At 59.2% G+C, this 117,387-nt stretch overlaps 6 protein-coding genes across 29 annotated transcripts; 4 read left to right on the top strand and 2 right to left on the bottom strand.

Annotated features, from left to right (window-relative positions):
* Positions 1 to 17,003: 17,003 nt before the first annotated feature.
* LOC137457580 (ovocalyxin-32-like) lies at positions 17,004 to 30,753 on the top strand. The gene is made up of 6 exons (XM_068169464.1): positions 17,004 to 17,315; positions 26,622 to 26,684; positions 27,121 to 27,295; positions 28,348 to 28,484; positions 30,073 to 30,135; positions 30,235 to 30,753. Exons 1-6 carry the CDS (start codon positions 17,076 to 17,078, stop codon positions 30,379 to 30,381), a joined length of 825 nt encoding a protein of 274 aa, XP_068025565.1. The 5' UTR covers positions 17,004 to 17,075; the 3' UTR covers positions 30,382 to 30,753.
* A 1,678-nt stretch (positions 30,754 to 32,431) lies between these two features.
* Positions 32,432 to 35,352, top strand: ESPNL (espin like). The gene is made up of 5 exons (XM_068169461.1): positions 32,432 to 32,501; positions 32,601 to 32,998; positions 33,089 to 34,859; positions 35,110 to 35,175; positions 35,319 to 35,352. Exons 1-3 carry the CDS (start codon positions 32,432 to 32,434, stop codon positions 34,319 to 34,321), a joined length of 1,701 nt encoding a protein of 566 aa, XP_068025562.1. The 3' UTR covers positions 34,322 to 34,859; positions 35,110 to 35,175; positions 35,319 to 35,352.
* KLHL30 (kelch like family member 30) lies at positions 35,173 to 38,609 on the top strand. Its single transcript, XM_068169412.1, has 7 exons — positions 35,173 to 35,946; positions 36,026 to 36,194; positions 36,364 to 36,450; positions 36,639 to 36,794; positions 36,885 to 37,073; positions 37,580 to 37,725; positions 38,250 to 38,609. Exons 1-7 carry the CDS (start codon positions 35,173 to 35,175, stop codon positions 38,496 to 38,498), a joined length of 1,770 nt encoding a protein of 589 aa, XP_068025513.1. The 3' UTR covers positions 38,499 to 38,609.
* A 2,093-nt stretch (positions 38,610 to 40,702) lies between these two features.
* ILKAP (ILK associated serine/threonine phosphatase) lies at positions 40,703 to 56,999 on the bottom strand. The gene is made up of 12 exons (XM_068169440.1): positions 56,897 to 56,999; positions 56,059 to 56,124; positions 55,584 to 55,640; positions 53,636 to 53,758; positions 52,690 to 52,816; positions 50,750 to 50,856; positions 49,743 to 49,836; positions 45,870 to 45,957; positions 44,132 to 44,253; positions 43,096 to 43,215; positions 41,610 to 41,691; positions 40,703 to 40,945 (listed from the first exon to the last, which is right to left on the bottom strand). Exons 1-12 carry the CDS (start codon positions 56,940 to 56,942, stop codon positions 40,805 to 40,807), a joined length of 1,173 nt encoding a protein of 390 aa, XP_068025541.1. The 5' UTR covers positions 56,943 to 56,999; the 3' UTR covers positions 40,703 to 40,804.
* A 433-nt stretch (positions 57,000 to 57,432) lies between these two features.
* Positions 57,433 to 100,396, bottom strand: KIF1A (kinesin family member 1A). 21 transcript variants are annotated; one of them, XM_068169417.1, is made up of 51 exons: positions 100,284 to 100,396; positions 94,940 to 95,088; positions 90,221 to 90,297; positions 89,945 to 90,124; positions 89,421 to 89,486; positions 89,063 to 89,241; positions 88,580 to 88,691; positions 88,144 to 88,221; positions 87,521 to 87,586; positions 87,251 to 87,268; positions 86,812 to 86,887; positions 86,620 to 86,698; positions 86,228 to 86,370; positions 85,786 to 85,812; positions 84,243 to 84,451; positions 82,306 to 82,385; positions 81,541 to 81,616; positions 79,326 to 79,405; positions 78,941 to 79,047; positions 78,250 to 78,333; positions 77,982 to 78,162; positions 77,829 to 77,901; positions 77,488 to 77,581; positions 77,209 to 77,357; positions 76,871 to 77,049; positions 76,644 to 76,781; positions 75,477 to 75,731; positions 71,983 to 72,101; positions 71,816 to 71,901; positions 71,366 to 71,504; positions 71,035 to 71,203; positions 70,607 to 70,697; positions 70,151 to 70,269; positions 69,916 to 69,971; positions 69,142 to 69,250; positions 68,957 to 69,023; positions 68,784 to 68,868; positions 68,341 to 68,446; positions 66,418 to 66,444; positions 64,936 to 64,959; positions 63,425 to 63,539; positions 63,056 to 63,189; positions 62,885 to 62,946; positions 62,648 to 62,793; positions 62,176 to 62,388; positions 61,959 to 62,036; positions 61,561 to 61,685; positions 61,270 to 61,416; positions 60,962 to 61,154; positions 60,770 to 60,888; positions 57,433 to 60,280 (listed from the first exon to the last, which is right to left on the bottom strand). In XM_068169417.1, the coding sequence occupies exons 2-51, from the start codon at positions 95,043 to 95,045 to the stop codon at positions 60,238 to 60,240; spliced, it is 5,484 nt and encodes a 1,827-aa protein (XP_068025518.1). In that variant the 5' UTR covers positions 95,046 to 95,088; positions 100,284 to 100,396; the 3' UTR covers positions 57,433 to 60,237. The 21 variants fall into 21 exon arrangements, with proteins under 21 accessions (XP_068025518.1, XP_068025520.1, XP_068025521.1 ...); XM_068169419.1 differs by having other exon boundaries at positions 84,243 to 84,376; XM_068169420.1 differs by lacking the exon at positions 64,936 to 64,959 and having other exon boundaries at positions 84,243 to 84,376.
* Positions 100,397 to 101,742: 1,346 nt separating this feature from the next.
* On the top strand, positions 101,743 to 105,953 carry AGXT (alanine--glyoxylate aminotransferase). Of its 4 annotated transcripts, none has more exons than XM_068169414.1 (11): positions 101,744 to 102,020; positions 102,130 to 102,322; positions 102,654 to 102,718; positions 102,798 to 102,898; positions 103,125 to 103,195; positions 103,505 to 103,589; positions 103,819 to 103,914; positions 104,187 to 104,256; positions 104,366 to 104,461; positions 104,674 to 104,799; positions 105,271 to 105,953. In XM_068169414.1, the coding sequence occupies exons 1-11, from the start codon at positions 101,781 to 101,783 to the stop codon at positions 105,376 to 105,378; spliced, it is 1,251 nt and encodes a 416-aa protein (XP_068025515.1). In that variant the 5' UTR covers positions 101,744 to 101,780; the 3' UTR covers positions 105,379 to 105,953. The 4 variants fall into 4 exon arrangements, with proteins under 4 accessions (XP_068025516.1, XP_068025515.1, XP_068025517.1 ...); XM_068169413.1 differs by having other exon boundaries at positions 101,745 to 102,020; positions 104,671 to 104,799; XM_068169415.1 differs by lacking the exon at positions 104,674 to 104,799 and having other exon boundaries at positions 101,743 to 102,020.
* Positions 105,954 to 117,387: the final 11,434 nt, after the last annotated feature.

Genomic DNA, 117,387 nt, shown 5'->3' with positions numbered 1-117,387 from the left:
AGGGAAATTCTGTGAGCTCAAAGCAGTTGTTAAGGGAGAAGAAAAAAAAAGTTAGTTTCTTATCTCATTAGTCCAAGGTCACAGAGTCACAGAATCACCAAGGGTGGAAGAGACCTCAGAGATCAGCAAGTCCAACCTGGCACCACAGACCTCATGACTAGACCATGGCACCAAGTGCCACATCCAATCCCCTCTTGAACACCTCCAGGGATGGGGACTCCACCACCTCCCTGGGCAGCACATTCCAATGGCTAACAACTCTCTCTGGGAAGAACTTTCTCCTCACCTCCAGCCTAAACTTCCCCTGGCACAGCTTGAGACTGTGTCCTCTTGTTCTGGTGCTGGGTGCCTGGGAGAAGAGACCAACCCCCTCCTGGCTACAACCTCCCTTCAGGGAGTTGTAGAGGGCAATGAGGTCTCCCCTGAGCCTCCTCTTCTCCAGGCTAAGCAACCCCAGCTCCCTCAGCCTCTCCTCACAGGGCTGTGCCCCAGACCCCTCCCCAGCCTTGTTGCCCTTCTCTGGACACCGTGAAGTCTCTCAATGTCCTTCTTAAACTGAGGGCCCCAGAACTGGACACAGGACTCAAGGTGTGGCCTGAGCAGTGCTGAGCACAGGGCAGGATGACCTCCCTGCTCCTGCTGGCCACACTGTGCCTGATGCAGGCCAGGATGCCCTTGGCCCTGCAGGCACAGGGCTGCTCTCAGAAAGCAGACAGCACCATCCAGTTCCAACCCCCTGCCATGGGCAGGGACACCTCCCACCAGCCCAGGCTGCTCAAGGCCTCATCCAGCCTGGCCCTGAACACCTCCAGGGAGGGGGGACTCTTTGGAAGCATCTTCCATAAAGGACTCTCCTGCTTCCACCTCTCACTGTCCCAGCATCATCTCAGCCTCCAGCCTGGCTTTCCCCAGCCCTGCCTCCCATGTCACTGCACTTTCTGCTGAAGCAGCAAGAACCCAGTTTTGTGTGAGCTCCTTAGCCTGCTCTCAGCACATCCCCAGCCTTTATTCCCTGGGAGTGCTTCCCACAGCCAGCCTCACCCCTCTGTGCCCCCTTTGGAAAAGCCATCTTCCTACAGACCCAGAGGCCTGGGACTTTCAGGGAGGTAATGTCACGGATGTCACACCCAGGAGATAACATTTCAGCAGCCAGCCTTGGCTGTGGTGTGGCCATGGAAGGTGTCCAGCAGCAGAAGGTAGCCCAGCAACCTGCCCCAAACACCAAGTGCTTCCAGGAAGTGGAAAAGAAACACTGCTGAGAACCCTTTCACAGGTCCCAGGGGACTGGGAAGAACTGGGGGATGAATCACAGCTCCTGACACGTCTTCGAGGAAGCCAGACAAATAAATGAGCTCCAAATGGGATAATTGGCTCCCTGGGGGCTGTGAGGGACACTTTGCTGAAGGCTCCACCCATGGTCATGCTCAGACCCGGGCCACCATCATCGTGGCTCAGCCTGGAGAAGAGAGGGCTCCAGGGAGACCTCAGAGCAGCCTTCCAGTACCTAAAGGAGGCTACAGGAGAGCTGGGGAGCAAACGTTTGCAATGGCTGGGAGTGACAGGATAAGGGGCAATGGATTGAAGGTGAAGGAGTGGAGATTTAGGCTGGAGATTAAGAAGAAATTCTTTCCAATGAGGGTGGGGAGAGCCTGGCACAGGCTGCCCAGGGAGGCTGTGGATGTCTCCTGCCTGGAGGTGCTCAAGGCCAGGCTGGATGAGGCCCTGAGCAACCTGGGCTGGTGGGAGGGGTCCCTGGGGTTGGAACTGCATGAGCTTTGAGGTGCCTTCCAGTCCAACCCATCCTGTGATCTATGAATCTTGATGTCCACAGCAACTGGCTTGGAGTTCAGGCAGAGGGGAGGCTGTGAGGAAATAGGCACCACCCAGCAGTGAAGGGTCCTGCTGGCACAGCACCACGTGTGGAAGCTGTAAGAGGATCTCTGTGCTGTCACAAGGCTTCCCTCATTTCCCTGTGCTCTGGGTACTCAGCAAACAGACCTGGTTTTAACCCCCTACCATGGGCAGGGGCAGCTCCCACCAGCCCAGCTTGCTCAAGGCCTCATGCAGCCTGGCCTGGAACACCTCCAGGGAATGGGGAATCCACAACCTCCCTGGGCAGCCTCTGTGTTGGCCCCCAGTAATGCTTTACTACTGATGTTGTTGTCTTAGGATAAGCCACACAAAACTCCAGCTCCCAAACAGCAACTTAGATGCTCCTCTGCTCCAACCTGAGGGGCTGCTGGTGGTGCTCAGCATCTCTCAGCCAAGTGAGAAAAAGCAGTGGTAAACCTGAGGAATCCCAGACCCCAGCATGGTGGGGTTGGAAGGGACCTCTGGAGGTGCCATGGTTTAGTTGATCGAATGGTCCTGGGTGATAGGTTAGACTGGATGATCTCAAAGAGCTCTTCCAACCTGGTTAATCCTATCCTATCCTATCCTATCCTATCCTATCCTATCCTATCCTATCCTACCCTATCCTATCCTATCATTGGTCCAATCCCCCTGCTGAAGCAGGGCACCCACAGCAGCTTGCTCAGGAGCACAGTGGCCAAGGGACACTGGAAGCTCTCCAGAGGAGACTCCACAACCTCTCTGGGCAGCCTGCTCCAGGCCTCCAGCACCCTCACACCAAACAACTTTCTATCCTGTTCACATGGAACCTCCTGGGGTCCACTTTGTGCCCACTGCTCCTTGTCTTGTCCCTGGGGCACCACTGATGAGAGCCTGGCCCCAGCCCCTTGAAGGGGGCTCCAGCGGCCTCAAAGTGATGAAGTTTTTCCTTATTTCTACCTGAGAAGATTTCTGTTCCCTCCTCTGAAGCTTTCACCTGGATGGGGTGACATCATGAGACCCCCTTCAGTGTTCAGGTCCCTTCACTGTTTGCATCAGGAAGTGTTTCCTACAGCCCAGAGTCCGCAGCAGCTCTCGGCTGGCTGCTGCCAGCAGCCTGTCTGGGGTTACAGCAGGTGCTGCTGACTCCTGCCTGGGCTCCCCAGGCACTTCCTCTCAGGATCAATAGCTGCCTTCAGAAGGCAGAGCTTCACCTCAGACCTCCTCCACTTGAAGTGCCTTGTTAAGAAGCCAGGGTTTATGCCTAAAATAAATATACCCAGCTTCCTCTCAAGTGCTGCCTTCACTGCCAGCATCTGAAGTTGCTTATTAGAGGCCAGAAGGAGAGCAAAAATAATCACAGTCACAGAATTGTTTAGGTTGGAAAAGACCTTTAGGAGCAGCCAGTCCAACCCTTACCCCAGCACTGCCACCTCACCACTACACCATGGCCCTCAGCACCACAGCTCTGAAACCCCTCCAGGGATGGGGACTCCACCACTGGCCTGGGCAGCCTGGGCCAGGCCTTCACCACCCTCTTGGGGAAGAAATCGTTCCTCATGTCCTGATGTCCAGCCTAGACTTCCCCTGGGGCAACTTGAGGCTATTTCCTCTTGTCCTATTTCTTGTTACTTGAGAGAAGAGACCAACCCCCACCCGGCTTCAACCTCCTTTCAGGGAGCTGCAGAGAGCACTGAGGTCTCCCTCAGCCTCCCTTTCTCCAGGCTGAACACCCCCAGCTCCCTCAGCTGCTCCTCCCCAGCCCTGCTCTCCAGACCCTTCCCCAGCTCTGCTGCCCTTCTCTGGGCAATGTGTTTCTAAAGTGCATCTTAGAACCCAGCATGGGCTGGGTGGGAAGGGACCTTTCAAGCTCATCCAGTCCAACCCCCCTGCACTCAGCAGGGACAGCTGCAACTAGAGCAGGTGGCTCAGAGGCCCAGACAACCTGGCCTGGGATGGTTCCAGCCATGGGGCATCTCCCACCTCTCTGGGCAACCTGGGACAGGCTCTCACCACCCTTGGCATAAAAAATTCCTTCTTCTCTCCAGCCTGAATTTCCCTTTTTGTTTCAAACCATCACCTCTTGTCCTGTCACAACAGGTCCTGCTCAAAAGTCTGGCCCCAGCTTTTTGCTCAGCTCTTTTAAGCACTGAAAGGCCACCAGAAGGTCTCCAGGAGCCTTCTCCAGGCTGAACAGCCCCAACTCCAAGCTGGGTGTAATTTAGTATCTTAGTGCTGCTGTGATGCGATTTCATTGTGCCATTAAAGTGCTACCACTAGAACCTGGGGGTTACTACCTCACTGAAGAGAGTCACAGAATCAACAAGGTTGGAAAAGACCTCAGAGATCACCAAGTCCAACCTGTCACCCAACACCTCATGACTACTAACCCATGGCACCAAGTGCCACCTCCAATCCCCTCTTGAACACCTCCAGGGATGGGGACTCCACCACCTCCCTGGGCAGCACATCCCAATGGCTAACAACTCTCTCTGGGGAGAACTTTCTCCTCACCTCCAGCCTAAACCTCCCCTGGCACAGCTTGAGACTGTGTCCTCCTGTTCTGGTGCTGATTGCCTGGGAGAAGAGACCAACTCCCTCCTGGCCACAACCTCCCTTCAGGGAGTTGCAGAGAGCAAGAAGGTCTCCCCTGAGCCTCCTCTTCTCCAGGCTAAAGCAGGAAGTCAAGGAAGCAGAAGCCAGCAGCAGAGTGGTGGAGCCAAGCCATAGGTGTTGCCAGGGGAAGGGAAAGGACTTGGTGGCACTGGGAGGTCATCAGCATTTCCCATGATTGTGCTTTAAACAGGCTCAGCACTGGCTGCCCTGCCATTGTTTGTCACATTCACCTCTGGGAGCAAGGTCAGCCAGGACTGCTTGCGAAAAGATGAGGCAAGGTGGCAAGAGAGCTCTGAGCTGTCTGCCTGGAAAAACCCTGCTCAGTCATCATGGCTTACACAAGGGAAAGCACAAGCTCTCCCTCTTTTACAACCTACACAGCAATCTGCCTTTAAATCATCTCTGTTTGCTTGGGTGAGACCAAGGGTGGGACATGGCTCTCCATTCACAGTTCCTTTCAAAGGGAAAAGGTGGATGGGATTGGGATGCAGGAAGGAAACCTTCACCCCAACATCAACAGCAATACTTCACAGAACCATCTACCTTGGAGGAGAACTCTGAGATCATCAACTCTTGCTCTTTAACATCTTCATTGATGATCTGGAGGAGGGCATTGAGTCCATCAGCAGTAAATGTGGAGGTGACAGCAAGCTGGGGGCAGGAGTTGATCTGCTGGAGGGTAGGAGAGCTCTGCAGAGGGACCTTGCCAGGCTGGGCACATGGGCAGAGGCCAATGGCAGGAGATTGAACACATCCAAGTGCCAGGTTCTGCACATTGGCCACAGCAACCCCAGGCAGTGCTACAGGCTGGGGTCAGAGTGGCTGAGAGCAGCCAGGCAGAGAGGGACCTGGGGGTAGTGGTCGATGGTAGGCTGAACATGAGCCTGCAGTGTGCCCAGGCAGCCAAGAAGGCCAATGGCATCCTGGCCTGCATCAGGAACAGTGTGGCCAGCAGGAGCAGGGAGGTCATTCTGCCCTGTGCTCAGCACTGGTTAGGCCACACCTTGAGTCCTGTGTCCAGTTCTGGGCTCCTCAATTCAAGAAGGACATTGAGAGACTTCAAGGTGTCCAGAGAAGGGCAATGAGGCTGGGGAGGGGTCTGGAGCACAGCCCTGTGAGGAGAGGCTGAGGGAGCTGGGGTTGTTTAGCCTGCAGAAGAGGAGGCTCAGGGGAGACCTTCTTGCTCTCTCCAGCTCCCTGAAGGGAGGTTGTAGCCAGGAGGGGGTTGGTCTCTTCTCCCAGGCACCCAGCACCAGAACAAGAGGACACAGTCTCAAGCTGTGCCAGGGGAGGTTTAGGCTGGAGGTGAGGAGAAAGTTCTACACAGAGAGAGAGATTGGCCATTGGAATGTGCTGCCCAGGGAGGTGGTGGAGTCCCCATCCCTGCAGGTGTTCAGGAGGAGACTTGACAGGGTGCTTGGTGCCATGGGTTAGTTGATTAGGTGGTGTTGGATGATAGGTTGGACACAATGATCTTGAAGGTCTCTTCCAACCTGGTCTATTCCTTTTCTATTCTATTTTAACTCCAGCCCTTAACCCAGCACTGCCATTTGTTCACCACCTAACCATGGCCCTCAGCACCACGCTGAAACCCCTCCAGGGATGGGAGCTCCACCACTGCCCTGGGCAGCCTGGTCCAAGCCTTGACAACCCTTTGGGGGAAGGAATTGTTCCACAGGTTCAACCTAAACTGAGATCAGAGAGAAGAAAATTCCACAACTGTAAGTTCAGTTTTTTTTCTTCTTAAAAAATCAGCAACCCCCACCCTGAACAGGGCTTCACCTTGCAACCCAAACCTACCTCTGATGCTAACATTGATTTATGCTTGGACCTGATGATCTTAAAGGTTTCTTCCAGCATAAAGAATGTTTGTGGCTCAGTACAGCCTCGAGGAGGGCAGCCTGAGACTGGAGATGAGGAAGAAATTCTTTCCAGTGAGGCTGGGGAGACTCTGGCACAGGCTGCCCAGGGAGGCTGGGGATGTTCCCTCCCTAGAGGTGTTCAAGGCCAGATCAGATGAGGCCTTGAGCAGCCTGGGCTGGTGGGAGGTGTCCCTGCCTGTGGCAGGGGGTTGGAACTGAATGATGTCTAAGGTCCCTTCCAGCCCAAACCATTCTGTGAACCTATGAATGAAAAAGCAGGACCCCAACAGAGGAAGCTGGTGCAGAGTTTTGTCTGGTGCATCACACACAATCTCTGACCATAACTTGTCCTACCCCAGGGCTTCCATTGCTGATGTGCAGTGCCAGCAGGAGAACCAGAGACCATGGCATGGCTTGGGTTGTACCTTTTAAGCTCATCTTGTCCAATGCCCCTGCAGTCAGCAGGCACATCTGCAACTACAGCAGGTTGCTCAGAGCCCCATCCAGATCTCCCAACAGAACACATCAGGTTTGCATCTGTAAGACACCAAATATTGATCTGGGTTCTGCTATAAATGGCATTGTCTGAAACCTGTGGGAGGGCATAAATCCAAACCCCTGCTATGCTGGTTGCATTTGTCAAACAGCAAAGGAGTCCAGGGAAACAGCAGCAGGAGTCCAGGGAAAAAACAGAGATTCCAGGGAAACAGCAGAAGATTCCAGGGAAACAGCAGCAGGATTCCAGGGAAACAGCAGCAGGATTCCAGGGAAACAGCAGCAGGATTCCAGGGAAACAGCAGCAGGATTCCAGGGAAACAGCAGAATATTCCAGGGAAACAGGAGCAGGATTCCAGGGAAAAGCAGAGGGATTCCAGTGAAACAGCAGAAGATTCCAGGGAAATAGCAGAAGGATTCCAGGGAAACAGCAGAATATTCCAGGGAAACAGGAGCAGGATTCCAGGGAAACAGCAGAATCATTTCCCAGGCCCCACAGTGTTCTCTGCCAGAAGCAGTTTAGCCAGGGAGTTAGAGACACTTTGCTGCTGGAGCAAACCCAGTGCTGGAGAAATAGTTTGCTGGGGGAAAGTGGCTTCTGCAAGTGGCAGGAGAGAGCTGGTGACCACTCAGTGCCATCTTGTCTAGATCCAGACATGCAAACAAACCCCAAACCTCCCCAGAATAGCTGTGGTTTGTGCTGGAGCTGGGCATAGATGTCTGCAGTTGAACTAACAGACCTTTAAAGGGCCCTTCCAACCCAAAGCATTCTACCATAGCATCATGAAGGTTGGAAAAGCCTCCTAAGATCCTAGAACCTTAGAATGGGCCAGCCTGGAAGGGACCTCCAAAGCTCATCCAGTCTGACCTCCTCACAGCCAGCAGGGACATCTCCAACTAGAGCAGGTTGCCCAGAGCCCTCTCCAGCCTCACCTTGGATATCTCCAGGGATGGGGCCCCAGCCACCTCCCTGGGCAGCCTGTGCCAGTGTTCCACCACCGTCATGGTGCAGAACTTCTTCCTCACATCCAAACTCAATCTGCTCTGCTCTAGCTTGAAGCCACTGCCCCTGGTCCTGTCCCTGCAGACCTTTGCAGACAGTCTATCTCCATCCTTCCTGTAGCCCCCTTCAAGTCCTGGCAGGCTGCTATTAGGTCTCCCCAGAGCCTTCTCCAGGCTGAACACCCCCAGCTCCCTCAGCCTGTCCTCACAGCAGAGCTCCTCCAACCCCCTGAGCATTTTCATGGCCTCCTCTGGACCCTCTCCATCAGGTCCAGGTCCTTCCTGTATTGAGGGCTCCACAGCTGCACACAGTACTGCAGGTGAGGTCTCAGCAGAGCACAGTGTCAGAATCACCTCTCTGGCAATGCTGCTTTGGATGCAGCCCAGGCTGCCCTTGGCCTTCTGGATCCAGCCCTCTACCTGACACCTCCATGAGCATGAGACCATGCCCCAGGGTGCCATCCTGAGCTACACTAACAGGGCCACTGATGCCAGGGCACATCTCCCATCAGCAAAGCAGCAGTTTCTCCTCAGAACTCTTTACTTGAAGGAAAATTGCTGCCCATCAATATCCACTGCCACAAGGTGCTTGGGGAGAGGTGAGCACCTGAGCAGGCAGCTCCCTCCCTGCAGCAGCAGGATGCTGCTGTGCAGCAGTGGAGGCTGCTGTGCAGCAGTGGAGGCTTGCCAGCTTACACAGCTGCCTTAAACTTCAAAGCAATGAGGGCTGAAGAACTTTTCTCCTTGCAGTCACAGCATCACAGAATCACCAAGGCTGGAAGAAACCTCAAAGCTCATCAAGTCCAACCTGTCACCACAGACCTCATGACTAGACCATGGCACCAAGTGCCACCTCCCCAGCTGGAATTAGTGTTGCTGAAGGTGGCTGCTCAGTGCTCCTCTACTCTTCTTCACCAACTGGTATTTAGCTTGAGCTTTCAACAGCTCAACATCAGAGTCACAGACTGGTTTGGGCTGGAAGGGGCCTTAAAGATCATCCAGTTCCAAACCCCTGCCATGGGCTGGGACACCTCCTGCCTGGGTGGGGCTGCTCATCCAACCTGACTTTGACACATTCAGCCTTGGAGCCTCCACAGCTTCTCAGGACAACCTATGCCAGTGCCTCAGCACCCTGATGGGAAAGAATTTCCTCCTAATGTCTCCTCTCTCTTCCAGTCTGGAGCCATCCCCTCTCACCCTGTCACTGCATGCCTCAGGGAAAAGTCCCTCTCCAGCTTTCCTGTAGGCTGCTGGACTCTCTCCAGGAGTTCCTTTTCTCTCTTGAACTGGGGAGCCCAGAACTGGACCCAGTCCTCCAGGTGTGGCCTCACTAGGGCAGAGCAGACAAGGAGGAGAACTTCCCTGACCTGTTGGCAAACTCTGATCAATGCATTAAATAAAAGCAGAAATCATTATTCAAAAGAAATCTCTTGGGGTCTCCTTTGGGTCTGCCCAGGAGTGGCAGTGCAGAGTTGTCCCCAAGGGTGCTTTCTCCCATTTGTGTCCCCCCCCACACCTTTTTGCCTTCTGATTCCATGAGCCATGGACCCTACAGCTCAGCATCCACAGTCACAGAGTCACAGAATCAACCAGGCTGGGAAAGGCCTCAGAGATCATCAAGTCCAACCTATGGCCTAACACTTCCTGACAACTAAACCATGGCTCCAAGTGCCACATCCAAGCCTTCTTTGAACACCTCCAGGGACAGGGACTGCACCACCCCCCTGGGCAGCACATCCCAATGGCCAGTTACGCTTCCTGTGAAGAACTTTCTCCTCACCTCCAGCCTTTTGTTTAGTTTTGGGCACAAGTGACTCTTTCCAGTGATGGGAGCTGGGCTTTGTTGGGTTTATTGGTTTGGTTTGGTCCTGGAGAGTGTGTCCATCATCCCAAAGCCCAGCCATGCTCTCAGCTCTGGGGTGGTTGGGCCAGCCTGGACTCCAACAGCCATCCAGTGCCTTGCTGAACCCAGAGAGGCTGTGGAGTCTCCTTCTCTGGAAACTTTCAAGGCCCCTCTGGATGTGTTCCTGGGTGACCTGTGCTGGATGCTATGCTCCTGCTCTGGCAGGGGGGTTGGACTCGATGAGCTCTTTGGATCCCTTCCAACCCCTGACCTCTTGTGATCTGTGGGGAGGGAGACCAAAGCCCTGGGAGTGCTTGCTGAGAGAGAGATGAGAATTGACAAAGGAGAGGGCAAAAGGGAGGCTGTGGTGAGCAAGAGGTGGGAAATGTGTTTGCTCTCACCTGCTCCTTCTCTGGATCCTTTCATCCACGTCACCTGGGGAGAAAGATGCTTTGTGACACATGCTGGAGAATTTGGGCTTAGAATTCACCCCTTTGGCCCCACCTGGAGACCTCACCCCTTTATGGTTCAAATATTTAATGCCTTGTGCAAACATTGCACAACAAAACACCTCCAAAGCCATTGTCCTGTTGCAAGAGCTGTCTCACAGTGACATATGCTGAGCCTTGAGAAAGCCACTGCCAAACCCCTGCTGTTTCAAGGGAGGGTTTATTGCTGGCAGCTAGAAGTGGATGTTAGCCTCAATCAAATTCATAGAGCATGTGTGAGGGACAGAGGGGGTCATGACTTCCAGCCACCTGCATCTGCTAGGGGGAAAATCAGAGAATCATTCAGTGGCTCAGGGTGGAAGGGACCACAGAGATCAGCTGCTCCAACCCCCCTGCCACCAACCTCTCAGCTAGACTCAGCTGCTCAAGGCCTCATCCAACCTGGACTTCAACACCCCCAGGCAGGAGGCAGCCACAGCCTCCCAGGGCAGCCTGGGCCAGAGTCTCACCACCCTCACAATGAACAACTTCTTCCTCGGCTCCACTCTGACCCTGCTCTGCCTCAGCTCCAAACCATTCCCCCTGGGCCTGGCTCCAGCCACCCATAGGAAAAGTCTCTCTGCAGCCTTCCTGCAGGATCCCTTCAGGTGCTGGCAGCAGCTCTGAGGTGCCCCTGGAGCCTTCTCCTCTGCAGGCTGCACAGCCCCAGCTCCCTCAGCCTGTGCTCACAGCAGAGGATGGAGCAGATGATCTCTGAGATGCCTTCCAACCTAAGCCATTCTAGGATTCTATGATTTATTGCTTGTGTTTCTTCCTGCCCCTGCTGGATGATATCTCACTGGGCAAGTAAAGCATTTGTTTGCTGGGGCCAGTCTATAAACTAAGATTTCTTCACTCCATACCTGTTCCATAACCCCAAGTTATCCAAACAGGTTGGCAAAATGTTCTTTCCTTCTGTTTCTTTCAATGATGTCTCCTTTCAATGTTGGAATGATAGCAATCTGCAATGATTTACTGCCCCTGCTCCAAATAAATGTCACTGCTCAGTGAAGAGATCTGGCAGAGAGAGTTGGGGTTGTTCAGCCTGGAGAAGAGCCACAGATACCAAATCCAGGAGGAAAATGCAGCACCTGTCCCTGCTGGCACTGAAGAGTTGACTTCAGAACCCAAACCCCTCCATAACCAGAAGGATTTCAAAATAGGCAAAAGCCTTCAAAACCAGGGCGGGGAAGAAAGCAGCCAGAGGAGGAGCCAGAGAAAGAGCCAGAGGAAACCAACCATCCACAGTTTTTATGCCTGTGCTCCAGCAATGCCACAGAAAATCATCTGTTCCCAGCCTGATTCATCCAGCAACAGACCTGGAGACTTAAGGACAGGGGAAAATGAGCCCTGGTGAGGTATTCTTGGGAATGAAATCAAGCTGTGATTCAAGAAACACAAGAATTCAAGAATTCACTTAAAAATCAAGTAGCAGAGTTTGGCTTGAGCTGCAGCAGGCTGCTGAAGTGAGAACTGGACAAGGAAGAGAAGCAAATCAAGTGCAGTTGGCCCAAATGGGTTGGATGATTTCACAGTCACCTGGTAGTGATGAGGAGCCAGGGAGGGCTGCTGTAAAATGCTTACAAAGGATGCAGAAATAGTCTGCAAATAGGAACCAAATGAGGACTAGCTGGCCTCTGATGCATGACATGAGATGGCAGGAGAATGAAAGCCAAGGAATGTTTTGGGGTTTTTTGAGAGCAGCTGCCTGCACCAAACCTTCATTTCCATCTCTGAAGGGCCCAAGTCAGCTGAGACATCAGCTTGATGCAAGCACTCCCCCAGCCTTGGGGCAACCCCAAGCACAAACCCAGGCTGGGCTCAAGAGCAGTGCTGAAGAGAAGGCCTTGGGGGTGTCAGGTGGTGACAAACTCCCCAGGAGCCAGCAGTGGTCCCTGGCAGCCCAGAGCCAGCTGAGTGCTGAGCTGCAGCCAGAGCAGGGAGAGCAGCAGCACAGGGAGGGGATTCTGCCCCTCTGCTCTGCTCAGCCCCCACCTGCAGCACTGCCTCCAGCTCTGGGGCCCCCAGCACAAGAAGGACCTGGAGCTGCTGGAGAGGCTCCAGAGGCCATGAGGATGATCAGGGGCTGCAGAACCTCCCCTGTGGGGTCAGGCTGGGAGAGTTGGGCTGTTCAGTGTGGACAAGAGAAGGCTCCAGGGAGACCTTAAAGCAGCCTTGCAGTACCCAAAGGGGCTACAGGGGAGCTGGGAAGGGACTGGGAGTGACAGGATGAGAGGCAATGGCTTCGAGCTGGAAGAGGGCAGATTGAGGCTGGAGATGAGGGAGGAGTTCCCTTCCAAGCCAAACCATTCTGTGAATCTATGAACCTTAAGGCTGGGAAATTAGGCACAATTTAGTTTGCTGTAGAACAGAGAAGAGGATGAGAAGCTTAATAACATTTAACTTATACCACTTCCATCCTCTCTCTGGGGCTGGACTGTGTTCACTGGGATGAGGGGAAAAGGTATCCTAGAAGGGCCAGAGCTACACACAGCACCTTCTGCTGAACTGGAATGTCTCATGGATTCACAGAATGGCTTGGGATGGAAAGGACCTTCAAGATCATCCACTTCCAACCCCCCTGCCACCAGCCCAGGCTGCTCAAGGCCTCATCCAGCCTGGCCTTCAACACCTCCAGGGAGGGAACATCCACAGCCTCCCTGGGCAGCCTGTGCCAGGGTCTCCCCCTCCTCACTGGGAAGAATTTCTTACCAACACTCCTGTCACTTCAAGGTAAATCACTGTCCACTTCCTTTTCTTCAGGTGTTCCATGCTGTGGTGCTTCCATTTTACAGTCATGGAAGAACTTGAGGCAAAGAAGCTTCACCTCAAGCCTGGTTCTTAGAGGGAGAAGCTTTCAAGAGCCACATGAAATCAGGATTTAAAATGAATTCCTGTTCTAGCTGCCCTGGGAGCAGCAGGTTCCTGTTTGTTCACACTTGGGAACATCCTCCCAGCCCCGCCCTGGCCCTGTACAAGGTTTGGGCTGCTCAGCTTCCCCAGGTCAAAGTGCTCTGTAAATTCAGAGCCACGCTCGAGCAACAGCAAATTATAGCAACACAACCTCTGCAGCAGGCCAGGGACTTGCCAGGGAGGTGTCCCTGCCTTGGGACACAGCTTCCCTGGCCTTCCCAGGCTGACCCTCGGCTCTGGGTTGCTCTTGGTAGCACTCAAGAGGAAGGAAACAGCCAACAGTGATGCTAACCCAGAGAGCAGGAAAAGGAGGAGAAACCCAGAGGGAAAAGGAAGGGCATGGAAAGTCATGGATGGGGTCAAGGCCTGGCAGCTGAGACACCAGGCTCTGGGCTAGAAGAGAACCAGTTCAGTGATTTGAGACCTCAGACACCAGGCTCTGGGCTAGAAGAGAACCAGCTCAGTGATTTGAGACCTCAGACACCAGGCTCTGGGCTAGGAGAGAACCAGCTCAGTGATTTGAGACCTCAGACACCAGGCTCTGGGCTAGAAGAGAACCAGCTCAGTGATTTGAGACCTCAGACACACCAGGCTCTGGGCTAGAAGAGAACCAGCTCAGTGATTTGAGACCTCAGACTGGTGGCCTCTCAGTGCTGAAAGAAGCTGAGCAGAAAGCTGGGGACAGGCTTTTGAGCAGAGCTTGTAGGGACAGGACAAGAGGTGATGGTTTGAACTGAGATAGAGAGATTCAGACTATATAGGGGGAAGAAGCTTTTCATGCCGAGGGTGGTCAGAACCTGTCCCAGGGTGCCCAGAGAGATTTCCAATCTCTGCAACCATCCCAGGTCAGGTTGGTTGAGGCTCAGGGCCCCCTGCTCTAGTTTCAGCTGGCCCTGGTGACTGCAGGGAGCTTGGACTAGGTGGCCTTGAAAGGTTCTTTCCAACCCAACCCAGTCTGTGACTCTAGGATCCTACAACCACTAGGTCAGGATAGGAGTAGAGTCAGGAAACATAAAGGATGTGATGGAGGTGTGTCCAGAGCCTGAGATGGGCTCATGGGGACAGAACTCATTTGCAGAGCAGAAATTCACTGGAGGTTGCTAAACACTCTGAGAAGACCTCTGTTGTTTCAGAGCCAGAAGTGGTGGGAAGCTGAGACTGCTCCCAGGAAGCATCCCCCATCCCTGCCCTGTTCTTAACAGTCATCAGCAGGCACAGACACTGCTAAAGGATGCTGTGCTAGACAAGCTCTTGGCCCAACCCCATCTCTCTGCCTTCATCTGACACTTCCACTCCAGACACAGCCCATCTCTCTTGAGGCCCTTCAGGATTTGTAAGCAAGGATTGGTTAGCCAGCAACCAAAAAGGAATAAAGCAAGCTGCAGAAGGGACAAACCAGACCCAACCTGTGGATTGTGGGAAGGGAAAAACAGAGAGGAACAACATTGGCATCTGCTGTCCCCATGGAAAGAAAAGAAACAGCCTGCCAGGGAATGTGAGGAAGGACAATCATCATCTCCAGCAGAAGTCAGGGCAAGCTGAAGGAAGCTGGGAGGCACAGAAAAGGCTGTAATAAAGCAAGCTGTTATGCTTCTGGTGTTGCAGTTCTTTCCCTCACTTAGGAAGGCCTGGAAAACACTGAATTTCAAGTTCTCTGAGACAGCAGCACGGTGCAAAGGCAACTTAATGCTTCATGAAAGACAGTTTGAGGCTTTCACCAGGGTTCTGAGACCCTGCAGGAGCATAGAAACAGACTCCCAGCTGCAGACAGGAGCACCCTTCTGCTCAAGTGCTAACAGAGTGGGTCAGTGAAAATCCCTCCAGCACCTTTAACCCAGCAGTCACAGAATGCTGTGTGAGCTGAGCTGAGCTGGGCTGAGCTGGGCTGGCTTTCAGGGAATCACACAAAGGCTCAGGTTGGAAGGGACCTCAGAGATCAGCTGCTCCAAGCTCCCCACCATGCCCAGGGACACCTCTCAGCTAGACTCAACTGCTGGCCTTGAGCACCCCCAGGCAGGAGGCAGCCACAGCCTCCCAGGGCAGCCTGGGCCAGAGGCTCACCACCCTCACAATGAACAACTTCTTCCTCAGCTCCACTCTGACCCTGCTCTGCCTCAGCTCCAAACCATTCCCCCTTGGCCTGGCTCCAGACCCCCTCAGCAAAAGTCTCTCTGCAGCCTTCCTGCAGGATCCCTTCAGGTGCTGGCAGCAGCTCTGAGGTGCCCCTGGAGCCTTCTCCTCTGCAGGCTGCTCAGCCCCAGCTCCCTCAGCCTGTGCTCACAGCAGAGCTGCTCCAGTCCTTGGAGCATCTTTGTGGCCTCTTCTGGGCTCTCTCCAGCAGCTCTGTGTCCTTCTCCTGCTGGGGACACCAGGACTGGAGGCAGGGTAGCAGTCTTTTACAGCTATACCACATCCAGCCTTTCCAAACCAAGGTGGCTCTGGACCAGATCACCCTTGAGATCCCCTGCAACTTGGCAACCTGTGATTCCAGAAGCAGCAAAGCAGCAAACCCACTTCTGTCCTCAAAATCATCTTGAAGGCATATGGCTGCCAGGGTGCTGTCTCAGTTCATTCTCTCTCCACACTCTGAGAGGTAAGGACCATACTGCTTCCAAAGAGCCTCACTTCCCTCTGCTCCTCCTGCAGCTTTGGGAGTGTTTCAGCTGTGTCCTGAGGAAAGCTTCTCTCTGCCGGTGACCGTTTGAGGCGGTGCCTTTAACCAAGGGACACCATGGCCGAATGTTTTATAAACAAGACAGGTCTAAACTAATTTCATTGGTGGAGAAGCAGAAGGAAGCACTGCCTTAGGTTTTGATTCCTAGTGAGACTGGTCTCACTCAGTCTTGCACTTTTCCCCCTCCTTCCTGCAGCTCACAGCTTCTGGGCTTCCGGCCAGACTGACCTCGGAGCAGATAAGGCCTCTTCTAACACATAACTATTTTAATTAACATTTGCTCTTTTTTTCTCTCTTTCTAACCCTCTTTGGGGAAAAAGGGGAGAGAAGGGGGTACAGGGGGAAACCCTTCCTCTAGATGGGGGAAGGGAATCTCATTCTGTGTTACTTTGTTGCATATTTCTCTGTGCATATTGCAAATATTGTAAATTCTGTCTGTAAACCTGCATTCCCTGAACTGCTTTGTAAGCACAGCACACAATCCCTTTGCTAATCTGGCTGTGGGTCTTTTTCCTTTCCATTTTTCTTCCCTTCACTTTACAGGGCGGGGGAAGAAGGCCTTGCCTTCCCCTCGACCCTCGACACTGCCTGAGCAAGCATTTGCTCTGCAGAAGTGCTGCGTTGCCATCACACTCAGGAGGAGACACTGGGGGGCTCCCCATGGCTGCCTGTGCTGGCTCTGATAGGTTATCGGAACTGCACGCCTGCCTCGCAGCTCACACGGTCACCTCTCCTGCCTCCGGAGGCTGGTGGTTGGCTGTGGGGTGGTCCTCAGCCACACTCTCCTCAGACAACCCTTGGCCCGCCTCGAGTGTCCCCAGTTCCCTTCAGACAACCCTTGCCACACCTCAGCCTTCTGGTGCCCTTCAGACAACCTGCAGCCCTCCTCAAGCCCCCCTCAGCTGCCCTCAGACAACCCCCAGCATCCCTCAAGTCTCTGGGGCACCCCTTGAGCATTCCTGTGTCCCCTCAGACAACCCTTGGCACCCCACAAGCCTCCTCAGCTCTCCTCAGACAACCTCCAGCCTTTCTCAAGCACCCTCAGCTCCAAACAGAACCCCCAGCTCCCCTTAGATTCCTCTGGCTCCTCTCACACACCCCTTGGCACCCCCGGATGCCCCTCCAGCACCCCAGCTCGCCTCCCAGCTCTGCTGTCCCGGCCGAGGCGCAGGCGGTGGGAGTGCCGAGGGGCAGGGCAGTAGCCAGGAGCGCGGAGCTCGCCGGGCAGGGGCCGGGGCACGGTCGGAGGGCGGCGGCAGGCGCGGTCCGGACCCCGGCTATTAGTAGCGGCGCTGAGCGGCGCTCGCCTCAGTGCGGAGCCGGCCGGCGCCTCGCAGCCTCTCCGCACCGTCATGCAGGGGCTCAGCGCCGCGCCCCCCGCCGCCTTCCTCCTCCTCCTCCCCGTCCTGTGCCTCCTGAGCCCGCTGCGGCCGGCGGGGGCTGCCGCCCCGGCGAGCGGCGAGCGGGAGCTGGACGCCGGCAGCCGGCTGGCGGCGGGGGCGGCGCGGGTGGCTCTGCAGTACCTCAACTTCCAGAGCGGCTCTCCCGCCGCGCTGCGGGCGCTGGGGCAGCTCCGCAAGGCCACCGTCAAGGTAAAGCGGCAGCCGCCGGCACCGGCGGCCTTGGGGCCGGGCTGCTGGGGGGCTCCTGAGGCGTCCGCGGAGCGGCGTCGGAACAGTGCGGTTGGCATCTGCGCTGGGCTGGGCTGGGGTGCGCTGGGCTGAGGTGCGCTGGGCTGGGGTGCGCTGGGCTGGGCTGAGGTGCGGTGCGCTGGACTGAGGTGCGGTGCGCTGGGCTGGGGTGCGCTGGGCTGGGGTGCGCTGGGCTGGGGTGCGGTGCGCTGGGCTGGGGTGCGCTGGGCTGGGGTGCGGTGCGCTGGGCTGGGGTGTGCTGGGCTGGGCTGGGGTGCGCTGGGCTGGGGTGCGGTGCGCTGGACTGGGGTGCGCTGGGCTGGGGTGCGCTGGGCTGGGGTGCGGTGCGCTGGGCTGGGGTGTGCTGGGCTGGGCTGGGGTGCGCTGGGCTGAGGTGCGGTGCGCTGGGCTGGGGTGAGGTGCGCTGGGCTGGGGTGCGCTGGGCTGAGGTGCGGTGCGCTGGACTGAGGTGCGCTGGGCTGGGGTGCGCTGGGCTGGGCTGAGGTGCGGTGCGCTGGGCTGGGGTGTGCTGGGCTGGGCTGGGGTGCGCTGGGCTGAGGTGCGGTGCGCTGGGCTGAGGTGCGGTGCGCTGGACTGAGGTGCGGTGCGCTGGGCTGAGGTGCGGTGCGCTGGACTGAGGTGCGCTGGGCTGGGCTGGGGTGTGCTGGGCTGGGGTGTGCTGGGCTGAGGTGCGGTGCGCTGGACTGAGGTGCGGTGCGCTGGGCTGGGGTGCGGTGCGCTGGACTGAGGTGCGCTGGGCTGGGCTGGGGTGTGCTGGGCTGGGGTGTGCTGGGCTGAGGTGCGGTGCGCTGGACTGAGGTGCGGTGCGCTGGGCTGGGGTGCGGTGCGCTGGGCTGGGGTGTGCTGGGCTGGGCTGGGGTGCGCTGGGCTGAGGTGCGGTGCGCTGGGCTGAGGTGCGGTGCGCTGGACTGAGGTGCGGTGCGCTGGACTGAGGTGCGCTGGGCTGGGCTGGGGTGTGCTGGGCTGGGGTGTGCTGGGCTGAGGTGCGGTGCGCTGGACTGAGGTGCGGTGCGCTGGGCTGGGGTGCGCTGTGCTGGGGTGCGCTGGGCTGAGATGCAGTGGGCTGGGGTGCGCTGGGCTGGGGTGTACTGGGCTGGGGTGCGCTGGGCTGAGGTGTGGTGTGCTGGGGTGCGCTGGGCTGGGGTGCGCTGGGCTGAGGTGTGGTGTGCTGGGCTGTGCTGGGGTGCGCTGGGCTGGGCTGCGGGCACCGGCACCGGGCGCTGGCACGGCTGGCTCGGAGGGCTGCTGGCCCACCGCCACCAACAGGCTTCGGGGCGCCCGGCTCTTCTCAGGGGCTGCTGTCCTGTCCTTCATGAGGTTCAGCGCAGCCAGGTCCCCTCTGGAAGCTGCTGTCCACCACTCCTTTCCCTGGGGACCTGGCTGTCCCAAGTCCCTTCTCAAAGCTGCTGTCCACCACCCCTTCACTCAGGGACTTGGGACACTTGGGTCCCCTCTGAGAGCTGCTCTCCCACTGCTTCTTCCCTCATGGAGTTCAGGGCACCGAGGTACCCTCCAAAAGCTGCTGTCCCACTGCCTCTTCCTCAGGGGGGTTGGGACACCCAGGTGCTCTCAAGGAGCTGCTGTCCCACCTTCCCCATCCTGAAGGGTCTTGGGACACCAGGCTCCCCTCAGAGGGCAGTGGTGACCCACCTGGAAAAGTTGTTAACTGATTAATGATTTAAATATCCCTCAAATCCAAGCCCAGCATCCTGTATGGATGTTGAGGTTGTCCTGGTATCAAAAGCAGCATAGCACAGATGAAGGGAAGAGGAAGCTGTGGCACGTGGCAGGCACATGATGGAAAGGGAACAGTTGGGCAAGGAAACATCTTCAGCAGAATCACTTCTGGAATGACCATGGACTTTGTGCAAGTAGGGGTGGGCAGGACTTGGCTTTCTGCCTCTGGAGACCAAGAGCTGCTGGCCTGGAGCACCCCCAGGCAGGAGGCAGCCACAGCCTCCCAGGGCAGCCTGGGCCAGAGGCTCACCACCCTCACAATGAACAACTTCTTCCTCAGCTCCACTCTGACCCTGCTCTGCCTCAGCTCCAAACCATTCCCCCTTGGCCTGGCTCCAGACCCCCTCAGCAAAAGTCTCTCTGCAGCCTTCCTGCAGGATCCCTTCAGGTGCTGGCAGCAGCTCTGAGGTGCCCCTGGAGCCTTCTCCTCTGCAGGCTGCACAGCCCTAGCTCCCTCAGCCTGTGCTCACAGCAGAGCTGCTCCAGCCCTGGGAGCATCTTTGTGGCCTCCTCTGGACTCTCTCCAGCAGTTCTGAGTCCTTCTCCTGCTGGGGACACCAGAACTGGAGGCAGGATTGGAAGTGAGGTCTAAGCAGAGCCCAGGGGCAGAATCCCCTCTGCTGCCCACCCTGCTCTGGCTGCCACCTAGGATATTATTTCCCTCCTCTTGTCTACTAGCTCACAAGGAAGGGGTTTGCTTGGTGCAGATCCTCTTTCCAGCCCCAGCATATTTGTGAGGTCATTTTGATAGAGGGGAGGGAAAGAGATTTGGTTTTCCACCCAGCATCACTCTTGTAATAATAGAGGAAAGGGAAAACTGGAGTAGTGATGGGGAAGTTTCACTTCAGGCCTCATTATTTCCTCACAGCACTCAGTGCTGCAGCTTGCTGCAACCACTTTCTGCAGTCTATTTCTCCCTTTCCCCCCCAGCCCCTCCCCCTCTGCAAGCTCTGTGACAACAAGAGGAGAAATGCCCTGGCCATGGTCACTTCCTTCTTTCCTGCCCTCCACTGGTAAAAACATAAGAAGAATTTCCTGGAAGGAATGGGCTGCATGTTGTGAGTGAGAGAGACACAACTGGGGGGCTGGGGGGGGGTTGTTCTCCTAAGTGCCATAAGGAGGTGGTTTTGCTGTGGGCTGGTGTATTCCTGCAGCTATTAAATCAGGAGCAGGTTGTGATGGAGTTTTATCCTGAGCACTCAGCACTAACCCTGTTAGCCCACTGGCCAGTGGAGCTGTGGTGATTAGGAAGTGGGCTGAGGGAGGAGACTGCTAGCTGGGAAGCGTTTCTGAAGTTCAGGTGGAATGAGATTTCAGTGCTTGTCTCTGCTGGCAGCAAACTGCACAGGTACAGAGCCACAGGATCTTCTCAGCTGCAAAAGCTCTTTAAGATCGTCAGTTCCACCCCTCTTCTAACTCAGTCTGGTGCTAACCCAGGTCTCTTTTGAACCCCTCCAGGGATGGGACTTCAACCCCCTCCCTGGGCAGCCTGGGCAGTCTTTGAGAACCTTTTCAATCAAGAAGTTTCTTCTCATGTCCAACCTAAACTTACCCTGGTGCAACCTGAGGCCATTTCCTCTTGTCCTTTCACTTGTAACTAGAGAGAAGAGCCCAACCCCCACCTCACTCCAACCTCCTCTCAGGGAGCTGCAGAGAGCCAGGAGGTCTCCCCTCAGCCTCCTCTTCTCCAGACTGAACAACCCCATGTCCCTCAGCTGCTGCTCACCAGCCCTCTTCTCCAGACCCTTCACCAACTTCATTGTCCTTCTCTAGACCTGCTCCAGGCCCTCAGTGTCCTTCTTGGAGTGAGGGGCCCAAGACTGAAGGCAGCACTCAAAGTGTGGCCTCACCAGCGCTGAGTGCAGGGGGAGAATCACTCCCTACTCACTTCCCTGCTCCTGCTGCCACACCATTGCTGATCCAGGCCAGGATGCTGGTGGCCTTCTTGGCTGCTGGCTGTTCATCAGCAGCCCTAACAGATAAGCCACACAGAATAATTGCTACCTCTCCTCCTGCTGCAGTTCTCTCTTTTGTTGTCCCTTCTCATCACTGTGAGGTTTTTCTGGAACATCTTCCAGGAAGACGCAGCAGGAGTCTCATGGAATTCTTGACACCTGCACTTCCAAACAGATGTCTGAGAAGCCTCAGTCTGTGCCAGCTGGAGGTCCTAGAAATCAGGAGAGAAACTTTCCAAGCACTGATGCTGCACCTTCCCACAGCAGGCTGTCCAGTTTGTGCCCACTGCCCCTTGTCCTGTCCCTGGGCACCACTGACAAGAGCCTGGCCCCAGCCTCTTGCCCCTCCCCAGCCTTTAGCTCTTGCTGAGCATTGCTCAGATCCCCTCTGGGGCTGCTCTCCTCCAGCCCAAGGGCTCTCAGCCTTTGCTCCTCACAAAGCTGCTCCAGGCACCTCAGCATCTCTGCTGTCTTTTCCCTCCTGCTTGGGGCAGCCCCAGAGCTCACCTAGCTGCTGGTGAATCCAGCACCTCCAGATGCCACAAGCCACCTGAGCTGGATGGTGGCAGGGCTGGGAGGGGAGAACCCCTCTGGGCAAGCTCCACAAGGACACCTCTCACTCCTGTCTCAGCAGTGCCAGCAGCCTGATCAGTGAGCAAAAAGTGGTCCTAGGGAGGCAATGGTGGTGGGGAAGGACCAAGGAGAAGAGATGGAAGCCTCCAGGGAGGGTTGAGGGAGGGATCATCCCTTCCCATGCCCTTGTGGAGTCAGAGCAGAGCAAACCAATTGTGAAACCACCTCCTGTGGGACCTGCAATGGAGCTGCTCTCAAATTGCTCCTCTGGCCTTGCTGTCAGGAGAGTTGCATGAATTCTGAGGCTGGAAACCAAACAAACTTGTGACCCAGCTCCTCAGTGGACAAAATGAATTGCTCCCTTGTTTGCTTCCCTTTTGGACTGGCTTTAGCCAGCCCTTGGTGGGAGAGGTCACAGACTCCCCAGCTCTGATTTAGCTCACGCGCTACAGGAGGGCTGTACAGGCTTCACATTTTGGGATGCTAGTGGGAATCAGGAGTGGAACTGAAAGGGATGCTTTGCTTTGAGACTGGAAATACTTTGGGCAAGTTAAAATGATCCTCTGCCAAGTGTGCCTCCTCCCTGCTAAGGGAGCCCTCTGCTCTGCAACACCCAGCCTGGAAACCTGGTTCAGCTGTGCAGCACCGCTTGGGAGCTCTGCTGTGGTGCAGTTGGAGAGGGAAGATCTACTTTAAACACATCACCCAAGCTTCTTTCTGCTCTTGGAAGTGGGCTTTTGGATAGCCACCCACTGAGCAGCATCAAAGGCTGGGTAATTAGTTTAGAGGACGTCTAGTTGATTGTTTCTTCATCAGGGCTTGATACCAAGCAATGAAACTGCTGAGGCAGTCTGGCAGGCTCTGGGTAGGCTTCTCACATTTATCACAGCCATAAAATGGGGGGTTTTATCTTCAGCAGAGAGAAGAGGAGACAGCAATGGCAGAACAACTAACACTGGAAGCAGCACAGCAGAGCAGAGATGGCATTGGTTAGGCTGCAAAATAATTGTGAGCTCTCCAAAGCCACCACTGAGGCAGCAGCACCAACCCTGCTGCTAAGCCATTTTGGTTGGAACAGGTCCAGTCCAACCCTTACCCCAGCACTGCCAGCTCACCACCAAACCATATCCCTCAGCACCACATCTCCACAGCTTTGAAACCTCTCCAGGGATGGGGACTCCACCCCTGCCTGAGCAACCTGAGCCAGGCCTTGGCAACCCTTTGGGGGAAGAAATTGTTCCTTTTGTCCAACCTAAACCTCCTCTGCTGCAACTGGAGGCCATTTCCTCTTGTCTCTTGTCCTGTCATTTTCTACTAGGGACAAGAGACTGACCCCCACCTGGCTCCAACCTCCTTTCAGGAGGTTGTAGAGAGCCAGAAGGTCTCCTCTTTCCTCCACAAGTCTCTGAAGATGCCTATTGGAGTCTCTGCTCCAGAGAGACTTGAGGAATGGGGAAAGACTCTTGTCAGTGGTGTGCAGGGACAGGGCAAGGGGCAGAGGGCACAAACTGGAGCCCAGGAGGTTCCATCTGAGCAGGAGGAGAAACTTCTTTGGTGTGAGGCTGCTGGAGGCCTGGGGCAGGCTGCCCAGAGAGGTTGTGGAGTCTCCTCTGGAGAGCTTCCAACCCCCCCTGGGCTGTGCTGCTGGGCAAGCTGCTGTGGGTGCCCTGCTTAAGCTGTGTCCCTTTCTCTGCCATTTTGAGGGCAACATTTTGTCCAATAGACAAAACAGGGGCAGGAGAAGGAGAGAGTGAGGAAGCAGAGAGAAAAAGAGATGATGAAAGTCTGAACTCCTCCTCCTCTCTCCATCTCTTCCATTCCTTTCCTAGATTCACTGAATGGTTTGGCTTGGAAGGGATCTTAAAGCTCAGCCAGTTCCAACCCTCTGGTCCAGGTCCTGACTTACCTCTGATGGTAAAGCATCAAGGAGGGAGTTTGTAACCAGAGCAAGTGACCAAACCCATTTGTCCTCCTACCTGCAGGGTCTAACTCCCTGCTTGTGCCAAAAGCAGGTGCTGGGCTGCTGGCCTTGCTCTGGGAGTGAAATGTTGCTGACATGAGGCCATTAATGGCTTCCTGCAGGAGAACAGAAAGGTTCCAGGGTAGATAACAAACCCCACAACCAACATTTGCTGTGGGTTCTAATCTTCAGGCTTGTGTCAACAGCAGGAAGTTTTTCCTCTCCTCTTTATCTGGAGAGATTGAATTGAGAAAGTCACCCAAGAGCAGTGCTGAGGCTGGACAGCAGCAACTGGCATTGAAGGCTTGAAAGGCAGCTTCTGTTCATTGCATCACAGAGCCACAGACTGCTTTGGGTTGGAGGGGACCTCAAAGATCATCTAGTTCCAAGGCCAAGTTGCAGGGACACCTCCAACCTGGCTTTCAATACTTCCAGGCTTGGAGCCTCCATAACCTCTGTGGGCAACCTGTTCCAGGGCCTCACCACCCTCCTGGGGATGAATTTCCTCCTGATGTCTCCTCTAAACCCAGCTTCTTCCAGCCTGAAACAGTCACCCCTCTGCTGCCACTCCATGCCTCCAGCTCTCATGTAGCCCCCTTCAGGTGCTGGCAGGCTGCCCTTAGCTCTCCCTGGAGCCTTCTGCTCTCCAGGCTGCACAGCCCCAGCTCTCTCAGCCTGGCCTCACAGCAGAGGGCTTCCAGGCCTCCCAGCATTGCTGTGGCCTCCTCTGGGCAATTCCAGGTCTTTGTCGTGCTGGGGGCTCCAGAGCTGGCCCCAGCACTGCAGGGGAGGCTCTCAGCAGAGCACAGCAGAGGGGCAGAATCCCCTCCCTGCCCTGCTGCTGAGGGGGCCTCAGAAGCTGCTGGAGTGTGCCAACAAAATCCCACAGCAGCAGCAGCAGGCAGCAGCAGCCAGAAGAGGCTCATGAGAAGGACAAATATTTGTTACTAAACCACCCAAGGCAGGCAAAGGAACACACTTCCTGAGGCAGCAGTGAGCTGCCTGGGCCATCAGGCAGCTTGTCCCATTGAGCACACAAACCCCTCCCTGACTGACTTTATCTTCCTGGCTGACTTTATCAAAGGAAGGGCCTGGAAATGGAGCAAAGCATTGCAAACCACTTCATGCACTCCCACAAGGAGCTGCTTCCACAGCTCCCAAGGGCTCCTCTCTGTTTGCTATTCTCTGCTCAAACCCATGAACATTCCCAAAGGGATCTGAGGGGCTGGCTGGAGAACAAGAGCCTGCTGGCTGAAGCAGAGCAGATACTGAGGATGCTGTCCTGAGGTGCTGCTCAGCCTGCTGGATCAGACACCGAGCCTTTGCCAGGGTAATTAATACTCTTCAACATCAAAAGCTGATCTCTGAAGGTCCCTTCCAACCTTGAGCATTCTGTGATTCACATTGGGTTGGGCTGGAAGGGACCTTCGAGATCATCCAGCTCCAGCCCCCTGCCCTGGGCAGGGACCCCTCCCACCAGCACAGGTTGCTCAGGGCCTCACCCAGCCTGGCCCTGAGCACCTCCAGGCAGGAGGCAGCCACAGCCTCCCTGGGCAGCCTGTGCCAGAGTCTCCCCAGCCTCACTCTAAAGGATTTCTGTTTCAGCCTGCCTGGGGCCAGGACACTGTCATCTCACACACCAAAAATGACTTCACTGAACCATTTCTGTCAGCAGCAGAGGAACCAAACCAAAGAGACTAAGATAAAGCCCAAGTCCCAGATGATGCATAGGATGGGTTGGGTGGGAAGGGACCTTCCAAGGTCACCCAGTGCAACCCCTGCAGTCACCAGGGACAGCTGCAACTAGAGCAGGGGGCTCAGAGCCCCAGACAAGCTGACCTGGGATGGTTCCAGGGACTGGAAACCTCCCAGCTCTCTGGGCACCCTGGGACAGGCTCTCAGCACCCTCAGCATGAAAAACTTCTTCCCCTGTGTAGTCTGAATCTCTCTATTTCAGTCCTAAACATCATCCCTTGTCCTGTCACATCAGGCCCTGCTCAAAACTCTGTCCCCAGCTTTCTGCTCAGCTCCTTTCAGCACTGAGAGGCCACCAGAAGCTCTCCCTGGAGCCTCCTCCTCTCCAGGCTGCACAACCCCAACTCTCTCAGCCTGGCCTCACTGCAGAGGCTTCCAGCCCTGCCAGCATTGCTGTGGCCTCCTCTGTTCCTGCTCCAACAGGTCCCTGTCTGTGCTGAGGGCTCCAGAGCTGCCCCAGCCCTGCGGGGGGGGGGGTCTCAGCAGAGCACAGCAGAGAGGCAGAATCCCCTTCCTGCCCTGCGTTAGAGCAGCTAAAGGTGTCCATGCCTGAAGCTTTTGTGCTCCAAGAGGTGCTCCAGCTGCTGCCCCTCAGCAAAGCTGTCCTTAGCCAGCAGAATCCCAGGTGGTTGACTGGAGAATTTAATGAGTGCTGTTTGAGGGCAGACCAGGGGAGAATCCAGCTGCGAGCTGCTCTGCAGTGAAATCAGCCCTGGGGGAGGCCACAGTGCCCTCAGTTTCCCTCCTCAGCACTCCTGGTAGCATCTCCACAAGTTGCAGCATGTAAGGTTGCAGCTACCTTGCAAGGCTGGGGAGGGGTCTGGAGCACAGCCCTGTGAGGAGAGGCTGAGGGAGCTGGGGCTGCTTAGCCTGGAGAAGAGGAGGCTCAGGGGAGACCTTCTTGCTCTCTCCAGCTCCCTGAAGGGAGGTTGTAGCCAGGTGGGGGCTGGTCTCTTCTGCCAGGCAACCAGCACCAGAACAAGAGGACACAGTCTCAAGCTGTGCCAGGGGAGGTTTAGGCTGGAGGTGAGGAAGAAATTCTTCCCAGCAAGAGAGCTTGGCCATTGGGATGTGCTGCCCAGGAAGGTGGTGGAGTCCCCATCCCTGGAGGTGTTCAGGAAGAGCCTGGCTGAGGCCCTTGGTGCCATGGATGAGTTGATCAGATGGTGCTGGCTGATAGGTTGGACTCGAAGGTCTTTCCCAGCCTGGTTAACTCTCTACTCTGTATTTCTGTCCCCCTGCTGGCTGAACCTTTCTCTCTTGCAGAGCACCCCAGACTCTGGGCACAAGTATTACCTGCAGTTCACTGCTGAGGACTACCAGAGTGGGGTGAGTCTCTGCTCCTTCCCCTTTCAGTCACACCGTGGGCTGGGCTGGAAGGGACCTCCAAAGGCCATCGAGGCCTCTGCAGTAAGCAGGGGCATCCCCAACCAGATCAGATTGCCCAGAGCCTTTCTCCTGCCAGTGTGTGTTAATGAACTCCACCAGCTCTGAGCCAGGGCATCTTTCAGTGCTGTAGCAGTAAAGGGACCTTGCACAGTGGACTCAACCTGAGTGTCCAGCATGGGGCATGGCTGCTCTGGGGATCAGCTGGGTGTCTTCTGAAGAGTTTCTGGGCCCCTCCACAGCTCATGCAAAGCATCTCATGAAGACATAACTGTCCTCCTGGTGTAGGCAGCACCAGTTACTGCCAAGTGCTCCTCTGAGAGTGTTGCTGGTGACTAAAATGCTGAGCAATGCTGAGTGTCCAACCCTGCCCTTCCAGGCAAACGCTGGCAGCTGCCTTGCTACGGTGCTGTATCCAAGGAGAGCAGCTCCACCTGTGGTCACCATCAAGTGCTCACCCACCAAGGACCAGACACACCTCCAAGAGGAGGACAGCAGACTTTACCAAACCCTGAGGCACCAAACCAAACCAATCACTGCAAGCAACATCCCAGGTTCGTTCCTCCAGATGCCAGCCCTGCTTCCTCTGCCCCCCAGGCTGTCTGAAGGAGACACCAGCGCACAGCAGGGCCCCAAGAGCCAGCAGACCAGTCCCACCTCACCAGTGCTTCCTGCTGGGTTTGCCAGCAGTGGGGTTGCAGAGCACCCTGGGCACTTCTGCAGGCAGAGTGGCTGGAAAGAGCCCAGCAGAGAAAGACCCAGGTGTGCTGGCTGACAGTGGCTGGAGATGAGTCACTGTGCCCAGGTGGCCCAGAAGGCCACCAGCATCCTGGCCTGGATCAGCAGTGGTGTGGCAGCAGGAGCAGGGCAGGGATTGTCCCCCTGGACTGGGCACTGGGGAGGCTGTACCTCCAACCCTGCCCTCAGTTTTGGACCCCTCCTTCCAGGAAGGACATTGAGGGGCTGGAGCAGGTCCAGAGAAGGGTAGCTGAGAGAGCTGGGGTTGTTTAGCCTGGAGGAGGCTGAGGGGAGACCTTCTGGCTCTCCACAACTCCCTGAGAGGAGGTTGGAGCCAAGAGGAGGTTGGTCTCTTCTCCCAAGGAAGAAGTGACAGGATGAGAGCTAAGTGGCCTGAAGTTGTCCCAGGGGGGTTAGGTTGGCCATGAGGAACAATTTCTGTCCCAAGAGGGCCTGGCCCAGGCTGCCCAGGGCAGTGGTGGGGTCCCCATCCCTGGAGGGGTTTCAAGGCTGTGCAGATGGCTGAGGGCCATGGTTTGGTGGTGAGCTGGCAGTGAGGGGTTAAGGGTTGGACTGGCTGAGTTCAAGGTCTCTTCCAACCAAAATAATTCTGTGACCTTATGCTTCCATCATCATGGGCCTTGGGTTCTTCACCTGCTTGGAGGGACCACATGAGCAGCACCTCCTGACAGTTTCAGCTCTGTCACACTTCCTTGCCTGCCCTACCACTGCAGGCTCAGTGCCATTCTCCTCCTGGTTCAAGGCTGTTGGAGGGAAGAGCCCCTCCCCAGGCAGAAGTGCCCTGTGGTTGATCATCCATGCTGAAGAGCCAGGCTGAAGCATCTCTGTGTTCTATTCTCCCCTGCAGACAGCTATGGCAACATTGAACCTGCCCTGGAGCCCATCTGGGCTCTGGCTGTGGCTGGCAGCAGTTACATCATGTGGGAGAAATCAAGGGAGGACTTGGGTTACTCCATGGCACAAGTCAAGTCTGCCAAGCAGTGGGTAAGTGAAGTGGAAAGCACACATCTGTGCCACAGGAGCTACCAGAGAGCAAACCAACCACCCACAGCTCCTGCTGGCTGCAGTGGGCACCCTGCTCCCCCTGTGCTCCATACCAGCAGCTCCATCAGTGACTGGGGAGAGGAAATGGCCTGAAACGGTGCCAGGGGAGGCTCAGGGTGAGTATCAGGAACAAGAGTGGTCAGGGAGTGGCACAGGCTGCCCAGGGAGGTGGTGGAGTCCCCATGCCTGGGAGGTGTGCAAGACAGGTATGGGCATGGCACTGGGGGCCATGGGTCAGTGGTCACTTGGGGCCATGGTGCTGGTGGGTCGATGGTTGCACTCAGTGATCTCAGAGGCCTTTTCCAACCCAAACAGTTCTCTGATGCTGTGATCTTAAAGCCACTCTTTGGTTTTCACTCCCCACTTGCTCAGATTTCTCTGCAGGAGAGGTCAGCAGCCAGGTAAGATTCTCCAGTCTGAGGATTCAACTCAGTTAATCACAGAATGCTTTGGGTTGGAAAGGACCTTCAAGAGCATCAGGTCCAACCATGCTCTAACTCTGCTCAGTCTGGTGCTAACCCACATCCCTCAGCACCACATCTCTGCTCTTTGAAGCTCCTCCAGGGATGGGGATTCAACCACCTCCCAGGACAGCTCATGCCAGTCTGAGAACCCTTCAAGTGAAGAGGTTTCTTCTAATGTCCAACCTAAATGTCCCCTGGGGCAACTTGAGACCATTTCCTCTTGTCCTGTCGTTTGTTACTAGTGTAAAAAGCCCAACCCCCACCTGGCTCCAACCTCCTTTCAGGGAGATGCAGAGAGCCAGGTCTCCCCTCAGCCTCCTCCAGATTGAGCAACACCAGGTGCCTCAGCTGCTCCTCACCAGCCCTGTTCTCCAGACCCTTCCCCAGCTTTGTGGCCCCTGACTTAGGGTCTAAGTCAGCCTAGTTTCAGGTCAGAACCCACTCACCCTGCAGAGCCCTGCTGCAGGTAGCACCTTCCAAGGTTGTTACACAGGAGTTGTCCCTAAGTCCTTGGCTCTCCGTGCACAAAGCCATCTCCCTGCAGCCATCTTAGGCTCTGTTCACCTCACTCCCTAAGCAAGCTAAGTCATGGAATCACAGAGCTGTCAGGGCTGGAAGGGACCTCAAGGATCAGCCAGTCCCAACCCCCTGCTATGGGCAGGGACACCTCACACCACAGCAGGTTGCTCACAGCCACATCCAGCCTGGCTGCAAACACCTCCAGGGGTGAGGCTGCCACCACCTCCCTGGGCAGCCTGTGCCAGGCTCTCACCACCCTCTTGGGGAACAACTTCTTCCTCACATCCAATCGCAATCTCCCCACTTCCAGTTCTGCTCCATCTCCCCCAGTCCTATCCCTCCCTGACACCCTCAGATCCCTCCCCAGCTTTCTTCAGGTCCTGGAAGGCCACCAGGTCTCCTGGGAGCCTTCTCCTCTCCCTACTGAACAGCCCCAGCTCCCTCAGTCTGCCCTCATAGGAGCCCAGTCAGGGAAATCAGAGCAGACTCCACACTTCCTCAGTCTCCTCTTCTTGATCATTTTTCTCTCTTCAATCCCTGCCCAGATAAGGAAAGATGAATGGATTGAGTTTGACTACACTGTCCTGCTCCACGAGCTCCCAACACAGGTAAGAGCAGGGGCCTGACCTGCCTCCTTTCCTCCACAGAGGCTTAGGAGCAAAGGTGATAAAGCAAATCTGCACTTCCCCATCCCTTCTCTCCCCCAGGAGATGATCTCATGCCACATGCGCCTCACTTGGCTCCCTGCTCACCCTCTGAGAGTGAAACACTTCTGTGCCTCAGAGAATCAGGGGCTGGAGGATGGCTCTGGATCAGCTGCTGGGACTCTGCAGGACAGAGCAGTGAGCTTTTAAGAGGGATTGCTCAGCTTGCTGGCCACAGCTGTAAAGGTTTAGAGACCTCCTGCTGAGCAGCCTGCAGCCTTTCATTCCTTTGGGCCCCAAAATTCAGCCCTAGCCTGCCACTAACTGCAAGAGCTTCTGGGCTCCTACCTGAGAGCTTTGCTACTTCACTTACCCACACAGCAGATGCTCTGATGTCTCTGCCTTACCCACAGCAACACAGTTGGGGAGCAAGGTTAGTGAATTTGGGTGAAAAAAGGGATGGAGAAAAAGTGTTAATCTCTCACTAGAACCTTGCTGTGGTTGGGCTTCTGCTCTTTCTGCTTTGGGATGGATAAATGCTGACTGTTATCTTACACCTCCAATAAACCAGATACCATTACACAGGCTTGAGGCTGGGTTTTCCTTCTTGGTGCTACTGTTTGACCCCAAATCCCCACCTCCTCCAGTGTCTGGTCTCTAAAAGACTCTGTTTGACCCCAATTTTCCACCTCCTTCAGTGCCTGGTCTCTAAAAGGCACTGTTTGACCCCAAATCCCCACCTTTCCCAGTGTCCAGTCTGTACCAGCAGTGTTTGCCCCAGAGAGCCCTGCAGGATGGAAAAGACCTCCAAGACCTTCAAGTCCAACCCTGCACTGCTGAGCCATGGCCCTCAGCACCACACTTCCACAGCTTTGAAACCCCTCCAGGGATGGAGACTCCAACACTGCCCTGGGCAGCCTGAGCCAGGCCTTGGCAACCCTGTTGGGGAAGAGATTGTTCCTTATGTCCAACCTAAACCTCCCCTGGAGCAACCTGAGGCTGTTCCCTGCTGTCCTGTCACTTGTTCCTTGGGAGAAGAGACCAAGCACCACCTGGCTCCAGCCTCCTTGCAGGGAGCTGCAGAGAGCCAGAAGGTCTCCCCTCAGCCTCCTCTCCCCCAGGCTGAACACCCCCAGCTGCCCAGCCCTCTTCTCCAGACCCTTCCCCAGCTTCATTGCCCTTCCCCCCAGCCCCTCAATGTTCTTCTCAGAGAGCCCCAAAGCAAGGGCAGGATCCGAGCTGCGGCCTCCCCAGTGCCAGTCCAGAGGCACAGTCCGTGCCCTGCTCCTCTGCCACACCACTGCTGCTCCAGGCCAGGCTGCTGCTGGCTTCTTGCCCACCTGGGCACTGCTGGCTCCCCTCCAGCTGCTGCCAGCCAGCACCCCCAGGCCCTTTCCCATCCAGCCGCTCCCAGGCACTCTGCCCCCAGCCTGCAGCATTCCTGGGGTTGTTGTGCCCCAGGTACAGGCCCAGCACTAGGCAGCCTCTATAGAGACCCTGGTTGCCTCTGTAGAAGCCTATGGAGCCTCTGTAGAGCCCTTGGGAGTCTCTATGGAGGCCTAAGGAACCTCTGTATTGACCACTGGAGCCTCTATAGAGGCCTATGCAACCTCTATAAAGACAGTGGGAGCCTCTCTAGAGGCCTATGGCACTTCTGCGGAGCCCGTGGGAGCCTCTGTAGAGGCCTATGGGGACTGTCTATACACCTTGGGAGCCTCTATACAGACCTTGGGAGCCACTACTGTGGCCTGTGGAGCCCATACTGAGCCATTAGGAGCGTACACAGAGCCCGTGGGATCCCCTCTAGAGGCCCAGGGACAGGGCTTGGAGCCAAGCCACCTACCTGCTCTTTCCAGGAACGGTGCCAGTGCCATCCAAGGAGCGCTGCTGCTGCCACTCGATGCGCCCCGTCAAATATTAATGCGATGCTCACTGCGCTCTCTGCCTTGCCCCAGCCTGCAGTGCTGGCCTGTGCCTGCCCCAGGACTGCTGCAGCCTCCCTGCCCGCCCCACAGTGCCCGTGGCTCCATGAGCGGGGGCTTCAGGGCTGCAGCTGTGCTGGCCTCTGAGTTACCAGGGCTGGCCAGGACTCCACTCCTTGCACGCCGTGGGGGGCTCCCAGGTGTCGTGAGTGCGGCGGCCAGCTCAGCCCCGCTGCGGCAGGTAAGGCCTGGGCTGGGCTCCCAGACTCCCGACCTTGCGGGGGACGTCAGCCCTTCGCCAGCCGGGGAGCGGGGCGGGCTGGGGGCATGGGGAGCGCATGCGGAGCGCGGCGCCGGGCTCGGTCCCATCCGTGGGCGTCTCCCGAGGGGTGTTCCCTCAAACCCGGGGTGATGTGCCAGGCATCCCCACGGGGCAATTCTGCCCGAGCACGCCTGGGGGGGCCCGGGGTGCTGAGCGTCCTTCTCCCCTTGTCTGCCCTCCCCCAGGACAGCGCCTGAGCTTCCCTCTGCCCGCCCCCGGCAGCCACCCGACCCGGCAGGGGATGGAGCCCGGCAGGTCGGAGCTGAGGCGCTGCAAGCCCTCGCCGCGGGCCGGGATCCCGCCCTCCTTCCTCGCCCACCCGGTAGGTCGCTGGCTCCGCCCGCGGTCCCCGGCTCGCTCCCTCGGCTGCCGGCCCCATCCCCAGCTGCCCGTGACTGTGCCCGCGCAGGGACAGGCGGCCGAGCCGGCGAAACCCCCCGGGCTGGACCCTGCGGAGGCGGACGTGGAGTCCCTGGTGCCCACGCACGACGAGCGGGGCCGCCTCATCCCCGAGTGGAAGCGGCAGGTGATGGTGCGGCGGCTGCGGGCCCGGCTGACGGACGAGGAAGCGGCGGGCAGCCAGGTAGGGGTCGGGCAGCCAGGTAGAGGTCGGGCCGGGCGCGGGCGCATGCCGGCTCGGGGGACGGCTGCCGCTGACCGCCCCTGCCCGCAGGACGCGGGCTCCTGGCGCTTCTCGCCCGCTCTCCAGGCTGTGCTGGGCCCCTTCGGGGAACTGCTGACCGAGGCGGACCTGCAGCAGCTGGAGGGGGCGGTGGAGAGCCTGCGGCTGCGGCGGCGAGGCGAGGCTTACCTGAGCGAGCTGCGGCGGCTGGCGCGGGAGCTCCGCGCCCTGCTCCCCGCCCCGCTGCTCAGCGTCACCGTGCGCAGCCCCCTGCCCGGCCCCGGGCAGCCGCTGCCGCTCTGGTGCGGCCGCCTGGCCGGCGCCGTCAACAGCCTGACCGCGCTGCTGGCCCATGCCGAGGGGGCACCGGCCGCACCCCCCGCTGCTATCGCCGCCGCAGGCGGGCAGCCCCGGGAGCCGGGGGGCAGCCTGGCGCAGAGGGAGATCCGGCAGTGCGGGGTCTGCGTTCGCAGCCTCCGAGGCGTCTTCGAGCCCGCGTGGGGGGCGGCGCAGGAGAAGGCGGCCGCGGGGGGCGGCGCGGAGGCCGCCAGCGACTCGGGCATCGGCTGCGAGGAGGCGTTTTCGGACGGCGGTGGCTCCCCGGGGCCGGGGCCGAAATGGGGCAGCCTGAGGAAGGAGCGGATCGTGATGCTCTTCCTGAACCACTGGAAACGGTCCGCCTACGGTCCCCCCGCGCTGGCTGCCGGGGCACCCCGTGCGGCAGCGGGGCCGGGGCCGGGGGCGGCGGCGCGGCTGGCGCGGCAGCGAGCGGCCATCCAGCGCCTGCTCTGCGGCTGGCGGGACGCAGCCTCCCGCCGCCCCCCTCCGCCGCTCTCCCCCGCCGCCGCCACCGGTCGCGCCCTCCTGTCCCCGGAGCAGTTCGTAGCGGGGGCTGGGGGTGCGCCGGTCAACTACGAGAGCCTGTCCCTGGAGCTTTTCATGCTGGGCTACTTCCGCATCCTGGAGCAGGACCTGCCCCCCGAGGAGCGCCGCGGCCGCCACCTGCTCTGCTTCGAGGTGTTCGAGCAGCTGGGCCGGCACGGCTGGCGGGCGGTGCGCGCCTTCCACCGCGCTGTCACCGACGAGATCGCTGCCGGCCGGCGGGGCTGGCGGGACGGCTTCGACGACATCAAGGCCAGGTATTTCGGATCCCCCCGAAGCTGGGCCCGGCGGCCCGGAGACGCCAAGGGAGAGGAGGAGGAGGAGGAGATCTGCCGCTACATCGACCGCAGCTTCGCCTTCTGGAAGGAAAAGGAGGCTGAGATCTTCAGCCTGGAGGAGTGATGCCTGCTGTTGGGAAGAGCGGAGGGCTGCGTGGAGCCACGGGCTGCAATAAAGACCTTTTCGGTGCTGTCCGAGCTGAGCCAGGCTTCCCAGGGCGCTGGAGAAAGCTGCCGGGCGGAGGGGGATGGCCTCGGCCCCTTCTCCCTGGGATCGCTGTCTCGGACTCCCTGGCTACCCGCGGCGAGGCTGTGAGATACCAGCCTGTATTTAACACTCGGCAGCCGGGCGCAGAGGGGACATCACGGGAACCCCAGGCGGTCGATGAGGCGGAGATGAGGGGTGCCGATGGGAGCCTTTCCCCCGGTCCGCCGAGGGATGCTCGCCGAAAGCAGCGAAGCCGCGGGAGGCGGAGCAGGGCAGCAGTGGGCAGCGCTGCCCCCGCGTTGCCTTTAAGAGCAGGGAGCGGTGTCCTGGTGCCGCCTAAAAATAGCGTGTCCCCGTCCCGCCTGGGTCCCGTGTCGCGCCGCAGTGTCCCTCTCCAGCGCCGGAACTGCGGCCACCTCCCTCCCGGCGGCTGGCCGGGGGCTGCAGACCCCAGGTGAGAGCCGGAGGAAACGGGCCAGAGCTGGGCTCAAGCTCTCTCGACCCGGTTTTGGGGCTCCACAACCACCTCCGTCGCCGAAAAATCGGTGTCAGCCCCTGCGGAGCAGCTGGGAGCACGGGCAGGAGGCATCGCGTCTAGCCGTGGAAGTGGGGAGAGGGCTCCGGGGTGCCTGTAAACGGGTGCTGCTAAGGAGCAGCGGTGCCCAGGGCGGGCAGCGGGACGTGTCGCCACCTTTTCCTGGCAGGGACACCCACGCCCCTCTGTGAGCTCTGTCCCCCAGCAAGGCCCCGTGGCTACCCCCGGCACCATGGTGAGGAATGTGGATGACTTTGACTTCTGCCTGCCTTCCCATGCCCAGGGCATGCTGGAGGGGCTGCAGCGGCTGCGTGCCAACCCCAAGCTGGCAGATGTGACGCTGGTGGCAGGCGGGCAGGAGTTCCCCTGCCACCGCAGCATCCTGGCCCTCTGCAGCCACTACTTCCATGCCATGTTCTCCGGCAACTTCGCTGAGAGCACCGCAGCGCGGGTGGAGCTGAAGGAGGTGGACCCTGGCACCCTGGGGATGCTGCTCGACTTTGCCTACACAGGGAAGGTCACTATCAACCAGGGCAACGTGGAGGGGCTGATGCAGACCTCCAGCCAGCTCCATTTCCCCACTATCCAGAAGGTCTGCAGCCGCTACCTCCGGCAGCAGATGGATGCCACCAACTGCCTAGGTATCTACGAGTTCGGCGAGAGCCATGGCTGCCCCGAGGTCTCTTCCAAGGCCTGGTCTTTCTTGCAGGAGAACTTTGAAGCCGTCTCTCTGCAGGAGGAGTTCCTCCAGCTCTCCAAGGAGAGGTTAGCCACCTGCCTCTCCAGTGAGCAGCTGCAGGTGCAGGAAGAGCAGAGCCTGGCCGAGGCTGTGCTGCGCTGGGTACGCCACGACCCGGGGCCCCGAGCCCAGTTCCTGCCCGAGCTGCTGGAGCTGGCCCACCTCATCTCACTTCCTGACCAGTACCTGCAGAACCTTCTCACCACTGAGCCCCTCATCCGTGACTCGGATGCCAGCAAGGCCCTCGTCATCCAATCCCGTGCCACGGTGGGTTACTCCTGCCCCACATCCTACCACTGAGCTGAGCGGGAGGCTCAGCTCAGGACCTGACAGTCCTCTCCCTCAGGGGCAGAGCAATGCTGGTGCCTGGAAGAAGCCCCCAGCCTCGCTGCAGAAGCTAGAGGAGGTGCTGGTCGTGGTCGGCGGACGTGTGTTGGAGGAGGGCGAGGCTGAGGATATGGGGCTGGAGGTGCCAGCTGCCCCCAGGAATTTTGCCTTCTACAACCCCAGAAGCAGTAAGTGCCCACAGCAGGGATGGGGCAAGCGCTCGTGCCCCCCTGCGTGTTAATTAACCCTGTCTGCCTCAGAGCCACCTCTTGCTCAATGATCTGGTGTCAGGAGGGGCACTGGGTGGGGGGCAAGCAAGGGGAGCAGGGGTTGTCACTTGCCTGCACTGGCTTTCAGGGCAGTGGGTGGCTCTGCCTGACTTCCCTGATTACAACAAGTGGGGCTTCTCCCTGGTAGCCCTGAACAACGTTGTGTACGTCACAGGTAGGTGCTGGGGGCCCTGAGGAACAAGGACAGGGGGGTGGGGTGCTGGCATGGACCAGAGAGCTACTCTCCTCTCTGGGCAAAGCCCTCTCCTTGCTTCCCCCTCGGGTGAATCTGGCTGAGGGCAAGGGGGGGCCAGGGTTGGCTGCATTTGCAGAGGGTGGCCTGCCTGACGTGTCCCTGCCCAGGTGGCTCCAGGGGCTCCCAGAATGACACCTGGTCGACGACCCAGGCCTGGTGCTTCTGCCCCAGGGACGGCAGCTGGAAGCCCATCGCATCCATGCTGAGAGCTCGCACCAACCACACCAGCGCCGTGCTCAACGGCGAGGTCTACGTCATCGGGGGTAAGGCAGCCAGACCTGGCAGCCGCTGCTGGGGCAGGGCTCTGCGGCTGCCCTGCAGCAGGGGGGTGGCTGCAGCATGCTGCCCTGCAGGGACCACAGTGGAAGTGGTGGAGGTGGAGCGCTACGACCCCTACAACAGGAGCTGGTGTGCCACCAGCCCAGCCCTCAAGTACGTCAGCAATTTCGCCGCCTCCAGCTGCTTGGGCAAGCTCTACCTGGTGGGCTCCTGTGCCGTCAAGTACAACGCCCTGACCCTGCAGTGCTACAACCCCGTCCAAGGTGAGAGCTGGCCCCAGCACCGTGCCCCACCACGGGGACCTGCAGGCGAAGGGGGTGGGGGCAGGCATGGTCCTGCGGGATGCAACCAGGCACTGCTGCGGTCTGGCAAGGGCTGTGGCACGGGCCCAGGGCCCAGGCAGGAGCACAGCTGCTGGAAGCGCAGCCCCAAGTCGCAGACCTCCAGCACAGAGAGAAGCAGGATCCCTGGGGCAGAGGATAGGGTGGCTGCCCACCTGAGGGAGAAACAAAACTCCTGTGACAAGACCACCTCCTTGGGCAGCCTCTGCACAGCCCTGCCCACCCCACCCCTGCTGCAAACCATACCCCCTCCAATCTTTGTTGTGCGGGAGCCTCATCTGGGATGGGTGCCACCCTGCCTGGCCCCTCGGTCCCCTCCCTTTCAACCCCCCTCGAATAGCCATGGGCTGCGCACTGCTTCTTTTGGTCACTGGCAGCTGCATCTGGAGCCCAGGGTGGGAAGCTCTGCTGACAGCTGCTTCCCACAGATCTGTGGAGTGTGATCACCTCCCCCTTCATCCCCAAGTACCTCTCAGCCCCACGCTGTGCCACCCTGCATGGGCTCATCTACCTCATCGGGGACAACACCAAGAAGGTCTACGTGTACAACCCAGAGGCCAACATCTGGCAGAAGGTAGTAGGATGCAGGGCCCGGCCCAAACACCCTCCTGGGCAGGTGGAGCTGTTCCCTCCCTGCCAGTACCCCACAGTCACACAGCCACACCTTCTCCTGCCTGCCCCCTCCTCCTTTGGCTCCACTAAGCCTAGCAGAGCTGTCATGCCCTGATCCTTCCTTCCCTGCTCCCTGTCACACCCACAAGAGGGGCAGGACTGTTGCCATCTGTTGTTGACTCAGCTGTGGTCATGCTGCTGAAGCCCACAGGATCCCCATTTCCAGCACCCTCATCCTATGGGCTTTGCCAGGCTCCTGCCTGCAGTCTGGCAAGGTGCCCCTGTTCCCTTCACCCCTGAGAGCCTCTGCACAGCGCCTGCACAAACAGCATGAGGGTGCTGCTGCAAGCAGGAGGTGACCCTGGGGCCCTCAGACCTTGCCAAGAGGAGGGGGAGAGGGAGATGCTCCTGTTGGGTCCATGTGCCCTGAGGAAGGAAGGAAGGGCGTCCCTGGGGTGTCCCAGCCCTCACTCTGCCCCCCTGCAGGTGCAGCTCCTGCACACCCTCCATGAGAATGGGGGCATGGTGCCGCTGGGCGACCGGCTCTTTGTCACCGGTGGCCACTGGAAGGGCATGGATGGCGACTACTGCGTGGAGATGGAGGTGTACGACTGCACCCAGGACCTCTGGACACAGGAGGGCTCCTTGCCCTGCCTCTGGCTCTTCCACAGCTCCTCCTCCATCTTCATGGACACCTCCAAGTGGACAGAGGCCTTCCAGGGGGGCCACGGGTGATGGGCGAGCCCACAGGCGTGGGCTGCCGCCCTCCTGTCTGCCTGCTGCCCGCTCAGCTCGGTGTGACCGCTGCAGCCAGGACAGGGAAGAGCTTGTCCTGATAAACACTTTGGCTGATGCTGTCTTGGCTGTAGGCTTTTGTTAAGAGCTGCCCTTCCCCCTCCATAATCTAAAAGCTTCTGCAGTAGTTAGGGGCCTCCTGAAGTCTGGCCTGGCCTGGCCTCACTGCCTGCTAGCCAAGGCCCTTTCCCCCAGTGCCTCGATGCCCAGCACGGTAGGCCACAAGGGGACTGCTGCCTTCCTGGCACCCAAAGCTCTCAGGCACCCTGTTGGCCCATGCAGAAATGCCAGCCCCACTTCAGCACCCTGTGGAGCAGAGTGACTGAAGGTAAGGCAGCTTTTGGCTGTGGGGGTAGAAGGGGGGACCTCTGAAGATGGAATCCAACCCCCCTGCCAGAGCAGGGCACCCAGGGCAGGGCACACAGAACACATCCAGGGGAGGTTGGAAAGGCTCCAGAGGAGACTCCACAACCTCTCTGGGCAGCCTGCTCCAGGCCAGCACCCTCACACCAAAGAAACTTCTCCTGTTGAGGTGTGCCCTCAGGTGGAGCAGCAGAGTGTGGCAGGGTGCTTCATCCTGTTTTCTCTCCTGGGATGCATGGCACATGCTTCCAGGAAGCTGAGAGGGACTCCAAGACTCTTTCCTCTTGCCCTGTCACTTGTTGCAGGTGAGAAGAGGTGCAGGGAGAGAGCAATGGGTTCTCCCCTCAGCCTCTTCCCCAGGCTGTACAACTCCAGGTCCTTCAGTAGAGGCTGTCCCTAAAAGACAGCCAAGCCACCTATCCCAAACAACAGGATGACCTCTGTGTGCACAAGGACACACAGCCCAGGACCTGAAACCATCTCCCAAAGATCCAGGCAACAGGAGAGCTCAGGAAGCCTCAGAGCCCAGCCTAGGGCCACATGCAAAGGGCAGGAAGCACAGCACCACCTTGTAAAACAAGGAGGTTGCAGAAGAAGCCATGGCACAGACGCTGTGGCTCAACTCCCTTGCTGCAGCATCTTGCCCACAGGACAGGAGAGCTGCAGGCCCCGGAACTGAAGTGCTTTGGCAGCCCAACTGTGGACCTGCCAAGGCTGGAGCTTGGCCTCAAGCCAAAGTTTCTCTGGAAAATATCCCACCAGCTCTCTGCAGCAACAGCTGGTAGAGGAATGGGGGCAGGATGAGACACAAGACACTCCATAGCAACCCGTACCTAAAACCTGAGATGTCTGCTTCTCAGATGGCACCCAGACAAGCAGAGAGCCTCCCCTTATCTCAGCTGTCTGGCAGCGCCAGCTGATGCAGACACTTTCCAAGTAAACAGCAGGAGCCAGCTCCAGTTGCTTTTGCCATGCCAACCACTGGGAAAACTCACCATGTGCCTGCAAGCAGAGGAATCAGTCACAGAATGGTAGGGCTTAGAAGGGACCTATGGAGATCACCCAGACCAAGCCCCCTGCCAGAGCAGGGCACACAGAACACATCCAGGAGGGGTTGGAAAGGCTCCACAGCAGACTCCACAACCTCTCTGGGCAGCCTGCTCCAAGCTCCAGCAGCCTCACACCAAAGAAGTTTCTCCTCATGCTGAGGTGGCACCTCCTGGGCTCCAACTTGTACCTGCTGTTCCCTGTCCTATCTCTGGGCATCACCAACCAGAGCCTGGCCCCCAGCCCTCAGATATTGATAGACAATGATCAGATCCCTCTCAGCCTTCTCTTCTCCAGACTGAACTGCCCCAGGGCTCTCAGCCTTTCTTCATAGGGCAGGGCAACTGCTACTCCACAAGCAGTGTTTGTGTCACCCAGCTGCATGCACCCTCATCCCAGCTCCAGCTCCAGAACACCTCCTTCCTCGCAGTGAGCAGAGGTCCCACACTGCATCCCCAGCTGCTGGCCTGGGACCCTGCACAGTGCTCCCAGCACAGCCTGAGCAGAGCTTCCAGCGAGCCCCAGCAGGGCAGGGCCCTGCCCAAAGCAAGGAACAGCAGCAGGGCAGCGCTGGGAACCAGGGCAGCGCTCGTGCCCACAGATGCCTGCTCTTGCTGGCACCTCTGCCAGGCAGATTGATTTGGTTTGCCAAGACAGCCACACAGGAGGGGAGAGGAGACTCTGGCAGGGGCTGAGCCAGCGCGGCAGCCAGATAGAAAACCGTCAGCCCAGCCTTAGAAAAAGAACCCCAAGCTTTATTTACACGGAGGAGCAGCCGGCAGGGACGCCCCCTGCCCTGGCCCCCAGGGCCCGGCCTGTCCCTTGGCAGGGCGGGCTCAGTGCTGCACCTGCACCAGCAGCACGGTGACGTTGTCGGCAGAGCCGCGCTGCACGGCCTTGCTGGCCAGCCTGTTGCACGCCGCCTCGTAGCGCACCGCTGCCTCCGGGCGCCCCTCCCGCGCCTGGATGCTCTCGTCCTGTGGAGCCCAGCACACCACCCTTCAGCTGGGGAAGGGCCTCTGACCCTAACCCAGCTGCCACGGCCAATACCCTACACCCTGAAGGGCCACGGCTTGAGGACCGACGCGGCCCGCTCCCAGCGAGGCAGGAAGGTGCAAGCACAAGGTGACTGCCGAGCACAGAACCATGGAACGGGCTGGAAGGGACCTCAAAGCTCATCCAGCCCCAGCCCCCTGCCCTGGGCAGGGACACCTCCCACCAGCACAGGCTGCTCAGGGTCTCATCCAGCCTGGCCCTCAACACCTCCAGGGGGGCAGCCACAGCTTCCCTGGGCAGCCTGTGCCAGTCTCTCCCCACCCTCACTCCCAGGAATCTCTTCCTCATCTCCAGTCTCAGTCTCTCCTCTCGCAGCCCAAAGCCATTGTTCCTCATCCTGGCACTCCCAGCCCTTGTCCAGAGTCCCTCCCCAGCTCTCCTGGAGCCCCTTTAGGTGCTGGAAGCTGCTCTGAGCTGTCCCTGGAGCCTTCTCTTCTGCAGGCTGAACAGCTGGAAGCAAAGCAAGGATCCCCCCAGGTACCCAAGGGAGGATGCCCTGGCAGAAGCATGTTTCTGCAGGTCAGAGCCATGCAGTTTTGTGCCCCCTGCACTCACAAACCCAGCCCCCTGCTGCCTTCTCCTCACCTCCAGGCAGGACACAATGAAGTTCACAGCTTCTTCTGGAGTGAAGACTTTAAACAGCCCATCACATGCTATCAGAATGAACCTGGGAATCCAGCAAAGACAGGTTTCAAGGTTGAATCATTGGCTCCCCACCTACAACAACCCCCCCACAAGCCATTTTATGAGTAGCCATGCTCCAGTCCAACCTGTAGGTGTCATAAAGCTCATGTGAAAGTACCTTAAAAGCACCAGAAATCATCTGGCACTCCAGAACCAGAGCTGAAGCAACTCAAAATCAAAGGGGCAAGCAAACAACGTCAGACCTGGGTCAGGATATCCTGGCAGTGCTAAAAAGTTAGGCCAAAAGTTAGGCCAGCTGATACATGGCACTGCTGGGAGGCTCCATCCTATCCCCAGGAACTGCTACAGCTACTTCACAGGGAAAATGCATCATGAACAGAATTCAACAGCAAGCAAGCCAAGGGGCACAACCAGCTTGGGATGCTGCCTGCATCCCTTTAAATCCTCTACATTTCCATGCTCCTCAGCTACATACCTTGACCTAACCAGCCAAAAGAAAAGCAAGCAGCTGAACCCAGACATACAACTGTCACTGACCCAAGAACTGCCATGAGGCATTGCCACAGCCTGAAAATGGTGGAGGAGATACATAGCTCAGGCCAAGGACTGCTGCTGCCAGCTGCCCACCAGAGCTGAGGGAGACAGCCTGCTGTGCACTTCCTGCCTGCAAAAGGGACTGCACCCATCAGGAGTCCCCAGCAGAGCCACCAGAGGAGGAAGCCTGCAGCCATCCTGCAGGGGGCCCAGGCTGGAGATGTCTGTGCAGGCATGGCTTTGGAGCCTGAGGCTCAGGATATCTTGGGAAGTATTTGAGCAGATCACTTGACAGGAGCTCTAATCCCAGCAGCAGCAGTGCTGGGTTACATTCTCATCCCAGCGAGCCTGCAGGGCCATCCTGACACGGGAGCTCACAGCAAGCTGTCATTGCCAATCACACGTGGGACAACCACCTCCTCTCTGCGAGTGCCAGAGCCCAAGGCTGTGGCATCCGTGGACAGTAAGGCTGCTGGAACCACTCCTGGCTCAGCACAGGGACATCCACTCTGAACCCACTGCCGGAACTCCGCTGCGTGAACTCGCTCAGAGCATGACGCAAGCCCCAGGCCGGCAGCACTGCCACAGGGCCGAGATCCTGCCCCGGCAGCGCCCCGGCCCCCCGGCAGCGCCCCAGGCCCCCCCGGCAGCGCCCCGGCCCCCCCGGCAGCGCCCCAGGCCCCCCGGCAGCGCCCCAGGCCCCCCCGGCAGCGCCCCGGCCCCCCGGCAGCGCCCCAGGCCCCCCCAGCAGCGCAAGGCGGCCGCACAACGACCGGGGCCGGGCAGAGCAGCACCGGCAGCCAGCACAGGCCCTGCTGCTGGGGCCCAGCCTGAGCCCCTCAGCCCCACAGGGGGCTGCACTGCCCCTGCTGAGCAGCTGGGCCCTGCTTACCTGTCGTTGTGCGTCAGCTGGCAGCGTTTGATGTCGGGCACGGAGATGACGCCGCAGCGCTTGTACTGCCCGTCGCCAATGGAGCGTGAGACCTCCAGCACGCCCAGCACCCTGCCATCCCTGCAGGGGCACACAGTCAGTCAGCCCCAGCCCCAGCCCCCTGCCATCCCTGCAGGGGCACACAGTCAGTCAGCCCCAGCCCCAGCCCCCTGCCATCCCTGCAGGGGCACACAGTCAGTCAGCCCCAGCCCCAGCCCCCTGCCATCCCTGCAGGGGCACACAGTCAGTCAGCCCCAGCCCCAGCCCCCTGCCATCCCTGCAGGGGCACACAGTCAGCCCCAGCCCCAGCCCCCTGCCATCCCTGCAGGGGCACACAGTCAGCCCCAGCCCCAGCCCCCTGCCATCCCTGCAGGGGCACAGACAGTCAGCCCCAGCCCCAGCCCCCTGCCATCCCTGCAGGGGCACACAGTCAGCCCCAGCCCCCTGCCATCCCTGCAGGGGCACAGCCTGGCCTTCAACACCTCCAGGGACCCAAGCCCCAGCACCTCCCTGGGCAGCCTGTTCCAGTATCTCACCATCCTCATTGTGCAGAACTTCCTCCTGATGTCCAACCTAACTCTGTCCTGCTCCAGTTCCAAACCACTGCCCTTCATCCTGTCACCTCAGGCCCTTCCAAACAGTCCCTCCCCAGCCTGCCTGTAGGTCCCCTTCAGGTATTGAAATGCAGCTCCTGGGTGCCCCCAGAGCCTTCTCTTCTGCAGACTGAGCAGCCCCAACTCTCCCAGCCTGTCCCCACAGGGGAGGTTCTGCAGCTCTTGAGCAGAGCTCTTGGTGGCCTCCTCTGGACCCTCATTAGCAGGTCTACATCTCCCTCGTGTTGAGGGTTCCACAGCTGGACTGCAGGTGAGGTCTTACTGAGGCCACTGCCTGTCAGCACCTCAGGCATCCCTGTGCCTCCCACTGGCAGGAGGATCCTCTGCAGGCTGCGGCTAGCAGGGGCCCGGCGCTCCCAGCCCGCAGCTCCCCCCGCACTCACCTGACGTTGCCCCCAGCCTTCTGGATGCGCATCCGCTCCTCGTACTGCGTGGGGTTGTGCTCCTTGCTGAGGCTCAGGGCCGCGTGCCGCCGGCTCTCCGCGTTGTAGCGACACAGGACGGCCTGTGCTGACAGGAGACTGGCTCAGCACACAGCCCTCCTGCAGCAAGGCAGCTCTGCTCTGCAGCTCCAGCTCTGCAGCTCCAGCACAAGGACACAGAGCTGCTGGAGAGGCTCCGGGGGAGGCCACCAAGAGGAGCAGGGGCTGCAGAACCTCCCCTGGGGAGGCTGGCAGAGCTGGGGCTGTGCAGCCTGGAGAAGAGAAGGCTCCAGGGAGACCTCAGAGCAGCTTCCAGCACCTGAAGGGCTCCAGGAGAGCTGGGGAGGCACTCTGGACAAGGGCTGGGAGTGTCAGGACAAGGGACAATGGCTTTGAGCTGGGAGAGGAGAGACTGAGACTGGAGATGAGGAAGAAATGATGAGGCAGCACAGACTGCCCAGGAAGGTTGTGGCTGCCTCCTGCCTGGAGGTGCTCAGGGCCAGGCTGGATGAGGCCTTGAGCAACCTGTGCTGGTGGGAGGTGTCCCTAACCATGGCAGGGGTGGAGCTGGATGAGCTTTAAGGTCCCTTCCCACCCAACCCATTCTAGGAATCTCTAACACTTTGAGAGCCAGCAAGGTGTAATGAAGGTGCTGGGGACAAGCCACCACCACTGCTCCCCAGGGCTCTTTCCCAGGGTCAGTCATCTGGAAGCTGAAGCTGAATGCACCATCAGCAAGTTTGCTCCCAATGCCAGTCTGGGAGGTGCTGCTGGCTGCAGCAGGAGGCCTTGCAGAGGGCTCTGGATGGACTGGAGCACTGGGCAACTGTCAGTGCCATGAAAGTTAAGAACTCCACATGCCAGAGCCTGCAGCTGGGACAGAGCAGTGTCAGACACAGGTAGAGACCGAGAGGAGTCCTGCAGAAAGGGATCTGGAGGAGCTGGTTGGCAGCAGGCTCAGTCTAGGGGTCAGCTGTGAGCACTGGCACCAAGAGGGCAAAACACAGCCTGAGGTGAGGAGCCACTCAAGACAGGTGACTGTGCCACTGCACTCAGCACGGGGTGGCCTCTCCTCCAGCACTGCACAGTTCCAGCCCCAGCAGTTGAGGAGGTGGTGAAGGTCCTCAAATACAACCAGCAGGGGTAACCAAGCTGGTGCCAAGGCTAGAAGGCATTTCCTAAGAGGAGTGGCTAAGGACTTTGGGCTTGTCTAGTTTAGAGGCCAAGGGGCAACCTCAGTCCTCTCTACAGCTTCCTGTGGAGAAGATGCAGAGAGGGAGGTGCTGATCTGACGGTGTCCAGGGACATGACACACTGGAATGGTTCAAAGCTGCACCAACAGAGTACTAGACTGGACATTAGGAACCATTTCTTTACAAGAGGGTGGGCAGACACTGGAACAGGCTGCTTAGAGAGGTGGTTGATGCCCCAGACAAACCTGACAGTGTTTAAGAGGCATCTGGACAATGTCCTTAATACACTTCAGCTTTTGGTCAGTCCTGAACTGGCCAGGCAGTTGGACTACAAACACTGTGGGAGACAACACAGAAGCACCCTGCACTCACACAGGGTGATGCTTTGCAGGAAGAGCTATGGAGCTCAGGACAAGTGCATATCCCACACCAGCCCCTCACCCCTGGTGCCAAGGGAAGCCCAGAGGAGCTGAGATGCCAGCAGCAGGCTGCTGCGTGGCCCTTACCCGGCTGTCCCCCAGGTTGGCTATGTAGAGAGTGTTGTCAACAGCTAGGACACAAGTGGCTGTGGAGCCATCCTTCCATGCTGGCTTCCTGAAGGGAACAAGAAACAGAGTACTGAGGGGCAAAACAATGCTCCAGAAGTCAGTCACAGAGTGTTGCTGGGGACTCAAGGAAGCAGCCTCTGCCAACACGCAGCAGCCAGCCAGCACGAGCTCCCAGCAGCTGCCAGCAAGCTAGGCAAGCTGCTGGTACTGACACTGGAACAGGCTGCCCAGAGAGGCTGTGGATGTCCCCTCCCTGACCAGGCCCTGAGCAGCCTGGGGGATGCTAGTGGGAGGTGTCCTTGTCCATGGCAGGGGGGTGAAGCTGGACGATCTTTGAGGTCCCTTCCAATCCAACCCATCCCATGGATCTACAATTAAATATTGAGCTAGACTAGGACAGAGCTGCAGAGTCCCACCTCCTAAATGCCCAAATCCTGCCAGCCATGGTCCTCACACTCAGCTCCCAGCAAACTCATCAGTGGCTGGCACAGGCTCAGCTCCAGTGGCTGCCCAGGAGCTGTACCACGATGAGCAAACAGCAGCCGAGCCTCAGGCTCTGCTCTGCAGCAGCAGGCAGGGCAGGGCCGGGCCAGCCCTGCAGCAGTGCTGCCTTCCTTGCCACTCTCACTTCTGTAGCTCTGCCTGCCCCAGCCCTCACCACCACACCTCAGCAGCAGCTCCCCTTCACTCTCCTGGTGCTTCCCTTGCACCCCCAGAGCTCTGGTCTCTCTTGGGCGACAGCTGCCAGGCGAGCCCTGCCCAGGGAAGCCCGGCTGCGATGCCATCCTGCACCGAAACCACCTCTAGGAGACTGCTCTGGACACCCATTTCAGCCACTCCCAGCAACCCTTTTGTCATCTGTCACATTTCTGACCAAAGAGTGCTCTGGGAGTGACACTTGGGGCACCCTCAGGGAAGCTTTTTTCCTGCCTCCTGGTCAGCCCCCGTGATGGGGTCAGGTGTAAGAGGCTGACCCAGGCTGCAGCTGACTGCAAACTGGAAGCTTGCAGGGGATCAGCAGCCCTCAGCCTGTGCTGCAAGTGGAGAAACACAAGTTGGAGTCTGAAATAAACAAGTCAGAGGTACAAAAGGGGTTAAAAAAAGTAAAGCATTGTAACCCCCTCAACCTTAAACCCCCAAAGTGTAAAGGCCTGGTAGCAAAGTGGCTGCTTGGAAAGCAACCTCCATCCTCCCCCAGCACACAGGAGGGGTCAGGCCAGCAGACAGCCAGGGAAGGCTGTGTGCACTCCAGCTCAGGTGAGGCAAGTTCTCATCTGAGAAACTTCCAGGGTTCATGTACAAAGAATCAGCAAGAACCAAGCCTAAGGTGAAGGATGTGTGCTGGGTCAGGAACTGGCTGGAGGCTGAGCCCAGAGAGTGATGGTGAATGGTGCCACAGCCAGCTGGCAGCCAGGCACCAGTGGTGTGTCCCAGGGAGCAGGGCTGGGCCCCAGCCTGTTCAATATCCTCACTGATGATCTGAAGGAGGGGATTGAGTCCCTCAGCAGTAAATGTGGAGGTGACAGCAAGCTGGGGGCAGGAGTTGATCTGCTGGAGGGTAGGAGAGCTCTGCAGAGGGACCTTGCCAGGCTGGGCACATGGGCAGAGGCCAAGGGCAGAAGATTGAATACATCCAAGTGCCAGGTTCTGCACATTGGCCACAACAACCCCAGGCAGTGCTACAGGCTGGGGTCAGAGTGGCTGAGAGCAGCCAGGCAGAGAGGGACCTGGGGGTGCTGGTTGATGGTAGGCTGAACATGAGCCTGCAGTGTGCCCAGGCAGCCAAGAGGGCCAATGGCAACCTGGCCTGCATCAGGAACAGTGTGGCCAGCAGGAGCAGGGAGGTCATTCTGCCCCTGTGCTCAGCACTGGTTAGGCCACACCTTGAGTCCTGTGTCCAGTTCTGGGCTCCTCAATTCAAGAAGGACACTGAGAGACTTCAAGGTGTCCAGAGAAGGGCAATGAGGCTGGGGAGGGGTCTGGAGCACAGCCCTGTGAGGAGAGGCTGAGGGAGCTGGGGTTGCTTAGCCTGGAGAAGAGGAGGCTCAGGGGAGACCTCATTGCTCTCTACAACTACCTGAAGGGAGGTTGTAGCCAGGAGGGGGTTGGTCTCTTCTGCCAGGCAAGCAGCACCAGAACAAGAGGACATAGTCTCAAGCTGTGCCAGGGGAGGTTTAGGCTGGAGGTGAGGAAGAAGTTCTTCATAGAAAGAGAGATTAGCCACTGGAATGTGCTGCCCAGGGGGGTGGTGGAGTCCCCAGCCCTGGAGGTGTTCAAAAGAGGCTTGGATGAGGCACTTGGAGCCATGGTTTAGTTGTCAGGAGGTATTGGGTGATAGCTTGATGATCTCTGAGGTCTTGTCCAACCTTATTGATTCTATAGCTTTCTTTCAGCAGCCTTTCTTCACCTCTTTTGAAACCACAAAGCAAATTCTAGCCTTGCCTTGGGGGAGTTGAAGTCTTCCATCAGAGGGCACTAAAATCAGGCTCAGAACCCAGCAAGATGGCAGCGGCTCTGAGGCACCCTCAGCAAGTCTGCTGCTGACACCAAGCTGTGTGCTGGTGGACTCACTTGAGGGCAGGGATGGCATCCAAAGGGGTCTAGACAGGACTGAGAAGGGGGCCACTGCCAACTGCATGAGGTTTAACAAGCCACAGGGCAAGGTTCTGCACATGGTCAGGCCATCCCTGGGCACCAATCCAGGTTGGGTGCAGCATGGGGTGAGAGCAACTGTGAGGAAAGAGCCCTGGGGGTGCTGGGTGCTGAGCAGCTCCCCAGGAGCCAGCAGTGCCTCCTGCAGCCCTCAGGCAGCTGAGTGCTGGATGCAGCCTGAGCAGTGTGGGCAGCAGGGCAAGAGAAGGGATTCTGCCCCTGGGCTCTGCCCTGCTCAGACCTCACCTCCAATCCTGCCTCCAGTTCTGGTGTCCCCAGCAGGAGAAGGACTCAGAGCTGCTGGAGAGAGCCCAGAGGAGGCCACAAGGCTGCTCCCAGGGCTGGAGCAGCTCTGCTGTGAGCACAGGCTGAGGGAGCTGGGGCTGAGCAGCCTGGAGAAGGCTCCAGGGGCACCTCAGAGCTGCTGCCAGCACCTGAAGGGATCCTGCAGGAAGGCTGCAGAGAGACTTCTCCTGAGGGGGTCTGGAGCCAGGCCAAGGGGGAATGGTTTGGAGCTGAGGCAGAGCAGGGTCAGAGTGGAGCTGAGGAAGAAGTTGTTCATTGTGAGGGTGGTGAGCCTCTGGCCCAGGCTGCCCTGGGAGGCTGTGGCTGCCTCCTGCCTGGGGGTGTTCAGGACCAGGTTGGATGAGGCCCTGGGCAGCCAAACCTAGCTGAGAGGTGTCTCTGCCCATGACAAGGGCCTGCAGAGGGCTCTGAGCCATCCCAGGAGTCTCTGTGCTCTGCCCTGGCAAGCACACCCTCACTCAGGGGCAAGCAGCATACAAAGCACTGCTCTACAGTCTGCTGCCTCGCTCTGGTGACACCAACAGGGATCCCACCTCAGGCAGTACAGCAAAAGGCAGCAAAGTGGTGGAAAAGGCAACTGAGGTGCCCCAGTAGGGCTGGAAGTACATTCCAGGCCATGTTCTGGTTCCTTCCTTCACCACAGACATGCACTTCAGTCTAAGGGGTCCCACAAAGTGCTTAGGAGAGAGGCAGGCCAGAAGGTGCTGGGCTCCAGAGCTAGATGGCACTAGCTGGCAGCGTTACAGCCTGGCACAGCTAAGCAGCACAGGGAGTGGGCAAAGCATGGGCACTACCCAGGGCTTCCCCTGGCCTGCTCAGAGCCTGGGAGATGCCAGCTAGGACATGCAGACCCTGGGAAGCATGGGCACTTACTGGCTGGATGCCTGCTTCAGAAACTCCTCATCTGTGTGCTTGAAGGTGTCCAAGAGGCATCTCTTCACGGTTTTCTCCAGGCTGACTACCTCCCCTGGCAGACAGAAGAGCACAGCAGCTGCAGGTCAGCACAGCTGAGCTGTGCCAGGCCTCCCTGCGCCTGGGCAGGGCCCTGGGGCGCCTCTGGGGCTCCAGCCACCAGCAGGCTGTGCTGCTGCGTGCAGGAAGGCTTCTAACACATTCTCTCCCCAGGGGCATCTTTCCATGCTTCAGATGGCACTACCAAACCTGGCAACAGTGCATCTGAGACTTGCTTAGCAGTTCACAACTGGCCACTAGTGCCCTTGTGCCAGAAAGGCTTTCAGCCCTCTCCCCCAGGCAGCAGCAGGGACTCAGAGCCCACTGGAGAGGAGAACACAGCCCAAGGAGGGCCTGGGTCTGTTGGAGAGGGTCCAGAGGAAGCCACAAGGATGATCACAGGGCTGCAGAACCTCCCCTGTGGGGCCAGGCTGGGAGAGTTGGGCTGTTCAGTGTGGACAAGAGAAGGCTCCAGGAAGACCTCAGAGCAGCTTCCAGCACCTGAAGGGGCAGCAAGAGTGCAGGGGAGGGACTCTGGACAAGGGCTGGGAGTGCCAGGATGAGGAGCAATGGCTGTGAGCTGGGAGAGGAGAGACTGAGACTGGAGAGGAGGAAGAAATTGTTGGCAGTGAGGGTGGGGAGAGCCTGGCACAGGCTGCCCAGGGAGGCTGTCGCTGCCTCCTGCCTGGAGGTGCTAAGGGCCAGGCTGGATGAGGCCTTGAGCAGCCTGGGCTGGTGGGAGGGGTCCCTGCCCAGGGCAGGGGGCTGGGGCTGGATGAGCTTTGAGGTCTCTTCCAGCCCAACCCATCCTGTGACCTATCACAGTAGACTGCAGAACTACAGCCAGAGAAGTCAGGTTCCTGCCCACTGCCCCAGGGCCAGGGCAGGAAGGGTGATGGTTGCCCTGCAGCCCCTGTCCCACTCCTCACCTTTAGGAAACTTCTTAATCAGGTTTTGGTGCAGATTCTGTGCTGCAAATTTGGAGGCTCTGACTCCCCCGTGGCCATCAAAGACAGCAAAGTATGAGACCCTTGTGCTGTGGAGAGAGCAGAGAGGGGCTGAGAGAGGCTGCCAGCCAGAGAGCCCCTCCCCTGTGCCCATGACACACTGCCCTGTGCCCATGACACACTGCCCTGTGCCCATGACACACTGCCCTGTGCCAGGAGCCCCTCATCTGTGCCCATGACACACTGCCCTGTGCCCATGACACACTGCCCTGTGCCAGGAGCCCCTCCCCTGTGCCCATGACACACTGCCCTGTGCCAGAAGCCCCTCATCTGTGCCCATGACACACTGCCCTGTGCCAGGAGCCCCTCATCTGTGCCCATGACACACTGCCCTGTGCCCATGACACACTGCCCTGTGCCAGGAGCCCCTCATCTGTGCCCATGACACACACACTGCCCTGTGCCAGGAGCCCCTCATCTGTGCCCATGACACACTGCCCTGTGCCAGGAGCCCCTCATCTGTGCCCATGACACACTGCCCTGTGCCCATGACACACTGCCCTGTGCCAGGAGCCCCTCATCTGTGCCCATGACACACACACTGCCCTGTGCCAGGAGCCCCTCATCTGTGCCCATGACACACTGCCCTGTGCCAGGAGCCCCTCATCTGTGCCCATGACACACTGCCCTGTGCCCATGACACACTGCCCTGTGCCAGGAGCCCCTCATCTGTGCCCATGACACACACACTGCCCTGTGCCAGGAGCCCCTCATCTGTGCCCATGACACACTGCCCTGTGCCAGGAGCCCCTCATCTGTGCCCATGACACACTGCCCTGTGCCCATGACACACTGCCCTGTGCCAGGAGCCCCTCATCTGTGCCCATGACACACTGCCCTGTGCCAGGAGCCCCTCATCTGTGCCCATGACACACTGCCCACTGCCAGCACACTGCACCTTGGAGGCACAGGGCCCCAAGCCTCTAGGCTGAGAGTTTCAGCAAGCACTGAGCTGGGCATCTGCTTTGTCACTGCCCACCCCTCAGGGAACTGAAGGGCAGGAGGGTTTACAGAGCACAGCTTGGCAGGAGAGCAGCTGAACATCTCACCCCAGGAGCACTGCCATGCCCCAGCACTACAGGCTGAGGAACCTTGCAGTTCTTTCCGTGCTTAAACCTGTTCAAACCATGCTACAGACAAAACCTTAGCTGCCTCAGCACATGAGGCTCCCAGGTCAGTGGTTAGTTCAGAAGCTACCTCCAGCACCAGGAGGCTGCTGGAACACTGCAACAGGCTGCCCATGGAGGTGGTTGAGGCCCCATCCCTGGAGCTATTCCAGGTGAGGCTGGACAGGGCTGTGGGCAGCCTGACCCAGTGGAGGATGTCCCTGCTGAGTGCAGGGGGTTGGACTGGGTGAGCTTGGAACTTCCAACCCAGAGCACTCCATGATGCTTGACAGCATGCCCTGCAATGCACAGCCTCCTCCCAGCACACACTTGCATGAACTCATTTGCTGAGAGACAACACTCCTGAGGTGAGAGCTAGGTTTCCTCTTGGAGGATCCTCCACTGCCACAGGTCAGGTTTCACACACACAGATCCCCAAGACAAGCTCTGATTACTTATCATTAAGCATCCACTTACATCTGGGCAACAGGAGCTCAAAACCCAGAGTCACTGTGCCCTCACACTCTCTGTGAGGGGAGCCACACAATCCCCTGAGCCACTCCAAGTGCTGTGATCTGCCCAGGAACACAGCTGAAGATCCCAGCCTACAAGCCCAAACCCACAATGCAGCAGCGGTCAAGCACTGCTTGAAGCCAAAGGATTAGCTCATAGGCTCAGCTGAAGCCAGCTGGAGCTCCTTCACCCCTGTGATAGCTGCAGCCCTCAGTGCTACTCTGGCAGCTGAGGCACACTTACATTTGGGAGGGCAGAGGCTGGCACTCCTCAGTGATGTCATTCAGGATGACATGGGCATCCTGCATGTCCTCTCGCTCTCCTTTCCTCTCTGCCACGTAACCCTTCAAGCCCAGGATGCCTGCAGAGCCTACAGGAGAACAAAGCAGACATGCAGCTCAAGCTCCCCATCTCCTCAGCCCACCACTGACTCCTTGCAGCTGTCAGAACCCTGCCCTGGCACTGCAGCAGCCGGCAGCCCTCGTTCTGCAGGAGCCACCTGCACCTCCAGCTGCAGAAGAGTTCTTTTGTAACGTGGGTGCTGCACTGCCCCCAAGGAGAGCAGCCACAGAAGCTGCCTGCCCCCACTTAGACAGGCAGCTGCAGCCAAGCAGGACTGCTGGCATCAGAGAGGGCTCTCAGCAAAAGGGGCAGGGGTCTGGGGAGCCTTCAGCACTGACCCTGCAGATGAAGCAAAGCCCAGCTTTGAGGGCAGGGGCAGGACAGGAAGTCAGGCCCTGCTGTTCCAACAGACCTTTTTCCCTCCACCCCTTTGTTCCCAAAGCTGCCACACAAGGTAGGCACATGCCCTGCATGGCACACCAGGAGTCTCTCTGGTCCTGGCAGCCAGGCTGGGCAGGGATGGGTGGCTGGGGCACAAGAAGCCGGCGAGGCCTTGGCCTCCCAGAGGGTCCACACCAGTGCCCCTCCTGGCAGCACAGGAACCTCTGCCAGTGCTGAGGTGCTTGCAGCTTCTGCCACTCCAGCAGGCTGGTAGGAAGGCCCAGGTGAGGGAGGCAGGGCATCAGGGAGCCTGAGGGGCTCCCACAGACCCCCCCAACAGCACGGCCCCCACGAGAGGCTGAGTGCCAGCAGCCTACAGAACCAAAGCTCAGCTTCGGCCTGGACTTACTCAGCCCCATCTCAAAGGCACAAACCAAGGACATTTGTTTTCAAACTGTGTGAAAACCTTTACAAACTTTCTTTTCCACAAGTTCTTCCCTGCCATTCTTCTCTTTCTCCTCACAGGACTTCCTCTTCTCCCCTTTCCCATGGCTTCCTGCTGGTGAGACCTGCTCAGCAGCACCGGGGGCTGAAAGAAAGCAAGGCACAGGTCACGGAGTCTCCTACCTGCTTGCCCTGCAAAACCCAGCACCAAAGCACTCTCAGGAGCACAGCCTCACACTCTGACACAGCACTGAAGAGCCAGGGCTGACTGGAGAAGGCACAGCAGCTGACCACAGCGGTGCACACAACTGCAGGGGCAGCCTGCAGCAGCTCTGGAGAGCCTCTTGGGTCACCTCCCACCGGGTGACCACAGCCCAGGGACACTGCAGCAGTGTTGACCCTCCCCAGTGACCTGCAGCTCCATGGCATGGTTGGATCAGAAGGGATCTGAAAGCTCATCCAGCTCCAACCCCTGCCACGGGCAGGGACCCCTCCCACCAGCACAGGCTGCTCAAGGCCTCATCCAGCCTGGCCCTTAGCACCTCCAGGCAGGAGGCAGCCACAGCCTCCCTGGGCAGCCTGTGCCAGGCTCTCCCCACCCTCACTGCCAACAATTTCTTCCTCATCTCCAGTCTCAGTCTCTCCTCTCCCAGCTCAAAGCCATTGTTCCTCATCCTGGCACTCCCAGCCCTTGTCCAGAGTCCCTCCCCATCTCTCCTGGAGCCCTTCAGGTACTGGAAGGCTGCTCTGAGGTCTTCCTGGAGCCTTCTCTTGTCCACACTGAACAGCCCAACTCTCCCAGCCTGACCCCACAGGGGAGGTTCTGCAGCCCCTGATCATCCTCATGGCCTCTGGAGCCTCTCCAGCAGCTCCAGGTCCTTCTTGTGCTGGGGGCCCCAGAGCTGGAGGCAGTGCTGCAGGTGGGGGCTGAGCAGAGCAGAGGGGCAGAATCCCCTCCCTGTGCTGCTGCTCTCCCTGCTCTGGCTGCAGCTCAGCACTCAGCTGGCTCTGGGCTGCCAGGGACCACTGCTGGCTCCTGGGGAGTTTGTCACCAACTGACACACCTCTCCTATGAGAACAGACTGAGGGATTTGGGGCTGTTCAGTCTGGAGAAGAGAAGGCTCCCAGGTGACCTCATTGTGGCCTTCCAGTATCTGAAGGGGGCTACAGGAAGGCTGGGGAGGGACTGCTCAGGATCTCAGGCAGTGATAGGACTAGGGGGAATGGAATGAAGCTGGAGGTGGGGAGATTCAGGCTGGAGGGGAGGAGGAAGCTCTTCCACATGAGAGTGGTGAAGCCCTGGAATGGGTTGTCCAGGGAGGTGGTTGGGGCCCTGTCCCTGGAGGTGTTTAAGGCCAGGCTGGCTGAGGCTCTGGGCAGGCTGATCTAGTGTGGGGTGTCCCTGCCCATGGCAGGGGGGTTGGAGCTGGATGATCCTTGTGGTCCCTTCCAACCCTGACTGATTCTATCCTATGATTCTATTATCAGAACCCTAGCCTCTTCTTACTGCAGATTCCTCCTCACCTATTTTCAGGTGCCAGCAATCCTGTGGCTGCAAGCAGAGGGTCTTGCCAGACCAGCAGCCTGGGTTTGAAGACATTTGACAGCTGGGAACAAGAAGGCCACCTGTGCCCAGAGCAAAGCAGCCACAGAAAGCAGTGGCAGGACCAGGCCAGCACTGTGTTTGCTCTCAGCAAGCATTCATTCTCAGAGCAGGGAGCTTTCAGGTACGGGTGACAGGGGTCCCCAAAAGCCAGCCTGGGGATCCACTTCTAGGAGCAGACCCAAGCTCACTTCTAAGATCAATAAACCCATTTCAACATCTGGCCACAAAGACACTGCCACAGTCAGTGCCTGCCCCCCCAGCCACCAGGTCACCTTGCCAGGGGTCCAACACAGCAGGCTACCTCACTGGGGGTTTCCTGGGAAGGGCAGGGCAGCTGCCCTGCTGCGCTGACACCGCTCCTCACCTGCATCGCCACTGCTGGCTGGTGGAAGATCATCGAAGAGCAGAGAGCCTCCTTTTCCTGCAGCACAGGGAAGAGGCAAGGAGAACTGAGTAATTCCCTCTGGAAGCACAATGCCCTGTGCATGCCTCTCCTGAGGTGTGGCAATTATGGCAGTTTGCCACAGAGAGCTGAACTTCAGCTTCTGGGACTGGCCAGTGGGACGACTCAGGCCTTACACTTGCTTCAGGAGAAGCAGGTAGGACATACCATGGAACAGATGTACAACTCTCACCACATGCTGATTATCCAAACAAAAAACACCCCAACCCCCTCCAAAAAAAGCCCAAACCACAAAGGGTCTGCTCTGCACAGCACTGCTGACAGCCCAGCTGTCTGCCTCCTGCCTAGCAAAAGGGCTGACACAAATTTCACCTCAGGAGAAGCTGATGCAGAAAACACAGGCAGCCAAACCAGGGCAAGCACTGAGCACCCATACCTGAGTCACCACTGCTGGCTGGGGGAAGATCATCAAAGAGCAGAGGCCCTTTCTGGGCTTCCTTCCCTGTAAGACACCACAGCAGAGTCAGGACCTCGCTCAGCAGGTGGTTTTCGAAGGCTCCCCACAGACAAGTAAGCACAGGTGAGACCTTGGCCACCTTTCTCCATGCCTAATTCAGACAGCTTCTGCAGAAGCAAAACAAGCACCTGCCTGGGGCGATGGGAGTTTTTAACTTGAAAGCAGCTTGTTAGGGTTCTTTGGGGGGTGGTTTGGGGTAGGGTTTTGGGTTTCAGCCCCCCCAGTCCTTCAGCAACCCGGGTCAAGGTGCTGCAGGGCGGGAAAGCCCTAGAAAGCACAGCAGGCTACGGACCCACGGCAGCAGAGAGCAGAAAAGCTGCAGCGTGGCCTTCGGTAGCGATCTGCATCTAAACGACCCCCGGGGGAAAAGGAAATACAACAGCCGCTAAAGGCTAAGGCTGCTCCAGCGATTTGCAGCCCACCCTCTCCTGCCGCCCACCCTCTCCTGCAGCCGACCCTCTCCTGCCGCCCGCCGACCCTCTCCTGCCGCCCACCCCTCCCACTCCCCGCCCCCCACTCCCGTCCTCGCTGCCCCTCAGCCGGGGGTCCTCCACTGCTGCGGCCGCTGCGACCCGCTCTGTGCAGGGGCAGAGCCCGCGCCCCGCTGCGAGAGCCCCGCTGCCCACAGCCTGCCGCAGCAGGCCCGGCGCGGCCCCGAGGCCTGTCAGGCCGTGCCCGGGCGAGGCCCCGCCCTGGGGCAGGGCACGGCAAAGCTGGGTAGCGATTAGCTGATCGTCCCAGGCCGCGGTCTCCTCACCCGCCGCCGAGGAGCCGGGCTCCGGGAGGTCCCCGAACAAGTCCATTCCGCTGGCAGCGCCGCCGCCAAGGCCGCTTCCTCCTGCTGCGGCAGCCGCCCCGCCCCCCCGGGCTGCCAATCTCCGCCCAAGCCAATCAGCGGCCGCGCTCGGACCGGAGGTGACCCCGCAGTCTGTCGGAAGCGGAAACCCTTGACCCGCGAGGCGCCCCCAAAAACATCCCCGCGGCACCTTCCCCGCCAATGGACGACGGGACCGCTCTGCCAATCAGTGCCGCTCGCTCCCCCAGGTTGACCAATCCCGTGGGTGTGGGGGAGTGGGTGAGGTGGATGTCGCGGGAAGGTCGCACAGCGCCCTCTGGCGCCAGGGCGGTGGTGTGTGGCGCAGCTGCAGCGGCGCGCTCTGCGCGCAGCCTGGTGCCCGGTGCCACCTGCCCAGCGGGCCCCACCGGGGCACAGCTGCCCTCTCGCTTGCAGTCCCTGTCACTGTGCGCCTGAAACCTCCCCTCCCCCCCCCGAAAGCAAAGCCTGGGCGCGCCTTGCGTTAAATACACATTTATTTCAGAACCAAACAAGCCTCACGTGTGCGCAGACGGCCGGGACCCGAGGCACCAACCCCGGAGCACAGGACAGGGAGGGCCCAGGGGTAGTGCCATCGCCGGTGGGAACAGGAGGGTGTGAAGGGCGGTCTTCCCCCTCTGCAGCCTCTGGTCTGCCCATCGGTGCTTGCCTGCCCTCCACACCACCGCTCCCTTGTGGCTGCTGGGGCTCAGCCCTGCCTAAACCTTGGGCCGGGGGCGGGGGTGGCAGAGGGGAGAGGTGGAGAGGGGCCTGACTGGGGCATCACATGGCGCAGGCAAGAGCAGAGCTGGCAGGACAGCAAGAGGAGCCCCGAGGCTGTGAGTGGCCTGCGGGGATGCTGCAGGTGTCCAGCGAGCAGCCATGCCTCTCTCAGCCTCCAGGGTGAAGGACCCCAGCTGAGTCGTCTGCTCTGCAGGTTTGCTGGCCTCAGGCACACTTTGGCTCGAGCTGGAGGATGCCCATCCCACGGTCACCCCTCGTTGGCAGTATGGGCAGCACTGTGTCTGGTCACTGGCAGACGCAGGTCCTATCTCTCCCAGAAGCTGCCTGCACCCTGGAAGAGTCTCCCCTCTTCCCTGTGACACCAAATGTTTCCACCCTTAGCCTCCTACGTAAAATGTGGGACCATACCAACTAGTCTTTGCCCAGAGCACGAGAGCTGGGATGTTGCAGCCTGGCCCCCTGCTTTACCCTGCCACAGCTCTGCCCCTCCATGCCCCTAGGTAGGCACCTCTCCCTCCATAAAGGGCATGAGTCAGCCTCCAGGTCTCTAAAATGGATCACAGCAGGGAAAAAAGGGTTTGTTGAGCTTGTCCTGGGTGGACAATCTTTTGCCTGCCCAGGGAGCAAGGCTGGGAGAAGCAGCCTCGCTGCAGCTTCAGGCCAGAGCCAAGAGCCGAGATGCCTAAGAAGCTGTGGCTCACGGAGGATGCTAAGAGCCTTTCTGTGACCTGAAACCCAAGCTGAATGGCATCCAATCCGCAGTGAAGGGTCCCCTGCAAGCCTCTGCCCACCTGCCACGTCCCTCCCTGTCCATGCTCCCCCTGACACAAGCGTGACAAGAAGATAGCACCACGTCCAACACACACACACACCCACACAGCACAGAGTGCAGGGAGGCACGGCAGGGCCGCGCTGTGCCGGGGGAGGGCAGCTGCAAAGGCATGATGGCAAAGCTGGGGGTGCCCAGGACACGTGCAGGGGAAGATGCTCTCCTTCCTGCCCAGAGCTGTGCCAGCTGCTGCCAGCCGCTCAGGAAGCCCTGAATGAAAGCATCCCCCGCGGGTGAGAGGAGGTGCTGCTGGGTGAAGGGGGAAGTGGTGATGGCTGGAGAAGATCCTTCAGCAAAGCCACCTCTGCAGCAGGAAGCCCCCTGGATTAACATGCTGATGGGGGCAGGGTGGGAAGGAGGTGGGCGCTCGCTTCTGCAGCCAGGGAAGAGAAGTGAGAAAATGCCAGCAACAACAGGAAAAAGAAGTCACATCCCCACCCTGGCACCCCCACACCAGCCTCTCCCCTGCTCCTCTGACATGCTTGAGTCTGTCTTCCTGCTGGGAGGAGAAGGGATGTGAAGGGACACACTTTTGGGAAAGGGCAACAAGGATCCTGTGGATTGGAAGGGTCAGGTTGGATTGGAATTGGCTGGAGCCTGGGGAACTTTCCCATCTGACTTTGAAAGTGGCCACCTGAACCTCCACACTCCCCTTGGTGTCCTGCCTTAGGAGGCAGAGAATCCCTTGCCCTTTGGACAAGCCCCTGGGGCTCCCAGACCAGGACAGTGGAGGTGGCTGTGTGCTTTAGCTTGGGAGGGATGGTCTTCCACACGGTGACAAGCAGAGCTGTCCCCAGAGCCCTCTTTCTATCTCCAGCTGGGCCAGGCTCCAAAGTGAGATGAGCCATGGGCACAGTGTGGATGCCCTGGCCAGCCAAGACGGCAGGCTCCCCTTTCCCAGAGGTAGATGGGGCAGGTAGGAATTGCTTCCTCCAGGAAGACGTGGTGGGCTCTCCAGCCAGCACGCAGGGCAGAAGTAGTTTAAGGTGCAGGACAGGCAAAGCAGAGGGCTGGGGAAGGGTGGGGAGTGAGGGTGAGAGGTCCACTGCCACTGGGCACACACCAGGGATGACCCAGGGAAGGCATGTCCAGGACATCGGCCCACCGCCAAGGCTCTCCCCTGCCTGGGGGAGGCGTTGGCCAGGGGCCAGGGCCCAACTGATGGGATTTTTGTGATGTAAATAGAAATAAATACTTTATAAATATCATCTTAAACCACAGACACCTGACCTGACCCTGCCGTCTCCTGCTGCAGCACCAACAAGCGAGGACATCCCCATACCTAAACTACCGCTTGCCCCTCACGTGGAAGCAACTCCTCCTGCGCTCCTGCCTCCAAGCTTTACCACACTCCCACCTCTGTAGACCAAAGACCAGCTTTTAGCTGAAACTGCCCTCCTGGCTCCCTCCCCTGTGCTGGGGACCTGTCTGGAGCGTTACGGATGGTGTGACACGAAGGTCACTCGCGGAGGGATGAGCAGCAGATGGCACACACACGAGAAATCCTGCCCAGGCGGATCCTGGCTTTTGCAGCTACGAACTGAAGTGAATTTCCCCCATGAAGGTGTGAACTGAGAGAGATCCTTCCATGGAGCAGACAGCTGGGGCAGCAGATGGTGTGAGAGATCAGACATTAACATGGGAATCTTGAGACAGAATCAGCTATCTTGATCCTGTTGGCAGACGGATGAGGTGCAGGGTGTTTTACAGGTTAGATTCTCATCTGGGCTGTTCTCCTTCTGGACAGCTTAGACCTGATTTGGAAAACAAGGAACAAAGGGTGTCAAAGATGTAGACAGGGAGAGGTGTGGTCCCCTGGGTTTCATATCCTGGCTCCAGGCTGGTGCTTGGGTCCAGCCAGAGCTGGGGGAACGTGGGATTAACGTCTCTTTAACCAGAGCACAACATTTCCTGTGCATTTGTTCCTATTTCTCTAGCCCTGCCCCTTGAGATGTTCTCAAGAACTGTGAAGGGACAGTGTCCCTGCCACCAGGCATGGATGCTGCTTTGAGCTCAGCATGACGCCTCTGTACCAGCTGGGATCTGGCCCTGGGCTGTGAGGAGCTGAAACCAGCATTAATGGAGTCCAGTTTCTGGCTGCCGGTGCAGCTGCGTGCAGGTACTGCCCGTGGCTGGCCAGGGGGCTGCAGCTGGGACAGCACCGGAGGCAGGGCAGGGAGCACGCTTGGTTGCCCATGGATCTCCCCCCAATGGCTTCCCATTCCCCCAGCTGCCCCCAGTACCTTATGGACCCAGCCAGGAGGGGGTTGAAGGCGTAGAGCCAGTCATGCATGTCCTTGTCACTGCTTGCCTGCAGCAGGATGCCTCGGTGCTCCGTGCACACCGCAAAGGTGTTCGGGGTCTGCCAGGGGAGAGCCAGGGCTGAGTCACTGCCCAGGGGGCTGCACAGAGCAGGGCTGGCTCCCGGGCCTTACCTTGAGCATGGCCTGCTGGTCCTCACTGTACTCCACCTGGGCCTTGGAGAGGTTGAGTATGGCCCTCTCAACCGTGTCCTTGTCTGAGTTGTAGATGTAGACGTAGGGGCGCCGGACCACCACAAAGCGCTTCACCCACCCGTTGGTGTGGGGCTCCAGAAAGTGCAAGTAGCCCTTTTTGGAGACAATGGGGCTGCAGAAGGGACAGATGTAAGGGTGAGACACAGGCTGCCAGGAGATGGCAATGGTAGGGCACAGTCCCCCCAGTCCAAAGGAGCTCCCCTGCTGTCTGCCCCAGCTGCTCCTACCTGACCCGGATCTCCTGGATGTCAGGCACCAGCAAACGCTGGGGCTCTTTGTCTTCCTCAGGCCGGCAGGCTGGGGACTTTTTCTGCTCTCCTTCTACTGCAGGTTCCAGGTCAGGGCTTTCAGCCCTGGAGGAGATCTGGGGAGGTCTGGAGAAGAAGGAGGCCAGGGGTGAAAGAGTGACAGCTGGGGAACAGCCATTGACCAAGACCATACCCCAGCAGTACAGCTGCCCTTCTTGGGGAGCGCTGGGGTGTCTCCTGAACCTCCTGGCCGTCTTCTGTGACTCTTACCTGACCTCCATGGTGTTGTAGCGTCCTTCCACCAGAGATGGGCAGGTTGAGGAGGGGGTGAGAGTGGGAACTCCAAGAGCTGGCATGGAGGGGTCTCTCATCAGAGTCACAGACATTTCAGACAGCTGTGGAGGTGTGGACCTGAGTTTCTGCCCAAAGCTGGGCACAGGCAAAGGACCAGGTGCCTGCTCATATGGGGAGAGGCAAGGTCTCTGGCCAGTGGGGTCCTCTGCTGGCATAGCCCCAAGTGTCACCCGCTCTGGGCACACCAGGGCAAGTGGAGGAAGCAGGGACCTCAGAGCAGGGACTACTCGCACCATGGTGCCCATCCGGTCCCTGCCCAGCCAGTACCCCCCGGCCACATGTCCCTCCTGGCCCTTGCCCCCCAGCAGCAGTACCTTGCTCTCGCTGGCACTGACGCAGACGTGGCTGTGGCTGTACTCCCTGTTGAAGGTGTGTGTCAGCAGGCGCAGGCACTGTGGAAAGAGGAGGATGAGGATGGGGCTGGAGACACCTTACTCTGCTGTCCTCCTCCTCTTGGGCTTTCTCCTGCCACCCCATGGGAACCCCTTCCCAGCTTCATCCCCGTGAGTTGAAGATACTGCAGGATGGTACCTTTACAGCCAGCTCCTTCTGCCTCTCACTGGGGGTCTCAGGGGGAGAGGTGCGGCCCTCAGGGGCTCCATCAGCAGAGAGCGGGGAGGAGATGCAGGAGGTACTTCGGGACTCGGAGTCCTCGCTGGAGCAGGGGGAGAGGGTCTCCAGGCCCAGGCGCTGGGTCGTCTCCAGCTTTTCACGCAGGAGCAGGTAGTGTCTTGTCTTCTCCACCTGAGCAGAGGAGGCAGGCTCAGAGGTGAGCCCACATCCTCACCCACATCCTTTCAGGGACAGTGCTTTCCAGGCCTTCTGAGCCCCATCTGCTCACAAGCTTTGGGCCTGCTGGGACCCAGCTAGCAGCGATGCACAGGACAGCACTGGTGGCACAACCCCGCTCCTGCCTCCTCCCACACCTGGGAAGGCTGAGAGCCAGTGAGGGGCTGAGATGCAGATTGCATCACCTTGGCCCATTCCTAGCCTGCACCCTTACTTCTTGCAAGAGGCTGAGTTTCTCCAGCTCCCACTGATGGTCGAGGATGAGGCTGTCGCTGCGGGGGCGCCAGCCAGCCAGGTTCTCCTCTCCCCGCACGTAGGCTACGGAGGTGTCTAGCACACGGCGGCGCCGTCTCTGCATGCCTGTGGGGACAGACACGCAGCCCTGACACCAACCACCGTGCTGTGCCTCGCAGCCTCATGGCGAGCAGCTGGGCAGGGGCCTGGCACTCACCTGGGCTGCCAGCATCGGCCACGCGGCAGAGGCTGAGCTCATAGACTCCTGTCACGCGGTTGCTGTGAGCAAAAGGGGACGTAGCGTTACTGGACGCTGGCATGGCCCAGCAGGGCTCCAGTCCCTGGCTGATGGCTCTCCTCCCCCAGAAAGGCAGCAGCATCCCAGTACCTCTCAGAGGCCCGCAGGCTGCCGCTGCCAAAGAGGTTGCGAATGGAGCGGGAAGCAGGAAGCTTGGCATCCCGGGAGTAGAAAACCATGCAGAAGTCTTTGGTGATGACAGCAGGCTGAGTGCAGTTCTCCATCTGCAGCAGGGCAAGGAAGGGGAAGCATCAGGGGGCTGCAGCTTGGCAGCCCAGCAGGTCTCTCCCATCCCTGGTGCCCAGCCATTTCCACTCCTGGGGTCCCATAAGGCCCCCAAACAGGGTGAATTCTGCACCCTGTTAACGTCAGTGCCAGATAAGGAGCGGTTCATGCTGGCTGCAGCTCGGCAGTGGGGGCAGTACCAGGCTTTGTAATGACCCCAGCTAAGGTCCTTGCCTCGATATAGGCAGAGAGGGTGATGTAGATTTTCTCCCGGTACGGGGTGACGCGGTTGAGCAGCAGCGAGTTGTGCATGGAGCTATCCCATGCTGCCTCAAACTGGTAGAAAGTCCTGGGAGGAAAGATACAGAGGTGGTAAAGCAACCCCCCCCATCACCCCAGGGGAGTGAGCAAGAGGCCAGCGTCCCCCCTGCAGCCCTGCGGCAGCCCTGCGGGGACACAGGCACATGCACACGCAGGGGGACAGATGGGGACAGCCACTCCAGAGGACACAGGCTCAAGGCACAGGGGGACAAGGCATAGCAGGAGGAAGACGCAGCACCCTCAAATGGCCAGTGGACCAGGGGTTTGGGGAAGAGAGGCTGTGGGAGGAGTGGGGGCTCAGCTGGGGTGCAGGCAAGGCAGGGCAGACTGGGAAGGCAGAGAAGAGCGAAGGAGGGTGCATGCCCCACCCCCATGCTCAGAGTGGGCAACTGCCACCCCCAGCACACTGGGGCTAAATCCCCACCGCCCAGCCCAGGGCATGCACCTCCTGGCCCCTTCCAGGAACAGCTGTCACTGGGTGACGATGGCCAGACGGGAAAGGAGAGAGGATGCTCAGCACTGGGGGGTTGCTGTCAGCCCAACCCTGGGAGACCACCCCCCCTGCCATCAGCCAGGTCCCTTTCCCCAGCCCCCATCTGTCAGCCCTGAGCCTCAGAGGAATCCAGGAGTAACCATGGTTTGGTGGCTAGCCCCTGCCAGGCTGTCTCCCCCAGGTCTTGCGCTGCCCTGATCACCAGCCCCAGTTTCCCTGGGCTGTCTCACTCCCCTCACTGTGCATTTCAGTATGTCCCAGGCTGGGAGTGAGGGACACCCATCCCCACTTGCCTGGTGCCTTCAAGGTCCTGCAGAGGATGGTGCAGCCACTCAGAGCAAGAGCAGCAACCACCCTCTTCAGGTCAAGCAATCAAGGGTGCGGACAGCAGGAGGCAACTCCGGTTTGAGAGCATGGGGGATCCTTGTTTCACCCCTGTCCTGCGCCTGGGCTTCCTCCAGGCCAGCCTTGGGCTTAAGGGACACTGCCTGGCCAAAGCCACACAGAGCTGCTGCAGCTCCAGCTCCTGCTGAGCATCCACAGGAAGCTGCGGCTCAGCTACACCTCCACGGGGATGCTTTGACACATCCCCGAAGCAGCCCCCAGGCAGCTGACTGGCTCTTTGAACAAGAGCCAGAGCGGCTGGAGGGAGCAGGGAGAGGCTCTCAGCTGCCCCCGCAGCCGCAGAGGGAAAGCGATGCTTCCCGGAGGTGTACGAAGTGCACCCAAAAACCCCGCGTGAGACAGAGCCGAGGCGAGGAACCGCCTCGCAGACACGGGTCGCTTGAGAAGAGAGTGTTTCCCCGGGGAGGAGGAGGAGGAGGAGGAGAGGAACCTCCAGGGAGCAGGAAAGAGCAAAAAGCAAGGGGAGGAGGCAAAGGAGAAAGAGAAAAGCAGGAGGCACCAGCCCGAGCGGGAGCGCGTGAAATACCTAGTGTCATTTCCCAAGGCAATGCTACCAGTGGAAGGCGACCCAGGGACAGACACACACAGGTACAGACACAGAGAGACGAGAGGTCAGAGCCGTGCCCGGCGGTGCTGGAGCAGGGCCGTGAGGAAGGGCAGCCCCTGGCAGGGGCACTCGCCCCGTGTCGGCACCGCCGGCTGAAGCAGCCCAGCTGGACTCTGATCCAGAGCCCAGAGGGAGCTCGGCAAGGGCAGACAGTTCACCTGCCTGGGTGAAACCCCTCTGCCTCCCACCTTCCTCGTTGGTCCAGCAGCTGGGAAGTGACCACCTGTGCTCCCCATACCCTTAACATCGCCCCCGCTGCCATCCCAAGGGCAAGGAGTTCCTGCCTACCACGGTCCCCTGGGAATGTGCCCATCAGGAGGCAGGACCAACCATCTGACTGCCACCCACAGAGTGGGGAATCATTTCTTGGCCCATCCCCTGGTCCACAGGGAGCATCACTGTGATTGGAACCCACAGACAATGCTGGCATAAGCCCAGAGCCCCTGCAGCAGGGGGCTGGATCTGTGCTGGATCTGTCCCTCTGCACCTCCTGGCAGGGGACACAAGGTGCTGCTGGAGGGAGAACTTTGCCCTCAGGCATCTCTGAGTGTGACCAGCTTCTAGCTGCTATATGGACAACATCCCAGGCAGAAAGCTCTGGAGCCCACTGGGACTCAGAAGACCCCAGACTCATTCTCTTCTCCTGCCGTGCAGTCCAGCGACAGGATGCCCCTCCTCCAGTGCCTCAGCAATGCTCCTGTCCAGAGGTGGGCAGCAGCCTCTGAGCTGGGTGGCTGTCACCCACACACTTCGTGCCAGGCTCACCCCGCAGTCGCCACTGAAGCTTCCTCTCCCCAAGCACACAGGGACACAGCCCCTGTCACGAGCAGGCCGTGTGCCCCCTGCCGCACGCACACACTGCCCGTGTGCTGCACCCATACCCGCAGCGCTGCTGTGCCCGGGGAGGGCAGACACTCTGCATGCCAACACACAACCCAGCAGTGCTGCCATCATCATCAGGTGCCTGGGCAAGGGCTGGAAGCACCTTGAAGTCCCCACTGTGGTCTGCACCAGCCCTGCAGCTACTTCAAGTGGTGCCAGGGGCCAAGCTGGGGCTGGGGTGAGGGCAGTGGGGGGTGGCACGCTCAGTGCCAGCTGCCAGAGAGGTGGGAGAGCAGCGAAGTGGGAAAGCGATAAAAACCCCAAATCAGGCGATGGGGACGCAGGCGTGCGAGGGGCAGCAGCAGCCAGCGAGAGCGCGGCCCAGACAACAGCAGGAGGGGCCAGTGAGAGAGGTGCCAGGACGGGAGGGAGGAGGGAGGAAGGGGGCATGTGGAGGGAGGGGGCTGGGTGTCCAAGTGCCGCCTCCGGCGGGAGCGAGCGAGCCCAGGCGAGAGAGGAGAAAGAAAGAAGGAAGAGAAGAGGGAGTGGAAAAAAAAAACCAATGGAAACAAATAATACCTAGGGATATCCGAATCAAGAAACTGCCTGCGGAAACACAAAACAGTCACAGGTTAGTGTGGGCTCGGGGCAGCGGCGGCAGCAGGGAGCAGCGAGGGCGAACCCTGGGCACTGCCACCCACGCCTGCTCCCGGGGTGCCCAATGAAGGGATGGATGGGTGCTGGGAGGGAGCCGTAGCGCTCTCCTGCTCTCCTCCTCAGTGGCTCCAGAGGACTAGGGAGGCTGCAAAGGGGAGCCAGGGCTGCTCTGGGCAATGGAGGCTCCATGGAGTAGGGCAGCAAAGCAGGGAGCGCAAGCAGCCAGGGAGGAGGGTTAAGCGGGCCCTGGCTCTACCCTCCCTCTGCTCCCCCTGGCAGGCTGCTGGGGCCGAAGCAGTGCACCTGCATGCGGGGTGGAAGCGGGGTGGGGGTGCTTGAGGCAAGCGCTCCTCGGCTTCCTGCACCCTCCTCTCCCTGCCTGGCCCTGGGCAGGATGGCCATGGGATGGGCACGGGGCACGATGGCACACAGCTGCCATCTGAGGCTGGCCCTGAGGCGCAGACCCTCTGAGCACACAGGGGAGCCTCCCTTCTCCCTGCTTCTCTCCACACCTCCAGCATCCCCCCAGCCTGAGCGCTGTCCCCTTGCCCTTCAGGACATGGCGGGGGGGAGACAGGAACAGAAGGCACGTCCCCCCTTCCAGGCCGCACCAGAGATGCTAAAGATCTGATCTGCTGTACCTAGGACCAGCTAGCCAGATCAGCAGCTGACATAAACCAGCACAGCCTCAGGAACCCACGGGTGCCACAGCCACCCAGCTCCCAGCAGCCCAGCCAAAATCAACACAGCTCTGCCAGGCAGAGCCCTCCTCACCTGACCATCCCCATCTGGCCTTGCTCCACTGTCCCTGCGACTGTGCCAAACTCTCCTGGTCCAACACTTGCACGCACACCTGACCCAGTGACTCAGCTCTGCTGCCTGGGTACAACATCTGCTGCTCCACTGTGCCCAGGAGCTGCCTCAGGAGCGCTGGAGAGTGGCACCTCCCATACAGACCTCCATCATCCCCCCACAGAACACCCAGCCTTGGGACAGGCCACCTTGGGGTGGTGGTGACCCTGAAGAAAAGGAGGGGAAAAGCTGTCCCCACACCAGGATGCTCCTACACCAGCAACTGCCACACGCATGGCCCAGGACCGGTCCCACTGCTCCCAGTGCTGCCAACGACTGTCCCCGTCATGTTGTGGCTGCCCACACGGGCACATTCTGCTCAGGGACCCCTGCCAGCCCCTGGTGTTTTGCCAGCAGAACTGGTGCAGAGGAGAGCTCAGCCCTCTGTGCCACCACTGCCCCACTGCCACCACAGGACTCAGCCAGGGAGATCCTGGAGGTAAAACCCTTCCAGCCTCACTGCTCCCACACCTCTGCCAAAGCCCTGGGGACACAGCCCCCCTAGGACAGAAGTGAAGGGACAGGAGTACCCAGAGCCTTCCAGCAGTGATGAGCCATGGATTTAGTGCACCATGCACACACAGATGGGCACTGGCCACGGGCACCACGCAGCCCTTCAGTGAGTTTGTGACACAGGACAAACAGCCCTTGCAGGTCCCCTTCTAGCCACTGGCCAGCATGTCCTCCCAGCACCTGCACCACCACTTCCCTCTACTAGGCAGTCACAGCTGCCCCTGAAGAGCAGGATCCTCACCAAAGTGCCCTGTAGTGCCCCAACCTGGCACAGAGAGGCCTCCTGGAGGAAAAAAAAGGGGGCTGGCACCTCTGAACCCCAAAACCCTCTGCAGCTCCAGAAAAGCCCCTCCTCAAGGCAGCAAGAGGTTGGCAGGACCCTCTGGTGGGGCTGAGAGCGCCCCCAGGGGAGAGAGGAGCTCCCCACACCCCCTTCCAGCCTTCACCACAGTGCGAGAGAGCAAGAGAAGCGTGACGCACCGGTCGTCCTGGGAGGGGCTGATGTAGCCGGAGGAGAGGATGTTCAGGGACAGGATGTTGGGGTCTATCAGAGACTCGTCTGCTTCCGGAGTGTTCCGAATACGGCCTGCAAGCACAGCAGAGGGCGGCTCAGGTGGCAGGAGGTGGCCCTGTGGGGGCAGGGGCAGCCCACCTGCCTTCATCCGCCCACAGTGCCCCCTCCCAGGCAGCAGCCACCTAGCGCTCAGTCCCTCAGGGCCAGGGTGGCCAGGACCAAGGCATCCTGCCCCCGTGGTGCCCCAGTGTCACCTGCTGGCAGCCGCTGCTTTGCCACTACATAGCCAGAGGGGAGACGAGGCATAAAGCCCCACCTGGGAATGTGGGTGAGAAACAGCCCCAGAGGATGCTTGGGAACTTGGGGCGCTGGGGGTTGCTCACAGCCCACCCAGCCTGGCTCAGCTTACCCACGACCAGCTCCCGCACTTCCTTCCAGCGGATGAGGCTGCCCGTTTCGTGCACCAAGGTGACAGTGATCCTCCTCTGGATGCCCTGAGGCCCGCCAGGCCAGAGGGAAACGAAGGTTAACACAGCCCCTGGCAGGAGCCCGAGCCAGAGCAGATCCCTGGGGAAGGAATACCTGGTGGAGGAGGAAGGTCCCGTGGCACGGCATGCCTCCACGGTGGTCCACAACAGCAGGGATGTAGCTGGAAGAGAGGGTCGCAGCATGACACAGAGCTCCAGCAGCCTGTGGGCTGGTGCCAAGCACCGGAGGTGCCAAGGGCAAATCTCCCTCCCTCCACTCCCCTTCCTGGCAGGACTTACTCGCCATTGGCCTCCAGCTCACAGATCTCAAAGAAGACCATCAGGTCATACTTGCACTGGCATGGGCCCGCGCTGGGCCGAGTCAGGGTGTTCAGCTTCGTGGCAGGCACTGTGGCAGGTCAGAAAGACAGAGTCAAGGGGAGCTTGCTGCTGATCTTTGGAGACAGAATATGACAGGGGACAGGTAGAGGAGGCAGGAGGGAATGCACAGAGGGGGATGGCCCAGGGACCCTCACTGAACACCCCTTGCCTTCTCCCATGCCAAATGTGGAGCAGCAAGGGCGTCAGGATGCAGCTGGCCTCACCCATCCCCAAAATCCACACCTTGAGCCCACAGCCTTGACGTGGCCACATCCCAAAGCATGCAGCACTGCTCCAGGCATTGCTTGGGGATGGTGGCTCTGAGACAGCTGCTCCAGGACAGCCAGCAGAAGACTCCCCCTAAGCTGGTGTGGGGACCACACAGCAAACCATGGCACTTAGCCAAACCCAACACCTTGGGGCTTGGCAGCCGGAGCGTGTCAGGGACCTTGCTGCGGGATGGCAATGCTGGGTGGGTGTCTGAGCCATCCAGGGTGGGCAGCCTCCTCCCTGCCACTCCATGGCTGGTGAAAAGGAGGCTCTCCATCAGTCAGGTGCTGCAGGAATTGGTGCCAAGTGCTTTTGGGTGCTCTGGATTACATTTGGTGGTACCCCTGGAGTCCTAACCAGGCCCCCTGAGGAACAGGATGAGGGTCCTGGGCAAAGAGAAGAGCAAGAGGCCAGATCCTCTACCTGGTTTGGAGAGTGGCATCACACGGGGGAAGTGGCGCCGGGATGGTCTCAGAGGGCTGCAGAGAGAACCAGCTTGGTTAAAGCATCCACAGGGACTCCTAAACCCAGGCAACTCCACTTAATGTGCTGGGGACTCACCTGTCCCCACCCAATCCCTTCCTCAGTCCCCAGGAAGCCACATGTGCCAAGTGCCCTCAAGGCACCCAGGGGCCAAGGGTGGCCTAGGGTCACCCACCTCAAGACATCCTTGCAGAGGGGTGGGAAGGGGTGCTGCTGGTAGTGCCCAAAGACTTCAAATACAATTGGCTGGCTCTTGATGTATTCAATGAAGGACTTGGTCACCTCCACAGCAATCTAAGAAGAGAAAGAGCCATTGATGGCACAATGTATCTGGGACAGGGATGCAGCTGGCATCAGACGTGGGTGGGAGGGTGCAAGCCTGTCTGATTCTCTGCATCTCTCACCCATCCTCTTCCCCGTGGCCTGGGGATGCTCTCCCCCACCAAGAACACTGCCATCAAATCCCAGCCACTTGGGGATTTTTCTCATACATCCACCTTTTCTAAGGCTGTGACAGGCTGGGAAAGCCAGGAGGAAGCAGCTCCCGTGGGGAGAAGATCCAGCCAATGGTCCCACAGAGACCATAGCAGCCATGGGGGTCAGGGGGAGTGGAGAGGAGTGGGGTACTCACATTTTGGACATGGTAGAAGCCCAGCGGTGGCCCCCGTCCTGTGTTCTTCAAGGGCTCTGTTGAAAAGGCCTCATCGTGGCGATGGATGAAGCTGCAGAGGGAAGGAAGGGGGCTTAGGGGCTGTGGGACAGGAACATGCCAGAACAGCGTGAGGAGAAAGGGCAGAGACTGGAACAAGAGCCTGCTTTCTCTGAGGGGTCTGGCACAGGACCCCTCAAGCTGACGAGAGCATCTACCTGCCTTTCACCAGTAAGCCAACAAGGTAGCAGACAAGCACATGGAGTCACCCTGCAGCCCTTGGCTCTGCCTCCCCAGCCATGAAAGGCTCAGAGGAGGGGGAGCTGGGCCACCCTGATGTTCAGCACCAGCCCCAAAGTGATGGCCAGAGCACAGGGGGAGTTGCAGGGCTGGAGGCCCCAAGGGCTCACTTGAACTGGCAGAAGATGTCTGCGTATTCTGCAGAGATGCTGGAGGCTTGCAGGACTGTCACACGGAAGGTGAAGGTGCTGCCCAGCTTCAGGTGGTCCAGAGCAGTCTCCAGCGGCCCATCTGGTCCAGGCTTCTCTGGGCTGTCCAGGAGAAGGTCGTCTGGGGTCACTGAGAGGAGATAAGGGTTTCAGAAAGGCAAGAGGGTCAACCCCTCGATGTCTGCCAGCAGCCTCACAAGGGGGCGACAGGCTTTTGACCCTTGGGCAGGCACAGCAGGCTGGGTGCCAGGACAGGAGACCGCTCTCCAGCTGCCTGTCGGCACCCCCTCACCTGCACAGGTGTTGTTGTTGACTTCATCAGCAGAGGGACCCACGTCGCTGACCTGGCCCTGCCCTTCAACGATGCGCAGCTCCTCCTGGGAGGTCCCCGAGCGAGACATCCCCACAGCTGGGCACGACTCCGACTGGAACTGTGCCAGGAGTGGGGCTCAGGGATGCTGATGATCCCCAAGGAAATCCTGCTTGTGCTGCCACCACCACTCGAGCACCAGGGCACCTCCAGGTCTCCCCTCCACCCCACGGCAGCGGCCCGAGATGTGGGCAAGAGCAGGATGCAGTGATGAGTGCCAGAGGGCTGGGGGCTACTGAGTGGGCTGGGAGCACGATGCCCTTCAGCCCGATGCCCGCACCTCTGCAAGCCCATTGATTCCCATGCCCCGCTGCTGTGGCAAGCAAGGCCTGTGGTGCCCGGGCACCCATCAAGGGCTGGCTGCTGCCCTACCTTCTCGAAGTGCTGGTCATCAAAGGAGATCTTGGCCATCCCCGACTGCCGCACACCAGAGCCATAGTCGGGGGCTTCTTCATCCGCTGGGGGAGGGAGGGCAGTGAGGCAGCGCAGGGGGCGGGGGGCACGCGAAGGGCAGGTTTGAGGTGGGGTCTTCCTCCTACCTGAGATGGCCTGAACGGCCACACGCAGGAAGCCCTTCACCTCGCCCTTCTCGCTGACGATGGCCACGCGGTGCACCAGCGGCACGGGGTAGAGCAGGTTGCTCAGGTAGACGAAAGCCCTGCCGGAGAGGGGGGACACACAAACGGGGCAGGGTCACTGCTCCCACCCGCCGGCCCCTGGCACAGCTGGTGCGGCCGCCGGCGGCCGAGGTCCCAGGACACCGCTCCCGGCGCGACCACAGCGCTGCAAAGCAAAACTTAAAAGAGAAGGCAGCCAGGGCCAGCCGAGGGGCAGGGCAGGCAGCAGGCGGGCAGCGTGCCACGGGCAGGCGGGTGGGCAGCGCGCCGCGGGCAGCGCGCGAAGCAGACAGGGCTTGCCTACCTCTGCAGCTGCCACCTCTGTGCTGGGCAGGGAGGGGAGGGGGCCGCGCTGGTGCCACCATGAAGCTGGGAGGGAAGAGGACGTTCTCTGCAGTGGAGAGCCGGAGGACTAGGGCAGGAGATGCTGCAACATGACTCGGGGGGCGGCTGCAGAGTTACCGTGAGGGGCACAGGGGCAAGGCAGAGGTGGGAAGGGAAGAGGGAGGTAAAGGCCAGGAGCAAAGGGGAGAGGAGGAGGTCCTGGCGGGAGAACAGAAGCCTCCAGAGATGAACCTGCCAGCAGGGCCCTGGCCCCAGCTCTGCTCCCAGCGTTGCAGGACCACTGGTGGCTGCAGGTGGCCTTTGCCTGTCTGGGAGGGAGGCTGTGCGGTGTGGCTGGCAGCATGGATGGCGTGCGTCCCCTGGCCTTATCCCTTCACCTGCATGGCTGTGGGGTCCCAAGCTGCCTGCCAGCACGTCACAGAACGGCATGGCCAGCTTCTCCCTGCGGGCGAGAAAGGAGCTGCCCACTCCCCATGCGGCAGGTCCAAGCCTCCTCACTGTCCTCTATGGCATCCAGGTCACCGGTGCTGCTGTGACACGGTGCCACACCAAGGTCCAACGTAACAGCTGCACCACATCTCTGCTAGCACCTCCTGATGGGCCACCATTCTGTGTTTCTCAAGTGTTTTCTCTCTTGCCACCTTCCTCAACCTTGCTGCCAACCGACTTGCCATCTGATGGTCTTCCTGGCACTCTGGCAATGCTCTGGCACTGGCAACGTGCCATGCCCTCAGCAGCGACAAGTCATGTCCACAGCCTTTGGCACTGAGCTCCCTGCCGAGAGATGCCAACTACTCTTGCCTGTGGGGTGGCCCCACTCCCGGCAAGAGGGTGCAGGATGCCCAGCACCCCTCCCCAGGGTGCCCAGCAGCATCTTGACAGGCAGCATTTTCAGGTATCATGGGATGGGGTGGTGCTGGGGCCAGCCAGGACACTTCTGCTTCAGAAGGCTCCCATGAGGGTTCCATCTCCAGGTGGCTGGCAGTGCTATGCACGATGTACCCACCTTGCAGGTGTCTGTAAATACATCCAGCTTCACTCAAAAGTGCCCAGGGGGCTCTTGCAGGAGACTCCATCCCCACATTTGCAGACTGAGCCCCCAAGTCCAGAGGTTGTCCCTGGTGTGGTGACTCCCATTGACCTCCAACTGCTGCTTGAGGCTTTTTCCACACAAAGCACCTCCAAAGACTCAAGTTGTGGAAGCAGAGGTAATGTCCCATCACTGTCTCCTGCCAGGCCTGTCTCACCACATCTCTTCCTGGAGGCCACCAGGGACTGTGCAGTCCCGCTAGGGCTTCCCAGCCGGACTGCATGTCTGGGGCAGAGCCCTGAGACCATGGGGAGCATAAGGATCCGGGGGTGCCCACCCACCCAAAATTGAAGGACAGCTGGTGTTGAAGCCAAGGAAGTGGAGAGGGAGGAAAGAGGGAGGGGAGGATGGGAACGGACAGGCAAGAGGGGGACAAGTGTGTCACTAGAGGAAGGAGGTCAGGGATGCTAACCACAAGATTGGTGAGGTGCAAAGATGGCATGCTCAGACCAAAGAAAAGCCTCTCCAAAGGAAGACAAAAGGGAAATAATCCCAATTTTCGCTAAAGCTTTGGATAGAGCCAGTAGCTAAAAAAACCCAAACCAACAAAAGAAACGAACCAAGAAAAATAAAAAGGAAAAGAAAGAAGAGAACTCAAAGACAAGGATCCAATCATAAACCAATCCAAGCACACTTCACAGGAAATGTGGCCGGCAGAGCTGCTGCGCGGGGAGCCGTGCCCAGGGCAGACTCAGGAGGCACCAAGCTCCGGGGAACCTGCCCCCGGCACAGAGCGAGGCTGCTGCTGCAGGGCCTCCTGGGGGCGGGTTGAGGTGCCCCCAGGAGTTTGTTGGTTGGTTGTTGTTTTTTTTGGTGTTGTTTTAAACAAGAAAAAAAGGGGGGGAAAAATTAAAAAGAAGAAGGGGAAGAACCCAGCTCTTTCAGTCTGAGGCTGCAGGACTCTTACCCCACCTCCACCCTCGCTGCCTGCACTGCTCCTCCTCCTCCACACCTCGCTGCCTGCTCCCTGCCTGGCAGGGATAAATCTGACTTTAGCTTATGGAGGAAGAGAAGCTCCAACTCCACCCCATTGGGGCAGTCTCAGCAGGGAGAGGTCCACTGTCGTGAGCCTCTCAGGCTCCTGCTTGGAGCAGAGGCTCCAGGACCAGCTCCAGGTGCACACCCCCTCGGGCAAACCTCAGAGCAGAGCTGACGACACCACATCCTGCTTTGGGGATGGGCAGACTATGATGGGGTGTGGCAGCACAACTGTTTTTCAGGGGTTCTTGGGCTTCTGCAGGCCAAGGCTGATGGAGCCCAGCAGTGCCTCCTGGCCAACAGGTACGAGAAATCAAAGCTGTTTGTCCTTGGCCAGAGCCAAGGTGGAGTTGGAGCCTGCACCCCACAACCTCCCTGACCAGCTCCCATGCCAAGCCAGCAGGGGTGGCTCCAAGCCAAGCACTGGACATGAATGGCAAGATAACATGTCACTTTTTGCAGAGGCCTCCTCTCCCCCCTGAACTCAGCTCTTCCCACACTCAACTCAGCTCTGTCCCCCCCGACCACTAGGGACATCCAAGCCACCAGGTCTGGAGGTTCCCACACTGACCAACACAGCCAGGACAGCAAAGCTGGTGCCAGAGGCATGCATGGCTTCGAAAGATCTGCATGTCTCCAGCCAGTGGGGGCCGCCTCAATCTGGGTAGAAGCTCTCCCTGGGGCAGCAATGCCCATGACCAAGACAGCCACGTGTCTCATTTGGTACTGGAGAGGCAGCAAATCTCCCCTTTTAGGGGCCACCACGAAGAGGGACCTGCCTGAACAGGCTCCAGCACAGCTGGCGCTGTCCACCTTCCCTGCTCTCCCCTGCTGCCGCCTACCTCGGTGGGCACCTCACTGAGTGCCCTGGGCTCAGCAGCAATCCTGGCGGGCCAGCCACCCCCTGTGCCTCCGGGACGCTGGGAGGTGGTGTCCGGAAGCAGGCCCCTCAGGTGAAAGAGCTAAGTTCCTTCCCAGCATGCTCTCCTGAGACCTCACCAACCTTCCTACTAAACTGAACAGGGGGGAGCGGTCGTAAAACGGATCCCGGCCATCGCACAGCGGGCACTCCGGAAAGATGTCTTCCTCCAGGTCCTCTGCCTCCTCCTCCTCCTCCTGCCCCTGGTGCTGCTCGTCAGCAGGCTCGGTGATGTCGGAGTCGGGGTTCGAGAAGGTAGGGGAGGGGGTGAGATCAGCCATGCGCTCGCTCATGCATGTGTTGAAAAGAGGAGAGCTGTTGCAGCCAGAGATATCTGAACTAAGGTTAGTACAACAAGATAGAAGACAGGTTAACACCAGCTGGTCCAAACAGAGACTGAGAACAGGAATTGTGCTTTTGGTTGGGTTTTTCTGCTTTTTCTTATTGGTTGGGTTTTTGGGTGGGATTTTTTCCACTTAAACCAAGGGATATTGGGAAATAAAGACCTGCTCATCAAGTGCAGCTCTAAAGGAAGCTACAAATGGCTGTTGCCTATAAAGGGCGGAGAAAAGAGTGACCCAAGGAATGGTACAAACAGTGGGGACTCGCCTCGTTGGCTTTGCAGGCTACATGGGGACAGAGCAGGTGGCACAGGGCTCGCTGCCACCCTGCCGCCGAAGGGAAGCTCTCCGTGTGCCGTGACACAGGGATGATGCCTCCACGGCCGGTGCTGTTCATTGGGCCATGTGGCTCAGACTCCTGCTCCCCATGCCTGCCAGGGCAGAACCCTCTCCAAGGCGGCCCAGCCTTGTCTCCAGCACTGCACCCTTCCAGCTGGCATGCGGGAAGCGCACAGAGACGCGTGGCACACACCAGACAGACGGATACGGATGCTCGGACACCGCCACGTGCACAGGGACACATGCCCACCGGGGCAGACGTGGTGACGGCACAGGTTCTCCACCCATGGACAGCCCCAGCCCCCTGTCCCCCACTGCAGCCAGACAAGAGCCCCTGCCTCGCAGCATGGTGTTAAGGCAGGCGCCAGGAGGATGGCTCAGGGGTCCCTCAGGGTCCCAGCAGCCAACATGGAGGAGAGCCATGGCAGGCAAAACAGACCCTGAATGGCACGGGGAGGGCAGCGCATCCTCCCTGGTGGCCACGGGCAGCTGCAGGTCCTGCCGGCAGCGCAGGCAGCCTGCAGGCTGTGGGTGGGGCCCAGCCATGCCTAGAAGGAGCCGCGGCGCTCACCTGCCCACCAGCCTGAACCAGGGGAAACGGTCGTAGAAGGGGTCCCCACCGGTCACCACGTTGTCACAGTCTTCCATGACGCTGGAGGGCACCTCTGCCGCTCGGTCATACATCTCACGCATCAGGTCCAGGCGTTGCCTGCGGGCAGAGCCAGGTGCCATAGGTAGCGGTGAGAAACTGGACTGAGGCTGGGCAAGCCCTTCCCAGCATGGGCATCATTTGCCCACCTCAGCTTCTCCAGAGTCCAGTAATGTGTTGCCCCATTCTTCTGGTCCTGCACCTCCACAGCCACAATGGTCCGGGGGAATGGCCTCTTCTCCCGGTCCTTGGCAGCATCAGGAGGCAGCAGGTCAGGAGGGAGAGGTGAGTACAGCGTGTCTGTGAGGAGCACAAACTGGAACTGGACCTGGAGAAGGGCGGAGGGGGACAGTGAGCCACCCAGAAGGACAGCAGGCTCCAAGTGGTGCCTTCAGCAATCCCCTCCTCAACGCTTCCCCAGATGCCCAAGCTTGTGGCCTCTGATGTGGGTGCCACAGCAAGCCAGAGGGGAGGCACAGGCCCCCACCTTCTTCTTCAGCTCCACACTGATGGCATTGGCTTCCTTGAGGAAGATGGCATTGCCCCAGAGCAGGTCCCGAAGCGAAGTGAATTGGTACCACTTCCACTTCCTAAAGGCCCAGAGGGCCAGCTCGAACTCCCGCTCCGTCCACTGCACTGTGGGGACATGAAGGGACAGTCACTCCGCTGCCAGGAGGGAAAACATCACTGCCCAGGGGACCCGTGGGTCCACTCTTCTTCCTCCCACAGAGAGCTTCAAAATCTGGTGGTGACATTCAGCCCTCACCTTCATCCTCGGGTTCTTCCTCTTCCTCATTTGCCTCAGGGTAATATCTAGAGTCCATCTGCTTCTGCAAAGCCTCCAATTTGCTCTCATAGTCCTGGGGGAAGCATGGAGAGAGATGATGCTATCCACATGATGTGACCTTGCTGCCACATAGTCCTTCTCCCTGCCCCCATGCAGGAGCCCAGCCTTCTCCCTTCTCTTGATCCACATTATGGGGACAGCCTCAGGGACAACAGGTTTGCCCTTCATTTTAGGACACACAGAGCCATGCCATGCAAAATTCTGCCAGGGCTCAGTCAAGCCTGGGAAGTTTGAGAAGGCATCAGGTCCTGGCCACCTACCAGTCTTTGCTGCTCAAGAAGGTAATTCGCCTCCTCTCGCTCCCTCCGGTACTGGTCCTCCAGTTCCTGGAGCCTGGGAGGAATAGGAAAGGAGAGAATGACCACCCTGGGGGTAGACACCCAGCTCCCCATTGCCATAGCCCATGCCCTCACCGCTGCTCCATCTCCTGCTTCATGTCAATGCCCTGTTTCTCCAGCAGCTCTCTCTGGGCAAAGGCCCAGTCCACGGGCTCGGCGGGGGTCTCTGCGCAGGGCGTCCGCTCCCGCTCCTGCCGAGCCTGCTCGGGGTGGTTGAAGCGGAACACGTGGCTCTTGCCCATGATGATGCGGTTCCCTGCGGGGGAAAGCAGCTTCAGCGCAGGCCAGCAGGCAGGGCCCTGTGGGACGGACCGGGGCTGGTGTGCCAGCTCCAGGGACCCACCTGAGCGCAGGACACTGGGCTCTGTCACCTTTTTGCCGTTCACATAGGTGTCAGCACCTTCGCAGGGCTCCAGGGTCACAATCACTGCAGTGTGGGGAGAGAGGGAGGGAAGGGAAGGTGGAAGCAGAGGGATAAATCCTGCATCTCCTGCCCTGTTGCTCCTGCAGCCTCAGAAAGGGAGAGCTGCCCCAGCTGGCACTCCAGATGTGGAGAGATGGACAACCAAGGTACCCTCCAGCAGCATCCACACCCAGAGCAACCAAACTCAGCCAACCTCATGTTAATCAGGGCAGTGCCAAGGATTGAGAATGGCTGGACACTGGAATGTGAGAGGAGATCAGGGCTTCCAGCAGGCATATCCAATCTCCCAGTCTCATCTCCCACAGCCCTTTCACCCCTAGGGTCCTGCCAGTTTCAGGGGTGGGCTGTGTTCTGCATCTTGGGTGAGTGATTCATCTATGGCCTACTCTTCCATCCTGCCCTATCTCTCTGGGTTGTCTCACCATGGCAGCCTTACACAGACTCCCCTCCAGCCAGCTGAGGGCTGCATTTCGCTCTGGAAGCAAGGTGGACACCACAGCCCTGCAGGAGAGCCCCACGAGCCTGAGGAGGTCAGGACCTCAGGCTGGGGCAGGTGCTGGGGAAGAAGCAGGGTCCCGGGGGAGGCGGAGCCCCTCCAGACAATGAATACCTTCGCCCCCGGTTCTGGTGTCGCTGCGGAAAAGGCAGTGCTCCTCCTTGATGAAGTGCCCACTGAGAACGATGTCCTGCCTCTTCTCCGCATCTTCTCGCCCAACCCTGCCGCAAGGAAACTCAGCTCAGTGCTTCCTCTAAGCAGCCCCTCCCTGAGCCTCTCCCAGAGCCATCCACGGCACTGACAGGAGCCAGCCTGGATGCACAGCAGGACCAACGTCCCCAACAAGGTGACCAACAGAACACATCCTGCTTGCATGGCTATGGCCCTATGGGGATGCCCTGGGAACAGTGCTCAGCCTGTCACCCTGCTGCCCTCCCAGATGTGTCAGGCACTGAGATATAAGCCAGGCTCCCGCTGCTCCCCAGGACATGGCCCTCACCTTGTTATCCCATCCTTGATGTAGTAGAGAAGACATTCAGACATGAGTGGGTCCTCATTGAGGTTGACCAAGTGAGGTGTCTGGGAAAGACAAACAAGGAGTCACTCTGGTGCATCCCATGTTCCCAGGCACTGAAGAATCTCCCAAGGGAGGTGGGAACTCAGCAACACCTCACTGCACATGGAGAGGCTCTCCTGCCCTCTGTAGCTCCAGGACAACATGCCCAGGCAGGTACTTTTCAGGGGGCACTGCAGAGAACTGAGCAGCCAAGATGGGCATTACCTGCCTCCACACACCTCCTTGCTGTCCTCCTCAAGGAGCCAAGTCCTGTGCACCCTTCCTGGGGCTGCCTTGGAAAAATTGCACTGCAAACAGGCCCACCATGGAGCCAAACACCTCCCGTGGAGAATCCCTGATAAGGTTTAGTATCTCCTTGGGCAGGAGTCTGCTCACTTGTACTGTGTGTCCACAGGTCCTTGCCTCACCACAACCTCCAGCTCCACTGTGGGCAGCGTAGATGAGGCAGAGACGTGTCACCTGTAGTGGCTGGTTCAGGATAAAAGGAACTCCAAGTGCCAGTTTTCCTTCACTAACAGCACAAGGACAGGTGAAGCACTCAAAAGAGCAGGTCCCAGAGCAGAGGTTCAATGAAAAGTAGTTGAGACCTGAAGCCATATCTCCAGGTTGAATTTCACCCCTTGGTCTCCTTCCTAACCATTCCCTCCCATCACTTTCTTCTCCTGGGTCACAAACCACTTAGATCTTGATGAGAGAGGAGTTTCACCCATGGCCACAGACCAGCTGCAACTAGCTTATCTCAGCCTATCTTAGGCTGCTGTGTTTGCACCCTCAGGCAACAGGCAAAGCCCTGGAAGTATCAGCAGGTAGAGTTCTGAGTTTCCCAGAAATAAGAGCAGAGACCACGAGAAATGTCTTCTCAGCCCAGCATGCAGGAATCTCCCTGTCACACCAACGCTACAAACCCTCGCTGTCAGGAGACACTCACTCCAAGGAGTTGGGGAGAGCTGGAGATCAAGAGGAACAAAGATTCTCCTCCACAGTGGCTGGCAGGAAGAATTCAGCCATAAAGTTTAGCCTCGGGCCCCAGACTGCAGCCTGAAGGTTTTCTCAAGGTCTGCAAGGCTGGCTAATAGAAGGCAGATGCTCTACCTTCCACTGAGCTCCTTGGAGATGTAACCACCCCAGCAACAGGACAATAAAGTCCTGCCCTGCTTTGCCCTTATGAAATGGAAGTTTGCAGGCTGTCCATGCCAGCCTTCCTTGCCAGCCACTGCCTAAGTCAGAGGATTTTCCACCCATAGGACAACTGAAGAGCAAGGAGGCACCAAAAGCACCACAGCAATGCCCCACCACTAGAACCAACCTGCTTTGGGGAATAAAGCCCCACACTTTCTACACAAAGGTCTGGGGTCCTAAAAGGCAGCAGCTGAGACAAGAAGGAGAGACAAAAATGATGTCCTAAGAGCCATGCTAGGGCACACAGGGCAGAGGTCCCAGAGCCTTCATCCCTGGGTGGAAACACCTCAGCTAGGGACACAGGCGACTGCTAAGACATATGGCCAAGCCAACCAGCATCAGCTGCCAGGGCGCTCTCGGAGCACCCTCGGGGCAGCAGAGATGAGCACTTGCTCCTGCCTGCCCGTGCTGCTCTAAAGGATCCACAGGGGGTGGAAAACTGCACATCCCCAGCGTGGTGGTTGTACAGCCCAGGGAGGGGCAGCAATGTGCTGTAACCGGTGCTTGGCAGGGTTCTCTGGCACACAAACTCTTCGGGGCATGGCCAGTATTTGCTTAGGAAGCACCTTCCAGGATGCTGGAAGCGATGAAAGGTATGGAATGTCTCCACACTCACATTTCTCAGCAAGGGACTTGTGATTCCAGGGGCAGCCATGTCAAACACCCCAAAGAGTGGATTTTGATAAGCTGATCCTGAAGCCCAGCACAATGACTGTCAGCAAAGCCTAACCTGAACAGGGGCAGCACACAGGCAACAGGGACTGGATATTTAGACGCATTTCCCCTGATGTTTGTGCCCAGCAGGGTCAACACCAGGATTTCACTGTAGGTTTCAGAGCCAAGAAGAGCAAATGAAATGTTTGGGGCTGGCCAGGAGTGGAAGGGCAAGTGAGAAGGGTGCTGCAGGGGTACAAACCAGCCTTCCTTTGCCAGGAAGAAGAGAATAAGATGATCCTACCTTTTTAGGAGAGAAAACACCCAAGGTGCCTCCGTCCTCCCTCATGGCCACCCCCATTTCAGCCAGCAATGCCTCCCTGAAGGAGCAAGGGAAAGAAGAGCTTGTCAAAGCCTCTGGTTTGCCCCACAGACCATAGCCATAGGACTTGCTTCAGCTCTGTGCCTCAGCAGTGTTTCTCACAGAATGGTGGGTGTTGGAACGGACCTCTGGAGAGCACCTAGGTCAACCCCCCTGTTAAAGCAGAGTCGCCCAGAGCAGGTTGCACAGGAACGTGTCCAGGTGGATTTTGGGAGTCTCCACAGGAGAAGACTCCAAGACCTCCCTGGGCAGCCTGCTCCTGTGCTCTGTCACCCTCGAAGGAGAGAGGCTTGTCTTTAAGTTCAAGTGAAACCTCCTGGGTTCTGGTCTGTACCTGTTGGCCCTTGTTCTACCACTGGCACCACTGAAGAGTCCAGCCCCATCTCCATGACCTCCACCCTTTAGATATTTGCATGCTTTGATAAGATTCCCCCGTCAGGCTGCTCTTCTCCAGGCTAAACAGCCCCAGGCCTCACAGCCTCTCCTCCTGTGAGAGCTGCTCCAGTCCCCTCAGCACCTTCTTAGCCCTGTGCCAGACTCTCCAGAGCAGACCACATCGGTGCAAGCTAACATGGTGGGGACTGGGGTGTCTAGGGGACAGCCAAGGTACAGCTGGATGGCAGGAGGAAGGGAGATGCCTGGGGAACCCCATCCTGTTACATCCCCTCTTTACCCCAACCCACCCACCTCTCCATCCGGATCGCTTCCGTTCTCCGCAGCTTTTCCTCCCATGTCTCATTCAGCTCCGCGATGATCTTCTCTGTTTCCTGGCAAGCGAGGAGTTAGCAGGGGGTGAGCAGATCTCACGGGCAGCAGGCCTGCCTGCTCTGCCCAGCACGCCTGCCTGCTCCGCCTGGCACTGCCCAGCACGCCTGCCTGCTCTGCCAGGCTCTGCCCAGCACGCCTGCCTGCTCTGCCAGGCTCTGCCCAGCACGCCTGCCTGCTCTGCCCAGCACGCCTGCCTGCTCCACCAGGCTCTGCCCAGCACGCCTGCCTGCTCCGCCTGGCACTGCCCAGCACGCCTGCCTGCTCTGCCCAGCACGCCTGCCTGCTCTGCCAGGCTCTGCCCAGCATGCCTGCCTGCTCCACCAGGCTCTGCCCAGCACGCCTGCCTGCTCCGCCTAGCACTGCCCAGCACGCCTGCCTGCTCCGCCAGGCTCTGCCCAGCACGCCTGCCTGCTCCGCCTAGCACTGCCCAGCACGCCTGCCTGCTCTGCCAGGCTCTGCCCAGCACGCCTGCCTGCTCCGCCTGGCACTGCCCAGCACGCCTGCCTGCTCTGCCAGGCTCTGCCCAGCACGCCTGCCTGCTCCGCCTGGCACTGCCCAGCACGCCTGCCTGCTCCGCCTGGCACTGCCCAGCACGCCTGCCTGCTCTGCCCAGCACGCCTGCCTGCTCTGCCAGGCTCTGCCCAGCACGCCTGCCTGCTCTGCCAGGCTCTGCCCAGCAGGCCTGCCTGCTCCATCTGGCACTGCCCAGCATGCCTGCCTGCTCCACCAGGCTCTGCCCAGCAGGCCTGCCTGCTCTGCCTGGCACTGCCCAGCAGGCCTGCCTGCTCTGCCCAGCACGCCTGCCTGCTCTGCCAGGCTCTGCCCAGCACGCCTGCCTGCTCCGCCTGGCACTGCCCAGCACGCCTGCCTGCTCCGCCAGGCTCTGCCCAGCACGCCTGCCTGCTCCGCCTGGCACTGCCCAGCACACCTGCCTGCTCCGCCTGGCACTGCCCAGCACGCCTGCCTGCTCCGCCTGGCACTGCCCAGCACGCCTGCCTGCTCCGCCAAGCTCTGCCCAGCACGCCTGCCTGCTCCGCCTGGCACTGCCCAGCAGCACGCCTGCCTGCTCCGCCAGGCTCTGCCCAGCACACCTGCCTGCTCCGCCAGGTTCTGCCCAGCACACCTGCCTGCTCCGCCAGGCACTGCCCAGCACACCTGCCTGCTCTGCCCAGCACGCCTGCCTGCTCTGCCAGGCTCTGCCCAGCACGCCTGCCTGCTCCGCCAGGCTCTGCCCAGCACGCCTGCCTGCTCCGCCAAGCTCTGCCCAGCAGGCCTGCCTGCTCCGCCAGGTTCTGCCCAGCACGCCTGCCTGCTCCGCCTGGCACTGCCCAGCGTGCTGACTCCTTTCACCTGCATCTTTCCATCATCCCCATCTTCAAAGAGCAGGGCACACTGAGCAGCCTCTCCAACCCCTTGCTGCCAGCCTGCTCCTGCGCTGCACTGAGCTGGAAGCAGCCTTCCTGAGTCAGGACTGCTTGGATGGCAGCAGTCATCCCACGGGCAGGGGGGCAGCAGCAGGGAGACATCACCATGCCAGACTCTGTCCTGTCCAGCAGTCCAGAGCACTGGGTAGCTCTGGGTCTGTCGTGCCTCCAGCATTGTGTTAACCCCCCCGAGAGGTGTTCAAGGACAGGCTGGATGAGGCCTTGAGCAACCTGGGCTGGTGGGAGGGGTCTCTGCCTGTGGCAGTGTGCTGGAGATGGATGAGCTTCCAGGTCCCTTCCAACCCAGCCTGCTCCATGATTCCCACCAGCATCACCCGTAAGGGGTTTCCAGAAAACACCGAGTCTGCTGCACAAGCCCCAGAGCAAGAGCACCGAGCTGAGCCCTTCCTCTGCCAGCTGCTGGCGTCCCACCTTGAGCCGTTCGATGGCCTCCTCGCTGCCCGGAGCAAACATGATGCGCTCGTGGAGGCTGGCAACAGAGGCAGCGCGGCTGGACAGGGCCGACAGGGAGGAGGAGGGACTGATCCCCGCCATGGCATTGGTCACTGTGGAGAGATTGTCACGGCAGTAACTCAGCTCTGCCCCAGGGGCATCGTTATTGTTCTCAAGGTCGGACACATCTATGGACGGGCCAGGGAAAGACACACAGAGAGGAAGTGAGAGAGAAAGAGAAAGACACGGACAAGAAAAGCTGTTGGGGAAAGGAAAACCCCAACAAGTGGCCAGATGTGAAGAGAAGAAAGCCAAGAAGTCAATGGGGAAGGCATGGGTGGCAGCACAGCGGCACAGGCAGCAGCAGGGCACGGGCACAGGCATCTCCCCCCCCCGCATCGCTGGCAGCCCCCAAGCAGCATGGGGCTGTTTTGGGAAGCAGCTACCAGAACAGCCCTGGAGCCTTCCCAGGCTCCGGGGCATGCTTTTTTTCTTTCTTTTTTTGCAACACCAGATCCTGCAGCCTGGAATAAACTGTCCCCAGGAGCATGCCATTGCCCCTGCCATCATCCTCCCACAGACGCAGCCTGAGTGGCTGTGCAGACTAGCTGGATCTAGGAGCAGGGAACAAGAAAGGAAGGGGAGGAGAGGCAGTGGCCCTCCATCCTACAAAGGGGTAGGGGGCAAGAGTAGAAGGGGCTGTGGGATCCCCCTGCTGATAGAGCCTAAGCCTCTGACCCACTGGAGCAGCACCTTAGCCAAGCAGCCAGAAAAAGCAGAGAGCAGGGGGACAACATGCCCAGTTACGGGCAGTGGCCCTTGCCTGCCAGCACCCCAAGCATCAGCTGCCACCAAACCCTACAGCAGAGGGACCTTGGTATCAGAGATTCTCCTCCAGCCCTGAGAAGTCACAGGAGCAGGGAACACTGTGCTGGAGGCAGGCAAGGCACAGGTCAGCAGGTGCAGCATAAGTCGCCCACCTCCATCAGCCTGCATTCAGGGAAGCCAAGCCAGGAGGGAACAGGCCAGGTCCCCAGCTCCTCAGGGGGCTCACTGCAGCCTGGCTGCACTGCCTGGCCCAGGGTAGGATGGGGCAATAGTGTTTAAACACAGACAAAACCCTCCTGGTCCTTATGACACCTCTCCATCAGGAGTGCACCATACCAGCCTGCACAAGTGTCGTGCCGGGCTCCAGTCCTGACAAGCCTCAGCACAGCAGAAGCAGAAGCAGCAGCAGTGACAGGAAACATCATGACAGCATGGAGGAAGAAGTCCTTTTGGGGACTGGGCCCTTGGCACAGCAGATGGGGAGGGCACTGGTCCCTCTGAGTCCTATCCCAAGCCCATGCGCTAACTGCAACTCTGCCAGCACCCCCTGTGCCAGCTCCCTGGAGACAGCCAGCCTGTGGGCAAGCACTCTGCAACAGCTGGGGCTGGCTATGGGAGCCCTTCCCTATGCTGCACAGGTGCCCCTCCCAAAGCTGTAAAGCAACAGAGAGTACCAGTGATGGGGAATACACACATTTGGATCCTCCTGCAGCAGGATGGGCTAAGAGAGAGAGAGAGAGGGCAAGGAGCAAGGGTAAGACAGAGAGAACAGAACAAGAGTGGCTTCATCTCAGCAGGGCATCCAACAGCACAGAAGGGAGGCCATGGCTGGCTGTAGCCCCAGAAAGTTCTTCCTGGCAATTCTACTGGACAAAGGATGCTGAAGATGGGAGGTAGAGAGGGAGAAGGGGAGGTCTGCTGGGTACAAAGCAGCTCCTCTTGCCCACGGGAGTGGGCTGCAGGTCATGAATGCGTGCACAGGGGCTTGCCAGAGGCATCCCAGCCACGCGTGGGCAGTACAGCGCTGCCGCAGGGCTGGCAGAGCAGGATGCAGGGCAGCTGCGGTCCTCCCACAGAGGGGACTCCAGCTGGCTTCTGCCTGGAGCCATTGCCCGAGGGCCCCGGGGGGTACCTACTGTCAATGATGTCCCCCAGGCCCTGGGCGTAGAGCAGGTCACGCAGCCGTGCCACCTCGTCCTTCAGCTCCCGGATCAGTTTGTTGTTGGGGTCCTCATTGATGACCGCATTGCAACGGATCTGCTTGGCACGGTCAGCGTACCTGGGGAAGGGCAGGGTCCTGAGCAGTGGCAGAGGGGCAAATCCCCAGCTGCTGGGCAAGGAGGAGTGCCATGACCCCCTCCTGCAAACAGTCCTTTGGAGGATCCCAGCACCAGGACAATCTCTTGTCTGAGATTGCACCCCCAGCCAGTGCTGCTGCAGAGGTGAGGAGAGCACGTGGCAGTGCCGGTGTTTCAGAGACACCCTCCGCCCCTGCCCACTGTTGGGAGACCAGGGGACTGCTTCCTACCTGAGGGTGCTGAGGGTCTCATCGTAGTTGATGTCAGCAGGGCTGAGAGCAGCAACCATAGCTGTCCTGGAGTTGCCCCCTGCCCAGACAGATGCATTCACCTCAGGGAGAGGCTGGTTCCAGTGCCAGCCATCACCCACTGCCCAGCAACCATGCCTGCCACAGAGCCCATACCCCCACCCATGTCCTCACCCAGGTTCTCCCGCAGCAGCCAGGTGAGTACTGAGTCACGGTAAGGGATGAAATCAGTCTTCTTCTTCTTTTTGTTCTGGGGCATGGAGAGCAGAGAGAAGAGCTGTCAGACTGCCTGCTCTCTTTTAAGGGCAGGTGACAGATGGTCCCAAGCCATGGGGACTCGGAGGAGGATAGCTTTGCCGGGCCATGGCAACCTCAGTCAGCTCTGGTCAGTCCCATGGGCCCTGCCTGGGCCAGGGTGGGTGTTTAACACCAGGCACCGTGAGCCACAGGGTGAGGAGGGTGATAGGGATGCTGAGGTCTCTGCCAGTCTCTAGGAGAAGCATGGCTTAGGTGCAGGTAAAGCTTCACCCCAAAACCACCCTGTGACACACTCCCACCCAACTGTGCTAAAAGAACAAAGCCTTGCCTCACCCAGCCTGGCCAGGACACCTACCTTGTTTGGCCCTGAGTCCTGTAAAGAAAGAGGAGAGACTGAGTGAGCTGCTCCCCTCCTCAGCACCCACCACAGCTCCCTGTGTCCCAAGACAGCAGTGGGAACAGGGCCCTTGGGAGTCAGCAGCCTCCCCAGCCCTGAGACAGCTTGGGATGTATCTGCCCATCCCTCAGAGCTGGGATGCTCCATCCCTGGGAGCTGAGCCCACCTCTGCTGAGCTGAGCCCATTTCCCCATGGCATTGTTGCTAGTCTGTGCCCCAGCTACCTACCATTTCAGCCAGGGCAGAGATGACTTTCCCCAGTGTGGTCAACGACTTGTTGATGTTTGCTCCTTCCTGGTGGAAAGAGGAAAGGCCCAGATGCTCAGGCTCCATTTCAGAGAGACACTATAGCCCAGAGTACCAGGAGGATGGGGGCAATATAGGGTGGGCAAAAAGCTCTCCTGGATAGCCAGCACCTCCCAGCAGAGACTCCTGGACCCTGGTAGAACTGGCAGTGGGCAGCTTTCAAACAAAACCAGGTCACAGAAGCCTGGAATGGCTCAGGTTGCAAGGGCCCTTAAGGATCATCTGCTCCAACCCCCTGCCATGGGCAGGGACACCTCTCAACTAGACTTGGCTGCTCAAGGCCTCATCCAGCCTGGTCTTGAACGTCTCCAGGGAGGGGGCATCCACAACCTGGGCAACCAGTTCCAGAGTCTCACCACCCTTGTACTGAAGACCTTCTTCCTAAGATCCAGTCTAAACCTATTTTCCTTCAGCTTCAAACCAATGCAAAGGATTTTAGCAGCACGGTGGGCAAGGAAGCAGACAAAGGAAATGTCACAGCTGAGGACAAGGGGGTAGGACACAACATCCCCACCAGCAGAAGAGGGCCTCCTGCCAGCTCTCACCTTTAGTCTCGTGCCCTTTGCACCAGTGGAGTCAGCTCGCTCACTCCCTGCCAGGTCCACCAAGCTGATCTTGCTGACCTGCAGGAAGAGAGGAGGCTGTCAGCACCAGCAGGCACAGCACACCAGGTGTCAGCATGGAGCCAAGGAGGGGACAAAGCTCTCTTGCCAGGTGACACTGCTTTGAAGGCAGTGAGATTTGGCCAGGAGCAGGAATAACATCCTTGCAGGCATGGTGGGAGGGCAAAATCTGCCAAGCATCCTGTCCACGGGCCAGTCCCGTGAAGGATCATGGGCCCAGAGTGCACGTGGGACTTATCTCCATCCTGTTCCCACCCTCCATCAGGCTGCACCATCTCATCCCAAGTGCTGTCAATAGGACATAAAGCCCTTACCAGGTCCATGCAGGTTATCCCAGTCCCTCAGGCCCTGCTCTCACCTTCTCAGTGGTGATGTCTGTTTCGGCATCATGCCGCTTCTGCGTGAAGATGATGTTGAACACGGCGTGGGAGCGGCTGCTGGTCTCATTCATGTTGGTGGCAGCCACCGTGCTGTGGGAAGAGGAGGACAGGGAGGTCTAACACTCTGCAGGAGACACTGGAGTGGCTGGCAGTGACACCAGGGCTCATTTCAGGAGAGAGTGAATGATGGGAAGGCAAGTCTGCAGAACTGGAGAGGACTTCTGCACATCTCCTCCCAGAGGACATCTGGGAAGAGATGTGCAGAAGTCCAGGCTTCTCCTGCTGCCTCCAGGGCATTTTAAGGTGATGTGCAAATAAGGAGTTGGTACCCGGTGCCCAGATAGGAGGAGACTCCCACCTTGAGAGCAGCCAGGCTGGCAAAGCAAGGAAGTTAGCCAGGACCTTCTGGAAATGTCTTGCAGGCTCTCCAGTCCTGGCCATCTCCCACTGTCACAACTCACCGGGCCTTGTTCCCAGAGTCCATCAGGTCCTGGATGTCATTGTAGGAGGTCACAGCCAGCTTGGAAAGGTCCTCAACATATGGCCCCATAAGGGGATGCTCCCTCACCCTCAGGTTCCCCTTGTTCTTGGGGTTCAGGAGGTCCCTCACACGCTCACAGTATATCTCCATGTAGCTCACCTAGAGCAGAGGGCATGGGCAGGGCTAGTGGCTGGCAGCAGACAGGCAGAATCAGGTCCTGCTCACCTACCCCACACCCAAGGCTGGAACCCCCCCAAAAGAGAGGCCTGCACAGCAGCATGGCTTGCAGAGCCAGGGGGGGAGGCTGGAGCCAGACTAGCAGGCAATGGAGTGCCTACCTCCACAGAGTAAGACATGTTGTCATTGGTCGTGTCGTTGATGCGGGAGAAGAGATCCTCACACAGCTGTGGAGAGAAGAGCCAAGGCTGCTCAGCTTCCTGCCAGGCTGCTCCTGCCTGGGGGACTCAGCTCACAGGAACTTATACATTCTTACCCCAAAAGTCAGAGCCCTGAGTGCCAGAATGGCTTCTGGGGAGCTGGCAGCACCCTCGCTGCTGATACAGGTGTTCAGCATGCCCAGAGGTCTTGGCTTGCCACCCAGCTGAGCCAGCACCCAGCAGCGGCAGCTCAGTGCTGGGACTCCTGCTGCCCACAGATGCTGGCCTTGTGCTGCCAGGCTGTAAATCACCCTGGCTCAGAGCAGCCCAGTGTGCCCCTCCCTGTCCCTCCACCCTCCAGCAGAGCCGTGTTAGGTCACTGCCATGGCAGGGCTGTGGTACACCTGGCCCCACTCCCACCCCGCTCCCCTCTTCACTCCTCATGCCACTTGTCCATTGAGCATCCTGCTGGGACCAGGTGGTACCTGTGGGATGATGCCTTGCTGGTCTTTTTCCTGCTTCCCCATCATGGTGTAGGATTTTCCAGCCCCTGTCTGCCCGTAGGCAAAGATGCAGACGTTGTAGCCCTCAAAGGCATGTTGCAGCATCTCCTCGCCAATGTCCCGGTACACTTGCTTCTGAGATGCATAGTTGATGTCTGCAGGCTGCAGAGAGGAGGAGGGCAAGGAGAAATGTGGCAGTGGGCTCCTCCTGCCTCTCCCCAGAGCACTCTGAGTGGGCTCAGACCTCCCCCCACTTACCGTGGTGTGGGACCAGTAGGAATAGTCAAAGCTGAAGCTTTTTGGTGTCTCTTTGGGCTGCTTCGGGTTCAGGATAGCTAGGGGCAAGCAGATGGAAGAATGAGGCCACCCATGTCCCACTCAGGAGAAGGGAAGGGTGGTGGAGTTCAACACAAAGCAGTCCTGGAGAGTGGGACCAAGACCCTGTAGCCCCACAGATGGGCCCAGAGACACCAAAGTCCAACAGTCCTAGGAGAAATGCTGGGTACCACGTCCAGCAGAGCCTGCACCAGTGAAAGAGCAGGGCAGAGCCTGGCCCAGACATCCTGCTGGGCACGGTGTAGAGGAGATGGCTCCATCCCTCAGGCTCCTTCTTGCTTCAGCAGCTGCCTGTGAGAGCCCAGACCTGCACAGAAGGATCACAGCCTTCTTCCATCCCACAGCTGGAGGACACATACCCAAAGCCAGACATCCTTGCACTGTGGGGTGGGAGCGGGTGCAGCCCCACCAGGGCTCCCCAGGCCCTCTCCAGCTCCTGCCTTGCCTTCCCTGAGCCTCCTTTTCAGTATCTAGCCCCAGCAGGGTGATTAAGGGCTCTCAGCAGTGGAAACAAGAGCCTGCTTTTTCCCATCCTCTGGTGAAAAGGACGTTGCCATGGAAATTGGAGACTGCATCATTTCTCTTTCTCATTTGCTGCCTTTTTTGTCCCCTCCTGTAGAGTGTTTGCAGTGTGGCTTTTTTCTGCAAGAACAGATGCATCAGGAGAAACCCAAACCAGAGGGGTGATCACGAGATCCAGCCACCAGCCATGTCAGGTGACATTGGAATGACCTTGCAGTCTGGCACAGTGCAGCTCCTGTGCCCACAGCCTCCAGATGCTCCCTGCCACAGCCAGGGATGAGGAGGCCAACAGAGCTCCATTCCCTGAAGCCCCAACCCTGCCCTGCCTCAGATCTGCTGCTTGGCCAGGTTTTGCATCTGCTCTGGATCCAAGCTGGGACTTTCCCAAACAGCTCCAGGCATAGTGCAGCCCACTCCCTGTGAAGCCAGTTGCCCTGGTGTATGGCATTACACATAGAGATGCTGTCTGCTCCAAAGTCCTCCTCCACTGCCAGCACTGCCTGGCAGAACAGCACCTAGCAGTGCTGGTTGACAGCAGCTGAACATGAGTCAGCATGTGCCCAGGCAGCCAAGAAGGCCACCAGCATCCTGGCCTGGTGTGGCCATCAGGGGCAGGGCAGGGATTGTGCCCTTGTACTGGGCACTGGTGAGGCCACACTGGGTTCAGTTTTGGGGCTCTCACTCCAAGGACACTGAGGTGCTGGAGCAGGGCCAGAGAAGGGCAGCAGAGCTGGGGAAGGGTCTGGAGAGCAGGGCTGGGGAGGAGCAGCTGAGGGAGCTGGGGGTGTTCAGCCTGGAGAAGAGGAGGCTGAGGGAGACCTCAGTGCTCTGTGCAGCTCCCTGAGAGGAGGTTGGAGCCAGGTGGGGGTTAGGCTCTGCTCCCCAGTCTCAGGTGATAGAAGGAGAGGCAATGGCCTGAAATTGTGCCGGGAGAGGCTTAGGTTGGAGAGGAGGAAAAATGTCTTTGCTGCCAGAGTGGTCAGGGAGTGGCACAGGCTGCCCAGGAAGGTGGTGGAGTCCCCATCCCTGGAGGTGTTCAAGAAGCTGTGGCCATGGCTCTTGTGGCCATGGTTAGTGAGCTGACAGCTGGACTCATGATCTCAGAAGGCTTTTGCAACCCAGACAATTCTGACAGATTCTTCCCTGGGAGCGAGGCACCACTTCTGGCCTGAGACCTGCCTATCCCTGCCTGCAAACACAGCAAGAGAGGCAGAGAGGGTGGGAAGTGGGGTCAAGGTCCAGCCCTGATTACAAAACCACAGCATGGTGCTGCTTGGATGCCCCTTGCTGAGGGCAGGAGCCAGCTCCAGTACCAAAGAGGACCTGGGCACTGGCTCCATGCCTGCCTGGCCCCTAGAGGCAGTGCAACTTTGATGTTCCAGATGCCTCCTGCATCCAGGGCAGAATCATTACCACAGCCAGAGCTGCTGCCTCAGGAGAAAGGGCTGGGAAGTGATACCTCTGCAGGAACTGCCCATCCTGCAGATGCCAGCAGGGAGATCCCTGCTGAGATCCAGACTGAAAGGGCACCTGGCCTGTCTGCACCAGAGACCCAGGGGCTACCCATCCCTGCGGGTGCCTGGTTGGGGTGTTGAGGGCGCGTGAGTGGCTGTACCAAAGAGAATCAGGTGCAGGGGCTATGGAAGAAGTCAGGTGGAGTATCTCCAGCATCTGGTGGGGTTCACCTGGCAGTTCTGCCTTGCAGAGGCCACGGAAGAAGTCAGGTGGAATATCTCCAATGGTTCCCGGGGTTCATCTGGCAGCTCTGCCATGCCATGCAGCCCCCCAGCTCAGGTCTTTCTCTGTCCTGCAAAGGTGACACTCATTAGAGTGAACAGGAGCATCACCACCCAAAAAAAGGCAAAACCAGGAGCAGGCAGGATGGGGCTGCACAAGGCAGCTGTTCTGCATCCCAGTGCCAGCCTATGCCAGGCACAGGGCAGAGGATCCGTTGAGGACAGCTCTGGGCATCTTGGCTACAGCTGTGCAGATGTCCCAGCAGGCCATGAAAATGTGGAACAGGGGAGAAGGGAGCATGCTGAGACCAGCAGCATTCCCATCCCCAAGCTGCTGCCGGTGGGATTTTTCCTCTCTGGTCACCAGGCATCTCAGGGCTTCTGCAAAGCTGCTGCAAAAGAGTCATGCCCTGGGCAGAGGGGATTAAAAAGGGGAAAAAAGGGAGGGGGAAGGGGAGACAGACATACAGGCAAGAAGGGGAGGAGAAAAACGTCTGGAGATGGCCCTGGTCTTTGCCCTAAAGAGCCAGCAGAGTGGGCAAGCACCGAGAAGGATCCAGCCCAAGATGCATGGGACAGAAAACATTCACCACGCTCTGAAGCCTGCGGAGGCCTGGCTCTGGCCAGAGCACGTGAGTGGCCTCCTGGGATGAAAGCCACTGTGCCTTCCTCGCCATCCTGATGAGATCTGCCAGGAGAGGGGCCCGGGTGTTGGTGCCCAGGCCGGTCCCCAGGGAGGGGGGACCAGGAGAACAAAGCAGCAGTGTTGGCAGGCAGGCAGCCAGCTGTGGCACAGTGAGCTGAGGAGGTGGCAGCTCTATATGAGAGGAGAAAAGGAGGGCAGAGATGGGCTGATCCCTGCCTGCCCTGGTTCCCAGCTCCTGCTGTCCACCACAAAGCTTGTCCCCTGCCTTGATATGTGCAGGGCAATCTGCAAATCAACCCAAGAAGGAGGAAACTTGCTCTCACCCCCCAAAAAAATGTATTTTTGGCCTCTCTGCAAGAAGCTGGAGGCTGAGGGAGTGCTGCTTTGCAAGGGGAGCAGGCAACACTACTGGCATCCTCCCCCTGGCTGCAGAGGAACCAGGCACCGAAGCCCCCCTGGCACCCACCCCCCAGCTGAGGGGATTAGCTGTCAGCTCATCCATTCAGAGATGAAAAACCTTGCTGTCAGCAAAGGGCTGGCCAGGACACTGCCTCTGCCCACAGCCCTGCCAGCCCTCTGTGGGGGCTGCAGAGCAAGTCTGGGGCTGGAGCAGATCACTCTAACAAAACACAGCCACAGTGCAGGTGGGGGATGCCCAATGCTCTGGACTGGGCCTGGGGCATGGTAGGTTCCCCTGCAAGTCAGGGCCAGAAGGGATGTCTGCCCTGCCTGCCCGGGGCCAGAAAGCTTTCCCTGCTACACCCCAGGCAGATGGAGTGTCCCTGCACAACCAGGCAGGGAGAGCTCCCCTGGGATGCCAGAAACCAGCAGACATTGCCTCTCAGATCCCCCCATTCCTGCTCCCCCAGGCCCAGGGTGAGTGTGGGACCCAGTGGGGTCAAAGAGCTGCACTGGATGCTTGGGTGCCCTCCTCTCCCTCCCCACAGGGGTTGTCATGGCAGCCCGGCAGTGCGCACTGCGGGGGTGGCTGGCGCCGGTGTTTCACCCACCAGCGCCAGTGACGCAGCAAGCCCCAGGCAGACAGGCAGGGAGGGAGCTATTTTAGACACTGCCCCATCTGGAGGCTTCCAGAGCCAAAGAGGAGGGATTTGAGTGCCTTTCCCACCCTGTACTTCCAACAGCCATTATTAAAAGAGGGGCAAATGCCAGACAGGCTCCCGGCAGGGCATTGGCCACAAGACTCCATGCCACATCCCCACTCCTCAAGCACACTGATCCCTTGGCAAACCGTGCTCCCACCCCTCCATCCCACTTGTGTTGAAGCTCCAGGCCCCATGGAAGCAGGAATGGGTCCCAGCAAGCCACACTGTGTGGCACCCAGCCAATTAGTGCTGTCAGCAGACACTCACTGGCCAGTGCACAGCTTCCACACTTGGGCAGGCAACTATGGGCCAGGCACTCCGAAACCCACATCCACACACCAGAATTCTCAAGTTCTTCTCATTCCTCTTCCTCTGTTGCCTGCCCTGGGATGTTGCCCCATTCAGTATCACCAAAGCCCAAGGGCTCGGTGCCACACAGACACCGTCGCTGCTGTTTCAGCAGGACTACATTTCCCGGTGGGAAAGGTGGCATCCACCCCTAGATGCCCTCCTCCAAACAACAGCCGAGATGCCAGCAGCCCAGTGCTTGCTGCTGAGGCCAGACCAGGAGCAATCCTCCCCAGGCAGCAGCCAAAGCCCTTCCGAGCCCCCAGCCCCCAAGAGCGGCACTCACTGGTGGTGCTTCCTGACATCTGGATGATGCACTTGGACTCCCGGCTCATCTCCCGGGAGTTGAAGGGCCGGACGCGCACCGCTACCTTCACTGACGCCCCTGCCATCGCTCCAGCTGGGGGGTCCTGCTGTCTGGGAGCAGTGCCTGTGCTGCAAGGGGAGAGGACAAGGTTAGGGAAGCTCACCCCCCAGTCCACACCTCATAGCTGCACTGGACACACCGAGAGTCTGTGCAACACCACCTCCCCTGCTCTGTAAGAAAGGTGCTTTGTCCCTCAGTCTGCCTGCATTTGGCTTCTCCCACTTAACCCCTCGTATCTCAGGTCAGGACTCCCTGATCAGTCCCAGGGGACATCCCTGCCCTTACCCTAGGGCTGCATCCACAGCTTCCACTACCCTGCAGCATCACCTGTAGCTGCCCACAGCAGGTGAGAGGGACATGCTGGCACTGTCAGCACCGGCATGACCCCAACGAGCAGTGTTTGCATCCCAGAGTGTTAGCAGTATTCAGAAAGCAGACCCTCACCTGAAAGCAAGCCCAGAAGCCCCTGTCCATCACCCTAGCCTCCTGCCTCTGCTCCAGCCTCAGCAGAGCGGGGTCCAGGCAGCAGGACTGTGTGGAGGAGGGGCAGGAAAACTATGGCATCCATGTGAGAAAGGAGGCAGCTGCTGCACACAGCCAATGGCACCCCACTGCAGCTCCCAGGTCACCAGCGTTTTTCCACTCCTTTTTAAATCATTAATCACAAGCTCACAACTGCTCCTTAGCACCTCTCAGAGCCAGCAGTCCTGTGCAGGCTTTCTGCAGCCACTCCCACCTTTCCCAAGCCGCAGTTAAGCCTCACAAGCACTGAAAAAGACACTGGGTCCTTCCATTGACCACTGGGTCCTTTGGCATCAGCCCTGAACAAATGGATTGCTGGCTTCTAGAATCCATCCCCTCTCCTGCCCATCCCCTGCTCCCTGGCTCCTGCCAGCAGAACAGGAGCTCCACACCCCACAGCATGGGCAGTCATCAGCTCCTCCGGCATCCCTGCCAGCAGGACTCCTGCAAGGCTGCTTGCAAATGCCCTGTGCCTTTCTGAGATGGGTCTTTGCCAGCAGGATGCTCTCTCCTATATGTGGAGGAGATCAGGCACAGCTCTGGTTACACAGACAATGACCTGACAAGGAAGTGGAGCAGCAAGTCCTCAACAAAAGGCAGGTTTTCCTATGGATGAATTTGTGGCAAAGGAGGGGAAAAAAAACCCCAACAAACACAAATCCACAGAACAGAACGTGTCCCAAGAGAAGGGGGGGCCTTAAATCTAACGGAGGTTTGACAGCTCTGGTTTGACATCCAAGGAGGTGGAAAGCAAATTAATGTATGCTCTGCAAAAAGGCAGGTATGTTCACGGCAGTGGAAAACTTTGCAGCTAGAAAGTACTAAAAGCTCAAAAATGCTTCACCTGGTTTCAAAGCAAGGCTGCATCCCTGACAGCAAGAGGAGGACACATCTCCTCCCACCATTCCCAAACCCTCCCCCCACTGCCCGGCTGAAATATCACTGCTGCTGCTCAGCCAGCAGTCCCACCCTTAACTCCCACCAGCCCAAGCACTCGCTCTCAGGTTTTCCTGAGCGTGCATTCAGTGGGTGCTTGACACCGGCATGGAGTCCCTGAGCCAGCGAGCAGGCTCTGCTGCTTTCTCAGATAGGGGAGAAAGGGAAATTAGACAGGACTCCATGCCAAAGGGGAATGATCAAGTTGGCTTTCCCATGAAACGATGGGATATATTCCTGGGTGGAAGGGCTGCATCCTAACAAGGCAGCCAGCTCCAGCTGCCCCACCCTGAGGCACTGCTGGCGCTCAGGAACAATAGCTCTGTTGTCAGGCTAAATCCCATGCAGCACCTGAAAACTGCCCAAGTCAAATGCTTCCCTCTCCTCCCCCAGACAGCGCTGCAGTTTCTCCAGATCAAAGGGATGCAAAGTGGGTGGGTCAGGTCCCTGGGCTCCCACCTGGCAGCACAGCCCTCGGCGAGAGGCACTGCCACCAGGCCGGCACATCCCTCGGCAACCCCACCCCCTCCAGGCCTGACTGCTGCCCTTGTGCCGTTCCCACCACGAACCCCCCTAGCACTTCTCACAAAGAAGCTCCAATTTCTCCTTCATCCCACTTTTCCAGGCATCACGTCTTGCTGCATGCCCTCCATCAGTAGCTGCTTGCCCCCTGCTGCCAGGCGGGCCTGCTCAGCCCTACACCAGTGCCACCCCCAGCCCACCCTCACTGGCTGTGAGAAGCCCCCTCTTCATCAGCTGAACCTTTCCTCTCTGCCGGCCATCCTGCTGCCCACATCCCAGTGCATTCCCAGCAAGCCATCTGGCTCACCTAGCTCGGCACCATGGGCTGCTCTCCCTGCCCACATTGCCTGCTGCAGAGCTGCAAGCTCCATTTTCTGTCTCCATCCATTTCCTCCATCTCCCTCTGCCAGCACCACACTGCTTCCCTCCTGCTCACCTGCAGCTCTCTTGGCCCACCTCTGCCACAGCAGTGCAAAGACTCCAGGCAGCACCCAGCCCCGAGCTCAGCTCTCCTCCCTCCAGCTCTCACTTTCCTGTCTTGGTCAGGAATTGGACCTGCACCCACACTGACATGGCAGCACCACCAGCTGGGGCCAGCACCCACACCACCATCCAACCGAGAGAGGGAACACTGCAGGCAAGCTGTGGACAGGCAGGGCAGGGGTAAGGAGGTGGCTCAAGCCCAGCCAACTCATTCTGCCTGGGGACAGCCAGCCACTGCCTGCTTAATCTGCCATCGAGAGAAATTCAATAGGCTGCTATCAGCCTTCCACTGGGAGCAAGCCAGCAGCACTGCCACGCTCCCTGCTCCCTCTCTGTCTCCTCCCTGGGCCACTCCCATCCACGAAATAGACAGATGAGGAGGGCAGTAGAGTCCCTGGGGCTATGGTGCCAGGGGCACATCCAGGCCTGTCCCCAGTTCTGCAGGCCATCTCTTTCTGCACGTTCTGTGCAGCCCACTGTGCTCTGCCCGTCCCTACTGACACACCCACCAGCCCCAGCGAAAGAGAGCAACGATTAACTGGATCAACTGAGATCAACCAGGCAGAGATTAGCTAGAGAGTTTACTGACAGCCTCCCCTGCCATGGCTATGAGGTGGCCAGTAGGACAGGAAGCATTGTCCCCAGGTGCCACCTGCAGCCAATTCTTTCCCTAAGGATTCTGCAGGGACACGCCATGCAGCCTGCGCTCTGCTGCAGGGCTGGAGCATGCTAACGTGGGGCGGCACAGGCAGGTCACTGCAGTCCCCACATACAGCATGGGGCAGGGGCCACCTCGCTGCGGCTGCAGGCAGTTCTGGCAGACCAAGGGCTGAGTTTCTTCTTTTGTCTGAGAGCACCCCCAGATCTCAGTGGCCTCCCGAGCTGCAGTGCCCTCAGCTGCTGGTAAGCTTTGTTTTAATGAGCCCTTCACCTGCACTCCTCGTCAGAGCCCATCCAGCTCCATCTGGGACTGTGGGACCCTGCCTGCTGTCTGGGGACAGCAAGGACAGTGAGGGACATTGGAGGCAGCTGGCCCAGATGAAGAGGCACCATCTGTGCCTGACAGCAAATCCTGGTGGCAGCCCTTCACTTGTGTCCTGCCTTGCACAGTGCAAGGGACCGTGACAGTGCAGTTTTCCCTGGAACAGCACCTGCAGCTGAGGAAGCAGCCTGGAGGACAGCCCAGGGCAGGGGCAGGATCAGGAGCCCAGCCATCCCCAGCTGAAATTTGTCCCCTCTGCATCCGTGACGCCATCATGCCTGTCTGCCCTGTGCCTCCTCACCTCACTTCCACCCCAATGGGGAACATGGCTTCAGGGCAGCGTTTGAAGCTTGTTGAGAGTTTCGATGTGGATTAAATTTGCAGGTAGCAGATTTAAGGAAGTTGGTTCTACTTGCTGCCAGCCAGCTCCTTGTCCCTGCTACAAAGGCAAGGCCACTCACTCTGTCGCTTGTCCTCTCCATCCTCTCTTCTGCATGCTAAAACCCATGGCAGGGAAAAGCTGCATGGAAAAGGCAGTGAGCTCTGGCAGGCTGCCAGCATGGCTGGATACAGAGAGGGATGGGCAGCCAGGGGTGGGGGCTGGAACACGGATCCCAACACTCCCCAGGGGTTTGGCAGCTACAGCTCTGGCCACACACAGGGAGGCAAGGGTGTGGTGGTGGCATCTGTGCCAGCGGCAGCTGCAACCTCCCATTCAAAATGGAGGTCAACAGCAGCATGTGGGGATGACAGAGACTACCACATCCCTGACTGTAGCCTGGAAGGAAGTCTACTGTCCCTCCCCCTGCTTCTCTGTACCACCAAAGCCACCACCTGACCTGAGGGGCTGCTCTGGGAACTGGCATGTGGAAGAATGGCCACGGGGTGACGAGGTTGATGCTCAGCTGGTTCCCTGTCCTCCCCAAGACCTGCACTGAGGGCGTAGGACCTAAGCAGACAGGAGACTCCCACACACAGGAGGTCTGTGAGGGCCAGGAGAGGAGATGCTGACCCATGTGGAAGGAGGAAGAGCAGAGGAAGAAAGCAATGGGGCAGGCGCGAGCCTGCTCCCTGGGAGCCAGGGTGCCCAAGCGCAGGGCTCTGCACCTGCCCCTCCACCCTCATCCGCCAACGAGAAGCCATCAGCGCTGCCCACGGTGACATGGCAGCCCTTGCCTAGCTGCCCTCAAGTGCAAGCTCAGCAGCAGCAAGCAAGAGCCGCGGCTTGGCCGCGGTTTTGTAAGCCCACCCCCACCCCGTGACAGCCCCAGGGGCGCCCGCGGCTCCTTCCAGCATCATGATGCCGCTCAGCACCGTTAAGGATGTCTCGGCTTCACAGACAGCGACACCTGCCCCCAAGGGATAGCGGAGCTGCCTCGGGGGTGACGAGGGCTCCGTGTGTCGCCTCTCACGGGCTGCAGGGTCGGCATTCTCTCCCGCCCCAGGCTGGTAGAGGGGCTGCAGAGGCGTCACCCCGTCCCCAGCAAGCCCCACCACCACCATCCCGGCGGCGAGATCCTTCTGGAAGCCGGGGCGGCACCCACCGGAGGCCGCGACGGGGACCCGCGGGAAGACCTCTCCAGCCCGGCCGCCCTCCCCCGCGCCTCGGGGCTCCCCGCAAAATGGCTGCCAGCAGCAGGCCCCCAGCCCGCCGGACCCTCGGCGGGGGGTCTCGCTCCCCCCCACGCCACGCCTCGCCGCTGTCGGGGCCGAGAGGGGCGGCAGCGCCCTCCCGGGGCGGCAGCACCGGGACCCCTCCTCAGCCAGCGTCAGGCGTGGCGGAGCTGCCCAGTCTTGCACCGTGCCGTCCGCCCCTACCTCTGTCTGTGCCCGTGCTCGTCCCCGTGCCCTGTGCGGCGGAGCACAGCGCTCAGCCGCGGCTGGAGGGCGCGGGCATGAAGCCGAGCCGCGCCGTGCGGTGCGATGCGATGCGATGCCGGTGCCGGTGCGGTGCCGGTGCGGATGGAGGCAGCCCCGCCCCTGCGGTCCCCGCCCGCCCCGCCCCGCGCGCTGGTTGGCCGCCGCCGCCGCCCGGGGCAGAGGGGGCACCGGGAGATCGCGAGCTGGGGATGGAGCGGTGACGTCAGCGCATCCCACCCCCCATCCCTGGTCTGCGCTGCGGAACCGGCTCTAAGGGCTCGGGCAGGGGCGGGGCCCCCAGGTCACCTGGCAACCGTCGCCTGGCAACCGCTCTCCCCCCGGCCCGGCTTCCCCGGGCGCGGTACCCCGGTCCCGCCAGCACCCTGCCTCGGGAACTGTCTCCCCTGGGCCTCCCACCAGCACCGTGGTCCCCGCTCCGGAGCCAGTCCTGGGCCCCCAGACTCCGGCAGCCCTCGTCTGCCAGCACCCGTCCCTGGTGTGGAGCTGCTTCAGATCCCGGCCCGGTGAGCACCCCGCCCCGCAGCCCCGGGAGGACACGGCAGGCTCCCATCCATCTGCGCTGGGGAATTGAGGCCCATCGCGGAAAGCAGATTACGCCTTTGCTGCCAGATGTTTCCAGCAGCGCATCCACCCTCGCCCCTCCAGGCCAGCCGTGAGGTCACATGTCCTCTCCCTGCCCCAGCCTTTCCACAAGCCTCCTTGGAAGGCAGGCAGCCGAGAGGTCTTCATCCATCCACCCGCAGTGGCGGTGTGTGTCCAGCAGGTCTTTCCTGCCAGTACCTTAGGGACCGTTTTCAGTGACACCATGAGCATCTGGCAGCCACCCCAGCAGGGGGAGTCCTCCCAGACAGAGGAACAGGAAGGGGCTGGCTTGGAACCTCTTAGGACATCAGGACTTCTGATCTTCACTTTAGTAAAAGACGACTGGGCAGAGGACCCCAGCCTAACCATGGTTTCCATCATCCATATGTGGTGTCGGACACACTGGCTCCCAGCTCCTCTCAGACCATCTGGCTGCCTGGGCAGAAGTGCTCTTGCCTGGCACCATTGCCAGCATGACATGCCTCTTCAGGTTGTCTTCAGCACGAGCCATGAGCACTAGTTCTGCTGGGAAGGACTTTCCACCTCATAATTGTCATTTTGAGACCAAAGTTTTGCTCACTGAGTGGCACCTGTGGCCGGGGACCCACCATGAGAATGGTGTCTATGGGAATGCTTTCCAGTCCCAGAGGCTGGCATGCCTGGGGAGCAACCCCCCTGCAGCACTAGCAAGGGGGGAACCCCCAAACTGAGGGGGCTGAGACAGCAGGGGCAGTGCTGGTGGCACATTAACTGGATGAGGAGTTGGCCAGGGGCAGAGTCCAGGCCCCTGGCGGGGGGGCACCAAGACCCAGGGTCAGGGTCCACGGTGGTGCTGGGGACTGCTGGTAGAGAATGTGCTGTGGCGCAGTGCTGTCCGCTGTGAGGGCAGCCTCCACTGCTCCTCTGCTCTGGGCTCGGCTCCTGGGGATGGCCACCAGCCTGCTCCGCGTTCCCCCACCCCAGGCGCTGCTCCGGCCCTTGGCTGTGCCAGAGAGGTTGCTGCTGGGTCCGGGGCCCAGCAATGTGCCCCCCCGCATACTGGCTGCAGGGGGCCGACAGCTCCTAGGCCATATGCACCCCGAGGTGCTGCAGGTGAGCTGACTCAGCCCAGCCTTCCTCCCCTTCTCTCCCTCACCCTTCCAAGCGCTCTGCTGGGATGAGGAGGGCAGCAGTGGTGTCAGCGAGTCCCCTGCTGCCACAGGTGATGGATGAGATCAAGGCAGGCATCCAGTATGCCTTCCAGACACAGAACCAGTTGACCTTGGCCATCAGTGGCACTGGCCACTGTGCCATGGAGGCTGCCCTCCTCAACCTGCTGGAGCACGGTGACACCGCGCTGGTGGCCATCAACGGCATCTGGGGACAACGCGCCGCCGACATCGCCCGGAGATTAGGTAGGCTGAGACAGCTGGATGGTGCTGATGGGGCTCAGGGGACTGGGTTTACAGGTAGGATGCCAGAATGTGACCCCTGGCTTGCAGTCCCAGCAGCAGTGATGAGTGGCATGGCTTCCGCAGCCAGGCAGCGCTGCAGGCTCCTTTCCAAGGTGATGTCCCTCCATTGATGGTGGTTATGGCTTTCCCACTGGGCAAATCTGCAGGAGGTCAGACCCTGGCGGGCAGCTGTGCTCCTGGTTCACATACAATCAGCTCCCTTGTAGTACAGGTTGCTGCCCAGGGGGAGGTATGCCCAAAGCTCACCACCCTTTTCCTAAACCCTTCCCAGGAGCCAATGTCCATGAGCTGCTGAAGCCACTGGGGGAGTACTTCACCCCGTGGGACATAGAGGAGGTGAGTGCCAGCCACAGCGTGTGGGTGGTGAGGATGAACTAGCCCTGGGGGCAGTCACCTTCTTCTGTATTTCATGCAGGGCCTGGTGCACCACAAGCCCTCAGTGCTCTTCATCACCCATGGCGAGTCCTCCACTGGGGTGCTGCAGCCGCTGGAGGGGCTGGGCGAGCTGTGCCACCGGTCAGTGTGTGGTGGACACCTACAGGGGCTGGCAGCATGCCAAGGTTGCCACTGGGGATTGGGGCACAGGGATTTTCATGCCCTGAGCTCTCCTCTGGTTCTGCTGTGCTGGAAGCAGATGACTTCAGTGAAACAGCATCAGGGGAACCAGGACCTGGGGCCTGGGCTAATAGGAGTGGCAAGAGGAGGTGGCAGGGACATCAAGCCAAGCTTTGTACTCCTACAGGCATGGCTGTCTGCTAATCGTGGATGCGGTGGCATCACTCGGGGGAGCCCCCATCTTCATGGACCGGCAGGGTAAGAGACACTGCATCAGAGGCACTCGGGGAGCAAGAGAGCTCACTCCTGGGCAAGGCAGGGTAGGCAGTGGGATCAGCTCCACAACCATATTTCAGGCTAGCAGCGCTAGAAACTGGTTCATCTGCAGCTACAGACACTCTGGAGGACCATCAGCAATGCCAGGGTGTCCCTCAAAGCAGGCCAAACACAACAGGACCTGCAGTGTGTGCCACCCTGTGCTTCCCATTCACCACTTGCAGCCAGGCAGGGGGTGTGCTCCCAACAGCACTCCCAGTTCCCTCAGCAGCTGCTTCCTCTCTCAAACAGAGATTGATGCTCTGTACTCAGGGTCTCAGAAAGTCCTCAATGTCCCCCCAGGCAGTGCCCTCATCTCCTTCAGCGAGCGAGCCAGGTGAGAGCAACCCTGTCCCACCAGAGGGAAACGCAGTGGGGCTGGGGAGAGGCTGTAACCCTCCTTGCTGTGCCAGCCTTCAGCTCCAGCCCCACATACCCAGCAGCAGCTCTGCGGGGTCAGAGCTCAACCTATCCCTGGGCAGTGATGGGCACTCCTACAGGAGTGACCCCACTCTAGAGCTGGTGAGGTCAAGGTCCAGCTTCTATCCAGCATTCTGCTTTGCCAGGGAGAAGATGCTAAGGAGGAAGACGAAGCCCTTGTCCTTCTACCTGGACATGGGCTGGCTGGCAAACTACTGGGGCTGTGACAGGGAGCCACGGAGGTGAGAGCAGGCAGTGCCAGTGCAGAGGGCCATGGTCACCTGCACCCACAGCCTTTGCCCCAGCCTGGGGCTGCCTGCCCTGCAGGGCTCATGCCCTGTCTCCCCATCACCCTGTCTTGCTGGTCACAAAGTGGTCCTGCAAGATTTGCATCCCCTCTGTGCTGGTTGAAGAGGAGGAAGGATGCTGTGCCCCAGCTCCCCCCATCACAAGCTGGAGCCTGCTCTGCCGCAGGCTGGACTGAGCCCACCTGGGTGCCCCTTGGGTTTTGCAGGTACCACCACACAGCACCCATCAACAGTTTCTTTAGCCTACGAGAAGGCTTAGCCATGCTGGCAGAGCTGGTGAGCAGCACTGGGCAGGCAGGGGAGCACTGGCAGTGCTTGGGGGAGGGGTGGGTGCCAGGAGGTCCGCCCCAGCAGCAATGACCTTCTCCCTCCTCTCTGCCCACAGGGTCTGGAGAGCTCATGGGAGCAGCACCAGGCTAACTGTGTTCAACTGTGTCAGGGCCTGCATGATCTGGGTCTTGAGCTCTTTGTGAAGGAGGAGGTGGGTATGGGGCAAGCCCAACCCCATGGTGCAGAGGCAGGGTGAGGAAGGCATGGTCTTGAGTGGATGGAGATGTGCCTGGGCAGGTTTTAATGCTGGAGGAAAAAATCTTCCACCTGCAATGCTCTCTCCTGGCAGGCCATAGACTTCCTGGGGGCCAGGTCCACAGCCTGAAGCTGCAGGTTTAACCCAGCTTCTCTCTTCCCCAGAAGGCAAGACTTCCCACCATCACCACCGTCAGGGTGCCTGAGGGCTACAACTGGAAGGACATAGTAGCCTTTCTCATGGACAACCACGCCATCGAGATTGCTGGGGGCCTGGGTCCTTCTCTGGGCAAGGTGGGCAGCATTGTCCCCTCCCACTGACCACAGCCAGGCACTGAACCCAGCTGTGGCCACATCTATCAGCAGCACACCCCACAAGTAGCTGCTGCTGGCTGGTGAAAATGCCAAGCACAGGGCTGGATGCATCACATGGCCTCCAGCAATGCAGAGGGGCTCCTAAATACACCCCCCACACACACCTCCAGCAATACACAGGGGCTCCTAACCCTGCACAACTGCAGCAGGTAACTGCATAACCCTGCACGCGTGTCACTAGTGTCACGAGCAGGGTGACACGTCCTCGGAGGAAGCAAGCGTTAGGTAGGAGCGATCGGAGAGCTGTGCGCATTCGCTCGTGCCCACCCATGCACATGGCCGCTCCTGTGTCCCCCGTTCCGCAAGGGAGCCTGCGCTCTGCCGCTGGCCGCTCCGCTGGCAGGGGGGTCGCCCCACGAGTCGGCGCTGTAGACATCCTTCTCCTCCCAGGTCCTGCGAATCGGCCTCATGGGCTGCAACTCGACCAGCTGCAATGTGGACCGTCTGCTGCGGGCCCTGCGAGATGCCCTCGGGCGCTGCCGCCGCAGCAGCCTGTGAGCAGCTCTGCGACGGGAGGGCGGGGGCCGGGCACGGTAGCCCAGCGCCTCCCTCAGTGCCTGGCTGCAGGCAGCTGGCAAACAGAGGGACTCCACTGCCTCCCTCAGACGCTGGCAGGAAACGCTACAGCACTGCAACCCAAGCCAGAGCAGGAAGAGCAGGGGACATAGAGGTGAGGACTGCAGCTCGGCAAACACAGAAAGTGACTCAAAACCTCTTCTTCGGCTCCCCCACGCAGGGTCATTCCTCACCCTGATAGCCTGCCCCCAGCTCCTCCGCAGTCCCCAGCCGCGAGGCATGGCAGCCCCCACTGCACACACACTGGCTGGATGAGGATCCAACCACAGGTCCCTTCCCCTCTCACCACCATTACCCTCAGCTGTCCCTGTACCAGAGCCCAGTAGTGCAGGATGCCAGCCATCCTCCCCCAGGTTAGGTACCCCGGGATGAAACACCTGCCTCGGAGCCCAGCTCTGGGAGGAGAGACCAGAGACCACGCACCCCTGCCCGGCTGAAGGAAACATGCCCTTGCTCCCCAGTGCCAGCTCTCCTCAATAAAGTGACACATCAGCATGCTTCTCCCTGTCTCTGCAGCTCACTCTGCATGCCCCCAGGTCTGGAGTCTTCCAGATGGGGCAGCAGTGGATTCCTGCTCAGCTCTGCTGGAGCATCTCTTGTCTGGATCCAGTATCCCTAAAACTAAGTGGAGGCAGGAGTGGAGTTAGGCAAGGGGGCTCCCTGCTCTGCTTGAGCCCCGTGCCCCAGAATTGCCAGGCTCCTGCAGCCTCCAAGGCCAGTAGCTGCCAGGGGTCATAGGGCTCTGGGGGGCAGGTTCCAGTCCATCCTAAGATGCCCACCCAGGTGAGTTCTGGTACTGCCTCACAAGAGCAGCTGATGGGCTGCTGTTACCTGGCTGAGCAAGATGTCAAAGTAGGATGTGTCCTAGTAGGACCTATCCTTGGCAGGATGTAAGTGCGTGTAAGTGCTCAGCTCAGCTCTGCAGGCCCAGCCCATGGTCAGGGTCAGGCCTGCAGATGTGGGCAGCCCTCAATGCCCCTCACCCAGACAGATCTCCTGGATGAAGCCCACCTCAGTGTATATATAACCCTGGAGTGCAGCTCAGGCTGGGATTCAACTGGCCCTCCAGAAAGGGGCCTGGGAGTCCTGGTGGACACCAAGCTGAGCAGGAGTGGACAATGACCTGCAGTGGTAAAAAAAGCCAACAGGATGCTGAGCTGCATCACCAAGGGCATCACCAGCAGAGATAAAGAAATCGTTGTCCCACACTGCTCAGTGCTGGTCAGACCACACCTGGAGCATTGCCTGCAGTGTCCCCACTGAACAAAAGAGAGGTGTCCAGAGAAGGGTCAGGAGAATGATCAGATGGTTGGCAGCCCTGCCATGTGTGGAAAAGCTGAGAGAGCTGGCGGTGTTCAGCTTGGAGAAGAGAAGGCTCCCTGCTGCCCTGCTCCCATTACTGCCCTCACTGCTGCCCTGCTCCCATCACTGCCATCACTGCTGCCCTGCTCCCATCACTGCACAGCCTGCTGCCCTGCTCCCATCACTGCCCTCACTGCTGCCCTGCTCCCATCACTGCTATCACTGCACAGCCTGCTGCCCTGCTCCCATCACTGCCATCACTGCTTCCCTGCTCCCATCACTGCCATCACTGCACAGCCTGCTGCCCTGCTCCCATCACTGCCATCACTGCACAGCCTGCTGCCCTGCTCCCATCACTGTTATCACTGCTGCCCTGCTCCCATCACTGCTATCACTGCACAGCCTGCTGCCCTGCTCCCATCACTGCCCTCACTGCTGCCCTGCTCCCATCACTGCTGCCCTGCTCCCATCACTGCTATAACTGCACAGCCTGCTGCCCTGCTCCCATCACTGCCCTCACTGCTGCCCTGCTCCCATCACTGCCATCACTGCTGCCCTGCTCCCATCACTGCCCTCACTGCTGCCCTGCTCCCATCACTGCTATCACTGCACAGCCTGCTGCCCTGCTCCCATCACTGCCCTCACTGCTGCCCTGCTCCCATCACTGCTGCCCTGCTCCCATCACTGCTATCACTGCACAGCCTGCTGTCCTGCTCCCATCACTGCCCTCACTGCTGCCCTGCTCCCATCACTGCTATCACTGCACACCCTGCTGCCCTGCTCCCATCACTGCCCTCACTGCACAGCCTGCTGCCCTGCTCCCATCACTGCTATAACTGCACAGCCTGCTGCCCTGCTCCCATCACTGCCCTCACTGCTGCCCTGCTCCCATCACTGCTGCCCTGCTCCCATCACTGCTATCACTGCACAGCCTGCTGCCCTGCTCCCATCACTGCCCTCACTGCTGCCCTGCTCCCATCACTGCTATCACTGCACAGCCTGCTGCCCTGCTCCCATCACTGCCCTCACTGCACAGCCTGCTGCCCTGCTCCCATCACTGCCCTCACTGCTGCCCTGCTCCCATCACTGCCCTCACTGCTGCCCTGCTCCCATCACTGCTATCACTGCACAGCCTGCTGCCCTGCTCCTATCACTGCCCTCACTGCTGCCCTGCTCCCATCACTGCCCTCACTGCTGCCCTGTTCCCATCACTGCCCTCACTGCACAGCCTGCTGCCCTGCTCCCATCACTGCCCTCACTGCTGCCCTGCTCCCATCACTGCCCTCACTGCTGCCCTGCTCCCATCACTGCTATCACTGCACAGCCTGCTGCCCTGCTCCCATCACTGCCCTCACTGCTGCCCTGCTCCCATCACTGCTATCACTGCACAGCCTGCTGCCCTGCTCCCATCACTGCCCTCACTGCACAGCCTGCTGCCCTGCTCCCATCACTGCCCTCACTGCACAGCCTGCTGCCCTGCTCCCATCACTGCCCTCACTGCACAGCCTGCTGCCCTGCTCCCATCACTGCCCTCACTGCTGCCCTGCTCCCATCACTGCCCTCACTGCTGCCCTGTTCCCATCACTGCCCTCACTGCACAGCCTGCTGCCCTGCTCCCATCACTGCCCTCACTGCTGCCCTGCTCCCATCACTGCTATAACTGCACAGCCTGCTGCCCTGCTCCCATCACTGCCCTCACTGCACAGCCTTCTGTCCTGCTCCCATCACTGCCCTCACTGCTGCCCTGCTCCCATCACTGCTATCACTGCACAGCCTGCTGTCCTGCTCCCATCACTGCCCTCACTGCTGCCCTGCTCCCATCACTGCCCTCACTGCTGCCCTGCTCCCATCACTGCTATAACTGCACAGCCTGCTGCCCTGCTCCCATCACTGCCCTCACTGCTGTCCTGCTCCCATCACTGCCCTCACTGCTGCCCTGCTCCCATCACTGCTATCACTGCACAGCCTGCTGCCCTGCTCCCATCACTGCCCTCACTGCACAGCCTGCTGCCCTGCTCCCATCACTGCCCTCACTGCACAGCCTGCTGCCCTGCTCCCATCACTACCCTCACTGCACAGCCTGCTGCCCTGCTCCCATCACTGCTATAACTGCACAGCCTGCTGCCCTGCTCCCATCACTGCCCTCACTGCTGCCCTGCTCCCATCACTGCCATCACTGCTGCCCTGCTCCCATCACTGCCCTCACTGCTGCCCTGCTCCCATCACTGCTATCACTGCACAGCCTGCTGCCCTGCTCCCATCACTGCCCTCACTGCTGCCCTGCTCCCATCACTGCTGCCCTGCTCCCATCACTGCTATCACTGCACAGCCTGCTGTCCTGCTCCCATCACTGCCCTCACTGCTGCCCTGCTCCCATCACTGCTATCACTGCACACCCTGCTGCCCTGCTCCCATCACTGCCCTCACTGCACAGCCTGCTGCCCTGCTCCCATCACTGCTATAACTGCACAGCCTGCTGCCCTGCTCCCATCACTGCCCTCACTGCTGCCCTGCTCCCATCACTGCTATCACTGCACAGCCTGCTGCCCTGCTCCCATCACTGCCCTCACTGCTGCCCTGCTCCCATCACTGCCCTCACTGCTGCCCTGCTCCCATCACTGCCCTCACTGCTGCCCTGCTCCCATCACTGCTCTCACTGCTGCCCTGCTCCCATCACTGCTATAACTGCACAGCCTGCTGCCCTGCTCCCATCACTGCCCTCACTGCTGCCCTGCTCCCATCACTGCCCTCACTGCTGCCCTGCTCCCATCACTGCCCTCACTGCTGCCCTGCTCCCATCACTGCTATAACTGCACAGCCTGCTGCCCTGCTCCCATCACTGCCCTCACTGCACAGCCTGCTGTCCTGCTCCCATCACTGCCCTCACTGCTGCCCTGCTCCCATCACTGCTATAACTGCACAGCCTGCTGCCCTGCTCCCATCACTGCCCTCACTGCTGCCCTGCTCCCATCACTGCTGCCCTGCTCCCATCACTGCTATCACTGCACAGCCTGCTGTCCTGCTCCCATCACTGCCCTCACTGCTGCCCTGCTCCCATCACTGCTATCACTGCACAGCCTGCTGCCCTGCTCCCATCACTGCCCTCACTGCTGCCCTGCTCCCATCACTGCTGCCCTGCTCCCATCACTGCTATCACTGCACAGCCTGCTGCCCTGCTCCCATCACTGCCCTCACTGCTGCCCTGCTCCCATCACTGCCCTCACTGCTGCCCTGCTCCCATCACTGCTATAACTGCACAGCCTGCTGCCCTGCTCCCATCACTGCCCTCACTGCACAGCCTGCTGCCCTGCTCCCATCACTGCCCTCACTGCACAGCCTGCTGCCCTGCTCCCATCACTGCCCTCACTGCACAGCCTGCTGCCCTGCTCCCATCACTGCCCTCACTGCTGCCCTGCTCCCATCACTGCCCTCACTGCTGCCCTGCTCCCATCACTGCTATCACTGCACAGCCTGCTGCCCTGCTCCCATCACTGCCCTCACTGCTGCCCTGCTCCCATCACTGCTATAACTGCACAGCCTGCTGCCCTGCTCCCATCACTGCCCTCACTGCACAGCCTGCTGCCCTGCTCCCATCACTGCCCTCACTGCTGCCCTGCTCCCATCACTGCTATCACTGCACAGCCTGCTGCCCTGCTCCCATCACTGCCCTCACTGCACAGCCTGCTGTCCTGCTCCCATCACTGCCCTCACTGCACAGCCTGCTGCCCTGCTCCCATCACTGCACACCCTGCTTTCCTGCTCCCATCGCTGCAGATCTCTGGTGCTGCATGTGACTGCCCCAGTTTCTCACGGCCTTTGGCACTGCACTTCACAGAGGTGGATGCTTCAAACTGCTTGCCCTCTGCCCCTTCTCACAGACCAGTGTCTTTCCCCTTCTTCTCTTTTTCCCTCCCTTTCCCTCCATCCTCCTTTGCCTTTTCCTCTTCCTGTCACTCTCTCTTCTCTTGCCTCCTTCCCCTTCTTTTTCATCCTTCAACTTCCTCCTTCCCCTTTCCCCTTTCCTCTTTCCCATTTCCCCTTTCCCTGTCTTCCTTCTCCTTCTTCTTCTCATAGAATCATAGAATGGGTTGGGTTGGAAGGGGACCTTAATGATCATCTAGTTCCAGTCACCCTGCCATGGGCAGGGACACCTCCCACCAGCCCAGACTGCTCAAGGCCTCATCCAGCCTGGTTTTGAACACCTCCAGGGAGAGGGCAGCCACAATATCCATGGGCAACCTGTTCCAGTGTCTCACCACCTTCTCCTTCTTCCTCTTTCTCATTTTCCCTTTCTCCTTACTCCTCTCCTTTCTTCTCTCCTGTTACCCTCTTCCCTTTCCCCTTCCTCTCCCCTGCAGGCAGGGGCCAGGCATAGGCTCTGGAACAGCAGCCAGCCCACCGTTGCCAGGCAATGCAGGCAGTGGTCCTACTGCAGGCGCAGCCAGAGAAGGAAGAGTTGGCTGCATCATGGTGCTGGCTGGGAGCACAGCTGGCAAGACATATGGCCAGCTAAGAGAGGCTGGAGCAGCCAGAGGTGCTGCCAGATGTTGGCTGGCACTCCATGCTGGGGTGGCAGCTCAGCAGGGGGGTGTTGGGGTGCAGAAGTGGGTTCCCCTCCAAAGCAGGAGGATGGCCACCAGGGCCAAGCAGGCAGCTTAGTGTGGCAGGTCTGGATCCTGCCTGCACTTCACCTGCTGGGCAAAGCCTGCCTGGTGCTCTGACCTGTGCATGGGGACCATGGAGTATGAAGCCACCTTTTGCCCACTGGCATCCCTCCCTGCTGCCCCAGAAGAGTTTGAGCTGGGTGCCATCATGGTGGGTCAAGGCAGATGTCCTCTCCCTAGCAAGAGGGAGAGGGGCTGCCGTGGAGGGAGACTGGTGCAGGCTGGGGTGGTGGGGAGACAGCAGAAGTTCCATCCTGTGCAGAGGAGTAGCACTGTGTGTGAGAGTGAGCAGCACAGCCAGGCACAGTGCAGGGCTGGGTACTCAGGGCAGCAGCAGGTAACCCAACCACAGGCTCAAACATGACACATCTCTGTTGGAGGCAAAACATGTTGGGGGAATGTCCTAGCAAGAAGGTCTGTTGTGCCATGGAAGGCATGGCTGGGGTGCATGGTGTCTGTCTGGACCAGTCACTGGGAGGCTGGTGGGGAACTGCCTGGCACTGGCAGAGGGGCTGAGCTGAATGAGCTAATTGCTCATTTTCCATCTCAGCTTTTTATGGTTCTGTGAATTTCAGCTCTATTAGAAACAGGAGAAAGAAAACAACCCAAAAATAAAAGCAAGGGCAAGTGAAAGAGAGGGAAAAACACAGGGGCATGGGAGCACTTGATGCAGCATGCCGTGGGCAAGGGAGCTGCAGCAAGCACCCAGGGTCCCTCTCAGCTCTCCACTCTATAGGGCACTGTGTATGGCATCACTGCTAAGCCCCAAAGCCTGCAAGATGCCAGCAGAAAGACATGAGGACTTTGAGCTGGCAGAGCTGGGACCTGGCAGGGCACAGGGAGGTAGGTGGTGCTCTGCCACAGTACCCAGGCTCTGCACTGGCCCCAGCACCACTTCTGGCCACAGGCAGGAGGCCACCAGGAGCAGCATGGTCCCTGGCAAAACGCTGGGATGTGGAGTGGAGAGGCAGGAAGGGGAGACAGAGGGGAAGGGAAAGTAATGTAACATGACAGGCTGTTTATTTTGGCAAAAAGGGGCTCTTTGCAAAAGATTTCAAAGCCCAGCCCTGGGGCTGCAGGGGACCACACAGAGGAGTGGGAGAGCAGGAGTGTGAGGGGGAGTTCAGTGGGGCACCCAGGCGGAGAGGAACCTCCTGCCTGTTTGTCCCAGAGCTGATCTGAGTCCCAGCAGTGAGCGCAGGCTCCAGGGGAGTGCCTCCCACAGAGTGTCCCCTGGAGAGTGCTCCCCGCAGAGGGCCCCCCACAGGACGCCCCCGCAGGGTGCCCCCCTGAGTGCCCCGCAGATGCCCGCTGCTCCTGCACACACGAGCTGGCCTGCAGCACCCCCACATCCACACGCTCCCCAGCCCCACTTCCTCTCTCCGGGACAGGGCTCAGCTACAGGCTTGGCTGCCCCAGTGACATTTTAACAGAGGCTGTTTATTAAAAAAAGGGAATTGCTAGGAGAGAAATAATTAATTGTCGCAGTGACAGGAAGAGCTCTGGCTGTGAGAGCCCTGCAGGAGTGCCGGCAAGGAGCGGAGGCTGCTGACGGCAGGCAGCTCGGAGGTGGTTTTCCTCTCTTCTGCTCTTTGTTTTTTTTCAGTCCTGCTCCAACACGACACCTCCCCCTCCTTTTCCTCTCCTCTATCCTGGGAAATGAAAACAATTTATTTAATGATGGATCGTCCCTTTCTCTGGTCACTGACCTTCTGGGTGAATTTCTGCTGAGCTCAGCGGAAAACGAAAGGCTGGGTTGTGAATCCCATCTGTGAGTGGGGGAGGGGAGTGTGGGGAGCTCACCCTCACCCTTCTCAAAAGCCCCAGCAACAGTCCTGGGGAAGAGGTCGAGGCCAGCAGAGAGGGCCCTCATGACAGCAGGAGGCTTTTCTGCAGCTGCTATCCCCACAGCCCTGGCCCCCATGCTTTGGGAGCCAATGCAGGGGCTGTGGTGGCCCTTAGAGCTCCCCCAGCCCATCCCCTTCTCTCTCTGGAAGACTGACAAGGGCTTCCAGCACCCACTGCCTCCTCTCTGACCTGGCCTGAGGTGCAAGGAGAGGAGGCTGGGGTGAGGTGATGGTTTGGGAGCAGGGAGTGGAGGATCTGTGCCTGGAGTAGGAGCAGGTAACAGAGGAGTGGTCTCCAAACCACCAGCAGCCACATCCCCCCTTGCTGCCCAGTAGCAAGGTGGCAAAGGGACTTTCTCGGTTCAAGGTGGCCATGGGAGATAGTTTCAAACCTGACCAGGCAAGGAAGCCAGGGGACAAGACTGGGAATGGATGCAGAGTGGCGTGGGGCTGCCAGTACTGGCCAGCAACCCGCAGCAGGCAACTCTGTTCCTGTCCAGTCCTTGGTTGATCTCTGATCCCTAGAGAGAGATAAGCTGAGGAAGTGAGGAGAAAGGGCAGGACCACATCAGCCCCCCACCTTTAATTTGGATGGGTTGTCAGCACCCATTGTGCATCACCCCCGAGCTCTGGACATGGGCACAGTGCAACATCCCCCATCAGCCACACTCAACCCTGAGCTGACCTGCAGATCAGGAGTGGCGCAGTGCAGCATCCAACCTCCCCCCTCTGCTCCTTCCTCTGCTATGGCCTGTTGCTCAAAGCATGGTTCTTGTAAAAATGTGTAAATATTTATACAACAGTAATTTAAAAAGCATGGTCTGTCAAGTAATCAAAGCAGCAGAATGTCCCAGGAGCTTTCCGCTGGATTGGGAAATCTGGTGTTGCTTTCTGACGCCATGCTGCGATGCTGGAGTTGGTCATGGCCAGCCTCGGCCCTGTGAACTGCTGAACTTGCTGGCATGGGTTCACAGCAGGTTTGAGGTCTCACATCAACCTGAGCTGCCTGCTGCCAGGAACCCTACCCAGGGATGGGGCTTTGCCAGGCACCAGTTTCAGCCTGACCTCCTGGTTTCGGCACTGTCCCCCGGGCTGGGGCTGCACCAGGAGCCGGAGAAATCTGTGGGTGAAGCACTGCACCCCTGTCCTCCCCCAAGCTGAATGACAGGGCCAGGGACTAGTGTGAGGGAGCTGGTGGGATGGCCCCTCGTGCCACAGAGTGGCAGGAGTACTCCCTGGTGACATCCCCATCCCTCTAGAGCCAGCAGAGCGCTCAGCATTTGAAAAGCTTGGCTTTGCAGTGCTGAGGAGAAAGCCTTGAACTGGAGTTGCCCCCAGGAAATGAGATTTGTGTCCTTCTCAATGGACCCACATTCCCATTCACACCGGTGTCACCAGTCATGAGCACAGCTGCAGCTCCTCTCCTGCATGGCAGTGGCACCACCTAGCTCCCCTGGCACCACCAAGAATCCCTGAACTGCTGCCCTAAGGAGGGAGTAGCATTAGGGGAACCATTTCCTTCTGCTCACCTGGGGCTCCAATGGCTGGGGGAACGTTGGGGATGAGATTGACACCAAGCAGTGGCACTGCCACCTGCAGCTCAGCTGACCTGTAGCTCTGTGGTTCAGGGGGTGCCAGAGTGGTGAGGGAAGGTGAGTGAGCAGCAGAGGGGAAGGGGTCTCCTCTGTTCCCATGGCCCTGCAGAGCTGGAGAGCAGAGCTAGGCACCATGGAGGGCTCAGGCAGCACAGGGGGTGTGGGAGCTGCATGCAGTAACGTCCTTCCTCCTGGCTGTGCTCCAGCCCCATCCCACCCCCAGCATTTATGTGTGTGTTTCGTGTTCTTGCATTCTTTGAACTCAAGCCAGACAACCAGCTCAAACCCCCTCCTTGAAACCTTGGATCCCCTGTAAAAACTCATGCTCCTCCCTGCACTACCTGGCTGTCTCATCTGCCTCAGGGAGGGAGAGTCCCAAGGGTAGCTCCCCTGCATGGGCGGTGATGCTTGTGCTGTGCACATGTTCCACATCCACAGGGAACAATCTCTGCACTTGATCTAATTAGTTAGAAGGGAGAAGGAGCAAAATCCAAACCATGTGCTGACCTGCAGGCCCCTCCACCTGAAAGAATCCATGCTCTGCGCTCTCTGGATCATTAATAGCTCCCCAGGTCCTTTCTGCACATACCCCCTCCCACCCTGAAATGCTCAGGGCCTAGCAGGGAGGGGTTGGGTAGGGCTTTGTGCTCTTCCCCAATGGCTTTCCAGGGCTGCTTTTCCTGGGAGGTGATGAGTGATCCCAGGGCTGTGAGAAGCAGCCAGGAGGAACTGAGGAATGACTGCCTATGGATTTGGGGCAACCTCAGTGCTGTGGTGCTGGGGTCTTAAGCTTGGGGTTGACCAAAAGATCTCTGTCTCCATCCCTCACTCTTGGAGGCAACATCCACCTATCCCTCTGGTGCAACTTCGCAGTGGGCAAGCTTGCCTTGCAGCCAGCCTGGCTCCTGGTGGCCTCCTCTACTCTCTTGCCAAGTGCCTGCAGAGCCCAGGAGGAAACATCAGGTCCAAACCCTGCTAGGAACTGGGCCAAGGCATTTCACAGTGGGGCTAATGAAGGCAGCAGAAGCCTGGGATGACAGCCTGGGATGAGCACCTTAGGATGCCACCCAGGACCTGCACAGTCTCCATGCTAGCATGACAGCCCCACCAAACACACCCCTCAGAGTGGGCTCAAGGGGTCCTGGCCCTATTTTGGAGGCCCCTGAGAAGCTGGACACCCTAACCACAGCTGTGGGAGGAGGGAAGGGGCATTTACTCCTGGAGAGGGAGTGGGTGGCACTGACCAGAGCTTGGCTGGATGGTGTGGGGAAAGCGTTGCTTCTCCCCATGCTCCTCCCAGCCTCCCAACACAGAGCCTGGCTTCGCACCGGCTCCAGCTCCTGGCCCAGAGGAAATGGCTGCTGGCAGGGGCCCACAGCTGTTTTCCCTGCTCAGCTCAGCTTGCTGCTTTCAATTTAGCATGCCGGGGAGCTGGCCTGAGACGCTGCAGGGGGAGCGTTGCAATGCTTTCCCGTGCGAAGCCTGCCTGGAAGAAAATCCTTCCCTCATGCTCGGGATGCCTGCTGGCAGGGCTGCTCCCTCCTGCCTGCCCTGCCCATCTCCGGAGAGAAAACCCGCGGCAGGAACCCGCCATGGCCGCCGCGGGGATGCTCCCGGTGCGGGGCTGGACAGGCTGGTGTCACAGTGTCCCTGCAATCCTTGGGATATGAACTTGCAGCGGGGCCTGGCATGGTACCACAGAGACAGGCGGCAGGACTCTGGGGAGCACATGACACAAGGAGGGCGCAGTCCGAGCCGTGGGAGTGAGGAGCTCACTCTCCTGGATGTAAGTGGCAGATGGGGACAGCCAGAAGATCCTCCTCCTGCATCAGCTCCCCAGAAGAGATGGCTCTCAGCTGGCACCCCTAGAGCCGCAGATGGGCTGTGGAGAGGGTGGCAGTGCCCTGCTGTGCTCCCTCGCACGGCACCCCGGCACCCCCCAGGCGGGGGAGAGGGCAGGCAGCCTAATGCCTTCCAGAAGATCGGCCGTGAATGGCTGAGGAGGGTAATTCCTATCAAACTCATAAAGCCTTTATTGGTGTCCCGGGGGAGAAATCCGGATGTGGCTGTTTATTTATTTTGGATTTCGACCTTTTTTTTCCTTTTTTTTCCCCCTTCTCTTTTCCTTTTAACATTTTTGTGCAGATTTTTAAAGGGACAAGGATGCCTCTCTGTGTTCAGCAGCTGGGCTCAGTGAGAACTGGTTGCCTGCAGAACATTTGGCTCTAGAGTGTTGGTGCTGGCCAAGGTGCCCTGGCATCTCAAGAGGTTGAGCAAGATCTTGAAGTCTGGCTTCAGGGCCCCTCCGAGGGAGGGGAAGAGTCCCATCACTGAGGGAGCCAGGGCTGCCACTGATGGCAGAGCTGGGCCCCCAGTGAGGCAGACTTTCCATGGCAGTGTCTGTGGCCAGTCCTAGCCCAGACACACTGTTGTTTGCTCCTCTGCTTGGCTCTTTACATAATTTGTTCCTTGGCCCCTTTTCAAATATACCTCACAATGGTTGCAGCAGAGGATATTTATACA

This window comes from Melanerpes formicivorus, unplaced genomic scaffold (genome assembly GCF_026170545.1).
Source record: "Melanerpes formicivorus ecotype bairdi unplaced genomic scaffold, bMelFor1.0.p_v2 SCAF_183, whole genome shotgun sequence".
Classification (NCBI taxonomy): domain Eukaryota; kingdom Metazoa; phylum Chordata; class Aves; order Piciformes; family Picidae; genus Melanerpes; species Melanerpes formicivorus.
This window is presented reverse-complemented; position numbering and strand designations above follow the sequence as displayed.

What these genes read in the sequence shown, in the direction of transcription:
- LOC137457580 (XM_068169464.1), top strand. Translation starts at nt 17,076, where the DNA reads ATGCAGGGGCTCAGCGCCGCGCCCCCCGCCGCCTTCCTCCTCCTCCTC. An exon ending in CTGAGGACTACCAGAGTGGG is followed by an intron (nt 26,685 to 27,120) that starts GTGAGTCTCTGC and finishes CTGCCCTTCCAG; the next exon opens with GCAAACGCTGGCAGCTGCCT. An exon ending in TCAAGTCTGCCAAGCAGTGG is followed by an intron (nt 28,485 to 30,072) that starts GTAAGTGAAGTG and finishes ATCCCTGCCCAG; the next exon opens with ATAAGGAAAGATGAATGGAT.
- ESPNL (XM_068169461.1), top strand. Translation starts at nt 32,432, where the DNA reads ATGCGGAGCGCGGCGCCGGGCTCGGTCCCATCCGTGGGCGTCTCCCGA. An exon ending in GGTGTTCCCTCAAACCCGGG is followed by an intron (nt 32,502 to 32,600) that starts GTGATGTGCCAG and finishes GCCCTCCCCCAG; the next exon opens with GACAGCGCCTGAGCTTCCCT. An exon ending in AGGAAGCGGCGGGCAGCCAG is followed by an intron (nt 32,999 to 33,088) that starts GTAGGGGTCGGG and finishes CCCTGCCCGCAG; the next exon opens with GACGCGGGCTCCTGGCGCTT.
- KLHL30 (XM_068169412.1), top strand. Translation starts at nt 35,173, where the DNA reads ATGGTGAGGAATGTGGATGACTTTGACTTCTGCCTGCCTTCCCATGCC. An exon ending in GTGCTACAACCCCGTCCAAG is followed by an intron (nt 37,074 to 37,579) that starts GTGAGAGCTGGC and finishes TGCTTCCCACAG; the next exon opens with ATCTGTGGAGTGTGATCACC. An exon ending in AGGCCAACATCTGGCAGAAG is followed by an intron (nt 37,726 to 38,249) that starts GTAGTAGGATGC and finishes GCCCCCCTGCAG; the next exon opens with GTGCAGCTCCTGCACACCCT.
- ILKAP (XM_068169440.1), bottom strand. Translation starts at nt 56,942, where the DNA reads ATGGACTTGTTCGGGGACCTCCCGGAGCCCGGCTCCTCGGCGGCGG. An exon ending in AGCCAGCAGTGGCGATGCAG is followed by an intron (nt 53,759 to 55,583) that starts GTGAGGAGCGGT and finishes GCTTTCTTTCAG; the next exon opens with CCCCCGGTGCTGCTGAGCAG. An exon ending in CAGCTGACGCACAACGACAG is followed by an intron (nt 41,692 to 43,095) that starts GTAAGCAGGGCC and finishes CTGGATTCCCAG; the next exon opens with GTTCATTCTGATAGCATGTG.
- KIF1A (XM_068169417.1), bottom strand. Translation starts at nt 95,045, where the DNA reads ATGGCAGGGGCGTCAGTGAAGGTAGCGGTGCGCGTCCGGCCCTTCAAC. An exon ending in AAGCAGGAGATGGAGCAGCG is followed by an intron (nt 77,902 to 77,981) that starts GTGAGGGCATGG and finishes TATTCCTCCCAG; the next exon opens with GCTCCAGGAACTGGAGGACC. An exon ending in AGCCTGCGGGCCTCTGAGAG is followed by an intron (nt 62,947 to 63,055) that starts GTACTGGGATGC and finishes TTTTGCTCACAG; the next exon opens with CAACCGCGTGACAGGAGTCT.
- AGXT (XM_068169413.1), top strand. Translation starts at nt 101,781, where the DNA reads ATGTGCTGTGGCGCAGTGCTGTCCGCTGTGAGGGCAGCCTCCACTGCT. An exon ending in CCCCGTGGGACATAGAGGAG is followed by an intron (nt 102,719 to 102,797) that starts GTGAGTGCCAGC and finishes TATTTCATGCAG; the next exon opens with GGCCTGGTGCACCACAAGCC. An exon ending in TGGGTCCTTCTCTGGGCAAG is followed by an intron (nt 104,800 to 105,270) that starts GTGGGCAGCATT and finishes TTCTCCTCCCAG; the next exon opens with GTCCTGCGAATCGGCCTCAT.